General features: G+C 41.8%; 1 protein-coding gene across 1 annotated transcript; it reads right to left on the bottom strand.

Annotated features, from left to right (window-relative positions):
• Window positions 1-59,029: 59,029 nt before the first annotated feature.
• LOC132405365 (fibroblast growth factor receptor 4-like) lies at window positions 59,030-113,864 on the bottom strand. Its single transcript, XM_059990112.1, has 18 exons — window positions 112,877-113,864; window positions 105,815-106,106; window positions 88,562-88,825; window positions 88,195-88,284; window positions 83,627-83,796; window positions 78,801-78,924; window positions 77,115-77,305; window positions 76,680-76,818; window positions 75,537-75,730; window positions 74,223-74,368; window positions 73,584-73,705; window positions 73,191-73,301; window positions 71,854-72,044; window positions 71,154-71,276; window positions 69,139-69,209; window positions 66,188-66,325; window positions 65,340-65,445; window positions 59,030-64,521 (listed from the first exon to the last, which is right to left on the bottom strand). Exons 2-18 carry the CDS (start codon window positions 105,918-105,920, stop codon window positions 64,363-64,365), a joined length of 2,445 nt encoding a protein of 814 aa, XP_059846095.1. The 5' UTR covers window positions 105,921-106,106; window positions 112,877-113,864; the 3' UTR covers window positions 59,030-64,362.
• Window positions 113,865-144,179: the final 30,315 nt, after the last annotated feature.

Raw genomic sequence — 144,179 nt, 5'->3', positions numbered from 1 at the left:
TACCTAACTCCTCGATTCTTTCTTCAGGACCTCCTCCCTTTATTTACCTATGCACTGGTACTAACGTGTACCAAGACTTCTGAATCTCCCTTCAGAATACTTTCCCCTCAATCTGAGACATCCCGTACCTTGGCACCGGGGAGGCAAAACACCGCGCGGTTATCTCTATCAGGCTGACAGAACCTCCTGTCTGTTTCCCTCACTATGGAATCCCCTATGACTACCGCATTCCTCATCTTCTTCTCTCCCATCTGCACCATTGTACCAGGTTCAGTGCCAGAGACCTGATTGCCGCAGTTGTCCTCTGTCAGTTTGACCCAGGTGTGGAATAAATGCAGGATTTGATAGTAGAAGTTAATGATGAAGATTTATAAGAATAAAACAGAGATTAATCAAAATAAGAGCTCACAAACTTGAGCACACAGAATGGAAGTTCACACACAACTTGAATCCAGGACTCAGCATTGAGCGCTGGTCCAGAATAACCTTAAAGAGAGCACAAAACACAGGAAACCGATGCTGGTGGAAATCAAAGACTAATCACTTAAGATCAGGAAGCATAAGGAGACTGTATTCATATAATGAGCAGTGACAGCTTAATGATAAATGTAGTCATTACACAACACTAATAAACTCAAATAAATGATGTTCCAGTGCATGGAGACCAGGTGCTCCTCGCTGGTCTGAAAGGTTCATGACAACAGGAGGAAGAAGCTGGTGGTCGTGGAGCAGTCCTTATTACTGTGTTGGAGGGGGAGTGTGGCAGTAGCTTTAAATTCCTTGGTGTTATCATATCAGAATATTTGTTCTGGGATTAGCACACGTAGCATCACAAAGAAGACACTATTGTGCCTCTGCTTTCTGAGAAGGTTGTGTAGATTTGACATGTCACTAAAAACTTTGACCAATGTCTAGAGATTCACACTGGAGAGTATCCTAACTGAATACAATCTGGTCTGTTACAGAAACACCAATGCCCAGGAATGGACAAGGCCACAGAATTTGGTGGATACAGCCCAGTCCATCCCAGACAAAGCCCTCCCATCACTGAATACATTTACACCGAGTGCTGCCCCAAGTAATCAGGATCCATCATCAAAGAACCCCACCATCTTGGCCCTGCTCTCTCCTTGAGCTGGAGGTACAAGGGCTTTGAGTCCCACTCCACCAGATTCAGGAACAGTTGTTACCCTACAACCATCCAGCTCCTGAACTGGTGAGGATAATTTCATTAGCCATTACCATCCGAGCTGATTAATGAAATTAACCATTATCTCCAGACTCACAGTGTACATTGTTTGTTTGTGTATAATTTTCCATAAATTCTATTGTTTTTATGTATTTTCATGTAAATGCCTACAAGAAAATTAATCTCAAAATAATATATGTTGGATCTCCCATCCTCTACATTGGTGAAAGCTGTGGTAAATTGGAGGACCACTTTGTCAAGACCTCCGCTCCATCTGCCACAAGCAAGACTTCCTGGTGGCCAAGTATTTTAATTCTGATTCCCATTCCCGTTCTGACATGTCGGTCCATGTCCTCCACTTGTGTCAAGATGAGGCCACCCTCAAAGTGGAGGAGCAACAGCTTATATTCCATTTGGGTACCTTCCAACCTGATGGTATGAGTGTCAATATCTCCTTCGAGCAAAAAGACCCCCCCCCCCCCCCACCTTCCACTATTTCCCACTCTGTCCTTTTACTTCTCACTGCCTATCACTTCCCTTGTGTCCCCTCCTCCTTCCCCTTCTCCTATGGTCCACTCTCCTCTCCTATCAGATTCCTTCTGCTTCAGCCCTTGACCCCTTCCACCTACCTAGTTTCACCTATCACCTTCCAGCTAGCCTCTTTCCCTTCCTCTGACGTTTTATTCTGGCATCTTTCCCCTTTCCTTCTCAGTCCTCAAGAAGGGTTTCGGCCCAAAACGTTGACTGTTTATTCATTCCCTTTGATGTTGCCTGACTGTCTGAGTACCTCCAGCATTTTAATGTGATATTTTAAAAAGTATACTCTATTTTCTGTGTAAAATGTTTGTTGTGATGCATCTAGAGTGGTAGTGTAGTGGGTCGTGTTTGTTGGTCTCCCTTTCGGCTTCCACTGCTGGCTAGCAGCCTTGCGAAAAGGAGAGCTGAATGTGTAAGTCTCTTCCTGTCAGCACATCGTCTCACCAACAGCAAGTCTCATGTAGTCCCTCCTTACTGGTGACACATGGAAACTAGACTCGTTTTGGGCTCAGGCCGAAATACAGAGGACAGGGAGGAGGTCTGTCCCCTGCACACGTAGCACGCAGGCCCACACCCAGATGCTCGTGAACCAGATCCCCGGCTACGGGTAAATAGTTCCACTACCTTGTGGGCAGCCTCGGGGGAGATGAAGGCTACTGGAGTAAACCCAGACAACAAATCTGGAGTGGAGCTCCTTAGTAGCTGGACATCATTGAACATCCTTCCGGCAGCTCCTGCAGCCAAGCTGGTGCAAAACGGATTGCTTCATAAGCTTTCCTTTGGACCATGCTGGTGAGGCCGAGAGGGGAATCTGACGACTGGGCACCTCAGGATCTCCAGACCTTCCACCCAGGCTTGTGATGATCATCATCACCCATTGTCCTTTGAGACAGATAGGTGCCAACCATACGCCATTTTCTGTGCACATAACCTGAAAGAATTTGGCCACTAACCTTGAAAAATCAAATGAATACATAGGGATAGTCACTTCACAATGATTGCTGCATTCACCACCATTAAATCCAAAAGGCCAAGGGATCCTGTGCTGGACACCTTATAGTAACTGCCAGTGTATAATAATTCCATTTTAAACCGTAATGCCAATAGAATAACTGATAATACTAAATCAATCCACAGTCTTTTGCTACAGTTCATGTTCAGTAATGGTCATAATTAGTTTCTTGTCCCTCTCACCCACGCTGCTTTTAACAAATATGTAAGCTATATGTTGAGTGTGGTACTTCAAAGTTAATTTAAAACAAGGTAGACATTTCATTAAAAGCATCTGCAAATTTAGTCTTTTTACAACCAACATCTGGAGCTAACTCCTGGTTGCCACAGGTACCAAAGGCAAGACGGGCTAAGAGAAGAAGGAGTCAACAATTTCTGAGGGAAAGGGTTATCGTCCCACACAGGGAGCTGCAGGTACTGTGTAACATTGAGTGACTTGAAGCTCAGTTCTGGTGGGAAATTCTGAGACTTAGCTTCTGTGGTATTTAATCAACATTAATAAATGTAGAGGACGCAGCAATATCGATAACATAAATGAAAAGTATGTCAGTACAATGCCTTTCTGTGTCTCCACTTGAAGGTTTGTGTGTGTGTTCCTGTCACCTTTTGTTTGTGTGGATATTAATGAATGAAATGTTGTGTGTGTTCAGAGAAAGGCTTAGCCAAGCCTGTTTTCCCACGAGAGTAAGAACACACACCTCCTCATTCATGACTGATTACATCAGGTTACAGGTTTTTGCGGTTGCTCTTCGTTTATTTAATCATTTTCCTTGCTGACTCCCTTTCACTCTCACCAAATTACAGTATTTCAGAGCAGCCGATCTAATGTCGAGAAACAAAAGTAGGTGTGACAGAGTGAAGCTGCACAGCATACACGAGTTTCACAGAAACCATCAGTCAATTGATGAACCAGATTGTTGATAACCTAGTTATTACAGGACGAGAATCGCTTTCTTTCTCTCTCCCTGATAAGGGAAAAAGGGGTGTCCCCGCTTCATAGCGAGAGGGGAGACATAATAAAACAACTCGCTGATTTATATTGTTAAAGTCTGTTGCATCGCTTCTTCCGAGCCCTGTGCCCGAAGACCTTGGATCTTGGATCTCTGGGCACACAACCAGCAGCCGGCTCACTGCTTTCGATCTTCCATCTCCCACGATGGAACAGGTGGCGACCTCGAGCCTGCCTGCCCCTTCAGCCACAAAAATCCGGCACCCTGAAGGTGTACTAGTCTTCCAGGCCGTGTCCTTGGCATATCGGATAGCGGCCAGTTGTGAGACCCCAAGAGTGAGTTCCATTTCTGCAAAGAACCCATTGCTATATCATTTGTAGCCAGGGAGATCATGTAGCCCTACTTGGTAATGTTGAATTTTATGACCTGCAAATCCTTACCCCCTTCCCTATTTGTGTTTTCCTAAAATCACATTGAGTTCCTCTATACTCTTTTCTTCAACTACTACTTCATATTCTACTTTCTAACCATACTCAGGGAAAATGAATTTCACTTAAATTTTGTAGTAATCGATAATGTGAAACTCTAATTTCGATTTCACCTCTTTTTATTTAATTATTTATATTTAAATGCAATAGCAACTACAGTGAGAATTGAATTCATATCTTTGGATGAATATTCTAGAATTCTGGATATTGGTTTAGTAACTTAAACAGCAGAACATGATACTGAAAAATACAGTATCCAGTGAAACATTATTTTGAAAGCATTATTTACATTCCAGTCTGAGAGAGAATAAGACAATGTGTGTCAATTTTTATATCACACTCCTATTTTCAATGTTCCAAAACTTTAACGATCTGGAAGTTGCATGGAAGACATGACGTACATGTTGACTTGAATTTGCGTGAACTGACAACAAAGTTTACATTTTTTCTGGTTTGTGATTCAGTGATGCACTCTGCTCTATAGTCCATACACAGATACTTCGTTTCAAGCTGTGACATGGGAAGATTATGAAGCCAGCAGAGGAAAAGATCTGAGGACATTCTCAAAGGCTCTTTGAAAAAAATTGCAGCATTCCGAAGGATCCTTGAGAAAGCCTCGCCAATGACAATAAGGCATTTGGGATGATACTGAGAGCCTTGAGTCTGTGCATTTGGACCAAACAGTAGCTCCTGTGTAAATGTCAGAAGAAGTACAGCAACTCACAAACTATCTATCCATTCTCTCTTTGGTCATCACTATCGCATCTATGGAAGAGTCTTTTGTTTTCACATTGGCCCCTTAACTTAAAAAAACAGGAGTGGAAGCTGGTCATTGTCAACCCTGAAGGACCATGTAAGAAGAAAAGGAAGAAGAAGATGCTGTACAATTACTCACTGAACCATTGAGGTGATTGTGGACCAGTTCTATGTAAAACAAATACTAACATTCATTGTGAATTCTTGTTCGGCATATATTCCCAAAGGCGGTTTATGTTTTGGACTCTACTCAAAAGCATCTTAACAAATCAACCAGTTTTTAGGTCATACATAGCTCAAGTAGCTGAAGGTATGCATGAATGTGTGCTTTGCCACTTCCATCAGGAAATTAGGTCCTATAATTGTTTGTCTCTCTGAATCCCTTCCACAAAAGAAGGTTTGCATTAGTTTCTGAATGAAGATGTCATGATACAACTACTTTTGTTCTGGTAATGTCTGATGGATTAAGTAGATTCTTGTTGGCACAGAATAGATTGTTTCTTGCCAAACTGTCACTGGCTTGGATCCATTTTCATACAAGTGTTAGTTGATGAAGTTCCTTTTCTTCATTCAAACTTGATTCGTACATTCTGACTTTGGTTCTTTTCGGGAGTGGGACCTGCTCTCAGGGCCTCATGACCGGCCGCTTTTTGTTATCCCAAGGAAGACTAGCGTGCCTTCAGAGCGCCAGATTTTCATAGCTCTGGAGATGGGCTGATCCAAGGCCGGTGCCCCTGACTGGGGTGTCACAGGAGAACACGAAACACTGGGAGCAGGGGGTTAGCTACCATGGGCCGTGTCTCCAGAGACCTGAGCCTTTGAGGGGTTGACTCTCTGGGCGCAGAGCTCGGAAAAAGTGACGCAACAGACACTTAACATCATAAATCAGAGAGTCGTTTGCTATGTCTGCCCTCTCGCTGTGAAATGGGGACACCTCTTTTCCCCTTATTAGGAAGACAAAGAGCTGTGGTATGTTGAACAAGTAGTCTTTGGGGTACTGCAAGTGTGTCTTTATTGATACTTTGCTGCACACGAGTGCTCGGTGGAGGGTGCCGATGTTCTTTTGCTGGTGGGGGGGGGGTCGTTACCTTGCTGCTCCTTGTGCCTGGGAGGGGCTTTGGGGTTCTAACATTTAACTGTCATTCATTCTTTGGTGCACTCCTCTGTTTTCGTGGATGTTTGAGAAGAAAAAGAATTTCAGAATGTGTATTGTATACATTTCTCTGACATTCCACGTACCTATTGAACCTATTGACATATTAAATTCTGACATGAAGCTAAGGTCCAATCCGAAGGCTGTGGCACTTTCCAAACTTTTGAATCCTATCTTGCCATTGGAGCCGGGAAAGTCTAAATGCCATCGTAGATTCCGAAGGCAGTAGGGATGGAGTTGATAGTGAATGAGGATGGTGGATTCAAAGGTGGTGGGTGGAGCTGAAGCTGGCTCAGGACTAAGTAAAGATTCAAAGCCAATCCACAAAATGAAATAAAATTTAAATTAAGGACAGAATTTTTTTGAACACAACAGATTCTGCAGGTGCTGGATATCCAGAGCAACATGCACAAACTACTGGAGGAACTCAGCAGGTCATGCAGCATCTATGGGAAGGAATAAGTAGTCAACGTTTTGGGCAGAGGCTCTTCATCAAGATGGAAAAGGAAGGGCGAAGATGCCAGAATAAGAAGGTGAAGGGAGGGGAGGGAGTTCAGGCTAGAAGGTAATAGGTGAAGCCAGGTGGGTGGGGGAGAAGGGATTCAGGGAGCACCTGGGAGGTGATAGGTGGAGAGGGTAAAGGGCTAAAGAAAAAGGAACCTGGTAAGAGAGGAGAATTGACAATGAGAGAAAGGGAGGGAGGAGAGGCCCTGAGGGAGTTAGTACGCAGGAGAGGAGGTAAGAGAACAGCCAAGATGGTGAATGGAAGAAGAGAGAAGGGAGGGGGGAGAAATTACTGGAGGTTAGTGAAAGGGATGTTTATGCCATCAGGTTTGATGCCACCCAGGCGGAATATGAAGTGGCGCTCCTCCACCCTGAGAGTGGTTCTGTTCTGGCAGTAGCGGAGGCAATGAGGACCAAAATGTCGAAATGGGAGTGGGGATTGGAATTAAAATGGTTGGTCACCAGGAAATCCTACTTGTTGAGAATGGAGCAAAGGTACTCGATAAAGTGGCCCCCCAGTTTACATCAGATCTCCCGATGTAGAGGAGGGAGGCTGCATCAGAAGCACCACATACAGAAGGTGACCCCAGAAGACTAGGATGTGAAATGATGCCTCACCTGGCAGGCCTGGGCCCTGAACGGTGGTGACAGAGCAGGTGAATGGGCAGGTGTAGCATTTCTTCCACTTGCAGGGGTAATTGCCAGAAGGGAGATTAGTGGGAAGGGATGAATGGATAATTGAACCGAATTGACTTTATTTTTTACATCGTTCACATACATCAGGAGTAAAAATCTTTACGTTATGTCTCTGTCTAAATGTGCAATGTGCAACCATAGTAATTTATAATAATTAGAACAGTCAATGTAACATAGAGTACACACAAATCAGTGTGAGTTAATCAATCTGATGACCTGGTGGAAGAAGCTGTCCCGGAGCCTGTTGGTCCTGGCTTTTATGCTGCGGTACCATTTACCGGATGGTAGCAACTGGAATAGATTGTGGTTGGGGTGACTCGGGTCCCCAATGATCCTACGGGCCCTTTTTACACACCTGTCCTTGTAAATGTCCTGAATCATGGGAAGTTCACAACTATAGAAGTGCTGGGCTGTCCGCACCACTCTGCAGAGTCCTGCGATTGAGTGAAGTACAGTTCCCATACCAGGCAGTGATGCAGACAGTCAGGATGCTCTCAATTGTGCCCCTGTAGAAAGTTCTTAGAATTTGGGGGCCCATACCAAACTTCCTCAACTGCCTGAGGTGAAAGAGTCACTGTTGTGCATTTTTCACCACACAGCTGGTGTGTACAGATCACATGAGGTCCTCAGTGATGTGGATGCTGAGGAACTTGAAGCTGTTTACCCTCTCAACCCCAGATCCATTGATGTCAATAGAGGTTAGCCTGTCTCCATTCCTCCTGTGGTCCACAACCAGCTCCTTTGTTTTTACAACAGTGAGGGAGAGGTTGCTTTCTTGACACCACTGTGTCAGAGAGATGACTTCTTCCCTGTAGGCCATCTCGTTATTGTTTGAGATGAGGCCAATCAATGTAGTGTCATTGGCAAATTTAATTAGCAGATTGGAGCTGTGGCTAGCGATACAGTTATGGGTATACAGGAGGGGACTTAGAACCCAGCTCTGAGGGGCTCTAAATTGAGAGTCAGAGGGGTGGACATGACGGACCCCACTCTTACTACCTGCTGGTGATCTGACAGGAAGTCCAGGATCCAGCTGCACAAGGCAGGGTGAAGGCCAAGGTCTCTGAGCTTCTTGTCGAGATTGGATGGAACTATGGCGTTGAATGGTGAACTGTAGTCCCAGGGAATCACAGGGAGTGCGATCCCTATGGAGAGCTGTGAATGGGGGAGATAAAGATGTATTTGATGGTAGGATCCCTTTGAAGATGGCAGAAGTTGTGGAGAATGATGTGCTAGATTGCAGGCTTGTTTGATGATAAGTAAAGACAAGAACAAAATTTTTAGAATTGTGTAAGAAATAACGAGCACAATGGATAAAAGGGAATTGGTTAATGTTGTGTACTTGGATTTTCAGAAGGTCTTTGACAAGGTGTCCCACATGAGGCTGCTTAACAAGCTATGAGCCCATGGGAAGATTCTCGCATGGATAAAACAGTAGCTGACTGGCAAGAGGCAAAGAGTGGGAATAAAGAGAGCTTGTTCTGGTTGTCTGCTGGTGACTAGTGGTGTTCCACAGAGATCTGTGTTGGTATCGATTCTTTTTGCGTTTTATGTCAATAAATGTGATGATGGAATTGATGGCTTTGTCGCAAAATTGCAGATGACAGAAGATAATTGGAGGGTCAGTTAGTTTTCAGGAAGTGGAGAGGCTACAGAAGAACTTGGACAGATTAGGAGAAAGGGCAAATGAATTGCAGATGGAACAAAGGAAGTATGTTTGTCAGCTTTTAGTCAGTATTCACTAGAATTCAGAAAAATGAGGGGTGACCTCATTGAAACCTATTGCATGGTGAAAAGCCTTGATAGAGTGGATGTGGAGAGGATGTTTCCTATTTTGGGGGAGTCTAAGACTAGAGGACGTAGCCTCAGAATAGAGGCAGCCTTTTGGAACGGAGATGAGGAGGAATTTCTTTAGCCAGAGAATGGCGAATCTGTGGAATACTTTGCCACAGGCAACTGTGGAGGCCAAGTCTCTGTGTTTATTTAAAGCAATGTTTGATAGATGTTTGATTGGTCAGGCATGAAGGGGTATGGGAAGATGACAGGCGATTAGAACTGAGAGGAAAATTGAATCAGCCATGATGAAATGGCGGTGCAGACCCGATTAGCCAAATGGCCTAATCCTTGTGCTATATCTTAAGTCTTATGGTCTTAAAAATGTGAATTACAGTGAATATATATAAAAATAAGCAGTGCAAAAATAGAAGATAGTGAGGTAGTGTTCATGGGTTCAATGTCCATTCAGAAATTGGATGGCAGAGGTGGACAAACAATTTATGAATCACTGTGCGTATGCCTTCATGTCTCCTAGACTCCTGAGCACAGTTATAGTGGATTCTCTAATTTTGCAACAGAAGCATTACTGACAGATTTACATCACACCCACAACCGCAGTGCACAGACTTCTCTTGCTAATGGAGATTTGTGAATCACCTCACCATTGTGTACTGTAAATACACAGATGTGCTTTTTCCTTCTCCTGAATGTGTCCTTACTTCAAATCAACTGCACAACATCTTAAAGCCAGTCATTCACTTTGCAGCTGAGTTTCTTGACTTTGTCTCAAAGACTGGGAGATGGATCAGTAAAAGGCAGGATCAAGCATTGCAGCAGCAAACCTTGGACGTGTCCATTTCACTTAGAACTACTTACTGCCCATTACAACACTGGAATTTAGGGCAACAATGGAAGTCCTCCATCTCTGGCAGTGTTCAAGGCTTCCTTCATCACGTAGGTAGCTTCCTCTTGGTTTTCACTACTGTCAGTCATGCAAGTCCCAGATGGACACTCAGGAATACCGGCGTATTCAGGTGTAGAAGGATTCTTCATTGCTGTTTCCATAACAATTTTAGTTTAACCAGTCAGGGTTGTTAGCCCTGAGATGAACCCTTGAACCTGGAGGACTGGTGGACCACTCTTAGTCTGGCTTTGACCTGTTTTCCAGGGGTGACCATACCAAGAGCCAAAACATAAAGCCCTGACTCCAGTCAACATAGTTCTTTGAGTCATTGATGCATGCAAGCCTCCAAACCCAATGATAAAGTTGTGGTTGTCTTGGAAGATTCAGAACTACATAAAACTAAAATTATTTCGCAGTTGCGTGTCTCCAGTCAAAAAACTACATATTAGAGTCTGGGAATATTCATAGAGTATGAATCACATTGAATTAATAAATTGGCTGCGGTCTATTTGAACTTTGTCAGTGCTGTGAGAACTATTTCTTCAAAAGGCCGCTAAATGCTTCACTGATGATTTCTTAGCTAAGTCCCTGTCATATAATTTAATGGAGAAGAAATGTCTAACTCTATGCCGCCTGCTTTGTTTCGGCATTCTCTGTTTTTACTTTAGATTTCCAACACTGAAGTATTTTGCTTTTGTTGTGGTGTTCCTCACTGTGCCAGTTCATTTTCATCACATACAAACCTTAACTGCAAATTGCTTCTTCCTCTCTTTCAATGTCAGTACTCATTGTACCTACAGAACGGGCTGTGGACAGAGATAACGTTCGGGATCCAGGTGGGTGGGGCATGTACTTTAAAATACTCCTAATATGACATCAGATACACAGTTTCAAACACAAATAATATTTGTTTTATATTTTTGCTTGCTTTGTTTTATTTCAAAAATAGAATTTATTCATAATAAAAAATATATATAATGTTCCAAAGGGGAGTTTACATTCATGCCATTGTACTCAGTAGTCTAAAATTTTAAAGAGAAAGCAAACACTCCAACAAAGATCGTTTAATTGTCACTCATGTGCCCGTTGAGTTGATACCTCTTCATTGTTCAAAGGGGTTTGTAGTAACTTCTACTTTACAAAAGACCACTCGACAACTTGATGGCCAAAAGAGCATCTTTATCTGGGACGGCAAATAATATTTACAGTACAGACGCTTCCAGGTAACTCGTGCGGCCTGGGTGGAGGGACTATATACAATGCATACTGGGAGTAAAAAGAGTGGAAGTAAAGACCCCGCCAACCCCGGATCCCGCCTCCTGCTACCAACAGCTTCTCGATTAGAATTAACTTACTTTTAATAATACTCACATTACAACAAGGTTCCCTATCCCGTTATGCGCAGAATCAGAAGGAGTCTATATGGCAGTCCATCCTTACGTGCATCCCTCAGTACATACTTCTTCAGCCTAGAACACGCAGTCTCTAGCATTCCCGTATAGACATCTCGCTGTGCTCGAAGACCAATACATTTCGGGCAGATCAAAGAGATAATGACCCTCAGCACCTGGTGTGTGTCCCTGGGAATGGCTGTAGATCAGGGAGACAGCTTCTGGCACTGAGTCTGAACATGGACCCTGGCATCTGTCTCCAGAGTTTCACAGTCCATAAAAAGTGTATGACTGTTTCATCCCTATTCCAAGGGCTGTGTACATTGGGGGTAAAATGCCATCTGTGAGGGCAGCTCAAATCACTGGCCAAGTGAGGTCTTGAAGCTGGTTGGTCAGACCCTGGTCAAAGAAGCATTCTGTGTCTTTGGACCATGGGAGGAAACCCATACATTGACGGGACTGATTCCTTCCTGATAATTTTGGAATTGACTCCAACCTCTGACTCGCTGAGCTGCAATAGGTTCTCATTAACCGCTACGCTACTGTGGCGCACTAATAGCATGAAAAGGTCTGTTTTTGAAATGAGGAGAAGAACTTCCAAGGTACAGCAGTACCCCAGGTTGTCCTGCTGGATGCTGCTGTCTCTATTTTCCTGTTTTTATCATTACTGCCCTCCCCAGCACAATTTGTTACCATAGGAAATCTCTAGGCTGGGAGGGAGCTCTGCATCTCAGTGCTGAGCAGCTGCACTGCTTGCCCAGGCCTGCCCAACAACACCAGGCAGTCTCTCCACGCAGTGGGGAGGGGGGCATTTCATTGTTGGATTTGCACAAGGTTCTCAGTACACCAGTGGAGAGCAGGAAGATGGGAAGCAGTTTGTGCTTGGTTCCCAACTGAGTGACATTGTCTATCAGTACAGTACTACAGCAAAGAAACAGGCCCTTAGCCAATCCAGTTTGTGCTGACCTGGTCTTCTGCCTAGTCCCATCTACAGCAGTTCCACCCGGATCATATCCCTTCACACCACTATCATCCATAAGATATACGAGCACAATTAGGCCATTTGGCCCATCCAGTCTACTCTGTCATTTCATCATGGTTGATCCATATCCACCTCAGCCCCAATCTTTTGCCTTCTCCCTGTATCCCTTCATGCCCTGACTAGTCAAGAATCTATCAACATCTGCCTCAAAAATACCCAATAACTTGCCCCCACAGCCACCTGTGGCAACAAATTTTCTCCTATTCTGTTCGAAGTGGACTTCCCACTATTCTGAGGCTGTGTCCGTGTACCTGTCCAGACTTCCCAGGAGCACATTGTTGTGTTTTGTGAGATATCAATGTAATTAGAAACCTCTCTTCCAACCCCCACAAGAAAAGCGCGTAAGCAGCCTGTGCTTGTTTGATCTGACCAAGGCAATGTGTGTCATAAGTGCTGTTCACTCATTAGCAGAATCCAGCCAGAGCTGCCCACTCACCAACACTGATTAGCTGGATGCTTCTAGAATGAGACCAGTATTGTGTGGGACATAATTTAAAGTTGTTCTGCTTAAAGGCAAACTACATCACTTAAGCTTGAGATAACCTTGGCTACAGCTGGTAGTAGGAGGAAGCCTGAGCTACATTCTGATTCTGCAAGAATGGTGTGCTGGGGGAAGACAGCGCGTTCCATTTGGGCCTTCGATGGAGGGGCTGAAGAAGATAGTTGACATCTTCTATCCAGAAGGAGAGAAGACCTCCAGGTTAAGAGTCCAATGACAAGAAGAGCAGATAGTCAGTAGATTGATGTATGCTCAAGGACATTCTACATGCAGTCACATCCTAACTGCACTACTAGGTTCAAGCAGTCTTCAGTGTTTCATACCCCACTTACTCATTTACCAGTCAGGACATAACTAAGGTTTATTGGTTCACTGCACTTCCTTATCCATTAAATCAAGCATTGAACTCACACCTCAGCTTGCACACACTGCCAATTATTTAATTACTGTTGTCACATTTTTGGAACTTGTTCCACCTTACACACAATCCTCTCTCCTTAGAACAAACTGATGTTTAAATGGAACCAGGAGCAGCTGACCAGTGAGGGTCTGGTTCCGGATCATATCCTTTTTCCACTGGAGAAGACAATCTTTACCGTTGCCTTGTGATACCGTACATTGCTGAGCTTACGGTTAGTCTCAGACAGCACCTTGGCACTTCCTTCTCATAAGCCAACTCCCTCTATTTCACTGTTACTTCTGAGTTGCAAGCTGCAGATAGCAGAAGCATTCACTACTTACACTCTTACTCTACCACGTAACCATAGCTTTGTGCTTTCATGCTTTCAGACTGCCAAGAACTCCATCTTGGCTAATTAGCGGTAGAAGATGCTGACAGAGGCATTCTATTCCACCATTACAAGCTGTGGCTGCCAACTCAAACCCTGGAACTGTGCATAATTTAGAGATCAGATAAGCGGAGTGATCTGCAAATGGTGAATGAAAAGAAACAAGCCATCTATAACCAGAGGAATACTTAACTTGTTTGTCGCCTGAGGATGCGGTTACACACGATTTCTGCTGCAGGGGCTCACAGATTCATTTCAATGGTGCAGGTTAAAAATGGAACTTTATGGCGAGGCACAATTAAAATTATTGCTCCTTAGCAAACCTGCCTGGAAGCTTCCGACTAATCCAGTGGCATCGACTCAGTACAGGACTGGTACTTCGAGCCCATTCATTCCAGCTTGGAGGAAACGGGCATCTCCGTAAGGGCACTTGTAGATCGAAGCATGATGTAGAATCTGACGAGGGAAGCACAAGTAGTAACTGCCCAGTGTGAGGGTATCCAATAACAGACCAGAGTTCTGCCATCATAGTGCAGAGTGCAGACTGCAGATGAGCTTATAGGCAGCAACAGTTTAGAAATCTCTCCTGCAACGTTAGATCGGGATAGCTGAGAAACATCCCCGGGGAGTGGCCATAAGAACTGCACTCTGCAGATATCTGCAGACTCTATCACCGTCTGTTCATTCTAAGTACCCTTGCTGTTGCCTGCCAGCCTATCCAACTGGCACTTATTCTAAGATTCTGTAATCAACACAAATCGTTCTACGTCTAGAGCTGCCTGAGGTCATCCTCTGCAGTGTTCTCCCCAAATGTTGCCATTAGCGTGACACGGGGTTGGAGAAAAAGGACAGCAAACAGCTGAGGTAATATATTAATACCCAAGAGGAGTCAATTGATTTCTCTGTATAAAATGAAATGCCTTGATTTATAAATTCAGTTTGGAGCATTGAGGAGGTGTGGTCATATTTTTGTATTTTGACAAAGCAGCAGCAGTGTTGACTATTATCATGTGGAGGGAAAAGTGTGCATTGTTCATGAATAGAGAATTGAGGTTGTGTTTACTGTGATCACAAAGCATGGAGCTGAACCTGACCACAATAGCCAGAAAATTGTTGTATTTTTCCTTTCCCCACCTCCTCCTCGCTCAATTGCTTGCAATATACTGTAGCTGGTGGCAAAAGTTGTGCCATCGATCTTCCCACTAGTGTTCCCGAATGCAGCTTCAGATTGGCAGTGGTTTACTCTGTCACATCTTGTATGGGAGCATTGAATGCATCCTGCTTCCCTCAGTTGCTTGTCTCGAGTTGCTTCTATTAAGCCAACTGCAAGGAGAGAACTGAAAGTGAATTTTTTAATACCTTGCTCATATGGCAGCAAAAAATATGCTGTGGTTTAAAAAATATTATTCCGTGAACCTGGTTGTCTTTTAAAAGCAAGGGAACAAGAAAGCACCAAGCTACCTGTTAGCATCATCTGATTTCTATTGATTTTTAAAAATCTACCATCATGTCATTGGCATGGATTTTAAGCACTATGCACTTACACTGTAGTCTGGAAGCAAATAAGCTAAGGAGCATAAATTCATCCCACATCCACAATTCATCCCAACAATTAAATTATCAGTTTTCTTAGAATACCATTTATAAAACACACAAATGATGTGCTTAATTTGCTACTAAAATTGAGTGTGCATCAGCATTAGATGTAGGTCCTCAAGGTTTCCAAAAAAATTTTGTTTCCACCCCTGGCCCACTACGTTATGAAAGTATATGAAAAACATAGTGATATTTATGAATGTAAGTGGGCTTCAGGAACAGTGGGTGCAACATTGACCAGTCTAGCTTGTATTTCATTATTTTTCTTTATCCCAAAAATGACCTTGAACTATAGGTTCATCATAACAACATACGTTTGTGTCTGTGCACAACTACATATACATTAAATAAAAGCACACACATTGGAGATGGCTTTAAATGGTGTATTCACATTGTAGCGAGAGAGAGAGAGAGAGAGAAGGCGAGAGAGAGCGAGAGCGAGAGAGCAAGAGAGAGAAGGTGAGAGAGAGAGAGAACAATGTATATGCGTAGACACCAAATCAATACATAGTGCTAAGGGTGGGGGGGGTCATTGCTCTAAAAGAAATAGTACTCCTATTATACTCCTCCCTCTTTAGATTAATGTAACATAAAACTGTATATGTACAATACATTAAATTTCCCTTTTATAAGCCCATATTCCAAATAAACATGCTTTCAGAAGAACAGTCCACAACAAATTTCACAGTTCTAAAGGTCCAATCTTTTAGTTGGCACTCTGTTCCTTTCAAGTTAGCGCCTCTGGACATGTGGAATGGCATCAGGTATGGTAGGTGTCTTGTCTAATACAACATTCCTGGTTTCTGGTGTCACGTTGCTGTCAGTGAAATATTCACTGAGAGGTAAGTCTGGTGACTGTAATGTGTCTATGTTGTTGGATGCAATTGACTCAGGTATCTTCTTTGGTTGAGCATCCAGTATCTGGTCCATGTGATGTCGCCATCTCTGTTTTTCAAAATCCACTGTGTACATCAGTGGTCCAGTTCTTGTAGCTATCTTACTGGGTGACCACTTATCTTCTCAGTAATCATGCGCTAGGACTTCCTACCCAATTTCAAAGCTCCTCGCTGCTTCAATTGGCAATCGGCTGAATTGCTTATTCTGTACTTCCCTCTGTGAGATCTGAGATTCCTGCTCATAAACAGCATTACAAGTGTTTGATCTGTTGTTGCATGTACACGAAAAGGAAGTTGTCCACTTTGTACAATAGAGAAATATCTTTCTTTTTCATCACTTCAATGGACTTCTTGAAGGTTTGAATAAACCTTTCTGCTAACCCGTTTGTTGTTGGGTGGTGAGGAGCTGACTTGAAATGCCTGTAGCCATTTTCCTTCATGAACAGTCGGAATTCTTCTGACGTGTATTGTGGTCTGTTGTCATTCACAGTGTGTTCTGGTAAGCTGTTTCTGGTGAAATTTGTCCTCAAAGTGGAGACAGTCTTTGCTGATGTGGTTGACTTCATTGGTATGATCTCCAGGCACTTTGAGTGAACATCCACAACAATCAGAAACATGGAGTTCATGAATGGCCCAGCAAAGTCAATATGTACTCTTTGCCATGGTGATTGTGGCCACTCTCTCGGGGGTAACAGAGCCTGTGGGTGTGTATTTTGAACGTTTTGGCATCCCGAGCAGCTTTTGGCCAAGTCTTCAATCTGTTTATCTATTCTCGGCCACCATACGTAGCTCTGGGCGAGACTCTTCATCTTGACTGCACCCAGGTGTCCTTTCATGTAGATTCTCTAACACTCTGGTTTAGAGAAAACTTCAACACAAGATCCAAATGTCACGGTTCTTTGCCATACAGACAATTGGCCTTGTCTCATTGAAAACTCTAGAAACGTAGGGTTACCATGAGCTGGCTATCCTTGGATGGTGATTTCATAGACTTTTGACAATGCCGGGTCATTCCTTGTTTTCCTTTGTATTTCAGAATTTGTTACCAGCAACTGGTTCACCAATACAGTGTGGAACACTTCTGCTGGGTCACAGTATGAAGACTTTTCTTCTTCAGTTGTCAACAGTGGAAGACGTGACAAGTCAACAGCATTGCTGTGTTGTCTGGTACCCTTGAACTCTGTCATAAGAGTGGGCAAAGTTGTAACCAGGTAGCAGTCATCACTGGAATTTACTTCCCGGGATTGAAAATGGACACAAGGAATTGGTGATCTGTCACAAGTGTAAACTTTTGTCTGTAGAAGTAGTGGTGAAATTTCTTTAATCCCATACTAGACTAAGGTCCTCTCAATTTATTTGTGCATAGCTGTGTTCTGTGCTCGTCAGTGATCTTGAAGCAAATACAATCAGACATGTAGATCCATCTTTCATAATGCGTGACAAAACAACTCAGCTACCATAAGGGGATATATTGCACACCAGTCTGATAGGCAGGGATGGATCATAATGGGGGAGCAGTTCATCGGATGTTATTAGTCTCTTTATTCCCTTGAAGGCTTTTTCATATCTTTCGGACCATTCCCACTTTCCTCCTGTCTGTAACAGTGTGCTCAATGGATATAGCACTGTAGCAATGTTTGGGAGAAGCCGTGGTAGTAGTTTACAAGGCCCCAGAATGACCTAAGTTGTGACAGATTTTCCAGTTTGAGTGTCTGCAGCACTGCTTCAATCTCCTCGTGACTGATGTAAGCCACATTTGTTAATGACATGTACACAATGTGAGATTTCATTCTTGAAAAACACACACTTCTTTCTCTTTACACACAGACCACACTCACTCAGCCTGGTAAGCACTTCACCAAGGTTCTGCAGGCGTTCTCCATCATTCTCGCCAGTCACGATGATGTCACCAAGGTGACATTGTGTTCCTGGGATATTTTGGAACACACGGTCCATTGTTCTTTGCTAAATTGCAGGGGCTGATGCAACACCAAAGACAAGGACAGTTACACTGGAACAGTCCCTTGTGAGTGTTGATTGTGTGGAACCTCTAGCTTGACTCCTCATTCTCCATTTGCAGATAGGCTTGTGACAAGTCTATTTTTGAAAACCTCTTCCTGCCTGCCAAAGACGCAAAGATGTCTTCTATGCATGTACTGCACAGTACACAGCAGCAGGTTGAAATCCCCACATATGCAAACGGTTCCGACCTTCCCTTTCTTGATCACTGAGCCAACGGGCAAGGCCTATCCACCCCACTCAACCTTAACGAGAATTCCAGACACCTCCAAGCTCTGCTGTTCAGCATCCACTTTAGCGTAGCGCAGAAGGTGCTGGACGCACTTTATGGAATCTTGGTGTTGCTGCTTCATTCAATTCAGCTCTGGCCTTCATGCCTTTGAGTTTACCAATCCCCTTCTCAGACACCTTCTCATTAGCACTGAGCAACTGTGCCACCATTTGGGCTGCCATTGTCTGTTGATGCTGCACTAAGAGCTTTGATTGAATGCCAGTCTGGTTGGATTTTTCTCAGTCATTCATGTTCAAAAAGTGCTGGCCCTCTACTTTTCAATACATAAAGTTCTAACTGCTGCTTTTGGCCTCCATACAACACATTCACTTCCAGTTTGCATTTGGGAGACACTTTTTTAGCATCACTAAGGTCTTCTGTAATGGTATCTTAAGAAAACAGTCGGATGTAGACAGCCCCTGAAATTACAGTCAAAGCTGAACCTGTATCCAGCTCCGTTTGTAAAATAATGCCAAACATATCTATTGTGATCCATATACAGTCGGCCCTCCTTCTCCGTGAGTTCCGCATGCGTGAATTCAACCAACCGCGAATTGAGAAAACCCGGAAGTGCTCTTCCAGCACTTGTTGTTCGAGCATGTACAGACTTTTTCTTGTCATTATTCCCTAAACAATGCAGTATAACAACTAATTTACATAGCATTTACATTGTATTAGGTATTATAAGAAATCTAGAGATGATTTAAAGTATATGGGAGGTTGTGTGTGGGTTATCGTGGATCGGGACGAAAAAAATCTTAAGTTCTCTTAGTAAGTAAGTCAGACCAGGTACATCCAGTATTCTTTAGCATCAGTTAGTCAAACGTTTGTCTTAGTATATAGTATATATTTTACCTTTCTATGCATAAAAAACTCTTAAGAACGTATGTTTCAGTGCTGGGAGGATCAAAAACCCAAAACCCCAAAACTCAATAATTAAACCACTGCTTTGCTTAATAATAACTGTAGCTTTCATTGTGGCAGGGCCTTTCACATGCTGCATTAAAATTGTTCCGATCGTTGACCAACGTAGCCTCATGCTTTTCCAATGACCGATGGCGTTTCATCTCTTTCTGATCACTTTATTATTTCCACTTTATTTTCTATTGTGATCATGACTATTTTCGTGAACAGAAGCACTGTGGATTCAGAGCTCTGCTGCTGGGTCCTAATGTCCACCGCTCTGAGACAGGTTAAATAAGGCCTGGGGTTCTGCTGGGTCCTAAGGTCCACCGCATTAAGGCAGGTTGAATAAGGGACTTGAGCATCCATGTTTTTTGGTATCCGCGAGGAGTCCTGGAACCAATCCTTTGCCGATAAGGAGGGCCAACTGTACTGCGATCTGTTTCAGTAATACTATGCATGACAGTTCACCTTTGTCAGACTCCATGTTGTCTGAATCTGTTTTACATTCAGAAACTTCATGCATTTGCTTAGTTTTGTGTTTGAAACCTTTTCACTCGGTTGTGCTTTTTGTCTGACTTGTGCACGCTCTGTCTATGACCTTGTCTGTGATGCTTTCTGCAGACTTTCTTTTTGAAGAAACAATCATTTACATCATAGCAGGAATTGCCACATGGATAACATTTTTGGCTTTTTGTATCATTCAAAGATATTTTGTGTCTTTTACATTCTAAACTCCTTTTCTGTAGTTCTGTTGTATCCTTTGCTGCAGTCTCTAACAATATTGCAATGGTCAAAGTCCGTTCTAAAGTTAGGTCTCTTTTTGCTAGCAGCCTTGTTTGAGTCTTTGACTATGCATGCCACAGACCCTGTTCCTTAATGCATCAGAAAGCTCATCTCTAAATTCACAGTACTGGGAAAGTTTGCACAGTTCTGCGATGTATTCAGAAATGTTTTCATCCTTTGACTGCTTCCTTTTGTAAAATCTAGACCTCTCAGCTATTGCCAACAGTTAGGGCTCAAGTAATTTTGTACAATTGTATCAATTTCACTGAACGTCTTGCTTGCTGGCTTTGCAGGGGTTACTAAGTTGTATAAGAGACTGTATGTTCTTGGGCCCATTAAGCTAAGAAGTGTAGGATCATTCCTTTGCTCCTCCATGTTGCTTGCAAAACAATACAATCCAACCCTCTTGATATATGACTCCCAGCCTTCACTAGCACTATCAAATTCATCAATTTTCCTGCCTGATTTTCACATTACTTTCATTTTAAATTCTCATCTTTCACTGTCACTCACGTGTTCCTCTGTTAGCGACTGCCTTCTCGTTCTGTTTAACTCTCGTTGTTTCGTCCTGTAACTGTCAGTGCATTTTGAGATATTCTCTGACATTCAGGTTCATGCTGATTGCCAGTTTGTTGCGTCTGTGCACCACTACATATCAATTAAAGCATGCACTCAGGAGATGGCATTAACTGGTGTATTCACATTGCAGTGAGAGAGAGAACAATGTGCATTCGTAGACAGTACGTAGTGCTAAGGGGGTGGGGTCATTGCTCTAAAAGAAATAGATCCATACTTTACAGGTACTTTACAGGTTAGACAAGAATGATTGAAATATGCTGGTATAGTATCTAGATTGGTGGTTATCAAAGTGTTGTTGTTTGATGGGGAGCATTCAGCCATTCCAGCTATAGTGCTTATCCAGAAAAGCAAAGAGCAGTGGCTGTTGTGCCATTTGCTGGCACATCCCACCCTTCACTCCATGTAATACATTGATTATTTCTCTCTCTCCCTCCCCTTACAATTACATGAGCTTTGAGTGCTGTCAAAATCTCTCATGTTAGTCTATTTCTCTCCCAACCAAACACGTCAACTGTCGGATGTCAGTGTCACTCAACTTTTCAATATGTTTTCAGCCAGCTTCAGAAATGCTGTCAGACAAGAGAGGAAACAAACCCTCCACGACATGCCAGAAATTACACTCTGTTATTTTTCTTTTAATCAAGTGATTCTGAATTATAAGCAACTTGTTGTAATGATTAAACACAAGAGATCCTGCAGATGCTGGAAATCCAGAGCAACACAGACAAAACGCTGGAGGCACCTCAGCAGGTCAGGCAGCACCTATGGGAAGGAACAAGCAGTTGATGTTCTGGGCCAAACCCTTCATCAGGACTGGAAAAGAAGGGGGAAGATGCCAGAATAAGAAGGTAGGGAAGGGGGAGGGGAAGGAAGGCAAGCCAGAACCTGATAGGTGAAACCGGGTGGGTAGGGGAGGGGAAATGAAGTAAGTGGAAAAGTGTTAAGTGGAAAAGGCAAAGGGCTGGAGAAGAAGGAATCCAATAGGAGAGGAGTGTGGACCATGGGAGAAAGGGAAGGAGGGGGCCACCAGGGGGAAGTGGTAAGTAGGTGAGGAGAAGACGTAAGAGGCCTGAGTGTGAAATGAAGAGGAGGGAAGAAGAGGGAAAAAAGACCAGGAGTTGGCGAGATCAGTGTTCATGCCATCAGATTGGAGGCTACCCAGATGGAATGTGAGGTGTTACTCCTCCAACCTGAGGGTAGCCTCACTGTGGCACAAGAGGAGGCCATGGACTAACATGTCGGAATGGGAATGGGTATAGGATGGAAATGGTTGGCCGCCATGCAATTTTGCTTTTTTGTCAGATGGAGCTGAGGTGCTCAACAGAGCAGTCCCCCAATCTATGTAAGCAATCTTAAACAAGCCACATTTCAACCTTTTGTGCATGTGCAGACAACGGAACAAAGACTGAACGAAAGCCTTGCTTTCTCATCTTTGTTCAACCACTGTGCAGGTATCTACATTGCTATTGACTCTGAATGAATGCTTTATTTACAAACTGAGGCCCAGCAAAAGGAAGTCTGTTATAGAACATAAATCTCAGTATCTCGTTGTGTAAAGCATTTAACTCTATCTATAAATATGAAGTGTTGACTCTGTAATTCCTCAAATAAAATCAACAAGTTTGATATGCAGCCTACATTGGGATCAAGAACATTTTGCATTGTATGCTAAATTAATTTATGCCTCATTGTATGCAAATGAAGAGATAGTGGCTTTACCCCTTCGGTATTAGCATCCCTCCACTAAGTAAGTAAAGGTCACATTTAATTGTCTTGAATCACAAGATTTGTTTTAATATATTTGCGTACCTCTAGATTTCTTGGAGTCTTTCAAGTCCACATCTTCTGCCTGGTGCTAATTTCCCAATAATACCCTCTCGACCTATCATTGTGTCGAGATGATAATGTGGAATTTTCTCTACTCAGGCAGGCAATAGAGGATAAATGAGCAGAAGCCCATTACTTCTGAAATACACACAAAATGCTGGAGGAACACAGCAATTCAGGCAGCTTTTCAGCTCAGCAGCTTCATCGGCACTGGAGCAGAAGGGGACAGAAGCCCGATTAGGATTGTGGGACGGAAGAGTTCAAGCTGACAAGTCATAGGCGAGACCAGATGAGGGGGAAGGTGGTGAGTGGAGGAGGAGGGAAGAACTGAGATGCTGGAAGGGATAGGTGGAATAGGTAAAGGGCTGAAGAAGAAAGATTCTATTGGGGAGGACAGGGAACTGTGGAAGAAATGGAAGAAGGAGGAGAATCAGAGGAAGGTGATGGGCAAAGGAGGAGAAGAGAAGAGGTAAGAAGGTACCCAGAAAGAGGAATGGAAAGAGAGAGAAGGCAGAAGGGGAGGGGAGTAAATTACCAGAAGTTAAAGAAATCAATGATCCAGATGCAGGCTACGCAGATGGAATATGAGATGTTGCTCCGTCAACCAGAACTTTGCTACACTGTGGCAGTAGAGGAGGCCATGGTCAGACACGTCAGATTTGGAATGGGAAGTCAAATTGAAAAGGGTAACCACCGGGAGATCTTGCTTTTTGAGGCAGACGTGTGAAGGTTCTTGACAAAGTGGTCCCCTAAACTGCTTCGGGTCTCTGCCATGTAGAGGAGACTGCACCAGATAGAGTAGATGACCCCAACAGACTCACAGGAAAAGTATCGCCTCATCTGGAAGGCAGTGAGGGAGGGAGAGTAGGTGCAGCTGTAGGATTTGTCACGCCTGCAGAGATAAGTGTCAGAAGGGAAATCAGTGACGAGGGATGAGTGGATAAGGGAGCCATTATTTCTAGTTTGTGCTATTTATTCCAAATCAATGTAACAAAAGTGTTGTACAAAATGAAGAACTATGTCCAAGGTCATGGTTCATCTCTCTGCAGTATCCCTTACATAGAACTCATTGTCAACTAAGTGTCTTGCCTTTTGTAAGGGCCATATGAGGAACTGCTGATACATTACAGGTTTGAATAGCAGGAGAATGAAAATTCTGGCATTACTGGTTTCACTAAAAAAATGAATGATAAGATGATATTTGCAGAGCAGGCAGCATAAAAACAATAAATATGTAAAATTACCAACAAAAGAGTCATTGGATCACTGCACCACTACTTTTGGGAGTCTTATTCTGGAGCTTAATGTTCAGATCAGATAATAAACATAGAGGATGTTCAAAATGAAGAACTCTGTGTGAAGAGTATGTCATTTGGTTTTGCCTGTGCAGTGGTGTTAACAGGACGAGCTAGAAAGTCTGCATTTTTGGATAGCAGGGAAGGGTAATGTAAAAGGACAGGTGCGGTATTCCCTGGGAAATTGCCATGGAAAAGGGAGTGAAGGTGGAGCTGGAAGAATGAATGAGAGAAGTGTGAGGGAACTGTAACGTTGATTCTCAAAGTAATTTCTGCTACAGCGTCTGGAGGAACTGCTGGTGAGTCGATATATGATCAAATGCGACTGATTCACATTTTGCTATCGGATCATGAGGAAAGAGATTTCCATAGAAGTGTCCATAATTTTTTTCTTGAATGTTAGTTCAGTTATAAATGATTTTGACCTTGGATTTGGTGCCATTGGGCAAAGCCTTCAGTTGAGGAAACAGGCTTCAAATAGATGCAGATCTTCTGTCAACCCTTGTTTAGATATCGGAACCAAATCACGCTTAGTATCACTGGCATATGTCCGGAGATTTGTTGTTTTGCGGCAGCAGCACGTTCCAGCACTTAATAATAAAAACTATAAGTTACAATAAGGCACACACACACATATATATTAAATAAAATAAGAGGTGCAAAAAGAGAAGAAAATTATACTGAAGTAGTTTTCACGGGTTCATTGTCCATTCATAAATCTGATGGTGGAGGGGAGAAAGCTGTTCAGGGTTCTTAGTGTGTCTTCAGGCTCCTGTACCTCGTCCCTGATGATAGCACCAAGAAGCCAGGCAAGTCCTGGGTGATAGGAATCCTTAATAATGGTTGTTGCGTTTTTGAGCTGTTGCTTTTTGAAGGTGAACTGGATGCAAGAGAGGTTAGTGCTGAGCTGAATTTATAACTTTCTGTAGCATTTTCCAGTCCTGTGCAGAGGCCCCTCCATATCACAGTTAAATGCTGTCCATAGTAATAGAAATTTTGATATCTGTAGAAATTTGCAAGTGTCCTTGGTGATATACCAATTATCCTCAAATTTGTAATGAAATATAGTCACTATTGTGCCTTCTTGTAATTACATCAGTACATTGAGCCCAGGATAATTCCTCAGTGATATAGACACCCAGGAAATTGAAATTGCTCACCCTTTCTACTTCTGATTCCTCAATGAGGGCTGGTGTCGCTTCCCTCAACTTCTGCTTCCTGAAGTCCACAATCAATTGCTTGGTCTAACTGATGCTGAGTGCAAGGTTATTGCCACAACACCAGTCAACCAGCTGATTTATCTTGCTCCAGTATCCCTCCTCACCATCATCTGAAATTCTGCCAACAATAGTTGTGTCCTCAGCAAATTTATAGATGCCACTTGAGCTGTGTGTAGCCACACAGTCGTGGGTGTAGAGAGAGTAGAACACTGGGCTAAGCAAGCATCCTTGATATGTGCCAGTGTTCGTTGAGGAGGAGAAGTTATTTCTGATCCATACAGTCTGTGATTTCCTGATGAGGAAGTCAAACGTCCAGTTGTAGAAGAAGGTACAGAGGCCCAGGTTTGGAGCTTGTTGATTAGAACTGAGGGCATGAATGTATTGAATGCTGAGCTGTAATCAATAAACAGCAGCCTGATGTAAGTATTACTATTGTTCATGTGATCCAAGCCCAAGTGGAGAGCCAGTGAAATATTAAGTGGATGGCAATTGGTTAGCAAGTTCAGGTGCTGTGAAGAGGCTTTCTAGGCTTAGCAAAAGTGACGATCTCGGATTGAAGTGAATGTTTGGAATGCACTGGAATTATTGATCTTTCTGAATGATTTCATGTTCTATTTTTCCTTACGAGATCCTTGATTCTTTAAGGATTTAGTTGTGATCTATTTTATAATTAAGATAGAACCCATTGTTATTTACATACAAACATAGAAAAGAAAATAAACAAGAAATTTAGAATAAAAATACAAAATGGTGGAAAGGCCCAATAGGTCAGGCAGCATCTGTGGAAAGAGGACCGGAGTCAACATTTAAACTCCAGTGGATGCTTTCCCTTTTTGCAGATGCTGCCTGATCTTTTGGGTGTTTCCAGCACTGCATTATCTGCTCTTTGAAGTCTTGGAAGTGTTTCACTGCCATTTTAAAGAACAGGCTGGGCAGTAATGTAGGAAATATAACAGCTGCCCATGTTAACTGGCTTTAGTCGAAGGATTAAAATTCACAGTATGTTAACTTTATGCCTTTTAAGATAGTGCAGCGGGGCTTTTCATATCAATGCAGGAAGGCAGCCAATGAGCCTTTTAATACCTCTTCTAAAAATGTCAACTTTGACAAAACAGCACATCTGAAAGAATACTTAATTGTCAGAATATATTATATACTCACCTCTCTGTAATCGGACTTAAACCAAGCATAACGTTATCACTGAGCTGAGAAGACATGTAAAGTGACTGCAATATATTTTTTCTGCCATGATTACAAATAAGTATATAACAAATATAGACCAAGGCCATCTGGCTAAATAGTTTTTCTTCTCCCTGAAAGCCCATGTAAAATTGATAATGTCCCATTACCACCACTTTGGGTGTTAAGTGATCTACAAAAACCCCTTCAGAACTCAGGTTTTACAGAATAAAACAATGGAATAAAATACCAAAACTGAATTATTTCAAAATGATTAACGAAAATATTGCATACAAAAATATTTTTTAGTGGTTCTGGACAAAGTAACTCAGGATAAAGTATTCCCACTTCTGGGAAGAAAATTATTACAGGATGCAAAATTTATTTTCAGGATTGGGATTACATAGCATGGCTTTCCTCAGTGCCAGACTATAATGAACTACAAATCTGAGAATATTTGTGAGGTTATTTTTGAAACACTAGTTTAGTTGCAGTTTTGTTTTCGGACATGCTTTCATTTCAAGGAACCAGTGAAGTTCCTTGAAGCACTAGGAATGAGTTAGATAGAGCTCTTAAAGATAGTGGAGTCAAAGGATATGGGGAGAAGGCCGGAACGGGGTACTGACTGTGGATGATCAGACATGATCACAGTGAATGACGGCACTGGCTCAAAGGGCCGAATGGCCTACTCCTGCACCTGTTGTCTATTGAATACAACAAAATGCCGCTTTTACAAGCTGGGTTCTATTTTTCTTGATGGAATCTTCAAATACAGTCTCTAATCATCAAATTCGTTACAAAATATACACAGTGTGGCTTTCGGTCATTTTCATGGCAGATTTAAAATGAAAGGACCTTTGACTCGACAGCATCAGCAGTTGGCAGGAAGAGTGAGGGGGTGAAACTTGTCTACGTTTTTTGGAGGGCAAGCTTCTGAGAATGATAGATGTTAAAGTATGCCTTGTTCTGCTTTTAGAATGATTGCAAAGCCACCCCAGGCTCCGCAGTCTAAAGCTAATAGAGAATCTCTAGTTATTAGAAACCTGTGATTTTAATGTGATTATGCTCTGTGAACACAGATAGTGCTTATCTATATAGCTCTATACTGCTATCATAACCAAGACTTCATGAGTTAAGATGTGGACTTGAGGGCTCTTGGCTGAATCAGGAGGTAAGTAAGCCCTTCTTTCTCTGCAATATGGTCAGTTTCAGCTTTAGAGGTTGTTGTCTGAATGGCATCATTGACGAGCCTGACTAACGCTCGGCAGTTCCTGCTCTGGCTGCTATGCTGAGATTCCTTATTACACATGGACATTTGTGAATGAAATGTCACTCTGTGGGAGATGATGTCAGTGTCAGCTGTCGAGGCCGTATGAGAAAGCTGCTGTTCTGGTTTAATGAGGGTTTCTGTGAATAACTCAATTGACGGGCTCTGCCTTGCTGTGCACAATCCGTTAGTTTTAGCACTTTAGCCACAGATGGTTCGAATCACTCACATTGCATAGTTATTGATCATTGTGGGGCAATCTTCCATCTAAGAGATCTTCGCGGCATCCGGAAAATGAAACTGCTACTTATGGCTGAACTCTTATAGACTGGAGTTTGTATCAACATGGATTCAATTACAGTAGCAGACTATTGAACAAAAACACTCACGTACCTGTGACCTGTAACATGTGGTAACACTTGCCGAGTCTTTGTGATTGACATCACTGGTAACATTTAGTATGCTAATGCTGATCTCCACCATGTAAGCATAGCTCATTTACCACTAAAGACTCTGAGGTTGTCTGGGTCTATATGTATCTCTCAACCAAGATTTAAAAGATTTGATGTGTCCCTTTATAGGCTTAGTGAGCTCAAACGATTGTTGCGTGTTTTAGAGTCTCCTGAAGGTTTGGAAAATGTATGCAAATATAAATCTGTTTTTTTATTTTTTTGCAGCATGCTGCATCTGCACTGATCTTAAACAAAGTGACAAAGATCATAATTAGGCAGCTCATCTGTAACCGATTCATATCATTCCATATGTTTGTGCTCACCCCGGTCCTGCTACAAATGCTGGCTGTCCACGATATATCAGACTAGCAAAACGAGGCAGTCTGGTTTTGTGAAATTCATGTAATTATGGCCATTGGTTGGTTTTCAATTGTCTAATCTAACCAGCCCACGACAGTGTTACCAAGTTCAGTGTATTTATCCATTTGTTAATCAGAGATAAATAATCATATTGTAATGAAAAGTGGTTAAGGTTAAAGTTCTGCATGCAATGAACAGTCCTCTGTGAAGGGAGCACTAATGACGAAATTTGGATTTACTGAGATTTGTTTGTGATATTGAGAATTTAGAGAAATAAATGTGAGTAGCTGACTCAAACAGGGAAGACAGGTGTACTTTCCACTAGCTTTGCAGCAGCTACTCCAACAAATCAAGGCTGCTGTTAGAAATCAAGCACAGGGAGTTATCCTGTATGACATGCCCTCTCATCCAATCCAAAATAATGTTCAAAAAGTTGAAGAAACATGTTTGATCCTTTATTAGTAACTAGCAAAACAACCTTGAAGCAATAAAACTAATGAATCTAAAACTAGTATTATTAAATGTACTTATACAAAGTTAAGTAGAGTTAAGCAAAGATAAGCGGTCAACAAAAGATATCACACCCGGTGATCCCCAGCTCTAAACTGCCTGAGACAAAGCAAGAACACGTAACTAAACCCTTCACTGTTACCTCGCCCCACTCATGTCACAAGCTACTATACTAAACATAATAAATGCACAAAACAGAATACAGTGCAGATAAAGACAGATACATGGCTTCTGGAAGACAAAGAGCGACACCCTTACTAATCAGTGGAACTCATTACTGTAAATATGCAATGTTGGAAGCAAGAAACAAATGTAAGAAAATTTACAAGATTAACAAGATTTCTGGTACAACTTTCTCCCTTCATGTTTGGATATGCGGACTCTTGCCAGACACCCATCATATGCAAACATAGATAGCGAAGGCTGTGCAGGTTACTTAATAATGGATGGCACTTGAGCTGAATTTACTGTGCTTCTGGTGACATGCTGTAGTTTTGACACAGTTGGCTTTAAGCATACACTTCCTTCCAGATAAAACCATTATACATCAGAGCATAATCAGGCCATTTGACACATTGAGTCTACTCCACCATTGGATCATGGCTGATTTATTATCCCTCTCAATCCCATTCTCCTGCCTTCTCCCTGTAACCTTTGATACTCTTACTACTCAGGAATCTCTCAACCTCCATTTCAAATATACCAAATGACCTGGGCTGTCCGTGGCAATGAATTCCTGAGACTCACCACCCTCCAGCTAAAAAAGTTCCTCTTCATCTCTATTCTAGAGGGACATTCTTCTATTCTGAGGCTGTGCTCTGTAGTCCTAGTTATTCAAGACACTTGATGCAGTTTTTCAGTACAGCTCAGAAACAAGAACTGGTTCTGTCAGACTCCAGACTTCTGCCTTAAAAACTAGGTGAAACACATTAGTAATTTATGGGTCAACTTTCCTTCTTCAAAGTACAGAAACATCAGTTGTGTATTAGTAACATTTTAGAACCATAACATTAATAATTATAGGCTCATATGTACACAGGTTCATGGCTTGCAGGTAGAACACAAATGAGCTATTGACCTTACATTCTCCTGCAGTTGGTTTTTGTGCTACCTTTGTAAAGATGTCAAGGTCAAGATTCTCAATTTACGTATAGAATAGGGAAGTCTCTGCAGCCACATGGCATTGTTACCTGATAGCCCATTGTACCAGGACAGCAAGCCTGTCCAATTGGACTCTTTTCAATGCAATAAATCAGAGTAGCAAGGCTAGTGTTTGATTTGCTTGTAAACTGTTCCCAAAGAATTTGCCCCCAGCAATTCACATATCTCAAAGCTGCTAGTGGATTTCACTTTGTACCTGTCCGGTCCCAAGCATTTTTTGCTACCTCCTTACAAAGTGTTTATATTTGCTGACTATACCAAACTGGGAGGGGCAAGCAGGCGTGTGGACTGAGACATGTGAAATGTCTGGGCATGAAGTGGAAAGAAGCAGAAAGGAATATCAGAGATTTAGTGGACTTAGTGACAAATATTTCCAAACAAATTGTTAGAATTTTGAGCAACTAATTGAAAGTGGCCAGTTAAGCAGACACTGGGGTCAATATTGAGGTTTGTTGTGAAAGATAAGACGCTCTAGAATGTGAGGGGGAGCTGCCGAACTGCAAAGCTGTCTTAGAGAGACAGAAAGGAATAATTTGCTTGGAAAGTATATGACCAAGAAACTTAAATGACTGAGAAAATCTTACAGTAAATTCTAAAAACATTGCAAATGTTGACAAGAGTTTTACTACATGTCAAATCATAATAGTTGAAACATAAAAACATACAAAACCTACCGCACAGTACAAGCCCTTCGGCCCACAAAACTGTGCCGGACATGTCCTTACCTTAGAACTACCTAGGCTTTCCCATAGCTCTCTATTTTTTAAGCTCCATGTGTCCATCCAGGAGTCTCTTAAAAGACCCTATCATTTCCGCCTCCACCGCTGGCAGCCCATTCCACACACTCACCACTCTGAGTAAAAAGCTTACCCCTGACTTCTCCTCTGTATCTACTTCCAAGCACCTTAAAACTATACCCTTTCATGCTAGCCATTTCAGCCCTGGGGAAAAACCTCTGACTACCCACACGATCAATGCCTCTCATTATCTTGTACACGTCTATCAGGTCACCTCTCATCTTCTGTCGCTCCAAGGCAAAAAGGCCGAGTTCACTCAACCTATTCTCATAAGGCATGCTTCCCAATCCAGACAACATCCTTGTAAATCTCCTCTGCATCCTTTCTATGGTTTCCACATCCTTCCTGTAGAGAGGCAACCAGAATTGAGCACAGTCCTCCAAGTGGGGTCTGACCAGGGTCCTAATTAGCTGCAACATTACCTCTTGGCTCGAAAACTCAATCCCACGGTTGATGAAGGTCAATGCTCCGTATGCCTTCTTAACCACAGAGTCAAACTGTGTGGCAGCTTCGAGTATCCTATGGAATCAGACTGCAAGATCCCTCTGATCCTCCACACTGCCAAGAGTCTTGACAGTAATACTATATTTTGCCATCATATTTGACCTACCAAAATTAACCAACTCTCACCTATCTGGGTTGAACTCCATCTGCCACTTCTCAGCCCAGTTTTGCATCCTATCAATGTCCCACTGTAACCTCTGACAGCCCTCCACACTATCCACAACACCTCTAACCTTTGTGTCATCAGCAAACTTACTAACCCATCCCTCCACTTCCTCATCCAGGTCATTTATAAAGATCATAAAGAGTAGGGGTCCCAGAACAGATCCCTGAGACACACCACTGGTCACCGGCCTCCATGCAGAATATGACCCATCTACAACCACTCTTTGCCTTCTGTGGGCAAGCCAGTTCTGGATCCACAAAGCAATGTCCCCTTGGATCCCATGCCTCCTTACTTTCTCAATAAGCGTTGCATGGGGTACCTTGTCAAATACCTTGCTGCACTCCATATACACTACATCTATGGCTCTACTCTCATCAATGTGTTTAGTCACATCCTCAAAAAATTCAATCAGGTTCGTAAAGCACGACCTGCCTTTGACAAAGCCATGCTGACTATTCCTAATCATATTCTGCCTTTCCAAATGCTCATAAATCCTACCTCTCAGGATCTTCTCCATCAACTTACCAACCACTGAAATAAGACTCGCTGGTCTATAATTTCCTGAGTTATCCATACTCCCTTTCTTGAATAAGGGAACAACATCCAGAATCTCTCCTGTCCTCATTGATGATGCAAAGATCATTGCTGGAGGCTCAGCAGTCTTCTCCTTCATTTCCCACAGTAGCCTGGGGTACATCCCATCCAGTCCCCATGACTTATCCAACTTGATGCTTTCTTTCCAAAAGCTCCAGCACATCCTCTTCCTTAATATCTGCATGCTCAAGCTTTTCAGTCCGCTGCAAGTCATCCCTACAATTGCCAAGATCCTTTTCTGTAGTGCATACTGAAGCAAAGTATTCATTAAGTACCTCTGCTATCTCCACCAGTTCCGTGTCACATTTGATTGGTCCTATTCTTTCACGGCTTATCCTCTTGCTCTTTACGTACTTGTAGAATGCCTTGGGATTTTGCTTAATCCTGTCCGCCAAGGCCTTCTCATGGCCCCTTCTGGCTCTCCTAATTTCTTTCTTCAGCTCCTTCCTGCTAGCTTTATAATCTTCTAGGTCTCTATCATAACCTAGTTTTTTGAACCTTTCATAAGCCTTTCTTTTCTTCTTGACTATATTTACAACTGCCTTTGTACACCATGGTTCCTGTACCCTACCATCCTTTCCGTTTCATTGGAATGTATCTATGCAGAACTCCATCGAAATATCCCCTGAACATTTGCCACATTTCTTCCTTACATTTCCCTGAGAACATCTGTTTCCAATTTATGCTTCAAGTTCCTGCCTGATAGCTTCATATTTCCCCTTACTCCATTTAGACATTTTCCTAACTTGTCTGTTCCTATCCCTCTTCAATGCTATGGTAAAAGAGATAGAATTGTGATCACTACCTCCAAAATGCTCTCCCACTGAGAGACCTGACACCTGACCAGGTTCATTTCCCAATACCAGATCCAGTACAGCCTCTCCTCTTGCAGGCTTATCAACATATTGTGTCAAGAAACCTTCCTCAACACACCTAAGAAACTCTGCCCCACCTAAACCCCTCACTCTAGTAGGTGATGCAAGTTTATTTTAAAAATATTCTTCTGAAAAGTCACCAAAATAACTCAGCTGTTTTCGCTCTTCAGAAGCTGACTTCTGAACATTCCCTTTACTTTCTGTTATAGCTTTGAAGTGCTTACTTTTTTTTTTGTCAAGTATTAGGACTTTTTTTGTTGTAACAATCAACCCTTTGAATAAGTTACCAAAGTTCAAAGTACATTTGTTATCAGCATATGTATACATTATACGACCTTGAGATTTGTCTCCTATTAGGCAGACAAATCAAAGAAGCCCAAAGAACCCATTTAAACAAGAAGACCGTCCCAAGACCCAATGTGCAGAGGGGGAAAAATCCACATCATGTCCATTATTAAAAAGCCATAAAAAACCAAAGAACCCTGGAATCAATAAGAAACAAGTGTATGCTAGAGCGTTCGAGTGGCCTTATTCATCTGAAAATTTCCATGGTAAAAATCGAGGGAATAGAAGATAAAGGAGTGGGAAAAGGGAAGCAGTTTGATGATCTCATCAAATGCAAATTAGATTGGATGTTGGACAATGTTTAATTAGTTACCAAAAGCAATTTAGTAAGGTGCGTTTACTCACTTGTGAATCCAGGTGCTTTCTCGAATACTTCCACATTCCTATGCTGATCCAAAGTTTTATCCTTGATACGAAATGTTCCACCACAACAAATGGCAACTTGATGGAGTCATTTGTTGTGGTGAAACTTACCATATCAAGGATGAAATATCAGCAAGAGTGAACCTATGGCCCTTCTTCTCTCAGTACTAATTCCTATTAACCCCAGGTCTTTCAAGCTCCCTGCTACTGCTCAGCCCCTCTTCATTGCTCCAAACCCCTATCTTCCTCCCACCCCACTTTCCCTGAATACCCCAACTCTCCTCTTTGAACCCTTCAACTCTCTGTCCCCCTCTCACTTTAGTTTGAATCCATGCCTTATTTTCTTGCAATCCTGATGAAGGTTATCGGCCTGAAACACCAACTGCTTATTCCCCTCCATAATGCGGCCTAACCTGCTGAGGTTTGTTGCCTAACCAGCATTTGGTGTGTATTGTTCTGCATTTCCAGCATCTGGAGGATTTCTTGTGTTTCTGTTCAACAAAACGTTAATTACATGTGTTATTAAATTGCATTGGCATCTGAGAAAGGATATTAATGTTGATTATTCCACAGTATATACAGTCTGCCCTCCTTATCCGCGGGGTATTGGTTCCGGGGCCCCCCGCAGATACCAAAATTCGCGGATGCTCGTCCCTTATTCAACCAGTCTCAGTGCGGTGGTCTTTAGGACCCATCGGAACCCTGGACTTTATTTAACATGTCTCTGTGTGGTGGACATTAGGACCTGGCGGCGTAGCTCTGAATCCACAGTGTTTCTGTTCACGAAAATAATCACGATCGGGATTGAAAATAAGGTGGAAGTAATAAAGTGATCGGAAAGAGGTGAAATGCCATCGGTCATTGGAAAAGCATTAAGCTACAGTCAGTCAACATTGGATCAATTTTAATGGAGTATGTGAAAGGCCCTGCCGCGATGAAAGCTATAATTGTTTGAAAAGCTCAAACAAATAAATAGAGGGTTACCTTAAGCGGAGTGGCCTGTGGAAAGTGGCCAGTGAGTGAGTGGGCCAGTGAAGGAGTGGAGATCTGAGGCTTTGACTCGAGAGGCTTCGACGAGAAGAGGCTGAGGACAAGCTTCACTCCAAGTGAGGTAAGGCCGGGTAAGTTCCTTTCAAAAGAGAAAGTTTCAAAAGTTGAGGCAAGTATTGGGTAGGTCATGGCAGCTGAGCGGCCCCGTGGTTTGTTCATCCTGCAGCATGTGGGAAATCAGGGATACTTCCAGTGTCCTTGACAACTATGTGTGCAGGAAGTGTGTCCAACTGCAGCTTCTGGCAGATCGCATTGAGCATCTGGAGCTGCGATTGGATTCATTCTGGAGCATCCGTGATGCTGAGAAAGTCGTGAATAGCACGTTCAGTGAGTTGGCCACACCGCAGGTAAAGGCTACACAGGCAGAAAGGGAAGGGGTGGCCACTAGACAGCGTAGCAGTAGGCAAGTAGTGCAGGAGTCCCCTGGGGTCATCTCCCTCCTAAACAGATATAATGATTTGGATACTGTTGGGGGAGATGTCTCATCAGGGGAAGGCAGCAGCAGCCAAGTTCATTGCACCATGGGAGGCTCTGCGGCACAGGAGGGAAGGAAAAGGAGTGGGAGAGCTATAGTGATAGGGGATTCGATTGTAAGGGGAATAGATAGGCGTTTCTGCGGCCGCAAACGAGGCTCCAGGATGGTATGTTGCCTCCCTGGTGCAAGGGTCAAGGATGTCTCTGAGCGGCTGCAGGACATTCTGGAATGGGAGGGTGAACAGCCAGTGGTTGTGGTGCACATAGGTACCAACAATGTAGGTAAAAAACGGGATGAGGTCCTTCAAGGTGAATTTAGGGAGTTAGGAGATAAACTAAAAAGTAGGACCACAAAGGTAATAATCTCTGGATTACTACCAGTGCCACATGCTAGTCAGAGTAGAAATAGGAGGATATTTCAGATGAATACGTGGCTTGAAAAATGGTGCAAGGGGGAGGGATTCAAATTTCTGGGGCATTGGAACCAGTTCTGGGGGAGGTGGGACCAGTATAAATAGGACGGTCTGGAACCAATGTCCTAGGGGGAGCGTTTGCTACTGCTGTTCAGGAGGCTTTAAACTAATGTGGCAGGGGGATGGGAACAAGTGCAGAGAGACAGAGGGGTGTAAAATGAGGGTAGAAGCAAAAAGTATTAAGGTGAAAAGTAAAAGTGGCAGGCAGGCAAATCCAGGGCAAAAAGCAAAAAGAGCCACTGTTCAACATAATTGTATATGGGCTAAGAGTGTTGTAAAAACAAGCCTGATGGCTTTTTGTCTCAATGCAAGGAGCATTCATAACAAGATGGATGAATTGAATGTGCAGATAGTTATTAATGAATATGATATTGTTGGGATCACAGAGACATGGCTCCAGGGTGACCAAGAATGGGAGCCCAACATCCAGGGATATTCAATATTCAGGAGGGATAGACAGGAAAGAAAAGGAGGTGGGGTAGCATTGCTGGTTAGAGAGGAGATTAATGCAATAGAAAGGAAGGACATTAGCCTGGAGGATGTGGAATCGATATGGGTAGAGCTGCATAACACTAAGGGACAGAAAATGCTGGTGGGAGTTGTGTACAGGCCACCTAACATTAGTAGTGAGGTTGGGGATAGCATTAAACAGGAAATTAGAAATGTGTGCAATAAAGGAACAGTAGTTATAATGGGTGACTTCAATCTACATATAGATTGGGTGAACCAAATTGGTAAGGGTGCTGAGGAAGAGGATTCCTTGGAATGTATGTGGGATGGTTTTCTGAACCAACATGTCAAGGAACCAACTAGAGAGCAGGCCATTCTAGATTGGATATTGAGCAATGAAAAAGGGTTAGTTGGCAATCTTGTTGAGCGAGGCCCCTTGGGTAAGAGTGACCATAATATGGTGGAATTCTTTATTAAGATGGAGAGTGACATAGTTAATTCAGAAACAAAGAAACTTAAAGAAGGGTAACTTTGAAGGTATGAGATGTGAATTAGCTAAGATAGACTGGCAAATGATACTTAAAGGGTTGACGGTGGATATGCAATGGCAAGCATTTAAAGATCGCATGGATGAACTACAACAATTGTTCATCCCAGTTTGGCAAAAGAATAAACCAGGGAAGGTAGTGCACCCGTGGCTGACAAGGGAAATTAGGGATAGTATCAAGTCCGACGAAGAAACATATAAATTAGCAAAAATAAATGGCACACCTGAGGACTAGGAGAAATTCAGAGACCAGCAGAGGAGGACAAAGGGCTTAATTAGGAAAGGGAAAAAAGATTATGAGAGAAAGCTGGCAGGGAACATAAAAACTGATTGTAAAAGCTTTTATAGATACGTGAAAAGAAACAGATTGGTCAAGACTGTGCTGTCTTTACGACAGTTATTTAGTTTATAATATTTTTGCTTAGTAATTCATTCGATAGTATTTTCTAGTTAGAATTAGAAGTGTATAAAGTATATTCATTGCATGTAAAATATTTCGGCATGCGATGACGTCACATCCGGTTTCGCCGCGTCTTGTGGGAAAATACCGGTTTGAAATTAGCGCGAGGGTGGGGGCTCACCACGAGGCACACCTGAGCAGAAGTTGTTTTGCAGGCATGAGAAATCACAGTGAGAGCAACGCTGTAACTTAATAGATAATCGATATATTGAACTAAGATGTTAATGCCGATCCTGTTAGAAGTAACGACGGTCGATAATGTTTATGCTTTCGTTAGTTAAAGAGTTGCGGATAGTTTGCATGGAAGTGTATTTAAAGTAGTCAATGGAGCAGGTAAACTCTGCCTGTATACTGCACCTTAGTGTAATGTAGTTATAGTCACCTTTGCAAGTATTTACAATTGAAATGTGATATTAAGGAAGGAACAAATACTGTATCAATCTTGTATTGTTTTATCAACAGTTTTCACCATATGTTAATGTGAAGAGTGAACAGTAAATGGTTAATCTTACTGCGATCTGGTTCTTATTGACTGTGGTTTATCTCGACGTTTAATTCGGCGTTCGTTACACGCGAAGGAGAACGTTACAAAGACAAATGTAGGTCCTTTACAGTCAGTTACAGGTGAATTGATCATAGGGAACAAAGACATGGCAGACCAATTGAATAACTACTTTGGTTCTGTCTTCACTAAGGAGGACATAAATAATCTTCCGGAAGTAGTAAGGGACCGAGGGTCTAGTGAGATGGAGGAAATGAGGGAAATACATGTTAGTAGGGAAGCGGTGTCAGGTAAATTGAAGGGATTAAAGGCAGATAAATCCCTAGGGCCAGATGGTCTGCATCCCAAAGATCCCAAAGTTAAGGAAGTAACCCAAGAAATAGTGGATGCATTAGTGATAATTTTTCAAAACTCCTTAGATTCTGGATTAGTTCTTGAGGATTGGAGGGTTGCTAATGTAACCCCACTTTTTAAAAAAGGAGGGAGAGAGAAACCGAGGAATTATAGACGGGTTAGTCTGACATCGGTGGTGGGGAAAATGCTAGAGTCGGTTATCAAAGATGTGATAACAGCACATTTGGAAAGAGGTGAAATCATCGGACAAATTCAGCATGGATTTGTGAAAGGAAAATCATGTCTGACGAATCTTAAAGAATTTTTTGAAGATGTAACTAGTAGTGTGGATAGGGGAGAGCCAGTGGATGTGGTATATTTAGATTTTCAAAAGGCTTTTGACAAGGTCCCACACAGGAGATTAGTGTGCAAACTTAAAGCACACGGTATTGGGGGTATGGTATTGATGTGGATAGAGAATTGGTTGGCCGCCAGGAAGCAAAGAATGGGGATAAATGGGACCTATTCAGAATGGCAGGCAGTGACTAGTGGGGTACCACAAGGCTCAGTGCTGGGACCCCAGTTATTTACAATATATATTAATGATTTAGACGAGGGAATTAAATGCAGCGTCTCCAAGTTTGCGGATGACACGAAGCTGGGCGGCGGTGTTTGCTGTGAGGAGGATGCTAAGAGGATGCAGGGTGACTTGGATAGGTTAGGTGAGTGGGCAAATTCATGGCAGATGCAATTTAATGTGGATAAATGTGAGGTTATCCACTTTGGTTGCATGAACTGGAAAACAGATTATTATCTGAACGGTGGCCGATTAGGAAAAGGGGAGATACAACGAGACCTGGGTGTCATTGTACACCAGTCATTGAAGGTGGGCATGCAGGTACAACAGGTGGTGAAAAAGGCAAATGGTATGTTGGCATTCATAGCAAAAGGATTTGAATACAGGAGCAGGGAGGTTCTACTGCAGTTGGACAAGGCCTTGGTGAGACCGCACCTAGAATATTGTGTGCAGTTTTGGTCCCCTAATCTGAGGAAAGACACTCTTGCCATAGAGGGAGTTCACCAGATTGATTCCTGGGATGGCAGGACTTTCATATGAAGAAAGACTGGATCAACTAGGCTTATACTCACTGGAATTTAGAAGACTGAGGGGGGATCTTATTGAAACGTATAACATTCTAAAGGGATTGGACAGGCTAGATGCAGGAAGATTGTTTCCGATGTTGGGGAAGTCCAGAATGAGGGGTCACAGTTTAAGGATAAAGGGGAAGCCTTTTAGGACTGAGATGAGGAAAAACTCCTTCGCACAGAGAGTGGTGAATCTGTGGAATTCTCTGCCACAGGAAACAGTTGAGGCCAGTTCATTGGCTATATTTAAGAGGAAGTTAGATATGGTCCTTGTGGCTAAAGGGATCAGGGGGTATGGAGAGAAAGCAGGTACAGGGTTCTGAGTTGGATGATCAGCCATGATCATACCGAATGGCGGTGCAGGCTTGAAGGGCCGAATGGCCCACTCCTGCACCTATTTTCTATGTTTCTATTAATAAGCAACGCAGTGGTTTAATTATTGAAATATGTATGTTTCTTAAGTGCTTTATATGCATAGAAAGGTAAAATATGTACTATATACTAAGAAAAACGTTTGACTAACTGAAGTTAAATAATACCGGATGTACCAGTTCCGACTTCAAATCCGACTTAAAGACGGAGTCAGGAATGGAACTCATTCACAGCCCGGGGACTGCCTGTACTTTAAAGTCATTTCTAGATTACTTATAATACCTAATCCAATGTAAATGCTATGTAAATAGTTGTTGTACTGTATTGTTTAGGGAATAATGACAAGAAAAAAATAGTCTGTACATGCTCAGGTAACGAGTGCTGGAGAGAGAACTTCCGGGTTTTCCCGATCCATGGTTGGTTGAATCCTCGCATATGGAATCCGCGGATAAGGAGGGCCAACTGTACTGGTAGAACTTTGAGATGCTCAGAACTTCACTGTACAGTCACCTAGCTTTCATATGTGTTGTATCTCATACAGCATCGTTCAGCCAGACTCTATTATGCAGTCTATTTCTGAGAGCGCATTTACACTTATTGGGATAATAAAAGAAGTTATAATAAACCTCTCCTGAAATGTAAGTGACTTAGTAATTGTTACTTCAAATCTGCTGTATCCATTGAAGATAAAATACAAATTGAACTATCATTTTTACAAAAGGTTACTGGATATGCCAGGCTAGAAACTGATCAGTTCCGCCTCAGCATGGGATTATTAAGAATAAGCAGGTAATGTGTTAGTTACAGTTTTGCCACTTTATATAAGAGAAAGTGAAGGAAGATCCTAATTCATATATGACCTTTCATATCACAGCACACCTTACAGTGTTTAGTGATGTGGTTGCTACTGTTTTGCAGGAAATTTGACAACCATTATGCAAACAGCAATGTATAGATGACACAGAGGCTCAGAAGGTAATGCAGTTGCCTCAGCTCTCCAGCTACCTGGCTTTGATCCTGACCTCAGAAGCTGTTTTTGTGGAGTTTGCATGCGCTTCCAGTGACTGTGCGGGTTTCTTCTGGGTGCTTCATTACAGATAATTCACCTATTTGCCTGCATGCCTTTGGGACGTGCGCAACCAGAAGACGTGCAGGTAAACATAGAAACATAGAAAATAGGTGCAGGAGTAGGCCATTCGGCCCTTCTAGCCTGCACCGCCATTCAGTACGATCATGGCTGATCATCCAACTCCAAATGGGCTGCTGTAGCTCACCTCTTGTGTTGGTAGGTGGGGGGAGAATTAGAAGAAGAGTTGATCAGGCACATTTTGGGCTCCGTAAGAGAAAATAGCCAACATATCTCATTGGGCCTAATAGCTTCCTTCTATATTATGAGAAAATATTTACCACAGCAGTGTCCATGATTATATTACCAGTTTTAGTGATGTCAATCGAAAGACAAGTATTTTCCAAGAGACAGTGAATATTGCTGAAGGACTTGCTGCATCAGTCGTACAAAACCCATAGGACATTCACAAGAAAGGCTTCTCAAACAATGCAGTTCTCTCTCAGTAGTGCATTCACATGCGAGCCTATATTCTTCTGCTTAAGTTTATACAGTGGGACTCCCCACCATCTGGGTCATGCCCCCTTATTAATATCATCAGGACAGAGGTACAAGACCCGTGCTCAGCATTTTATGAACAACTTCTTCCCTTCCACCATCAGATTTTAGAATGGTCCACAAACCCATGAACATTACTTCATTATCCGTTTTTTAATGTGCTATTTATCTGTTTTGTAATTTTTGATAATTTGAGGTCTTTGCACTGTACTGCTGCTGCAGAATAACAAGCCTCATGTCACGTAAGTGGCAATAAACTGGATTCTGACTCTGGGACCTCCAAACGCTGGGGCGAGAATCCAGTAAATTGTGACACAGGCAACAAAACGTGCCACAAGAAATTCTTCCATCTCTGTTCACACACATTCACCTTCTTTTAATGATGAAACACCCTGCATCTTCATATGTAGGGCTGTAGAGAGTGAGCTGAATTGCAGGAATATGTGCACAAAACACACAGTTGCGGTTTTGTAGCGCACACCTCTTCCCACGCACACATATGCCTGTTAACAAGATTTCTTCAAAATACGTTTTTTTTCTGTAGTTCTGAACCCACTAACCTTGGCTGAGGGAGCATTGGTACCACTATTCTGAAAGAGGTGAAACTTGATTCTTTTGATTAGTATGGATTACAGCAGTAGACATTATCTGTGTGGTAATAATATACAGTATTTTGATTCTTGTTCCACGAGGTCTGTTTGCTTGAAGTAGGAACTCAATGTTTTTAGCCCTCTTAGATTTTTTTTTACAAAAGAATTAATCAATTTTGGATGCCAATTGTATATTGCTACACCATCATGCATACTGAAAATCAATATGGGTACAGGCAAGACTTAGAAAGCATTTCTGTGGATTATTTTCAGGTCACTGCTGTTTATTGTGGTCATGGTTATTGAGGGTAAGTGCAGAACTAATATGAAACAGCTGCGATTAAACATTTGAATTTAAACATATTGGTTTTTCTTTTTAGCTGAAATTCTCAATGAGTATTACCACAAGGTTCATCATTTTCTGTCTCTCTGTTCCCTGGTGCACTGGTGAGTTTTTTTTATCAGCTCTTAATCAACTGTCTAATTACTAAATCTACATTGGACGTGAACAAGCCAAGGTCAGCACATCCAGCATATTAGCAAAATATCACTGAGGTCATAGTTCAAAGGAAAGCTGGCAGGGAAAGGATACACATGACAAAATTGCAATTTTAGCTTTCCAATACCGAATTGTTTGCATTTCTTTTGTATGTCAGTCAGATCTTAGATAACAACATAAAGTTTGGAGAATGTGCTTGCAGTTAAACATATACAAAGTGGTTGATGAAGAATAAAATGAATAATTGAAGGAGAATATTTGAGTTGGTTTTTCAAATTGAATATTAGTTTGCATTATTATTCACACTGAAAGAGCAAAATCTTGGTTTTAAATTTGCTATTTTTTTTTGAAGTTTGAATGGGAGAAAACGATATGCCCTTGTTACCCCCGCAACTTAAATAACATCTAGCCTTTCAGAGCAGTGAGTACCATGATGGAAGTCTGGGTCAAATAATGATTTAGAATACTGCCCTTTTAATCCGGGATCAAGGTTTGAGCTAAACCAGACAATAGACACAGAACACTCTCCTTGATCAAAGCCGTGTCACGATGTTATTTTCAGCTCGTACATTATGGCAGTCAGAAGGTTGAAGATTTTTTTAATGATTAGATAATGTTTGCTGTATATAGGTCAAGGGTTCTTGTTTAAAATAAATTTGTGCAATCAAATTCTAATACAAAAATTAGTTGTTGTTATATGCCACACACACTAATATAAGGGCTGTGCTCTTGAACCTCAGCTACATATCAGAATTATCAGATAACTTGCAAAAGCAAGCATTACATATGGAAAATAATTTCATTAATGTGAATACTTGTCAGGTTACTTTTAATGAATCATTCATTAAGTTTGGTGAATCATTCAGTTATTTCATAGTTCAATTATATTTAGTTGGATCTTGGGAGGTTATACCAAATAGAGAGGGACTCTAAATGTTCTCTGAACACTTCAAGGCCTGACATATTCTGGAATGGACAACTGTTCCCAATTTGATTTTAATAATCTTATTCAATAATCTCACTCATACAGATAATCTTGTATGCCAAAAACAGAAATGTATTGATTGTGGAGTTAGTTAACAACCTGTGCTTGATGTACTGTTTGAACACTCTTACATCTACGCTGCTATAGACACCAAGTACATATACTTTCTAGTGAGATCAGTTTCTCGAACACAATGCACATGTTTTCTGAGGAAAGTTATCTTGCATCTGCTGGCATTGGAAACAAGATTCCATGATACTCTTCATTCCAACATAAAGGCTGTACCACTGAATGTGAAAGAATAGCGATACTCTGCACAGTGCAACTTTACCAGATGGAACATGCTTGTGGTTTGATAAGGAAGAAATATTTATAAAACATCAAGAAGTTTGGCAATAATATTACATTTGAAACTCTAAAGGGAATTAAAATTGATATAAAATTATATTATATCAAACCACACTAAATTAGCTATAGGCGTTATCAAATAGCTTACATATCCATCCTGCCCAGAAGCAGTAACATGACACTTAATTTACTGTACCTATTTTAAAAATAGATGACCTGACTTACCGGTAATCCTGAAAACTGAACACTCGTGTGCAAGTTATTGTGAAAAAAGTACCAATGTAGATGATGATTTCCATTGTTTTAATAAGGGGTAGGGTTACAGTGCCTTGTAAAAGTATTCAGCCCACAACCCCTTGTTCACATAAATGAGTATTACAACTAGGGAATTTGATCAATTTAACTGAGATTTTTTATTTATGAATCACATGCTCCGTTTTTCACAGTAGAGCCAAAAAGCAAAAACAGAGAAAATTGTAAAGCATGAAAAACTAAAAATTCAAAAACTGAAATGTCAGCATTTCAGAAGTATTCATCCCTTTTGCTCAGTACTTAGTTGAACCACCTCTCACAGCTATTACAGCTAGTATTCTTTTTGGATAAGTACCTATTGGCATTGCCCAATGTGATGGCACAAGATTTGCCCATTCCTCCTTGCTAGATTGCTCAAGCTGTGCCAGGTCAGTTGGGGAGCAGCAGTGGACAGCGATCTTGAGGGCTTGCCAGACATGTTTGTTTTGGTTAAGTACAGGTCTCTGACAGGGCCAGTCAAGGACTCTGATTTTCTTCACGGTTGTTCTGGCAGTGTGCTTTTGAGTATGTACTGATGAAGGGTCTTGGCCTGAAATGTCAACTGTTGACTCTTTTCCATAGACGCTGCTTTGGCTGGCTGAGCTCCTCCAGCATTTTGTGTGCTGTGCTTTTGGTCACTGCCCTGCTGAAATATAAACTTATTTCCCAGTTTAAAATATTCTGGGAAAGGCTGGCAGGTTTTTATGCAGGATCTCTCTCTGTATTTAGCAGCATTCACCCTCCCATCAATCCTGACCAGATTTCCAGTCTTGCTGCTGAAAAGCATCCCCATAGCATAGAACATAGAAACATAGAAAACCTACAGCACAATACAGGTCCTTTGGCCCACAAAGCTGTGCTGAACATGTCCTTACCTTAGAAATTACCTAGTGTTACCCATAGCCCTCTATTTTTCTAAGCTCCATGTAACTGTCCAGGACTCTCTTAAAAACCCCTATCGTATCCTCCTCCACCACTGTCACTCACCACTCTCTGTGTAAAATCTTACCCCTCACATCTCCTCTGTACCTACTTCCAAGCACCTTAAAACTGTGCCCCCTTGTGCTAGCCATTTCAGCCCTGGGTAAAAGCCTCTGACTATCCACACAATCAATGCCTCTCATCATCTTATACACCTCTATCAGGTCACCCCTCATCCTCCATCACTCCAAGTCGAAAAGGCCGAGTTCATTCAACCTATTCTCTTAAGGCATGCTCCCCAATTCAGGCAACATCCTTGTAAATCTCCTCTGCAACCTTCCTATGAGTTCCACATCCTTCCTGTAGTGAGGCGACCAGAATTGAGCACAGTACTCCAAGTGGGGTCTGACCAGGGTCCTACATCACCTCTTGGCTCTTAAACCCAATCCCACAATTGATGAAGGCCAATGCACCTTATGCCTTCTTAACCACAGAGTCAACCTGCGCAACAGCTTTGAGTGTCCTATGGACGGACCCTAAGATCCTCCACACTATGATGCTACCTCCACCATACTTTACAGAAGGGATGGTATTTCCTGGTTGATACGCAGTATTAGCTTTATGCCACATGTACGGCTTAGTGTTGAGGACAAGAAGTTCCACTTCAGTCTCATCTGACCACAAGACCTCCTTCCACATCCTCGTATTATCTTTTAAGTGACACCCTATGAAGTCTCTATGGGCAAGGATTTGCTTTATTTTGCTACTCTTCCACAAATACCCTTTTTGTGCAAGGCCTTGGAGATTGTAGAGCGGTGAAATACAGCTCTAGTTGCAGTCACTGACTTCGACAGATCACTCAGAGTGACTGTCGGTGTCACAGTAGCTTCTCTTGTAAGTGCCATTCTTCTCCAGTGACTAAGTTTACAGGGTGGCCTGACCCAAGCAGTTTTGCTGTGGTTTTATATTATTTCCGCTTTTTCATGATGGACTGCACTGAGTTCTAAGGTATGTTGAGTGTCTTTGAGATGATCTTGTACCCTTCCCCAGATTTATGCTTCTCTATTATCATTTCCCTGACTGGTCTTGAATGCATTTTTGCCTTCTTTTGGTTTAATCTGTTGAAAATCCACCGTACTGTTGGACCTTACAGAGAGAGGGGTACTTATTCTTATGAATTCATTGAAATTTTCTACAACAACAAACTTGGTGAGTCGCTAAGGTAATATACAGTATTGCATGTGATGAAGGTTAATGTAGTAATAAGAAGAGGATGAATACTTCTTCAGCCTCACAATTTTGGTTTTTAATTTTTCGTAAATTGTTGGCAGGCTTCGGGATTTTTCTTTTAATTTGACATGATGCACAATGTCTTGTAGATTAGCTCAACAATATCCTACTTCAATATTTTTTAAATTTACAAAATGAGTCAATAAAATGTGAAAATAGTTGTGGAGGCTGAATACTTTTTCAAGGCACTGTACATGGAGGTAATTGACTAAAATGCGTTTGTCCTGCTATCTATGGACACCATATACCTGAGTAATTTTCTATGCCTTCAACACAAAACCAGAATTTTTGCTGAAGTGGGACAGCTTGATGTGAAGCCAAACTAGAGCGCGTCATTAATATGACAGTGTAAGTTGCTGGAGGCCAAAGAGTTTGCTGTAAACATAAGAGATTCTGCAGATGCTGAAAATTCAGAGCACAACATACAAAATGCAGCTCAGGCAGCATCTATGGAATGGAAAAACAATTGGTGTTTCTGACAGGGACCCTTCAAAAACCACTGCTTCTGACAAGTGCACAAATTTCATGATATGGGGCGATTTGAATTGGTTGGAAACCGGCTTCTCAGGAATAGAAGTTCATCCCACATGACTGAAGATGGTTGCAAATGGTTTGGCTTGTATTTTGCAGTCATGTATGAAAATCCTACATCAGTGAGGAGGATAAACACTTCTTAGTTGCTGATTCCAGTTCTTGTCTTGTCAAGCGGGACCAGAACCAGACAGAGAGGGTGCAGAATAATGTTTAAATCTAAAAGGACAATTAGAAGCCAAAGACCATTTTAAGCATGCAGCATCAAAAAACAGGATGAACTCAATTTCTTGTGATAAAAACTCAGTAATATTCTTATAAAGATATGAAAATTCTTGTTTCAAATCTTTTTAAAATGTATTCAGTGATAATTGTTAGTAAGTCCTTGCTCTTCCCTCGAAACCTTCTTTAGAATGAAAGTATTATGCCAGGTGTTTGTTTTGTGGATAAAAGTATTTCATTTGGAGAAAAAGGAATGTCCTGACCATGAATAAATTGAGAGGGTCAGATGACCCTTTGGGAAAACAAACACATACCTTAGTTACCCCTTGTCTTACTCTTTTGTAAAACTGTTCTCTGAATGACAAAGGAATGTTAAATCCATATTTTCAACACAAAGTGAGATCGTATCAGAGAAAGCAATGGGGTGAAGGTTGCATGCATGTGTTTGCCTTTGTATGCTAAATAACTCCGTGTTAATGAGGGGTTTCAATCTCACCCATCAACGAATGTCAGCTGTTTTTGTCAAAAATACTTTGAAAGCTGTCTGGAATGCTCGTTACTATTATAACCCACTACCATATGGACTCCACAAATAAACAAGGACTCGATATTAAATCTCAAATTACTTAATCAGGAGTAAAGTTAAACACACGATAAATAGGATTCAGACATTAAAAATGAAATGTTTTTCTGGAAATAGTCATTTTTGCATCAACATTCTGCAGTTATTTTCCTGAAAATGGCAAATTAAGAGATATCAGTGTTGTTCATGACACCCATCAAATTCAAAAAAGAGCCTTTGGAAGGATTAAGCAGATTACAATCTCAGTTATATAGAAAAAAGAATTGAAGAACAGAGGACTGTAAAAGCAATGTGTGAAGAGAGAGAAGAAGGAGGAGGAATAAGTAATGCACTGAGTTGCAGACACTGAATTTTAACTTCTGAAATCTGGTCCAACTCCAGATAAAAAGAATTAAAGTATTTACTTAACCTTTCATTTAGCTTTTCCTTCTCTTTACAGAGAATTAATACTAGAATTACGCAGATTCTGCCCAGCAGGTGTTTGCAAGCTGTCCAATTGTTCAGAAGTGAGGAATATGCACATCAAGCACACAATTTGCTCAGATGGTCCACGTCTGTAAACATCTGAAAGAGTACCTTCATCCAGCCCTAGCATATGTCTTGATTTTGTACCCTTCCAGGTTTGCTTTTTGTGGATCTCCATTTTTATTTGTTGCATAGGCCCTGAATTTTTTCATTAAACTTCTCTGTCTCTCTGATAATCTTATGATGCCTCAACAAACCAGACTGACCAAGCTTTTGCCGAAGAAAATGTGCATGTGGCTTGATGTCAAAGTCATATTTGACAATGTTACTTTACAGGGCCTTGCAACATTTCTATAAATGAGGAGTGGATTATTAAATTACTGTAATGTAATTTCAAATCCTATAATAACCTCAACAGAAAAAGTTGATTGGAAGTGCTTTCAGATCAAAGTTTTAATTTCAAATAGCTTTGAGATTGGGGAAATATGAGAGATGGAAAATGGTGCTAATGTAGAGCAAGATAGACCAGGGTATGGAGAACAGAGCGTGGTGAAGGGTCAGAGAACATCCAAATTCTTACCATTTTCCTCAAGGGGAAGCAATGAGACTGGATGGAGTGTTAGAGGAGAGGGAAATGTCAGGAGCCAAGGGAGAATACAGAATAATGAAATTGTATATATAGGTGTGGCATTGAGGGGAATGTGATCAGGGGGATGGAAAAGACGTACTGAATATAAAGACTGAAGTAAAGTAACCACCTGAAGGAAGTGGAGGAGCTGCTCCCTTGGGGTTATGTTCTCCCTTTGTTTCTCTTCATGCAGAACTCAAATGGACTCAGCACCTTCAGGTGACTCCTATCCATGCCAGATCATGCCATGATGGACAGTTTTTCTCCACTAAATGAAAAATATATTGGAAGAGGGAATGAATTCACAGGTATAAAACAACAAAAAAAGAAGATTGAAACAGAACTAAAGATGGAGAGATGGTGAAACAACAGTAGAACAGTGAGCTTCGAGTTTTCCATGCAATGCAAACACAATGTGGTGGAACTTCGCTGTGCCACTGTGGTGCTGTCCGTAGAGTAACCGTCGTTGCTGCTATGAGTGAGATGCCATTTGTTCGCTAGCAGTCTATACTATTATGAAGAGCGATAGCATTTCTGATGCTGGAATGTCAAAAGCATACAGCTCTCGAAGATCCAGGTGTTCAATTTGTACAGTGAACCCGTCATTTAGCAATGGGAACTACCACCACAACAGCACTGTGCTATTCAAAACCATCATCAATTGCTTGCAGGTTTGTTGATGTTTCAGGAACTTCACGTGATTTTGTTTTCACAATGAGTTGGCATGTTTTTGTAGACCTTATTCACTGCTCCTGAAGTCTATAGAGGGGTATGGCAAAAGGAGGAACTACATCTGGCTTCTAAGCTTCAGCCAAACATCAAAACACTCGTGTATATGGAATATCAGAATGATAAATGCGATGGTAAGGAGAAAAAGGAAACTTAATAGGAAAGAGGAGGTGGAGGGAGACCTTAGCACTCAGAATTTTCCAGAAGCAGTTATTTAAGCAATTTTGCCAAATATATGTCACTTGCTGCAGCCACAAAATAGAGCTAGAACCAAGTTGCTAGTGGCTGTAGAGTTCATGGGGACAATTTATAATTCCATGGCTATCCATTCATCACCTGACGATAGATTCATGTCCAGCCGAGATGCCCAGGACTACGCGTTTACACTAAGAGGCATGCTTGCACTGTGACGTCACTGAGGTGAGGGAATACATGGGGGAGGAGAACAATGCAACCTTCAGTGTGTACTGTATCAGTCCAGTTTCACTCCTCTGCCTCAGGTGACTGCAAATGGCCCCAGAGCACAAGAGAAGTAATTGCTCAAGTGAGGAGGAGATAGCTGCAAAGAGAAAATTACTTCAGGAGTATTTGATCGATTGAATGTCAATTTAACGCCTGTTGTGATCAAAACATCATATATCTGAATGAGTATTTTAAATGCTGTGCTCCTTGCTTTTTTGTCATATGACAGTATTTCTCCTGGCGTTGGAGGTCCACCTTCAAATTGAATGGGTTGGAAGGGAGTTGTTGATTATGAAAGGAAGTACTTTAATGCAAGCTGCTTGGGTCCTGGTGCCCTTCCCATGGACAACATCGGTGACGTGGAGAGGGGAAGGCCTGCAGCTTGGGCAGCTGCCGGTCTCCAATACAACCCTGCCCAGGCCTGCGCCCTGGAAACCTTCCAAGGTGCAAATCCATGCTGTCATGAGACTAACGGATGCCTATAAATTTTAATGTACATCAAGGAATCAAGGATCGACTTTAATCAGTGTTTACATTTACATGTATTAGGAATTTGCTATGCTGTGTTGCTGCAACATGTAACAAACAAAAAACAACATTCAAAATTATAAGAATCTGACATCGAGTAGATTTCAAATGTGCTAACATTGGTGAGGGCTAGAGGGTTTTGGTCCTTTGAGATTAACTCAATTTCACCCAGAAGTATTCCAAATCTACTCTGGTTAAGAGAAGTCGTTGCACAATTAACATCTAAAACACAAGCCCGTATTTTGTTAGTTCTACATTGCAATACGACCACAAGCCTTAGCAAGACATGAGATTTATATAGGTGGCTTTGCTGAGATTAGGTAGTAATAGTATCCTTCAAGTTACACTTAAAGTTAACTATGTTTGTTTTCTGATATGGTTTCTCCCTCAGACAAGAAATCTGAGAAACAGGGATGTCAGGCTGTATCTAAACTGTGATCTGTTCCAGACTGGACAGCACCACAAACAATAATGACACGATGAGCTTATCAATAACAGAGCAATCCTGCATCACTCTGATGTAGCAACATACCAGTTAGTGATAAAGGAATGTATGACCTCAGACTACTTACACAAACAAGAGTTGTAGACTACCAAACCACTCTGCAATCCCGTGCAAGCAGAATAATCAATGACTTTGATGTCCTTGTGTACAGGCAGGCAGGAACAAGAGTAAAACATAAAAGTGATTACCTAGCTTTCAAAATTATTCACAAAGAGTGAGTAGAAATTTGATTGTATAATGCCTTATTTAAAAAGCAGCATGTGATGCATTTCCAATACAACTCAGAATAAATTGCACTAGTGTTATTTCTGGGTAAAGTCTTGCCCACACAAATTAATATCAGGCATCTCTGGCTGCAATCTACGATGTTTTCCTGGCATCAGACAGACACCTAGTGGAGCTATTTTTGCCCTTCCCAATATAAACAGAACTTCAAGGCCTCGGCCTTCAACAGTTGCAAAAGTTTCTTGGTAAAACGAGGAGCACATAACTGGTTTGTTGATTTTCTCATTCTTTAGAAGCTGACTCTGGAAAACCTAAATAGGTAGCTTCAGAAGCAACTGCAGGCTACTGACATTTTCCAAGGTTTAACAGGAGTGCTTAAACTAACAGGGAATATCTTATACTACTGTGATACTCATTCAATTGATTCCTCAATGGTGACGCCAATGAAAGCACTCAGTTACTGTGAGTTTCAGGATAGGCTCAGCGGGGCACTCAGGGTGGGTTGGGGATCTAGGGGCAGTGAGTATCCTACTCTCAGGAAGTTTTCAGAGACACCACATCCTACTTCCTCCAAGAGGACCACAACCTTGTCACGCTTTGGAGATTTGCACTCCTCCATCACCCGGGGAGCTGTGTTGTCTGGAGTCAAGGCTTTATGCTTTGGCTCTTGGTAGGGTCACCCATGCCTAAAGGTCAAAGGGTAGAGGCCAGACATAGGGTGATCCATCAGTCCTCCAGGTTCAGGGGTTTAGCTCAGGGCTAACAACCCTGACTGGTCAAACAAAACTGTTATGCAAAAATCAATGAGGAATCTTTCTACATCTGAGTGTGAAGGTATTCCGGAGCTTCCACCCAAAACTTGCATGGATGACAGTAGTGAGAACCAAGCTACTGACATGATGAAGGAAGCCTTGAACACTGCCAGAGATGGACCTTCACTGCTGCCCTTAACACTAACAGTGTAACAGGCGGTGGATAGTTAGTTACAACCTACTTGAGACTACCTAGTGGATTTTTTTTCCTCACATGCCAAGGTGCTCAGTGTATCATTACCGAGGTATGTGAGATTGTACGAGTAAATCTGCAGCCAAGCTCTTATGCCAGAGCTACTCTTTCTGCCAGTACTGTTGCTTCTCCAGTGCAGTGTCATTTATAAATAACCCAGATCTTTTCAAAATGAGAGTTTCCACTCCCTCAGGATGTAGTTGAATCTGGATCATGAGAAGAATTTCTTGATGATGATGACTAACGCCCCAAGGGTGTCTGTGCGGCCTGATGTTCTCAGTGGCCAGCATTCCTTGGAGAGAAGATCCTGAAGGACGAAGGCTCCCCTGGCTACTCACTCCGCTATGTTCTCCTTTCATAGAGGCCACCAACTTACCACACTGTAGGAAGAATGTGATGCACTGGAGACAGTGTACAGATGATTCACCAGGATGCTGCCTGGATTGGTGGGCAGAGGTCGTATAGGTTGAGCAAAGAGGCTGAGGGGTGACCTGGTTGAAAATTAAGAGGGGCATAGATAGTCAGATAGTGGTAGATGTCTGGAACAGACTAACAGAGAAATCAGGTACAACTACTATGTTTAAAAAGCATTTGCACAGACAAGTAAATAGGGAAAGGATAGAAGAATACTGCCATATTGGGGAAAACGCAATGAACGTAAATAGGTAAAAGGGTTAGCATAGATGTGATGGGCTGAAATGTCCATTTCTGTGCTGAATGACTGACTCACACAATACCGACAATCAACTGGGAGAGCCCAGAAGGCACCTAATAGTTCCTCGTTTCCTGCTGTACAGTAATAACTGTGCTGATTATAACATTTTAATGAATGCAATCCTGATCCAATTACATAAATGACTTGCTGCAGCATCCATTTCCTGAAAAGTGGCGCCTTACTTAAAGAACTAAAACCTCTGCATGTAATACACTTTGAACTCTACCAGAGAAAGCAACTCTGGCAATGCCCTGTAAGAGTAAACAGAGGCGTGTACATCGACAGTTAGGTCTAGTGAGCCCATGAGGTTTCTTGTGACCAGAATCTAGTTTGTGGGGCTTTCCACTCCTGAAGCAGATGATAACCACCTCCTGTGGTTCTTTTTTTAGTGCCTCTGATGGGTTTCCTGCCCTGACTCGACCACTGGCATGTACTTCAGTTACCTTAGCTTATTGTCCTTTTAATGGGAAATCTGTCTCTTTCTCTTGCATCCTTTCTCTTGTCTGTAGCCATATTATGTATTGCTGCCATGCGTAGAGTACCTTTAAGGCTGCCACCCTTCTCTGAATGCTGCAGAGCAGAATGTCAGAAACTATTAATGAGCATAAGGTCCAATTGTGTATGGTAGCCCTGTTTGAGTGTGTGTTTCTGGTTGTAAACCACTGTAACCTTGTTTCACATTGGAATTCAATTTCACAATCCGTCGTCAATTGTAGATTCAATGATATTGCGGGGTACTCAAAATCAGTTCAGTGTCTAGTTACGCATATCTAAGTGGGTGAAAGAGAAAAGAGGTACACTGTACATTGGCTTGTTGAGATCTCTGTTGGCATTGAACATATCTGTGCTAAAGATACAGCAGAGTACTCACCAGCAAACAATTGTTCTGCAAAAGAATTGTGAATGATACGTATTCGTAATAAGTAAATTATGAAGGATATTGGATGGTGCATTTCACTGCCTTTCTGTTTAGTAGATTGCCGGTGACTAATGCACTCTGTGTCATTCATTTAATGCACTGGACTTATTATGTGATGCAGAGTAACTATTTTCAGCTGCTTTGTTAATGATCCCTCTTCCATCATAAGGTCAGAAGTGAAAATGTTTGCTAATGATATTAATTTCCATTCACATCCTCTCGATAAATGAAGCATATTGCACTTGCACGCAGCATGACCTAGAGTGGAATGCTGGAAAGTCTCAGCGGCATCTGTGAAGACCAAAGGTGCACGTCAATGTGTCCCTGCATGAGGCTGCTTTTGCTCTGAATTCTATCATCTGCAGTCACGTTTCATCTAAGACCTAGGCAATTTTCAGATATATGCTGATAAGTGGTAAAAGGTGCCGTAAGATGTTGTCCCTATCAAGAGAGAGTCTAACTACCTATCCTGAACATTCAGTAACAATATTGTAGGAGCCATGCGTTCTGTGTTGTGTGATTATTATGTTTATTATGGTAACTGGTCACATCAGTGGGGCTGCGGTAAAAGCAAAGGGAATAAGTTATGGATTCTTGCTTATTTTGCGGCAGTTTGTGTCTTCGGGTCAGTGGAGTTAATATCTTTGCTGATTGCTGAGACAACACTCAATAATGCTCAACTTTATGTTTTCTCATTGCTAATAAAGGACTGAAATACGGATTTTGACTTTTGGAGCAGTCATTGGAGTGATGGGTGTTTCACGTAAGTATCAAAGATCTGTGGGGTCACAGTCAATTGTTCTCTTCTGATTTTGGATCATTTGTTGCCAATACAAATATCTCTCCTGCATCAGATGGCCGCTTTCTGTGCAATTCCTCCAAGTGATCAATGAAGCGTCCTTTTTCAACTTGGGCTAGACTTGAATCAGGTAGCAAAGATGCAGGGAAGATAACGAACCCATTCTTCTTTTATCCATGCAAGTGCTACTAAGATTAAGGAGGGAAGTTCTGTGTAGATGATTAAATAATGGTTACAGATGAGTGAGTGAAAAAGAGCCAATGATATTGTGGAGTTTACACTGCTTCAGTTAGTAATATCCAACAAACGTAACATCACAGAATTTGTTATACTTTAATGTTATGACACAATTGTCTTAGTCCATAAACTCTAATATAGCAATTCTTGACCTTGCCAGTCCCTGAGCAAAAATCTCAGCCAAAAACAGCATAATGCTACGACGCAAGAGAATGTCCAAGAATTTCCAACATGTTGAGCCACATTTTTAGAGGTCGAACAATCGAACTTTAATCTGAAATCCAATTGTTTTGACAAGGCTTCAGGAAATTCTATTGCAGTCCCCTATGACACATAAATGCACAGAAACACCTGGAAGTAGGCAGTAACATCACTTGGTGTGAGTATGGAACAGTATGCTATTCTTGAGATTTTTTAGCATGATTATGAAGTTAAGGAGCATCACACATTTCAACTGCTGGAGTAGACCGAGACTCATTCCTTCATTATTTAAACTAATGTCAACCTATCAGCTATTGATTAAGTCTGTCAATGAAGATTCTGCTCCATATCTTAATTCTTAATTCTTTCCTGTTCCCAGATTCCCAACAACATTCCATCCCCAATCTTATTCCCACTCCACTCAGAGTCACATGCCAACCTACCTCAAATATCCTAACTCTTCACTTCGGCTGCCTCACTCACACTATTCACTCCCCTAAATTACTGCCTGTCACTCCTCTCCCTGTCCAATCTTTCACCATTATTCTCAACAGCTTCTTTGACCTAATGGATGTGGAAACCATAGAAATGGTGCAGAGGAGATTTACAAGGACGTTGCCTGGATTGGTGAGCATGCCTTGTGAAAACAGGTTGAGTGAACTCGGCCTTTTCTCCTTGGAGCGACGGAGGATGAGGGGTGACCTGATAGAGGTGTATAAGATGATGAGAGGCATTGATCGTGTGAATAGGCAGAGGTTTTTTCTCAGGGCTGAAATGGTTGCAACAAGAGGACACAGGTTTAAGGTGCTGGGGAGTAGGTACAGAGGAAATGTCAGGGGTAAGTTTTTTTTTACGCAGAGTGGTGAGGGCATGGAATGGGCTGCCGGCAACAGTGGTGGAGGTGGATATGATAGGGTCTTTTAAGAGACTTTTGGATAGGTACATGGAGCTTAGAAAAATAGAGGGCTATGGGTAACCCTAGTCATTTCTAAGATAGGGACGTGTTCGGCACAGATTTGTGGGCCAAAGGGCCTGTACTGTGCTGTAGGTTTTCTATGTTTCTATGTTAGCTTCTCCATCTCTGTTAATATTTTGTTTTCCATATGAGGGATGAGCAGTTACAGGTTCCTGGGTGTCAATACCTCTGAGGATCTATGCTGGGCCCAACATACTGCTGCAGTTACAAAGGAGGCACCACAGCGGCTGTACTTCATCAGGAGTTTGAGGAGACTTGGTATGCCACCAAAGGCTCTTGCAAGTTTCTACAGATGCAATGTGGAAAGTACGCTAACCGTGCATCACTGCATGGGAAAAGCTGCAGAAAGTTGTAAACTCAACCAGCTCCATCACTGTCACTAGCCTCTCCATCAGCCAGGACCCCTTCAAAAGGCAGCATCCATCACTAAGGGTATGCCCTCAAGAAGGAGGTACAGGAGCCTGAAGACACACACCCAACATTTCAGGATCAGCTTCGTCCCCTCCGCCATTGGAATTCTGAATGGGCAATGAACCCATGTACAAAACCTCACTACTGCTTTGCTCTCTTTTTGCACCACTTATTGATTTCCAGTGCCTTGAAGAAGTATTCAGCCCCTCAACTATTTTCTTATTGTACCGTCTCATTTTATAAATTTAAAATATATTGAAGTAGGATTTTTTCAGCTAATCTACAAAATATTGTACATCATGTCAAGTCAAAAGAAAAATTCCAGAATCTGTCAACTTAAATAAAAAATAAAATTGTGAGGCTGAAAAAGTATTTGTAATTATTTTGCTAACTTTTCTCAAGTGCAATACTGTATGTTACCTTACCAATTTGTTGATGTATAAAATTGGAGGATCGCCTGTTTTCAATCAATTCATAAGAATAAATAACCCCTTTTTCTGTAAGGTCCAACAATATGGTAGATTTCAACAGAGCACATGAAATGAAGACAAAAGAATACTCAAGACAAGTCAGGGCAATGATAATAGAGATGCACAATCTGGGAAAGGATACAAGCCCACCTCAAAGGGTACTGAACCTACTTTGGATCTCAGTGCAGTCCGTTGTGAAAAGTTGTGAAACTACAACCCCACTGCCTAGGTCAGGTCACCCCGCCAAATTTAGTCACCGGAGAAGAATGGCATCTGTAAAGGAGGCTATTGCAACATCAGCAGTCACTCTGAGGGAGCTGCAGAAGTCAATGGCTGCAACTGGAGACCAAGTTCATGGCTCCACAATCTCAAAGGCCTTGCACAAAAAGGGTATGTGCAGAAGCATGGTATGGAATAATTCTTGGCCAAAAAACGAGTATCAATGCCCATAAAGTCTTTGCAAAGCATCACTTACAAGGTACTGTAAAAATGTAGAAAATCTTGTGGTTGTATGAGACTAAAGTGGAACTTTTTGGCCTCAACACTCAGTGATACATCTGATGTAAATCTAATACTGTGCACCAGTCAGGTAACACCTACTGTAAAGTATGGTGGAGGTAGCATCAAGCTATGGGGATGATTTTCGGAGGCAGGCACTAGAAATCTGGTCAGGATTGATGGGAAGATGAATGTTGCTAAATACAGAGAGAGATCCTGGATAAGTGTCTGCAGAAGGTGTAAACTGGGGAGGAAGTTCAGCTTTCAGCAGGACAACAACCCAAAGCACACTGCCAGAACAACCATGGAGTGGCTTCAGATGAAGAAAGTTGATGTCCTCGAGTGGCCCAGTCAGAGTCCTGACCTTAACTCTATTGAACATCTCTAGTAAGACCTCCCCTTCCCAACTAACCTGCCACAGCATGAGCAATTTAGCAGGGAGGAATGGGCAAATCCTTTTCCATCACATAGTGCAAAGCTAGTAAAGACTTATCTAAAAATACCACTGGCTGTCATGGCTACAAGAGGTGGTTCAACTAAGTACTGAGCAAAGGAGGATGAGTACTTTTGAACTGCTGACATTTCAGTTTTTTAATTTTTACTTTTTCATGTTTTACAATTTCTGTTTTCGGGCACTACTGTGAAAAAAGGAGCATGTGATTCCCAAGTAAAAATTCTCAGTTAAACTGATCAAAATCTCTGGTTGTAATACTCATTTATGTGAATAAAAGATTGAGGGCTGAATACTTTTACAAGGCACTGTGCATATGTGTGTATATGTAATATGGTAATTTCGTTTTTTTATTATGCATTGCAAAGTCAGCTACCGCAAAACAACAAATTTCACGACATACGCCAGTGATATTAAACTTCATTCTAATTCTGATTCGTGGCAGCAGCATAGACTGGCAATTGACTTGTGTGCAACTGTGTAAGGGTCAAAATTGTTGTTTCAAACACTCTGGAAGTGATGTATTGGAATGTTAGCCCCCTCCCCAGAACCAATTGAACATGTATGCTTCCATGTTGAAGAATCTCTCATCCCAAGTTTCCACAGATGACAAATTTAATAGTAATCATAGTTAGCAAAAATACCTGATAAAAAAAATGGGGCCTAAATGGGTAGAAGAGTTTGAAAACTTTTTTTCTGATTTGCCTCGATCTTACTACTTACAATCTTTTCTAATATTTGCAATGTGTTAACTTCACGGCAGTAATACAATTCAATAAATAAAAAAATAGAGAAAAATATATATTAAGTATATATATGTCTATTAAATAGTTAAGTTAAAATAAGCAAGTCAAAATAAATAAAAAAGTATTGAGGTAGTGTTCACAGGTTCAATGTCCATTTAAAAATCAGACGGCAGAGGAGAAGAAGCTGTTCCTGCTTCACTGACTGTGTGCCTTCAGGTTTCTGTACCTCCTTCCCAATGGTAACACAGTGAAGAGGGCGTGTCCTGGGTGGTGGGGATCCTTAACAATGGATGCTGCCTTCCTAAGGCACTGCTCCTTGAAGATGCCTTGGATACTACAGAGACTGGTACCCATGACAGCTCTGACTAAGTTTACAAATTTTTGCAACTTATTTTGATCTTGTGCAATACCAGATCATAATGTAACCAGTCACATTTGGTACATTTGTAGAAGTTTTTGAGAATTTTAGTTGACAAACCAAATCTCCTCAAACTAATGAACTATAGCTGCTGTCTTACCTTCTTTACGGCTGCATCAAGGTCTTTTACCATTATGCCTTTGAGAATAAGCATATATCTACCTTTTCATTAGCATCTTTATTTACTTAAATTTAATTCTTTGATGCATTGGAGATTTTGTTTGATGCTGTCCTTGCTTTACAGCATTTCTCTTAAACAGGGACTTTTAACTTACAGAAGAGAAAAGCATCATACACCTGATTTCATCTTAAATGTCTTTATTTGGCCCTAAAATTGGAAGGTTTATGAATTGAATACATGAGGTATGCAATGAGGTTCAGTCAGTCAGTCTCATTCAATGACATATTACAGAATATAGACCTGGAAACTTTCACAGATTAACTCAAACGTTAAAAGGGAAGAATGATCTAATTGGCTGTGATTGATTTTGATTATCTCATACTTCTAAAGACTCAGAACTGACAAATTACCGCTGTGGAGCAGGTCTTCAAACATCTTCAAATAGATTTTCAAACCAGAATACAAAATGTTTGTTCATAAAACACAATAAATTAAATGTAATTCTGTGAATTTTAAAAATGGCTTTTAAGCTATCAATGAAGTGTTAGCTCTGCTCTGGAATTTTCTCATCAATACCATTGATTTAAAACGTACTAGATGGTAAAAGTTTATTTTTTTAAACCCCAATCAAAATTTCATTTGAGCAATCCTTGTTCTTCATTTTGGATCAGTCGAATATCGTACTGGAATTATTGAATATTCCATTGGGTGATGTGACTGCCTTGTTAACTGCTGAAATGTGATTCCGAGATCAGCTTTAATGATATCAATACTTGCAAATAAAAACACAGAATTTTGTGTGTATGCATCACCAAGATGTGTTTGTTCATACAGAAGAGGCTGATTTATAAATATCACCTTCATTTTGGGTTATGTTCATTCACAATGAATGATATCAGAATATGCATATACTACTGAGGAAATTGATTCTTATTGGCACTTTGTCCAGGTCAATAATAGGATGATTACACACAAGATCAGTCAGTGAAACCCTGCTGTGCATTTGTAAAAATATACACTCACTAAAAAAAACCTGCATGTATTCATTTACAATATAACTGATTAACATTTAAACAATATTACAGATAAAATTATTAATCTAATATAAAAACTGTTCTTTTAATGCAATAATCCCTCTGCAATGAAATATTCCATTCAAAGTAGTATAAAATATGTTCATTAATGACAATAGTTTTTTTGGATTTCTGGTTCTTTGTTATCATTTCTGAAATCTCCATGCACTGTAACCACATTGATGTTTAACTATTGGCTAGCAATGGTCACGTGAGACAAGAGCACAGTGAACTCCAGTCCTGCAAGGCTGTTGCTACCTAATAGTCTTGCTAGCAGCAGCTCCAGTATAAGAAGGTCAGAATTAGCTGGCATCAGCCTGGTTAAATCCAGTATATAGCAGCATGACAAATCCTAATTATTAGCACTGGAAAAATGATGCTTTTGGAAATCTAATCAGTTTTCTAGCTTGAAGGCCCTCAGTGTTGAAGTAATCCCACTGAAATTACTGCATGGAATAAATAAAAGTCCTTCTATGGAACCTATCAACTTCCACCTTAAATACACACCAGGTCCTGGCCTCCACAGATTCACCACCCTCAAGCTAAAGAAATTCCTCCTCATCTCCATTTAATAATAATAATTTAGAACCTTAACTAGTCAGGGCATGAAAGGTTATGGAGAGAAGGCAGAAGCCTGGGTTTGAGAGGGAAATGGATCAGCAATGACAAAATGGTGGAGCAGACTCGATGGGCCGAATGGCCTAATTCTGCTCCTGTGCCTTATGACTGTCACACTATGGGTTGTCCTGGGCCATTCCCATTTATTCACCTTCAGCTTTGAATTCAGCAAAGAGCCAAAATTTAAGAGAAAAAAATAAAATCCCATAGTGATCAAATGAAATCTATGGAATGCCCCAATGGCCATTTCCCTCAGATTTTGCCTTCACCAGGTCTAAGGGAATGAAAATAAAATAAATAATAATTTAAGGTAACACAACTATGAACCACGTTAAAGATAATAAAATACTGCTGATTTGTATGGATGAACAGTTTTGTACATGGAGCAAGGTGAACTTGTGTAGAAGTTTAGCCATGAACCCACTGAATTAATAATGGGACACATCTAAGCCACTACAGATTCTGTTCCTTGTCTTTTCATTCCCAACTAACTTCCTAGCTGAGGGGAAAAGAGGATAAAAGCAAGGATATAAACACCTTTTCTAAAAAAAAGACTGATAAACAGGCAATTTAAACCAAGACACAATAAATTGCAAATGCCAGGAATCTAAAATCAAAACAGAAATTGATGGAAATACTCTGCAGTCCAGGCAGCAGCAGTGGAAAGGGAAACATAATTAAAAGGAGCGATAGCAGAAGACTACCTGGCCAGGAGTACTGCAGCACTTCCTTATGTTATATTGACATGACGTGGAAGCATTATGCTATTACAGCACCAGCAGTCTGGGTTCAATTCATGAGCAGTCCGTACATTCTCTCCGTGACTGCATGGATTTCCTCTGGGCGCTTCGGTTTCCTTCCCCATTCCCAAAAATATGGGTTAGTAGCTTAATTGGTCACATGGATGTAGTTGGGCAGCATGGACTCGTTGGGCAGGAAGGGTGGTTACTCAAAATTTTAAAAAAATAGTAAAAGATTGGTTTCTATAAGTGATGACACAGGGTATGGTGCTGTTCTTTGTACCACCAGTGAAAGTGGTGGGAGCTCAGTTGGTAAATGTTCTGAATGGTGAGATGTGGTGAGTGAAATGCAAACCTCAAACTCTCAAAGAGCACCCCGTATCCACCAGGATGATAAAGAGCACATACCAGAGATATTCCTCCTTCTGTTTGTCCAGGTCTAATGCTGCACAGCCATTCAGAATTTTATTCTAACCGTGACCTTAGGCAACGTGCTTCCTGCTTACAATATCTCTTTAACTGCTGCACTAATCTACCCTGAAGCACCAAACAGCTCCATAGTAAATGCAGCATAAAGGGGAAAGAGCAGGGAAAGGTCCAGCATTCTTTTTTTTAAAAAAGCAAAGTTTTGAAAAGAAAAAGATACCAAAGACATCAGTCAGTCAGAGGCTGAGGCACCTTCAGTAACATAGTGAAGACAGGCAATAAGTTTTCAGTCTTGTGCTTACAACTGTTTTGCCCTTCGATAAAATTGTCCATTTTATTGTACACAAATACTATAAATCTCTGTCCTGATAGACTAAGTACCAAGACTCTCCAACCATGATGGGGAAGAAAGGCATCTCATCATGGTAGCAGTTTCAAAAGAGAAATAATTTAGAAAATGCAACAATTTTTTGCAATAAACATGCCAATGTAAGATACTCTGTACAGCTACATAAAATTCAATCCTATTTACAAGAAATGTGATTGCCAGAAGAGGACAATAATACAGGCATTGTAAACTCTGCTGGTCACATAGTCAAGAGTCCTGAGGTCATAATATGACAATCTTTCTTCCTCAGGTACATGGCACCTTATTTACAAATATTGCAGAAGACCTAACTTTTCATCACTCAACAGGTTTTGGAACCCCGGTAGAGGAATTTAAGATAATGCATGAACTTTACAATTAACAGCAGTTTAGCACCTAAAAACAACACTGCTTTTAATTGTGTGGTCTCTGCTTAGACGCAATGTTGATGCTCACCGAGAATCCCGGTTCCATGATACAAGCCAACTAAGAATATTCCTGCCTTCCATAACCCTCAGAAAAACAAGGAAAGGTGTTTCTGCTGAAACATTTTACAGCTTTGACCCTGGCTGCTGTACCATTGGGAGATTGATCTGCTATTCTAATATCACCTGTCCCCCCCCCCCCCCCCTCCCACCATTTCTCATAAATCGCTAATCTGAATCTCTTCACTGTATGGAGCAAAGCTCAGAGAACCCCCGTAGTAGGAAAAGTGTAAAACTGGAGTGAAAAGTAATTGCACTCTTGGTCTGGTTGTTGCCCCTGCTCATAGTGCAAGAGAGCAGTGAATGGGCAAATTAACAAAAGGCAATTACATGCAAACTCCAATTATGTTCTGTGGAGGTCTCCAATAGCAACTGTAATTAATCTTAGGTCACAAAAATATTGGCACTAATAACCAGAAAAGGAAGTGTGACTGCCAAAAAATTTGGATATGGTACTTAAAGAAATTTTCAGATACAAATCTGTATCTATGCTATAACTTTCAGCAGGGTATAAGACAGTAAACCAATTATTATCTGGATAACCGTCGCTACAAACAGCTGGGCCAGCTGTTCCCAAGCTTGTCCATTCACACAGTAAAATGAATACAATTTTCTACAAAGAACAGTTGCTATGGTAATTGCTCGTGAGACTAATTGCTGTGTTTATAGGTGAAAGTGGATACAGTTACACAGTTGGAAGATTGATTTTGCTATTACATTGCCAATCGTGTACGGTGCTCCAGATACCCGTCCCTTTTAAAAAAAAGCAAAGCAGTTTGAACTATACATACAAATCATTTTTGGGGCATTTGCAATTAACTGGTCAGTGGATTATTAGACCAGGCTGTTCCCTGAATACACACCCCGTTCTGTAGACTGGTAAACATTAGAGTTATAAAACATTTACTTTGATGGCAATTGACTTATCTTGATGCAAAGATATTTTTAAAATGGGATCTCAGGTCACTGCATCGTTCGAAGAGCTTTGCACTGAATTCCGGGCATTCCAGAATTGGTACGTCATTCTGCAATTTGCTTATTGTAGAATTTCCATTTCAATAGAGGCTACAGATGTCTGGTTGAAATATTCTACAAAGGCCAGGTAAACCAATCAGGTAAAGTACTCTACCTTCTCCAAAGTTTGGTTTTCCTGCAGAGCAAAAATTGAAACTTATTACACCAAATGATATGATCTTATTAGGTAACTAGTGTAGTGAATGGTGCAGTTAATAACATTATCGCCAGATGATAGTTTTGATCCTTTGACCAGAGATGCAAGTCCAGGATTTTCTTGGTAGCAAATCTTTAACTCCATCTGTTCCAATCATGGAAGCTCTTTCCTCACAAGTTGGATTCTGTTCCAAATAACTTACAGTTGCTGTTGTGGTTCACTTTATGCTCCTTCACTACTATACATTATCAAGCTATGATACATCACCTCCTTTGATAATATCACATGGTAAAGAATCAATAGAATTGCCACAAAAGGTGGTATGATGTTCCTATGACAGGGAGCTCTGCTGTTACCCAATGCCTGAATACAAATATGGCTTTTATTGCTAGTCATCAGTCTCAAAAGGCAAGAATTGTGGTAAGTCTGAACCGATGAAGGCATGAATGGTTTTAAATTCCTTGCCACACCGCCTGCGTTACTTCCACAGAAGGACATTTCATACCTTTCAGGAAGAAGCAGGTCTTAGGGAAAAATCAGTCTCATTCCAGTTTCCGACCTTCCCCAATGTACGACCTTGGTAAATTACAGGGCAATTAGCAACGCTGAGCCAGTTGCAGAATGACATTTTCCTCAAGTCCTGCTTCGAGTGTTACAATCACGGTAGTTGAGTAAGCACGGGTCTTCAGACAAAGGTTCGTGGGCAAAGACAGAGTCATCAGAAGAACATGTACTGTTGCTGTCCTCGCAGGAGGGAGAATATTGCTCAAAGGGAGTCGAGAGGTCCAAATACTGTTGAAGGAAAAATTTGGAAAGACATTTCATCAAAAAGCATCACATTTTTTAATAAACCCAGTTTACCATAAGATTGAATTATCATCTGATTTCTAAGTAATTAGTTAAGATGAAGGCTTGCTTTGCTGTAAGGGGAACTGGGTGAAGTAGTTGGTTAGTACATTCACTTTTTATACTTTGGGTTTGAGCTCTTGTGCTGAATTGTGCAGAAGATTGGAATGATCATGTGATAAGTTCAGTCAGTTGCAATCCAATTTTGAATGGATATCAACTTGCAACAAAACTCCCAAAATTAAGATAAACTTGCACTAACTGGCAATCCCAAGAGAGGTTGCTAAAGGAGTGGTGTGGTCAAAGGAAGCTTTCATACTGGTGTATCAGAAATGAAGTCACAGTTCTGGGATATTGTCAGGGATCAAAATATATCAGTGAGGAATTATGATAAAGCTTCATGAATCTGACTTGGGAATGGAGTGTATTTTTAATTATGGCTATCTCCACCCTCTTTTTCATGTAAGATCAGAAAAAAAATGAGTCAGGAGCACCCTTCTGCTTCAAATTTCCTTCTGTTTGCCATATTTAATTTGTATTATAACATTAGACTTACTTGGCTTTTAACCACATACAGCATTGACATCTATCTCAAGCAGATAAAAGATTTTCTTTGTGTGGTAATCTGGCAAGTCATGGACTATCTAGGTTTCTGATCCAAGAAATTTTAATGTCCTAATTCTGATGTTAAACTATTCAGAAACCAAGGGGGCCAGAAGGAAATGTGGATGGAGGAAACATGAACATATTGTAAGTGCACTGACCTCATCTGATATAGAACTCAAGACCTTGTCAAGCTCTGCCACCAGCTGTTTGAATGTTGGTCTTTGGGAAGCCACTGCATGCCAGCACTCCCTCATAAGCAAATATCTGAAACAGATATATAACAAGTGAGATTCAACGTCAAAAGTTTCACACAAATTACATATAATACCACAGATATTCTAAGAGTGTATTTGCTATGTTTATTTAAAAAGCTTAATGAGACAAAGTAAGTAGTTCCAACAATCCTCAGACAAAGTCCTGACGAAGGGTGTCGGCCTGAAACGTCGACAGAACTTCTCCTATAAATGCTGCCTGGCCAGCTGTGTTCCACCAGCATTTTGTGTGTGTTGTTTGAATTTCCAGCATCTGCAGATTTCCTCGTGTTTGATCCTCAGACAAAGTTAGCCATTTAAAGGTGCCCCAAACAATCCAATCTATCAGTCTGTGCTTTAAACCTTCAGGACCCTCAAGTATACAATCAAGGCCCTGACACTTTGAAAGAATGTGAGAAACATATCGCAATAGATTTGGCTGTAATTACCTTCAGTTAGCTGACATTAAGAGTTTGCTGCTGGAACATATTCAGGGAGCACAAATTCCCTAGCTCTTTATTGACGTTTCAAGGATATAACATTAAACATTCATAGCTAGAAGTATCACATCTTCTTTATCTTCTCTTCAGTTTGTTGGTACCAGGGTGAATTTTATTCTGCTGGAAGGGAACAATGCTCACAGCCTATTTTCTAAAATAACTAATGTCCAAAGGTGAGAAAGCAAAGGTTCGCTGATCTGCGGGGGCTATGTATTGCACGTGTATAAATCAGTCAGATGCTGATGAGTAGCTTACAGTTCATGAGTACAGTTTGACGGCTTGTCCATTCGATGGCCTTCTTTGAGAAGTTTGAAGAGTTCCTCCACAGGGATTCCTGGATAAGGAGAGCCACCTAGTGTGAAGATTTCCCACATCAAGACTCCAAATGACCATCTGCATCATAATGAGAAGCAACAGCAAAAGATTAGCTGATAGGACCAATAAAAGTTTGCAATACCCATCTATGAAAGTGACGAGGATATCATCTGAGTTAGTACATTTTTTATCATCCAATGCAAATTGAAATAAACATTATTTTTACAAGAACACAGGATAATTATGGACAGTGTAGGCAGTTATTTGTTCAATCCAGATTCAGTTTTGCTTCCACTATTTGATCTTGATTCCACACATTGAACACTTCCTTTGTGAAGGAATTGTTGCTAATCCTAAAAATTCAGGTCTTCAGTTAGAATCCAAAGTGAGCACATGTTAGGATTTTATCCTGTTCAGGTAGTTTGTTAAATACTACTGCATATGTCCTCTGTTTTTGATCAATATTTTGAGTTCCATTATCAAGTGGACCAATACCTTGTTCAAGATTGTTATATTTATGGTGATGGTGACATTGGGTCGTGAGAGGTCAGATATGGAACTTAAGTATTTGGGTGAGGTCACACACTTACACCCAAACAAATTAACTGTTATTCAACCTCTCCTGCCCCGTGCCCCCTTCTTTTAAAATGTCTACCTCTGTCTATTATCCATCTGCCTTTGTCCCAAACTTTCACCCACTCTCCTTCCCAAGGTCACTTGATCTACCCATCATCCTTAACCCTCCACAGTCCATCCATCACCTCTGGTTCCCCGTCCCACCATTCCTTGTGGTAAACTATGTGTATGCCTGTCTGGACACGCCCTTCTGCTGACTGCTCCTGTGGCTCCTCCCACAGACCCCAGTATAAAGGCGATTGGAGGCACTGCTCCTCCCTCAGTCTCCAGGATGTGGTGGTCTCGTTTGCTGCTATAAAAGCCTATCGTTCACCTCCCGTCTCCGAGAGTTATCGATGGTGCATCACTCCTCCTCTGCTATCTCCCAGTCCTGATGCAGGGTTTCAAACCAAAGCATTGACAATTCCTTTCCTCTCACAGATGCTGCTCAATCCACAGAGCTCTTTCAGCACATTATTAGTTGCACCAGATTCTGTCATTTGCAGTTTCTAGCACCTCCAAAAGTACTGTTCTGGTTTATTCCAATAGTTTAAGTACTCTGGTTACTCATAACATTTTCCTTCATGTGTTCCATACAGTTCCAACCAATTGAAATTGAAACAGATGTTCCAATCAATTATACTTGTAGATGTCACCGTCCTTTCCTGTACTAGATCTATGACACTGGGCTTGGTCTCGTGGGGCTTCTTTGCACCATCTATAGTGCTCAGCCATTTCCCTTGTTCCACGGCAAAGCACTTAACACACACACCCAAGGTGCAGCACTTGAGATCATAGAAATTCACCGACCTTGGTGAGGACTAAGAATGCAATCTGAGTGTGGGACTCCTCAAACTGTTTGACTTCATAGAAAAGTACGTGAAAGCTAAATATTTTATCTATTGCTTTTCAGACCGCTGGAGATAAGTTAATCAGCTGTATGCTGTTGGGAGACTTTTACACTGGGAAAAATGAGCCAGGTGAACAAAAATCCTGCTTTAAAGGTTTGAAGTGATCCCTGTCATGGTGGACATCTGCCTCTGACGGCTGTGCATGGATTGCAGTAAAGTCACATCATCCAGTGTTAAAAAGAAGATCACTAACAGGCTATACTTGGCATTCCTGCCCTTAAGATGGAAAAGGGCGTGTGGCTTTTGTTTTGAGTTTGTCTTTAACACTGTAGTGAATATTCCTCCATGACCGTTAGATGATTGGTAAACATTGTTGAACATGGCACTCGCTGTGGCAGGGCAGGACTGCTAGGGATTTTGCTCATAGCACGTTGCTTGTGTAGACATGATTGAGACGTGGAATGAACACCAGCCCATGTGACAGTCCAGTGCTAAAGTATCACAGCATGTTGATGTTGTTTTGCAACTCCAAAACATTAAACTAATTAAAAGGAAAAGATGGGAGTCTGAAATGTGAGTCTAACTTAGTTTTACTTTAAGTGAGGTGCCCATGAGTCATGTGGTAGCGTCATAACATATGCCATTTATGTACTTTTACATATAACCTGTAATGAATTACGTAAACAAAGAATGCTTAATCAATTTATTTACAATATTACTCAAATATTACTGAAATATTAAGTACACAACAGTTGACTACTGAAATAGGTGAACTACTTTCAGATAGGTAGTGGTTCTGGCAAACCTTGGCTTCAGATCTTTATATCACAGCCTGACAAAGCCACGGTTGTATTTCTAGGATAAATTTTGACTTACAGCTTCCATGTGTGTTATCTGATCTCAACAAATGCACTTAGGCCAAAATCTCACTTGTTCTTAGTGATGTTAAACTGGATGAGCAAACCAACCTACTGATCTCTTCTTCAGAGTGAAATAAAATGGAAGGATCCATGATATTGTTCTGTATAAAATGACCAGGCCATAATTCTGGTGATGTTTCAGGATTTGATGGCTCATGAATGATTGTTCACCGGAAGCATGGGTTTCTTGGAGAGTTCGTAGTCTCAAGCAATATGCTAAATACTACAACACAGTATCTTGAAGTGGTCTGTTCAATTGAAGTGAATTCCATGGAGTTTATTAAAATATAAATATAATGAAGGTTAAATAGTAGTTTTAAGTAAAGAACACAAGATAATATTTTGACATTGTGTCTAACTTTGTCAATCCATTTAGTGCAGGGTGTAATGACACTGCTGGCAGGCTTCAGTAGGTAATCAACACTATAGCTTTCTTGCACAGCCTACTCAAATTGAGAAAGGGAATCTAATACCTAAAGAGTACTTAAATATGATCAGTACTTACACATCACTTTGGTGTGTATACACTCTATCAAATAAGGCCTCTGGCGCCATCCACTTTACTGGCAAGCGACCCTGGAATGAAACATAAAAGCCATTGTCAGTGAGTCTAGTGTTCCCCTTTGACAAGTTCGACGTACTTTCAAGTTAACCTCCATGACAAACTGTCAGCTGCAGGCCCAAGTACTGAGGTTTCAAACAGCACAATGAACTGTGTGCACAGGAATTACCCAGAGCAAATTACTTAAAGTGACATTATTATTTTTTTAAAGGACTTTGGATATGTTTTATGTAGTGATACAGTGTGGAGTAGCCCCTTCGAGTCACGGTGTTCCTGCAACCCCGATTAACCCCTGCCTAATCACAGGACAACTTGCATTGACCAGTTAACCAACTCGGTTTGTCTGTGGACTGTGGGAAGAAACCGAAGGACCCAGAGAAAACCCATGCCTTCCACGGGGATGACATACAAAGACTCCTTACAGAATGGCGCCAGAATTGAACCCTGGAACACCCGAGCTGTAATAACGTCGTGCTAACCACTGTCAGGGCAAATGGTGCTCCAGCAGTTATCGAAGGACACAGCAACTTTTACTAAATAATGAAAATTAAACTAAGGTTTACAGCCTTGGGAGGACCTGGCAGTAGTTAGTTAAACATGTGAATCTTATAAATGGGCCAGAAGGTTTGGCATGGACCATGATGATTTATTTATTGAGGTACAGTGTGGACCAGGCTCTTCGAGCCAGGCCACTCAGCAATCACCCGATTTAATCCCCGCCGAATCACAGGGCTATTTACAATGACCAATTAATCTAATGACCAGTACCTCTTTGGAGTGTGGGATAAAAGCCACATGGTTGAGGGGAGAACGTACCAACTCCTCACAGACAGCGGTGGGAATCGAACCCAGGCTATTGTGACTGTAAAGCGTTGCGCTAACTATTACACTACCGTGCCGATAACGTTTGAAAAGCTTCACGGTATGACTTTACATACATTTTTCAGGGCACAGTCTCCTGCAAAACCAATTACTTAAGAAAATTTATGACAGAGGAGCCTATCCAAAGAGTTCATTCATTTTATTTATTTATTATCAAAGCATGTATCCATATACAACTTGAAATTCATACTCTTGTGGCCCATTCCTTTATTTTCCTCCCACTGCACTCTTATTCTCCCTCATGTGTTTGACCCTTTTGCTACCACCTACTCTGGGAATAGCTTGCAGTGGCCAATTAACCTATCTGCAAATCTTTCGAACGTGCGAGGAAACAAGAGCACTAAGTTCCCACATGGTCACAGGGAAGACTCCGTACGGCAGTTCAAGATTGAACCAAGACTCCAGAGCAATAAGGAGCCAGCTCTAACGACTCTGCCACTGTGAAAACTCACAGGACTGCAAAGGCTGAACAACAGAAGCCGTCTGCTGAATGAACTCAGCTGTCTGTGGGGGATGGGGCTGGGGAGAGAAGAGAACGTTGACAACTTGGGTCAAAACCCTGCGTCAGGAATTCTGCTGGTCTTCGACCAGAAATTGCTGAAATTTCTTTTCCCTTCACAGATGTTGTTCAAATGGCAGAATTCCACCAACAGATTTGCTTCCTTCTGCAAATCGTCCCTCCATCACTATGCTGTTCCTCCTTTTCCATATATCCTCCACCCAGAAGGAATGCTCTTCTTGCGCTGTGTCGACAGCAGTTGATTCATTTCCAATTCAGTATTTTGCATGTAGCTTTATAAACTGCTCAATGTGCAAGTCCCGCAGTCCTCAGCAATTCAGGATTTTTGTTTTCTGCAATCCTGTCTATTTACAGGTTTTCCAGAGAAATCCCAAACCATTTGCCTCTTGTCAGATCTCAGCAAGTTCCTCTACAATCCCCATCACCTCACTTAAATATTAGTCAGACTAAGTGAAGGCCAGGGGTCTAGCAGTAATATTATTTACAGAATATGCTTACTTAGTTACAAATAAAGATCTGCATCTAACTGCAGTTGCCGGAATGGATAGCTACTTACATTTGTGGTTTTCTTGTAATAGTCAATATTGTTCACACCTCGTGCCAGGCCAAAGTCTGCGATTTTCATGACATTGTCTTCAGTTACTAACACATTCCTGGCTGCCAAGTCACGATGGATACACTGCAGAGAGAATTAAAACAATCTGCTAAGTACGCTCACATCTGTGTCACAGCGGATGCTTTTGCCAGGACAAGTAAACAGTTGGGGGTAAGGTATTAGAGAGACAGTCAGTAATATGCCAGCCTCAGACAGTTCTCTTTAACACGGCACACTGCTGTTTGACTAGTTGGCAACGTGGACACTTTTGAAGATGTTTCATTGGCAAGATGAGTTTTTAAGCTGTCAGCGCAGCAGCAAGCTTTCAGCAACCAGATGAAAATCCTGCCATGGACGGCAATCTCATAAGCTCGAAAACGTTAATCCCTGCCCTTCATAGCTGCTCTATTGTAATGTGAGCCTCATTCCCCTCTGCTTGTGAACGATGGATGTTGTTTTTAAACCATCATCTTACTTGTAGGACATGGGAAAGTGAGACACTGCCCTTCCCACATTGCTCTGTTCACACGACCTTTCACCCATCCCAAGGGGCCAATGCACGTACCTAAACTCCCCCTACGTTAAATGAGCAATCCACCTGGGCCTCGTCCAGGCATGCTATCTGCAGTGCTTCCCAGAGCTGGATTTGCCGATGGCTTACCTTTTTAGATGCTAAGTATTCCATGCCCCTTGCCACTTGATAAGCGCTGGACACCAGATCTTTAAACGTTAGTTGCTCTTCCGGCACCTTTGTGACATGGAAGTTGTAATCCATGCCGGGTGGCCGCCGAGCCCTGAGGTATTCCCGCAAGTTACCTTTTGTGGCGTATTCCACAATTACGTACAGCAAACCTAGGACAGCAACAGCAGCTTTAGCCACAGCACACTCAGCAAATACAAACAGCACTCTTCATGCTCTTTAGCTTGCCTCGCTCTCCATCTGTCAACGTACAGTCAAAATTACTTCATGCAAAGCTTATACCTGTTCTGATACCACACTCTAAGGTATACAAGCAACATACATAAATGCAGCCATCTTGTGCCTGTTCGGTGTAAGACAATAGGCTGCATTCCTTTCCTGCTTCCTACTTCTGACACATTTGCTTTTGTGAGTAGTATTGTTGACAGCAGCTCGCCAGTCATTCTTCTTCATTTATGTTATATTTTACTCACACGAAGGTTATCACACCCAAGCTTAGTGTCATTTTCACTTCAGATATACATGCTTTTCAGGGGATATCATTGGATGGGATTTCAATCAAGGACCAAATGCAAGACGACTCTCACAAAGAAGACAGTGGAAGCTAGCTGCTGGAAACACTGGGGGCAGAAACCAGTGCTGCACTGTCCCAGTGTTGTTACCACTGGCAGAAAACTTCCAGTTCCAAGGTAACCTGGAGATTCTCCTCTCATAGGTGGATAGTGGAGCCCATCGTATTCACTCAGTGATATATAGCACTGGTGCTGATATATAGCACTGATATATCTAAGCGCAGATATTAAAGTTTAACCTGTTCGGCATTGACCATGCAAATTATTACAGAGATACAATCATGTATACTGTCTTGTGTAATATAGTCACACAGCATATGTAACTTTAATATCCTCATGTAGTTCTCACTACAGAGATTGTGTAAAATAGGATCACGCAAAATAGTTGATGTATGAAAATATTTAGGGCAGTACGGTAGCGTAGGTTAACATAATGCTTTTCAGCTCAGTTCCCGCTGCTATCTGTGAGGAGTTTATACGTACTCCCCGTGACTGCGTGGGTTTTCTCCGCGTGCTTCGGTTTCCTCCCACAGTCCAAAGACATACTGTTTAGTAGGTTAATTGGTCATTGTAAATTGTCCTGCGATTTGACTGGGATTAGATCAGGGGTTGCTGAGCAGTGCATCTCGTTGGGCAAGAAGGGCCTATTCTGCGCTGCATCCCAATAAATAAATATTCAGTGCGTGAAAATAGTTTGCTCTCCACAGAAGTTCACCATAAACTCACCATCCTGTGTGCAGGCACCAAGCAAGTTAATTATATTTTTATGCTTATCCATCATCTTCATCATCTCCATCTCTGAGATGAGATCTGCCAGGTCTTTCTCCGTGGCATCATCTGGAAACAAGTTTTGAAAGTTGTACTTAATACTTTCCTTTGCACTGATTTCACCAAGTGATGAAGCAAGCTAAATTATTACCAAGTCCAACCGAGATCAATCAGAGAAGAACTGTGCGGAATTACTTGGACTTGGACTGTACAACTGGATCAAATAACAGTTCAGTTCATTCTCTTACTGGAGTTAGTTCGAAAGTAGTCTGGGCTATTAGGCTTCCAACTGAAACCAGCAACAGACTGGACTACATATTTTTGAATTTTATGAAACCACTTCTTACTCACCTTTCAGTGACTTCACTGCCACGGTAACCGGCTTGTCCGGGTCGTCCTTGTTTATCCCATAAGCCTCCGCTTTAACCACCTGCCCAAAGCAACCCTCTCCAAGGGGTTTCCCCAATACCAGTCTGGAAGAGAAATACAAGATAAACTCTGAGCTGCAGACATTCCACTCTAGTTTAAGTCTGTCTGAATCCTTTATTTTCTATTTCTATTTCCATCTGGAGTTATTTATAGGAAAACCTAATTTATTAAAATAAATATGATAACAGACTTCAGTGCCAGTGAATTGCTCTTACTGCAACTTACAATATGGGAAGACAGTTTGATCCATGTTCTGTTTGGGTACACACACACACAGAAAATGCTGGAGGAACTCAGCAGGCCAGGCAGCATCTACAGAAAAGAGTACCGTTGACGTTTCGGGCAGGACACTGAAGGGTCTCGGCCTGAAACGTCGACTGTACTCGTTTCCATAGATACCTGGCCTGGCCTGGCCTGCTGAGTTCCTCCACCATTGTGTGTGTTGCTCGGATCTTCTCTTGTTTCTGTTTGGGTAATTTATTTGTAAGCCACTCGTGCAGCTTACCAAGAGATGTGAAGTTTAATACTCTATATGCAGCATCTTACTAATATTACACTTACTTATCCCGATGGAATTCCCATTTTGGGTCCATTGGTAACTCGAACTCCACAACGCCAGACAGCATGGGTGTACCACTGGAGGACAGGCGCGTCACTCTGACAAGAGAGGCATTCGATTTCATTGAAGAGTTTGATTCTCGTGAAAACTGAAATGGCAAAGAATTGAGTCATTAAGCTGCATGGAAATGAAGCATTTCTACAAACTCACTCATCCCAGCATCTTTGTGAAAATTAGCTTTACAATGGTTAATATTAGTGCACTTTAGCAGATCTGTGATTGGCTTACATTGTACTGACTAGTCTGTGACGGTGGTTTAGCACTACAATGTTGATGTTGGTGCAGCTTGGCCAGACAGAGATGGACATTGGGTGTAATGTAATTGTGTTGACCTGTTCTAGTTATACTGGAATAATATTGGTACACTTCTGTTGCTATATGAAATTAAATCTGCAATCCAGCTGTGACAGTGTTGATGCAGTTTCATATATTATGAAGGTGCTGATGCGATTTGCCTGTGCTATGATATTGTTGGTGCAATTTATTGTGTGGGGATGATGTTGATTGTATTGATGCTATAAGATTCTATTGTAATAATGATCAAAATTAAATGCTCCCACAGAACAGTTAAAGTTTAATGAACTCTTAGGTCATTCAAGATTCTGTTGGTGTTTTTTCTTCTGCTGTAGTTTTGTTCGTATTAATTCCTTTTTTCAGGTATTGACATTAAGATAGTAACATTTTGACATTTATATATCACTGCCTGTGGATTGGAGACTACATTTCAGGAGCTCGGTAAAGGTTCAACCTGTATTCCTATTCCAAATTTGTATCTCATCACCTCAACCAATACTACAACAACACAGAGATACTCCAGGAATTCTTAAGCAACATTGACAAAATGCTGGAAGAACTCAGCAAGTCAGGCTGCATCTATTGAGGCGAATAAATAGTCAAGGTTTTTGGGCCGAGACTCTTTATCAGATCAACCTGCTGAAAGGTCTTGGCCTGAGACTTCAACTGTTTATTCTCCTTCATAAATGTACTAAGAGTGTCAGCGAGGTTCTTACATACTGACTTCCACCATCATGATGGCAGAAAAGCTTGTCAAATTGTTAATTACCAACATTTGGGCAAGATGTGAGTGGTCCATTGGTAGCCATGTAGCCAGTTATAAAAATAGGTTGTTAATTGCAGAGCTGAACAAGAGAGGTTAGGAGCAAGTAATGACAGGTTGCCAAGCACAGCCACTCAGCTGAATTGTTGCTGCATTTCAGTAATTTATTTCCGAACGCTGTGAGGTATCCAGGGTTTACCTGTCTTTTAAAAGGAAACTTGGAGAGTTTCTGCACAGGCAGTGGGTCAAAGGCCCTTTTGCTGGACCTTGCCTGCATTCTGCACAATATAATGATGACGACTGACAAGATGATAGCCAGAGATGTAGCAGCATAGATCAGGATATCAGTGTACTTTGTCCCAGAGGAGTCAATTATTTTCGGGGGCTCTTCCTCTGTGAAATAATGGAAAGAAGAAGATCTATGAATATTTTCATAAAGCTAGATAGATATTACTGAGAAAATGGCTAAAGGTACATGACATGCAAAACCTCAGTGGCTTTGGCACCGAAGTTAGAGTCAGTGCTTAGTTTACAACAAAGGTGCAATATAGGCCTGTGATTAGCACTTCTCTGTTACAAGGGCACTTTGTTCTCAGACAAGAGGATATTCCACCTAGTAGAATGGTGATGGCTGGCCATATCACATGCTCCCACATCTCACTTCAGACATGCCCGTCCTAACACTTACATTCAGAAGTCACAGATCAATATTGACCTCAGAATATGGTAAAAACTTGAAAAATTGCAGAGGGCCAAGTCTGACAAAAGGATGTGATGGCACTCAATGGCCTGACCACAATAAGTAGTTACATACGGGGAGAAGGCAGGAGATTGGGGCTGGGCAGGAAAATGGATCAGCCATGATGAAGTGGCAGAGTAGACTCGATGGGCCAAATGGTCTAATTTCCCCTATACCTTCTAGTCTTATGGTCTTATTTTTTTTTCCCAAAAACAGCCCACACCCTTCCAACTTTACAGCGATAACTCTCTCCTCAGTAGCCCAAATCCTGTCACTTTCGCTCTAGGCCAGTTTTGTTTGTATACATCATTTCAGCACCAAAACAGACCATCCCATTGTGTTCATAGCATCCTCAGCCCTCTTCCCCAACCTCCAAGACCATTACTGTGATGGTTCTAATGTTGCTGCCACTGGAGACAGTGAGCAAATGCCCGTCTAGGACAGAACATGGCCCAGGTCTCAGATCCCAAAGATGTTTCCCCCAATCTTATCTTCATCTTGTCTGGCTGGATAGGGTGTAGAGTTAATATAATCTTTTAAGCACAAAATTAAAAGTTTAGCCCTTGCATAACCATTATACATCCCATAGAAAGTAGTATGCACCTGGTAAAACTGTCAGCCAGGCAGAATGGTAAGAGATCCCAATAGAATTGCCTGCCAAACAGGTGTATTTGCCTGCATCTTCAAATGTGACATTATGCAAGTAGAGTACTTCAATTTCAGTGCTGTTAATGTCAGCAGTCTGTAAAGAGAGAGAGAGATAAACATATATAAACTGATTAAGGAATTGTGCTGTGCAGAGGACAACGTGTATAAACTGTGCTTTGCAGGTGCATAGTATTAGATTACACAGAGATAAAACAGGAAATAATTGGGTTATTCAAAGTTCCAACAGCATAGTTTTGTGCCAAAATAATAACAATAGCACCCTACAATAAAGGTTATGTGAGAACCAGTCTGTCCACCTAAGTGTACTGCAAGTGCACTAATCCGGCTCACAGTAGAGTGGTTATAGAATTTTTTGACCCACATTCATACCTTTAACACTTGGACATATGGAGCCTCATCGGGTCCATATCTACTGCCGTTCACCTCCACGTGTTTGAGCCATTGGATGTGAGGCTGTGCGTCACTGAAAACTCTGCAGTGGAACTCCACATTGCTGCCCACCACGGCAGATTTGTTAGCTGGCAGGCCAACCTGCAGGATCGGCCGGTGAGGAGACCGTTCTGTGTGTCAGAGAAGGTATAATCAACCTAAATTCAGAATACCGCTCGCACCATGTAGTTTTGAAAATCCATGGATACTCTGGGGGCTACCAATCATTGAACTATTCTTTTAGAGCAAACACGAGGAAATCTGCAGATGCTGGAAATTCAAACAACAACACACACAAAATGCTGGTGGAACACAGCAGGCCAGGCAGCATCTATAGGGGGAAGCGCTGTCGACGTTTCGGGCTGAGACCCTTCATCAGGACTAACCAAAATCTCTTACTATCTTTCCTTTCGGTTAGTCCTGATGAATGGTCTCGGCCCGAAACGTCGACAGCGCTTCCCCCTATAGATGCTGCCTGGCCTGCTGTGTTCCACCAGCATTTAGTGTGTGTAACTATTCTTTTGTTGATTTTCCTCAGTTATTCTCAAACTTCCACAGGGAGAAAATGGCAGAACTTTCAACCTTTTCTATATTATTTATTCAAATTACAAACTGCAACAGAAGCTCACTTATTTCTCATTCTTGAAATAACTTTCAGCAGAAATCATTCAACATTAGTTCCTAATTCCCTCTGGTGGGTTGATATGATGTACAGATAAACAAGCAATGCAAGATGGAAAATCAGAACAGTTCGTAATGGGTTTCATTATAATAGTTAACAATGTCGCGAACTTTGATGTTGCTTTGAAGTCTCAATGTACACAGATTGTGGTCAAGCCCTATACGGACTCTAATTGCACTGCAACAACATCTCAGACCAACCAGGATCATCAAATCAGCTCAGATCCAAAGTCAACCACTGCTAAGTCCAATACAAACACCTGGTTTTTGGGGAAATTTTTGAAGCATGTAGACTTCTGCTTCTTTTTGATTGTTATCAATTATTTGGTATTTAGACATAATTGAACCTGTACTCCAAAAGCAATAATCTTACATTATCAAAATTATAACAACTGACTCTCATTTACCTACAATTAACTTATTCTAATTCAAAGTTTTTTAAAAATGTGTACATTAGGTTCGTTCCATTTTGCTAGCACAATACTTAGCTTGAAAATAATGAGGGAAGCCAACTGCCCTTAATATGGCTCAATACTATGTATTGGTTTCTATTACAAGCCTACATTCTTAGCATTCAGAAGATTCACGAGCCAGGAGTATGAAAATTACCAACATGTACTCCTGGTGATCCTTAAGAATGCTGAAGACAAAATATTATGCATATAAACACACACAATAGGCATCACACAACAATGGAGCACAAATATTGTTACTGTCAATGACAGTAGATTTTATGCTCATTTTGTTCATATGCCATACCCAGTTTTAATGGAGAATGATATTTTTGGGCAATACATATAAAGTTCTGAGCCATTTCTAGCTTTAGACCACTGAAAACTGGTTATCACGATGTATGCTTCTATAAATATCATTTACACTTGACCTTTTTTCTTTCCTCCCAATATTTCTACCAACTTGCATCTCACTGAATCATTCAATTCTTACCCAGAACTTCCAATTGGTAACTGTGGTTAATGCTGCCATACTTGTTTTCCACCACACAGGTATAGTTGCCACGGTCAGAAGGCACAACACTCTCCATTACCAGGCTCCAGCGCTGATGGCGTAGCTAAAAGATAAATGAAAAAATAACTTGCAAATCAGAAGAGAGGCAAATAAGCCAATTAACGGCACCAATCCATCCCAGTAAACTGATTACACACCAGAAGTCAAATCAGGACTTTCTGGATTCCACAACTTCTTTATATCTTCACAGTGCATTCTAAGCCATTTAGAAGATCTGGAGATTTGAATTAGGACGTGATCAAGAGAGGATTGGACAGCACGGTAGTGCAGTCAGTGGAACTACTTCACACAGCTCAAGTGACACTGGCTCACTCCTTCATTGTGTGCTGTCTGTGCGGAGTTTGCATGTTTTTCCTGTGATTGTGTACACTTCTTCTGGGTTTTCCTGTTCCTTCCCAATCCAAAGTCATGAAGGGTAATGGGTTAATAGATCCCAATAAATTGCCCTCTGTGAGGTGGGCAGTAGAATCTGGGTGAGAGAACGCGATTAGTTTACATATGATTTAAGGTGATAGGTAGCAAACAAACTTTGACTATGTTTAATATTCCTTTAGAGACCTTTAAGAGATCAAGGTCACCATTTATGATGCTAAAAGAGAAAGGAACATAGTCCTTGATTTTGCATAGCAGAGACTGGGGAACAGGGTGGTTCACACTCACCCCGTCTCCACTTACCTGAATACTATTCCTATTTTTAGTAGCTACAGAAACTGTACATTTCATTTCCTTTTCTGGTCTTGTTCCTCCATTGAGGATAAGTATACACAGAATGACTTGTGTCTCAGAAAGCAGTTTCTGAAATGTTGCCAAGTGCAATGGACAACAAGACTTCATAAATAATAAAAAGATAAATCATCAGTGATGTGATTTGGTACTGTTAACTGAAAGAACTTGTTCTCCAAAAATTACTTGTTAAATTTACTGGACTAGCAGTTGGAGTTCTGGGCTGTCGATGCAGAGATGAAAATTCAAATCTCAGCCTGGCAGCTGGCGAATTTCTATTTAAATAACTTTGAAGTTAAATGAAAATGCTAGTCTCAGTATCAATGGTTATGAAAGTGGTGGATTTTTGCTAGAAGTGTGGCTGACTGATATCGTTTAGTGAAAAAAAAATCTACCACCCCCACCCATTCTGGTCTACCCTCGACTCCAAACAGCCACCAGTGTGTTTGACTCTTAGCTGCGTTTATTTGGCAATAGTTAGGGGTGGATTACAAATTCCAGCATTGCCAGTGACATCCACAATGCAAGAAAAATATTTAAGAACCTTATTTGATCTTTTACTTTTCTGAACAGTAAGTTAGACGTTGCTTACTGTTCATCTGAATTTAGGTAGCTTTGACAGTGATGCAGTTCTTCAGCACCGTGGCTGGTGTGAATGCAGTGCACTCTGGTCTTGGTTATGTCCAAGTGCCAATGGTGCCAGGCAGACACTAAACAAACTACATACGTAATGATTAAACCTAAAGATGAGCATATCAAGGCAGAATGCAATGACCCTGGAAGCCACCAGAAGTAGCAGTGTCAATTTTATCAGGCACATCAATCTTCAGCAGTAAACACAACTAAAGGCAGATTCAATTCCCAAGAAAGAATTCAGGAAAGTTAAAAGAACCTGCGGGGCTCTCACTCTTTGTTGCTTATGGCTTCTCCTCTGCTGGCGGACCCCTGTATGTCAAGAAAGCATCATGTTTCACGTGTCCGCCTCTGCCTTTTTCATAATTTATATTCACATAAGCCAGTTCCTTTAACAAGTGATTCACAGTTGTACTGGCAATGTCCCAGACCTGTCTTTCAGTTACACAAGCTTTTATACCAAAGATTAGCTGTACGCTTCATCTGCAACGCCACTTTTAGCTTTGTAGTAACCTAGAACAATCGGCTGGCTTGAAATACAATATTAACTACCATGGTTGTGTTCCATTTTCCACAAAGCAGTCCATTCTACAATGCAGAAGTATTAGAATTGCATTGCTTCAATAGTCTTCACAATCATTTCCTTCAAGAATTATTGAGGGAGGGGGTGCCATGCATTTGGTCCTTGACTCTTGTGGATTGTCAACATATGTCGAATCCTTTGTGGATATGCAATTAAATTTTTAGCAATTATAGAGGAATGGTCAGTGATCCTGATGAGAAGGTAGGCATATCTGATTTTCTAATTGTGATGTACTGTATACACATCAGATCCCTTGTAGGGAAGTTGAGTTTACTGTCAAATGTGCGCACAGGTGCAATGCAAAGCTTACAGGGGCGTAACATCATATAAGCAATCACAAGCAAATCATAAATTAAATAATACATAATTCTTACATGAGAAAATCCAATTAGAATCACAAGTCCACTTTAGTGCAAAGTTTACCATCTAAGTGATCACAATAGCATTAGCTTCAATATAATTATGGAGAAGGACAGGACAGGACCTAGAGTTGAGATTTTTGATTGGAGAAAGGCTAACTTTGAGGAGATGTGAAGGGATTTAGAGAGAGTGGATTGGGTCAAGTTGTTTTATGGGAAGGATGTAATAGAGAAATGAAGGTCATTTAAGGGTGAAATTATGAGGGTACAGAATCTTTATGTTCCTGTTAGGTTGAAAGGAGCACCATGGTTTTCAAGGGATATTAGAAATTTGATTCAGAAAAAGAGGGATGTCTACAATAGGTATAGGCAGCATGGAGTAAAGGAATTGCTCAAGGAATATAAAGAATGTAAAAGGAATCTTAAGAAAGAGATTAGAAAAGCTAAAAGAAGATACGAGGTTGGTTTGGCAAATAAGGTGAAAGTAAATCCGAAAGGTTTCTACAGTTATATTAAAAGCAAGAGGATAGTGAGGGATAAAATTGGCCCCTTAGAGAATCAGAGTGGTCAACTATGTGTGGAGCCGAGGGAGATGGGAGAGATTTTGAACGATTTCTTCTCTTCGGTATTCACTAAGGAGAAGGATATTGAATTGTGTAAGGTGTGGGAAACAGGTAAAGAAGTTATGGAACCTATGCCAATTAAAGAGGTGGAAGTACTGGAGCTTTTAAGAAATTTAAAAGTGGAAAAATCTCCGGGTCCTGACGGGATATTCCCCAGGACCTTGAGGGAAGTTTGTGTAGAAATAGCAGGAGCTCTGACGGAGATCCTTAAGATGTCATTAGAAACGGGGATTGTGCTGGAGGATTGGCGTATTGCTCATGTGGTTCCATTGTTTAAAAAGGGTTCTAGAAGTAAGCCTAGCAATTATAGACCTGTCAGTTTGACATCAGTGGTGGGTAAATTAATGGAAAGTATTCTTAGAGATAGTATTAATAATTATCTGGATAGACAGGATCTGATTAGGAGTAGCCAGCATAGATTTGTGCGTGGAAGGTCATGTTTGACAAACCTTATTGAATTTTTTGAAGAAATTACGAGGAATGTTGACAAGGGTAAGGCAGTGGATGTAGTCTATATGGACTTCAGCAAAGCCTTTGACAAAGTTCCACATGGAAGATTAGTTAAGAAGGTTCAGTCGTTAGGTATTAATGCTGGAGTAATAAAATGGATTCAACAGTGGCTAGATGGGAGATGCCAGAGAGTAGTGGTGGATAATTGTATATCGGGATGGAGGCCGGTGACTAGCGGGGTGCCTCAGGGATCTGTTTTGGGCCCAATGTTGTTTGTAATATACATAAATGATCTGGATGATGGGGTGGTAAATTGGATTAGTAAGTATGCCGATGATACTAAGGTAGGAGGTGTTGTGGATAATGAGTTGGGTTTTCAAAGCTTGCAGGGAGATTTATGCCGGTTAGAAGAATGGGCTGAATGTTGGCAGATGGAGTTTAATGCTGAGAAGTGTGAGGTTCTACATTTTGGCAGGAATAATCCAAATAGAACATACAGGGTAAATGGTAGGGCATTGAGGAATGCAGAGGAACAGAGAGATCTAGGAATAACAGTGCATAGTTCCCTGAAGGTGGAGTCTCATGTAGATAGGGTGGTGAAGAAGGCTTTTGGAACGCTGGCCTTTATAAATCAAAGCATTGAGTACAGAAGTTGGGATGTAATGTTAAAATTGTACAAGGCAATGGTAAGGCCAAATTTGGAATATTGTGTGCAGTTCTGGTCACCGAATTATAGGAAAGATATCAATAAATTAGAGAGAGTGCAGAGACGATTTACTAGGATGTTACCTGGGTTTCAGCACTTAAGTTACAGAGAAAGGTTGAACAAGTTAGGTCTCTATTCATTGGAGCGTAGAAGGTTGAGGGGGGATTTGATTGAGGTATTTAAAATTTTGAGAGGGATAGATAGAGTTGACGTGAATAGGCTGTTTCCATTGAGAGTAGGGGAGATTCAAATGAGAGGACATGATTTGAGAGTTGGGGGGCAGAAGTTTAAGGGAAACACGAGGGGGTATATCTTTACTCAGAGAGTGATAGCTGTGTGGAATGAGCTTCCTGTAGAGGTAGTAGAGGCCAGTTCAGTTGTGTCATTTAAGGTAAAATTGGATAGGTATATGGACAGGAAAGGAGTGGAGGGTTATGGGCTGAGTGCGGGTAGGTGGGACTCGGTGAGATTAAGAGTTCGGCACGGACTAGGAGGGCCGAGATGGCCTGTTTCCATGCTGTGATTGTTATATGGTTATAAGTTATTGGTTAGATGGAAAAAAATTGATCAGTTTTTTAATTTAAATTTCACTCTTCATGTTGTGATCCCTCCGAATATGAATGAACTCAATTCTTAACAACCCCATGAGGAAGTGAGTGTGAATTTACCTTAATTCCTCCAATCCGCTGCTCTCCCCTGAATTCCCTGCCATTCTTCAGCCAGCGTATGGTAGGAAGAGGATTTCCAGCAGCCGGGCAGCGAAATTTAACTGTGTTTGCTGCTGGAACCACGTGCAGGCGCTTCTCCATTCGCTCAAAGTGAGTCCAGTAGGGAGCTCCTGTGTGCAGAAAGAGAAACCAGTATGCCAACTAAGCTTTTGACTGAATTCTGTGCAATGCCACAGCATGTCTGATATGACCTTCTCAAGTTGAATCAATACCTTGGGACAGCATTGGCCAGGCAAATCAAAATAACTGACTTTTGAGAGAGTTCTAACTGAGCGGAACAAACCATAGGGAATTGGCAAAAGGTGAAAAATCAAAACACTGCACTGTGAAACAAAAACAGAAAATTACAGCAGTTCAGACAGCGTCCATGAAAAAATACAGAGTTAAAGCTGAGGAATCTTTAAAAGAAAATATGTTAACTTTGAATTGGCATTGAGTACTGTGATTAAAACTATAAGCTGGACATATAAACGTACTTGGAACATGGTTTCATGGTATAAGTACACCTCAATAAAATGATCCCATCCTATGTGAAAAACATTATCGTAGTTATCTGATTGTATTCAATTAGTTCTGTGATCTACGTGGCCTTTAGCAGGAAATAATCTATGATTTTTGAGATACAATTTTTCAATTAATGTATATCAGCAGCAGTAAAAGAGCTGGCATATTTTATGGGTGTTAATGGAATTGTCAAGGCATCCCAAAGCACTTCACATCCAACAAATTACTTTAATTGGTTAAAAGAAGCAAACAATATATCCAGTTTGGATGTAGAAAGACCCAACAAGCAGCTTTTGAAATAACTGATCTATTAACCAATTTTTCAAAGTGTTGACTGAGGGTTAAATAAATGAAGAGAACTCTTTTGCTCATAGAGCTAACAGAATCTCTCTGCTGTAAACCAACTATTATGAGAGGAATTTTTATCTTTTTTTGTCTTTATTTGACATTAAGGGCAGGGCCTTAGCTTAGCATCCAAAAATATAGCCACTCTCTCATCACTACACAGAAATTTTAATCTTTACAGTATACCTGTTTCTGAAAGGGTTGAACTTTCAACTCTGATTCAAGAGGCAGGAGTCTCTCCTTTGACTCAAGATGCCATTAACAAGCTTCTGTTACATCAGGAATGTCAATTCCTGATGGAAAATATGAAGTCTTTGTTTTTTATATATATATATTCTTCAAACATAAATTTGATTAAACTATCACATTAAAAAGTGTAATTAGCAAATTGAAGACCAATGGGAAAAGAACACCAACAGCTTGGGTGTCAGTACTGGCCAAGGACAGAAAGGAAACTTGCAGTGAATGGCTGCTTTCATGCTGGAACCAGTACAATGTTTCAAATTGGTTAATGAATTGAGCAATACACAAAGTGCTGGAGAAACTCAGCAGATCAGGCAGCAGCTATGGTGGGTAATAAACACTCGATGTTTCAGGCTGAGAAACTTCATCAGGACTGAAGGACGTCAGCCTGGAACATCAACAGATTATTCCACCCCCCACCCCCCCATAGATGCTGCCCGACCTGCTGAGTTCCTCCAGAAATTTGTTGTGCCAGCTTTCCAGCATCTGGAGAACTTCCTGGGTCAATGAATTGAGCATCTGGGGATGGAGCAGATTTTCAGAACTGTAGTAGGTGAATCTACGCATGAAATGGCATTTAATACTTCAAGGAGACACAAATAAGCAGATTCATAGTAGGCGACTTTTCAAGTAGGAGCTTGAGCAGCAAAGGGAGAAAATACAAATTCAATGTTGTATTCCAAGAAAGGGCCATAGGATCAGAAAAGCTGCAGAAAGGTGTAAACTCAGCCAGCTCCATCATGCGAATGAGCCTCCCCAGCATCCAGGACGAGCCCTCTTCTCATTGCTGCCATCATGGAAGCGGCACAGGACTCTGAAGGCACACACTGAATGACTGAGGAACCCTTTTGCCATCAGATTTATGAATGGACAAGGAACCCGTGAACACTACCTCACTATTTTACCCCCTCTCTTTTTGCACTATTTATTTATTTATACACACACACACACACATTGTTATTTATAGCTTTTATTACTACATATTGCAATGTACTGCTGCCACAAAACAACAAATTTCATGACATATGTCAGTGATGTCTGATCGGCCCCAGGTTGACCTTTGCTTCTAATTCAGGCTGGACACATTAAGAAGGGGCTGAAACTTTGGAAGGGATAAAGGATGAGGGATTACAATTACATTGTCACACTGGCAAAGCTCTGGTTGTTCTCTTCAGAGAGAAATGACAGAGAGGAGTTTTCTCTGATCTGTCACTGTAACACAAGGTTTAGATCAGAATGCACAAGTTGTTACCTGTGGCCAAAGCAGTGAAGGGAAAGCAAAGAAGGGAAGGCTTTTGATAAAAGAACCAATGGTGATAAAAGGAAAGCCATTCTTCTACAGCATATGTTTATAATCTCTATCACAAGACCAGGAGGCACTTTTAGATGTAAATTAAGCGGTTAATTGAAGGAGAAAAGATTTCCAAGGGTTGGGGAGTGGGAAAGCTGCTGAAGCCTACACACAAACTTAGCAGAAGTTATTAACTGAGGGGACATTGGGCCATTTCTGGTATTGGGGGAGAAGTGGGCCAATAAAATGCCTGTGGTGAAGGGTAAGGGTTGGGACTGAATGTAAGAGTTGCTAAACTCCCTCCTACTGACCCAATAAAACTGGTTTCCCTTCAACACATGCCGAAGCAGATCTGGCACAATGTGAAAATCTGCAGCTGCACAAGTGACCTGAGATGTTCATAGACCATGCAAGCACAAGTTAATTATGAGTGATGTCTAAACATGTATTGACTGCAGTTGTACTGGACCACGTGTGTTTGGATGTCTCTCTGCTTAAATATATCAGAAATATTGTTTCATCAGTGGAAGTTCCATGCCAAATGACTTTGGCTTAAATTCCATTTCATTGCCTGAAAAAAAAACTACTGCAAAATAATTTCAAATCTCATGATTCAAATTCTAGCTTGGAACACTATCAATGTTTACATATTGTCTTTAAAGTACTCTGAAAATAGCTATCAATGAACTCAAAAACCCTTAGACCATAAGGAATGGTTCCTACGAACATCTGAAAATCTGCGATACTGGTCAATTTAAGTCAACTGTTGTACCCGGAGTTCATGAACCCTGTATAAATGAAACTCCTCAGTTACATACCAAGCATCTATCATTTTGAAATTCTCCGAAGTTGTTACACATTCCTAAACATTCTTGTCTAATCGGCTCTGGAGTAATTGACCTAATTAGCTGGACTGGGAGTTCCAGCAGCAATTAGGCTACGCATTTAGCCGCAGACTGAATCTGCAGAGCTTGAACAATTAGAGAAAATGCAAACTGTTGCCCTAAATTACGCAAAGCAGTTTAATTGGAGAACTGCCTGTTTGCCTGAAGAACAACACACTTGCATCTGTGAGCAAGAAACACATTTCCAACAGTCCTTAAGAGTGCAACGTTGCCAATAAGTGACTTCAATTTATAAACCATTGCTGCACACGAGGCCTACATGATGGGCTGGTTAAAACCAACTAGTCACCAATGTACACACCAAAATTAGTCATTCCAATCCAGAGCACCTTGACTCCTACATCCAGCCAACACCGAGCAGTATTGCCTGAGTGCATTTCAGCTGCAAAACTCAGGCAAATGTAACTAAGTCAATTACAGCCCAATCTGCCAGCTGACAGTGATTAGCATAGTAGTGAAAGCATTATTACTCATCATTAATAGCTTATTCCCTGAAGCTCTTCTTCAGCTGTGCCAGAACCCTTCACAGACACGGCACAGGTACATTAGCAAGGATAGAATTAAAGATGAGGAACAAAGTTGCCATTAAAGCAACATTTTACTGGATACTGAACCAGTCAGACTGTGCGTTGTACACATCTATGCTTTGTGCAAGCACTGCCCAAACTGCTTTATTCCCAAGTTCAAGTTTTACATACAGGCAATATAGCATACGCGAGAAAATCTGGAGATGCTCGGAATCCAAAGCAACACGCGCACGCACACACTCACACTCACGATGCTGGAGGAACTCAGCAGGCCAGGCAGCATCTATAGAAATCAGTAAACAATTGACATTCTGGGCTGAGACCCTTCGTCAGGACTGGAAGGGGAGGTGGGGTGGGAAGTCAGAGTAAGAAGGTGAGGGGAAGTACAGAGGAAGAAGTACAAGGTGGTAGGTGATGGGGAGGGGTGAAATAAAGAGCAGGGAAATTGACTGGTGGAAGTGATAAAGAGCTGGAGATTGATAGGAGAGGACAGAAGACCATGGAATAAAGGGAAAGGGGAGGAGACCAGAGGGAGTTCCTGGTAAGCAGATAAGATGAGAGAAGGAAACAGGCGCAGTGCATGGTATGTACCGATGTGCATTGTAAATGACAATATAACAACTTTGCTGGACACACGTTTAGTTGGGATGTGTGAGGAAAAAAAAAGAGAAAATGCAGGCCAAAAGCACTGACCTTTCTGAGGAAACGAGCGACTGTCACTGGTTTCTGAAGCTGAATCTTCAGATCCACCATCTTCATCATCATCTCCAGAAGACAAAGAGTCTGAAACAATCAAAGAAAGGGGTGTCGACCCTTAAAAACTGGAATCTCACTTTTTACTCACCACCAGATGAATAATTTCCCCTTGCACTGAAGAAAATGCAAACGTAAAGCTTTCTCATTTTGCTTGGAAATAAAAGTGGGCAAAAACTAAAGTGAAGCGTTAGAGTGTAGTGCTCAGAATATGGTGTTAATTCTGCACAGCAGAAACACATCTGTCCCATTAAAAATATTAGTATTTGGGCCCAGAGCTTAAAAGAATTAACAGACTCATTCATACCTGCTACAGTCACTGTGAAGTTTTTTAGAATCTCGCCTGTCCCATGCACCACACATAGGTATAGACCAGAGTCATTGTAAGTAGTCTCTACAATTTCTAGAACCTTCCGCACTATGTGCACTCTGTCACTGGGCAAGATCTGCTTATCTTCTTTGTACCAGTTGATGTTCTCGGTTCGATTGGTGCCACATATCAACTTGAGCCCATCATGAAGGTCCAGGAGAATGTGGTTCTGGGTTTCTGCTGCTTCAGTGCCCAACAATACTGAAAGAGACAGTACAAGGATACTGTAAAAAGCTGGTAGGATGTGAAAGCGAACATGAATTAGTCTTAGTTTGTTTCTGGCTGCGGAGAACCACAGTTTGGGGAAATGATTGTTAAGGAAGTTGTTACATAGCACTTGGAGAAAAAAATAGGATTAAGCAGCTCATCCTGAATTTCCAAAAATAAAATAATGTTTAATGAATTAACTTAAATATTTTTTGAGATTGAAAGAGAAGGTCATGCTGGATTTCAATTTCAAGGTCTAAGTAAGAACACAAGGAACTAGGTGTCCTGGACTGAAGTTTAGCTAATGGACTGAAAAGAGTGTAGGTATAAACAGGTAATTTTGGGTTACAATTAACAGTGTGCCTCGGGCATTTATACAGGGATCCCAACTCCTCACATTTTACGTCAATTTGGATAAGAAGATTAAATGTAATATATACTGTACAACTTTGTTGGATAGACGATACTAAGTGGAAGCATAGACTGTGAAGAGGATAGTGAAGGATTTATTTATTTTAATTTATTTATTTATTGAGATGCAGCACGGCCCTTTGAGCTGCATTGCCCAGCTACCCTAGCCTAACCACAGCACAATTTACCGTACCCAATTAACCCAACAACCGGTAACGTCTTCGGACTGTGGGAGGAAACCGGAGCACCTGGAGGAAACCCACGTGGTAACGGGGAGAAGGTAGCAACTCCTTACAGACAGTGACGGAATTTGAACCTGGGTCATTGGTGCTGTGAAGCATTGTGTTGACCGCTAAAGCCACTGTGCCGCTCCACTGGAGAGCTAAAGCGAGAAGGTGAGAATGCGGAATATATCATAGGAAATGTGAGACCGTTCATTTAGTTAAGATAGAAAGGGTGATTTGTTTTGAATGGTGCTGGTTTTCTGATGGACCCAATATTCCGTTTGTGAAAATTGATTCAACTGTACCCAACTTATAGATAGTTAATGTACAGATAAAGCAACTAACTTGGACTTAGAAATTATACAACCACATTGAAAATAAAATGACCAGATCTAAGTCAACCAACAGTTAACACACCCTTGCAATATATCTATATTCACATCTTGTTTGTAACCTAGAGATTTAGCAGAAACACTATATCATCAACATTTTGGGCCAAGACCCTTCATCAGGAATAATACCTGCAATGCCAAAGTAATGGCTTGATTATAGGGTTACCAGAAAGAGCACAAAACCATTTTTAGAAGAATGGCAATGAAATGCAAGATGGCGTTGATTGCAAAAGGGTGATTAGGATGCACCTGTTTTCACTTAAAATTGCCAAGATAATATTATGAAAGGCTATACTCAAGGAGAAAGTGAAAATTTTATCCTCAGTCATCAGCAATATTCTGCATGTGAAAACTAGTTCAGTTGGCTTCATTGCAATGAAACTTCAGAAGTGGTGTATGGCATGGAGTTACTATAAAACTAAACATAAATTTCCCCTAAAGAGTATTTACAAAAGTGCAGAACAAACCTGGAGTCCATCAAATCAGGAGAGCAACCAATAAATTAGAATATTCAGAGGAAATGTCTTTAGTCTGAAGAATGAAGAGAATGGGACTCGGTATTGGAAGATGTATTTGTGTCAATAATATAAATATACCAAAAATGAGAAGGAAATTAAGTACAATAAAGAAGCAAAGAATTATTCCATTTGTGTTAAATTGGGAGGTTTTAGGAAAAACTCATGAGAGGCATTAATACCAGCTTAGACAGATAGATTTAAATTTCTTTGCTGCAAAAAATTAAAATTCAGGAAACCACAAGAGTCATTTAAATGTGAATACAACAGACCTGGGACACTGTCAGCAACAAAGGTGTTTACAAATTACACAAAAAGGCATCCCCTAATTGATTATTTGCATTAGTAAATAAGAATACAAGTTTAACAAAGCTACACAGAATCATGCATTAGCTTCATTGTTGTGCAGTTGCTTAATATGTTAAAGATATTTTAATTTTCATAATCTTTTAAATATTGTTTCTTAATTTCCTGAGAGGAAATGACAGGCAACAACAGCTGAATATCCAAGAATAACAAAACAAAGTTGGAAAAGAAAGTGAGGAAAGTGACCAGGGCAGAAATCAGGTCCATTGTGTAAAGGTGAACCAGACCAGACATAAAAGGGAGAAGTAACATTTTAAATAAGATTATGACAGTAGAAATGGACATGAAGTTATGAAATGTGTGCTACAAGGAGTGGTGGGACTGATTATGAACCTAATACATTTTACATGTGGACATAATAGAATATTTTGCAGTTGTATTAGCCAAGAAGGATACTAACCATTACAGTAAAAGAGAAAACATAGTGCAGTTATGTCCCACTATTGGAAACATCCTCTCCACATCCATACTATCAATATTTGATGGGTTCAATGAGATCCCCTCTCATTCTTCTAAATTCCAACAAGCACAGGCTCAGAGCTATCAAATGCTCCTCATACATTAACCTTTCATTTGCAGAATTATTTTCGTGACCCTCTCCAATACCAACACCTCTTTAATTAGAGAATGGACCCAGACTTGCTCTTGATATTCTGAGTGCTGCAGTGTAACCAAAACCTCAGCATCACATCCTTCTCTCATGCTCTAGTCGTTTTGAAATGAACACTGACATTGCATTTGCCTTCCTTACCACTGACTCAACCTGCAAATTAACCTTAAGGAATCCTTCACAAGGACTCCCGAGTCCCTTTGCACCTCGGGTATTTGGATTTTTTCCCCAGTTAGAAAATAGTCTACACCTTTATTCCTTCTACCAAAGTGCATGGCCACACACTTCCCTGCACTATACTGCATCGGCCTCTTCCTTGCCCATTCTCCCAATCTGTCCAAGTCTTTCTGCAGACTTCCTGCTTCCTCAACACTACCTGCCCCCCTCCATCTATCTTTATATTGTCTGCAAAGCTATCAACTCTGTCATCCAAATCATTGACATATAACATAAAAAGAAGTGGTCTCAATACTAACCCCTGTGGAACACCACCAGTCACCGGCAGCCGACCAGAATAGGCCCACCTTAATTTGACTCTTTCCCTCCTGCCAGTCCGCCAATCTTCTGTCCATGCGTGAACCTTCCCTGTAATACTGTGAGCTCTTGTTAAGCAGACTCACGCGTAGTACCTTGTCAAAAGTTCTTCTGAAAATCCAAGTGAACAATATCCACTGGTTACCCTTTGTCTATCCTGCCTGTTATTTCCTCAAAGAATTTCAACAGATTTGTTCGGTAAGATTTCCTGTTAAGGAAGCCATGCTTAGGCCTGCTTTATCATGCGCCTCCAAGTACCCCGAAACCTTATCCTTATAAAAAATGAACTCTAACATCTTCCCAGCCACTGGTCAGGCTAACTGGCTTATAATTTCCTTTAATCTACCACCCCCCCTTTTAAAAGAGTGGAGTGACATTAGCAAATTTCCAGCCCTCCGAAACCATTCCAGAATCTAGTGATTCTTGAAAGATCATTACTAATGCCTCCACAATCTTTTCAACTACTCTTTCAGAACACTGGGATATAACCCATCTGGTCCAGGTGACTTCTCTACCTTTCAGCTTCCCAACCACCTTCTCCTTAGTAATAGCAACTACCCTCACCTTCTCCTGACACCCTCAAATTTCTAGCATATTGCTAGTGTCTTCCTCAGTAAAGACTGATGTTAAAAATACTTAAAGTTCCTTCATCATTCTTTGTCTCCCATTCCTACCTGTCCAGCATCATTTCCCAGAAATCCAAGATACACTTTGTCTCTCTTTTATCCTTTATATACCTGAAAAATCTTTTGGTGTCCTTGTTGATATAAGTGACTGCTTTGCCTGCATATTGCATTTTTTTCTCTCCGTTTGTTTTTTTAGTTACTTTCTGTTGGGTTTTTAAAAGCTTCCCAATCTCTACCCTCTCACTATTTTTTGCTAAATTATGTGCCCTATTTTTTGATTTTATGCTGTCTTTGGCTCACATTGTCACCCACATTCTCCTCATCCTCCCTTTAGAATACTTCATCTTTGGGATGTATCTATCCTGTCTTACAAATTGCCCCTAAAATCTCCAGCCATTGCTACTCTGCCATCATCCCTGCTAGTGTCCCCTTCCAATCAACTTTGATCAGCTCCTCTTTCATACCCCTTTACTCCACTGTACTACTGATACATTGACTTTATCTTCTGCTTCTCAAACTGCAGGGCAAATCCTATCATATTATGATCCCTGTCTCCTAAGGGTTCCTTTACCTTAAGCTCCCAAATCAAATCTTGTTCATTACCCATCATCCAATTCAGAATTGCCTTTCCCCTGCTCTAAACAAATATCTTGTAGGCATTCTACAAACACCATCCCTTGAGATCTAGCACCAACCTGATTTTCCATAATCTACCTGCATATTGAAATCCCCCATGACTACTCTTACATTGTCCTTATTACATATAATAGATAGATATTGATATAGTTAGGGTGTCCAAGACTTTTGCACAGTATGGTATTTGTCATCAAGGAGTGGAGAGTGGGTTTTTAAATCTGGCGGGAGCAAAGGATGTTGGAAATAGCAAGGGTGCGCTGCCGTGGGAGGAGTGTGGGACAGGTGGCAGAGAAGGAGTGACAGGGGTTGGAGGTAACGAGGGTGCAGACACACCCAATCCTGAGACTCAGGGAAAGGTTATTTGATTCCATACAATTGGTTACAGAATGTCTCACTGGTGCTTCCCCCTCCTTCCCCTTTTCCAATCCTCTCCCTGCCCCCTTCCCACAGTCCACAATAGAGACCCATATCAGAATCAAGTTTATCATCATTCACATGTCATGAAATTTGTTGTTTTTTTTGTACAGTGCAACACATAAAGTTACTACAGTATTGAGCAAACGTTTTAGGCACCCTACCTGTATTTATCTGACTAAGACTGTTGCACAGTATTGTAACTCCCATCAGGGTCTTTTAGTCATTACAGTCTTTTAACTCTACCCACAAGGATTCTACATCTACTGATCCTATGTCACATGTTTCGAAGGATTTGATTTCATTTTTTACCTACAGAGCCATGCCATTCCCCCTGCCTACCTGCCTGTCCTTTCAATACAAGGTAATTCTTGAATGTTATGCCCCCAACTATGATCTTCTTTCAGTATCCCCACAATGGCATAACTGCCAATCTCTAATTACGCTGCAAGATCATCTACCTTGTAGACTCGATGGGCTGAATGGTCTCATTCTACTTCCATCACTCTATTATCTCTTTTCTGTATACTGCATGCATTCAAATATAACATGTTCAGATCAGCATTCATCACTTTTCAATTCTGTCCCCATGTTATGTAGGAATAAACTACCTGCATACCAAAAAATACTTGAAAAATTAAGTCCTCTATTACCAAATGGAGAAGGGACAACATACAGACATTGATCAATACTTTCACCCTATAAAACTAGCATCAGTCATTTCAAATAAATATGAATGAGATGGCAACACAAGACAAATTTAAAATAATTGGTACAAAATATATCAGTAATTTTGTTGACACAAGTTAAAATGTGGGCCAACATTCTCTTTCAAAGAGCATCAGATAGTTGTTCACTGATGAAAATTATGACCTAGCAAGATAATGGTTTCAGGAAATAAGATATAGAAGCAAGCACAGACCTCATGTCTCTAAAGTCCAAATCACATGCAATAATCCCTTCGTATGTGAAAATCTATTGGCTTCTGTCTCAAGTATACTCAGCAAATGACCCCACGGATGTAGAATCCTATATCAAACAGTTATTTCACAAATATATCGGTTTCAATAGCCTATTTATGTGCAACATTTAATAGTATTAATAACCTAATTTTTCTTGGGGGGGGGGGAAATGGCTACAAAGCAAGCGTCTTCCTTCAATTATGTCAGCACAGACATTCATTTAAATGAAACAAATTTCCAATTGACTTCTCCAAACAGTGATTTAATAACACAAAGGTAATATTCCACAGTGAGTGAGATGTTAAACATGTAGGGCAGTCTTACCCTGCAATAATTATACTCTAGTATTTAATGCCTTTCCAAAAATAAAAGGTTTATGATACTCATTCTGAAGCAATCCTATACTCTAACATTTTAACATTTTATACACAGCTGTGGTCAAAGAAAGAGAAATCCCTTCAACTGTGTTTGATAGAGCAGTGTCTTTTTTGTCGAAAATCAATGTCTTTCTCATCATCAGGCATTCCCCCCCCCCCCCATCAACTTCCACCAGGGTCATGACCCAATACCTGACATGGGAAGACAACAAGGAATGATTTGCTGCTTGCTGAGGCATGACCTTTCAACCTTAGCCAACAACCCAACAGTGACCAGGACAAAAGTACAATACTCCATAGGATGGGGTGCAGTAAGAGGCTGAGGCTCTGCAGGTGTCTTAGAGGAGCTTGGGGGTGAGGGGAGAGGAGGTCACTCACCGGGAAACCTGACAACTCCATTGACAAACATGTCAACCTCTGACAGAGCTTAAAGTCAATGCCTTTGGCTGGAATACTCGAGGGTGTGGCTTTAAAGTGACCAGAAGTCACATCTTGGTTACATTCTGTGCAAATCAGCAGATAGCTCAAACTGCAGGAAAAGATCAACCATTGAGAATACACAATAGGAAAAGAGACATAACAAACTGGACTCAAAGCTAAAACCTGACAACAAACAAAAAACAACAGCCCCTTCTCTCAGAATTAAAGACTTATTTAATGGTAACTGATTGTTGAGTGTAATCTTTCTGTCATTTTATTGATTTGGTTTATATCAGGCAACCACGGAAGACCGTTTCAAAGGAGCTTAGGCACTAGAAGTATTTTTTTACACATTTAATCTGATGTTTAGTAAATTACATTTTTGGTGAGGCTTTTACAATATGATACGTTTAAAAAGGTGTTAGCCTTGAAAAAGGCCTTTAATCTTGGTATTGAGTGCTTCCTCTGCCCACTGATAAATTGTTGGAAAATAACCATAGTAAAGCTCACCATTATCATTGAGCAAATCAACCAGTAAATGCAGGGATTAAGAATTTGCAGCCCTTTAGAAGGTGCTGGTCAATTTACGTCGCTCTGCATTATGTTTTCTGTAAAAGGCACAGTACTTTTATCATAGCTATTAGCAACATGGCTTTAAATATTAACTAGCCATTGAGCTATCTAGGGGAAAGCCAGGCCTTGAATTGTTAATTGAAAATGCCCAGTTTCACTCTGCCATGTTGAAAACTGTTGACATATTTAAAAATTTAACATCTAATTATTTTTACAATTTTCCCCCTGGAAATGTCCACGCTTTGTGTTTGCTAGTAAAGGAAAATGATCGAAGAGTTAACAGTTCCCTCTACTTACAATCAATTTATTCCAATGCAATATTTCATCATGAAAGAGATACAAATATTTTTTATTTGATGTTATTGACAGACACAGCACGGAATATGCTGCTGCAGTCTCCAAGCCTCACCGCCTGGCCTCCCTGATGGCCCCAATTAAACCCCAACTTAATCATGGGACAACTTACGAACCAATTACCCCATCAGGTATGTCTTTGGAGTGAGGGAGAAAACCGGTGGACCTGGAGAAAGCCCACACATTCCACGGAAAATACGGACATTGACCCCTTAGAGAGGGCGTTGGGATTGAACTCTGAAATCCGATGCCCCAAGCTGTTATAGTGTCACCCTAACCACCACACTACCATGGCGCCCTGTTTATGGAGCACAATGGAACCTTTACGATATAGCTGAGAGCGTGTTTTCTTTGGTTTAACGTTACACGTGAAAGATACAAGTCAGAATTCTCTCAATACTGAAGAAAGCAACAGGATTAAACTAAACAATCAATCTTATCATTAGAGTTCAGGGCCCCAGAGCAACTGAGCACAGATATAGACCATTCAGCCCAAGGCATCCATGTTGACCATAGTCCCAATTTCCTGCACTTGGCCCATATCCCTCTAAGTCTCACCCTTTCATGAACCCTAAATGTACCCCTCCGTGTACCTATCCAAGTGCTTCTTAAATTATACTGTTATATCTGTTTCAACCATTTGTGGCACCTTGTTCCACATATTCACCACCCTCTGCATTAAAAAGCTGCCCCTTAGGTCCCTTTTAAATCTTTCCTCCTCACCCTAAATCTTTGCCACCTAGTTCTATACTCCCCAACCCTGGGGAAAAGACTGTTACCACCACATTTCCATAAGCTGATCCTCATTTTCCTATGCTGCAAGCAATACAGATCTAGCCTGCTCAAACTCTGCCTGTAACTCAGGCTCTCCAGTCTGGGCAAAATCCTTGTACATCCTTTCTGCATTTTTTCCAGTTTACCACAGCTTTCCTATAACAGGATGGTCAATACTTTCAGTGTGGCCTCCCCAGCAGGTGATACAACTGTTAAGTGTCCTTAACTCCTGCGCTCAATGCCCTGATTGGCCAGCAAGCTAAACACCTTTTTCTACCATGCTGTCTACCCAAGTAACGGTTCTCAATGAACTACAAATTGAACAATGTTGATGGATCTTAGTATGAAGTTAATTGTACAGTATAAGTAGACTAAATGGTTTAACAGATCAAGTTTAATTATTATTCAACCATACATGAATATAGCTAAATGAAACAGTGTTCTTCCAGGGCCAAGGTGTAAAATACATTACCAGCAGCACACAACACGTTGCACAAACAGCACATATGGTTATGATTCAGAAAAATATAGTCACAAAGAACAAAAAATAATATAGCCAAGTCCCTGAGTGGCATGACTGTAAATTGTCCTGATCCAGCTTGTTCTTCCACTGAGCGAACACTGGAGGGCAGGACTGACAGGAGAGGCCAAACCCCCCACCAACTCAAGTTCATTCCAGCCCATCCTACAAGGGCTCTCCCACACTACCTTGGTATCGCTTCGCCTGCAACAGGTGACTCCCATGACCTCAACCAAGCAATGCAGTTCCCCGCTGTCAATCTCACCAGTGTTCAACAGGGTCTTGCGATCAGAATAAAAATGTCCAAGACAACCACTACACTGCACACTACCCAAAGGTACGCGCCAGGTCCAGGTGACAACACAACAGCGGTACGCAGCAAGTCCAGCATCATCGCTATTGAGCAATTTGCTGATTGGATGGTCCTGCAGAACATGATGTTTTTAGTATCCAGCAGAAACTTACAATCATAAAAAAGACATACAAGACAAACAGGTACACCTTTGACTGGACCCGAAGTGGCTGCTATATCCAAGCACACCGCCATCTTACTGGAAGAAAATGATCAAAGTAACAACTGATGAACTGGAGATCCTCACAATGCCCCCATTGTCAATGGTAGAATATGCTGGAATATCCTTCAGTCATACTATTTGCTGCCACTCTGCCAAGGACTTCAAATGGACAAAGTAGGAAAAGCAGCTCTAACCATGATGTCAATGCTTTGTGGAGTCGAGAATTCTAAAAGTAATTAATTCATTGCAAGAAAAGCCTTCATGTATATACTGTATACGTTGTCTTGTAATTTAGAAACATTCTTGATCTTCACAATTGTCCATCTTTTTCCTGCAACAATACTGTCTTTTGGTATATAGATTCAAATGCTGCTTCCTTCCTGAAATATTCAATAAATTGCTTTTCCAATTTCCTTTTGGTAGCTGCTGCATTACCCTTACCTACTGCATTTACTTCACCTTAAATTAAAGGCTACGACTGGCCTCAGTTTCTCTATCAGGCACCGCTGTCTTTACCATGCCTACTGTCCCAGCTGGCCACAAACACAAGACAATCCTGGGTCACAAAGTGTTAATCCTTGCCCTCTGGGAGCATGGCAACAACAAACACAAGGCTAGAAGCCAGACTGCCTTTCTCCACAGGCACTGGCCTGGAATTCCCTTATTCCTTCACAGAGACCAAGTCCCACACTGGGAAGCAGACAAAGCTGTTTCATCTTCCAACCATGATCGATGAAGAAACTTATTAAGATGTTATTTATCTCCAGCTGTGTTAAAGAGATGCAGCCTGCTATTTAAAATAATGAATAAAATGCAACCTGCCCTTTATGCGTTTTAACTTGCCAATCAGAGATAGAAATGCTGGGTTTGCTGGACAGAGAGTGAGAGACAGACACACGCAGACAGAGCACTCTATTTCAGATTGATAATTGAAACACCTCTAATCCTTACTACAAGGAAGAACTTGGAGTTGAAGAGAGTTAAATAAGTTAGCAAATATTAGAAATAAACCAAATGTGTAAAGCAGAATAGTATTCAATGTGGACCCTTGCTGGGCAAAAGTATTTGCTCAGAACACTACCATACATTGGGGTCATCGTAAAATTGGTTAATCTCCAACTTCGTGGTCCCTTGTTGCCCCCACTATCACGAGGTTTCTTTACGATAGTTTATTCAAGTTTACATACAAGAATACAAATCAAAATGGTGTTGTCTACTCCGTTGAATTTAACATCTGCAATGAGGCATCCAATGCAGTGATGCTGTAATTGACTTCTTGTAGTAGTTATTGTTACTCATTTCAGAATTATTTTCCTGACAGTAAACACCAGGAATATAACAAAGACAAGAAAATCTGCAGTTGCTGGAAATCCAAGCAATATATACAAAGTGCTGGAGGAACTCAGCAGGTCAGGGAGGATCTATGGAAAAGAATAAACAGTGAACGTTTCGGGTCTTCAGGACATTAGGCAGAATATAACACTTCTCTATTCATTGTCTCCAATGTCCACTACCTTGCTGATCCACCAGCCTTCACGTTCTACACTGGCTCTAATGCAACAAAAAACAGACTTGTGGGCTTGCCTTAGTGGCTGAAGTACACATTTTTGGAGAAATGATCTGTGACTTTAAGGCCCGAGTTCCCACAAGCAAAAGGATTGCTGGGAGAGGAATTTATCTTACAAAGTGGTTTCTCCCTTGTACACTTGGTAAACTGTATCTACTCTGTCGCGGTGATAATCCGTTTATTACAATGAGAGGGCAGCTTGTGTTTCTGTCTACTTCCAATTTCTTGCATTTATTTAATGTTCCCATGCCTTGATTGAACATCCTGGAGCATGAGGATATTTTAATTAAAGATCAGCTGGGTCAACAGAACAACCTGCTGACAGCACTAAAGGAATGCAGACCAGATGATTCCCAGGTTTGACCTCAGAACATTAATTCAAGGAAGTTTTTGCAGTTTTCCAATTAACTTTAACTGTCCAGAGTATTTGAAAACAAGCAAGTGGTATTTTGATTGGGCAGTGGAATAAACTGGTTTCTTATAGCTCCGAGTCATATCTGAGGTCTGGAGTCACCAAGTGCCACAATCTAGGAAGAGTTCATCTTTACAATGGAAGCAGACTGGCATTAAATAAGTGCTGAATAAACAACACAAGAAAACCTCAACATCTGAAAACACAATTACTTTAATATTTTCTTGGACATCTGGCAGTGCAAAGAAGTGTTTATCCGGATTCACCAGATGGGCTCTTTTCGAGGGAATAGAATGACGAGTTAAAATGGTGCTAATTCCACAATAATCTTTCATTTGCTAAAGGAGGAATTTGGGCTGCTTTTCTCCACCAGGAATCTTACTCTATGTTGCTCTTGAATGATGTTGCATTATTAATTAGCCCATTCTCTCATTACCTCCTACCGCACTCTGTAAACAACTTTTAATCTTCACTTACCACCTGTGTAGACAAGGCCTTCCACTGACCTCCTCAGCCCACTCACACTTCGTGTTGATCCTGGTTTAGTCACTATAAAATTATAACTTTAACGATCATCCTTTCAAAGAGCCAGTTGAAACAATTAACTTTGTGTTTGAGCTGTTTCCACTAATACCGTAAGTAGAGTTCTGGTTAGTTCCAGTTTTGTAGTCCATTTATGGGACAAGTGTTAACCATGATTCATGTCTTAGGGTCAAATGTTATGCTGTAAAGTCATGGATGGATACCTAGCACTATTTTGAGGTGAAACATATAATTTTTGTCATATTGCTATTTAAGGTTCCTTGCTATTCTCAGCGTGTGTGTGGCATTTTCCTCCAGCCAAAAACAATGTTGCCCCATTTCTTCAGAAGTACTTCATTGTTGCAAGTACTTGCAAGGACGAAGCTCCACTGTCAATATTGCCCCTTGGCCACTCCTGCCCCACCTCATCTCAAACCTGATCTTCACCCCACATCAATCTCTCAGCTGCCCACCTTTCTAGCATCATTTGGGCTAATTGCCCCACTCCTGCTAACTATGCCTTTAGCTGCCTGGGTGCCAGTCTCTGGAGGTACCTTCGTGGCACCTGCCACCATCCACTTCTTGTACATCTTGATGGCGGCTGGCAGGTCAACATAAGGTGCAGTACTGCCATCTACTGAGTTGATGTGTGGAGCAAAGAGACCAGGAAGTATACCTACTAAACTCTCCCCTCAAAAAAACTCAGATAATATCAATATATTCAGAAAGTCAAATACACACTTATATACATTACAATGGCAGTGATATCCTAACAAACTTTCCATGTTAAATGGTGTCAGTCCCACAGATCTCAATTTAATTAAGAGACGTTTTCTTTGCACCTCGTAGGAACTGCTTTCAAACAAAATATGCTGCAGTGTTTCTTGACAAATGCACTCCTTACAAATGTCCGTATCACATTAAATCTGTACAAGGAATTATTCAACTTTGTATGTTCAATACGTAAACATGTAATTATAACTTCTGTCATTTTAAACCCATCTTCCAGTTGAGTTTTCACCATCCTCTGAATTTTATATAAACGGTGTTCTTTCTTTCCCTTATCCCAACTTTGTGGCCACTGTGACAGAACAGACTTTCTAATTATGGCTTTCACCTCCCCCTTATGCAAAGGCACCACTACATTTATATCCTTAATTTTAAGTGACTGCTTGGCTAGAGTGTCTGCTACCTTATTTCCTGCGACCCCAATGTGTGCAGGGACCCATAAGAACTGATAAAACAAGTCCAGACCCTGCGACCTCAACAGAGCATGAAAATACATAATCAGGGTGTACTTCTGCGACCCATTACAAGGCTCAAATGATAACAACCTTCTCAAATCTGACTTTGCCTGATAATACTTTCTTAACAGTCACCTCCCGACCCTTTGAGCTGCAGCACCCAGCAACCCCCGACAATTCAAACCTTTCCTACATAACAGGATACAAGTCTCATTTCGCACGAGTTCACTTCTTGTCTTGCTGCTGCAGATTTGTTACTCCGAGTCTAGAGTGACTGGATCTATAACTGAACTTCGCTTTTCAGTGGGAGAACAAACTATGCATTGTTATTAATAACTGAATGCCCAAATGCTCAGGTGGTCAGTCTCAAACACATTCCATAGGCAAGGGGACTATTGAACTTGTAAACAGCAATGTTATCACAAAGACACAGAAAATAGAACACTGAAGTCATATGAGCTGTATGTACACAAGAATGTAAAATTGCACGTTATAGGCAAATTCTGTATGGACTATAAAGGACATAAATGTTTTCATGTACATTTGATCATTAGAGATAGCTTGGTAGTCCTTTTACCAATTACAGCACCAAGTGCAATTGAAGCAAGCAATACAAATTAGCTTAATCCAATGAAATCTGCATAACAAAAGTTTGACACCCTACTGATATCCTTCACATCAAATAGATTATTTTTTTAAAAAAAAAGAGTAGCTAGGAAGTGTACAGTGAAAGTTTTCAATAATAAAGTAATTGAACTGAGTTTTACCCGATTCCAAAAGCAAGTCAAGCAGTACACCTCAAGGTGAGGAAGGATGGAGAGACAGAGAGAGATAGTTCTTCTGTGACCACAAAAAAAGCTAGCTATTCATTAAACAGGCATTCCTTAATTGCCTCTATGTCTGCAACAATTAAATATTCCTGAAAATTAGCCAAGCTCCTTGGCCCTCCATTCAAGAGGAGCAGAGCAGAGTTGCTTGCAGGCCGTGTGAACTCCACGCCTCGTCTAGGCTGCTATGTGTGAGACGTTCACTCCATTCATAATAAACTGACAGCTTCTGTTTCTGGTGCCACGGACAGCAGTGGGGAGGGGAGTTGGATTGTCCTTTCCAGAGTGGCAGGCTTGCTTCTTTTCCCTCCCCCTCCCCACTGCCACCCCTTTCCTTCATAGGATTTGGCCTGGGGCCACCATCCTCACATTAGAGCCCAGAATATTGAAGGATAGAGTGACACACAGAATTGAGCCTGAGCGGGTGCCCTTTATACACAAATGTACACAGTTCCCAGGGACAATAAATGGGCCACCACTCAAAGGCAGGCTAGATTACAGTGCACATTTATCTGGACAAAAGCCTCTCTCCAGGATGAGACTTTGGGGGCAGTGTGTGAGCCAGTCTAATGAGATCTCACGCAGAAAAATCCCTCTGTAACCGCACCACATCCCAGATACCTCCTTTAACCTTCGACACACAGAAAATATTTGAATATTACTATTCACATACCTTAGAAACGACAAGGCTCTTTTCTAACAAATCCATTTCATTTATGAGATTCTGTTTTTAGAAACAGCACATTCTTACAGTAACTTTTTAAGAATATACCCATTGACGTTTTACATATTTAGCCATAATTTTAAATAATTCAAGAACCTCTGAAAGTGCATTGTTAGAGCTTTTGGTGGCTAGGTGTAGAACAGTAAGTTAAAGGTAGAAATCTTGACCAGCAGACCCAAAATAGCAACATTATCTTCACTCGTAAAATTTTCAATCATGGCATGCATGCTGGTTAATCTTAAGTCAGACTGGAGGTGGTATTGCTACGATCGGCTCATTGGTCATAGAGGGGAGCTCAATTTCCTGATTGCAATCTATTGATTACAGATGGAAATGAATGTGTAGTTGTCAGACGACTGCAAAACAGGATTTCAGGATAGAAAAATAACAGAGGGTTAGAGGGGTGTGGGAGGTAGAGGGGGAGGTGGGGGAGTGGGGCGAAGGGGGGAGCGTGGGGGATGTAGAGGGGGTGGGGGAGGGAGTTGGAGAGAGGGGGCCAGTGGAGAGGTGGGGGGGGGGGGGAGAGAGGACATTCTCCTTGTAATCACACGAGCTTCTCTGATTCCTCCCATCTCAAGAACTGAGGGTCTCAGTCTGTAGGTTAATTGGCCGGTATAAATTGTTTCTGGTGTACAAGTGAAGATATGAAAGTTAGAATTTGTTGGAAATTGTAGAAAATGTGGGGAGAGTAAAATGTTGATTTTGTGTAATTGGGTGGTCAACAGACAGTGTGGATGGATGGCGGAAGGATCTGTTTCTATGTTGCATTTTACAGCGAGCCCTGAACACAGCTAAATTTTCTTTAGCGGTCCCTCTGCCCTAAAGAATAAACTCCCATCTTGGGTTAACTACACAGACCACAATGGCTCCAAACGCCTCAGCCAAGTGACCATTCCAAAGATGTTTGGGGCTAATGAACGGAGACTGCGGAAAAGCAAAGCACAGAAAGTTCACAAGACTGGACTTACAAGTGCTGGTGCAGACATAATGATTTGCCCTCCCTACCCCGAGTTCTAAAGCTCCTTACAACTACCCAAGTCAAAGTTGAAAATATATTTATTATCAAAGTATGCATACTTTATACAACCTTGAGATTTGCCACCTTACATATAGCCATGGAACAAAGAACCCCAATAGAACCGTTAAAGACAAAAGACTGTTGAACACCCAGTGAGCAGAGAGAAAAAACAAATCGTGCAAACAGTAAAGCAAGCAAGCATCATTCAGAACTGAAGTTCACAATGCCAAGCATCACTGCAGCTGATTCAGACGACCTCAGTCCCCAGCACAGAGTCGAGCAAACTCCGCGAAGCAGTGAGCTAAACCGGCCTGACTCTCAGCTCTGACAAACTCCCAGAGTTAAATACAGTTCCCTCCCCATGTGAGATCCTCAAAAAGGTTAATACAGCTAAACTTTCAAAACTAAACAACCTCTCCCTCAATGTCGCAAAAACAAAGGAGCTGATTGTGGACTACAAGAGGAATGGAGACAGACTAGCCCCTATTGACATCAGTGGATCTGGGGTTGAGGGAGTATACAGCTTTAAGTTCCTTGGCTTAAAAATCACTGAGGATTTAATGTGGTCTGTATATACTGACTGTGTGGTGAAAAAGGCACAACAGCACCTCTTTCACCTCAAATGGTTGACGAAGTTTGGAATGGCCCCCAAATCCCAAGAACTTTCTACTGGGGCACGATTGAGAGCATTCTGACTGGCTGCATCACTGCCTGGTATGAGAACTGTACTTCCCTCAATCGTAGGACTTTGCAGAGAGTGGTGCGGACTGCCCAGCGCATCTGTAGATGTGAACTTCCCACAACTCAGGATATTTGCAAAGACAAGTGTGTAAAAAGGGCCCGAAGGAGGATTGGGGACCCGAGTCACCCCAACCACAAACTGTTCCAGCTGCTACCACCTGGGAAATGGTACCATAGTATAAAAGCCAGGACCAACAGTCTTTGGGATGAATTCTTCCACCAGGCCATCAGACTGCTTAATTCATGCTGACACAACTGTATTTCTATGTTATCTCGACTATCTCGAATATTTATTATAAATTACTATAAATTGCACATTTAGATGTAAAGATTTTTACTCTTCATATATATAAAGGATGAAAGTAATAAAGTCAATTCATTTTAATAAAAGGTGCCAAGCAGAGGGCTGGTAGAGAGCAAAAAAACACCAGTTTCAAGAATCAGCAAAGATTCAGCAGGAAGCAGCGGAGGGCAAACAAGTGTTGTGGAGCCGGAGGAAGTGTGACATCCAGCTCACTGGCCTGCAGAGGAGCATTACTTGATTCAGAACCAATTCATTCAGACTTAATGCTGTATTGATCCTTCTTAATCTAAGGTTTAGCATAATAACACAGTCTACCCATTGATCCATTGGGAGAGCTCTGAAGATCAACTCCATCTACATTCCATTACAATATCAAATTCATTCCATTCTATTGACCTTACCTAGCTGTGAATTCTTTTCTTCAAATTGTGAAACAGTGGGTCTTGACACGGTGAGTGTAATGAGAGTGAACACACATAGACACAGTTTGCACAGCACGTAGCTCATTCCTCTTCCTTTAGTAGAAATTCAAAGTAGTTGCAAACTTTCCAAATCTTGATTGCTCAGCTGCTCCGGGCATTCATTGGTGGAATGGAATGGTGAAGGCACCGCAGTTCTCTTTTTGTGCCTCAGCAGTTCTGTGCAGTCACTGGCAAAGATCTGCATACAAGCTCTTGAACTGCTGGACGTTGGCTGGAAGAAAACACAAAATAATCAGATCAAAATAACAGCTCCCCAGATTTAGGAGTCTGCCAACTAGTGGCTTTATTGTGCTTTACCCAGTTTAAGCAATGGCTTCTCTTGTCAATCGGGTACGAGTGATAGTTCTGTCCAACAGTTCCTGTAGTTTATAGCCATATAGACAGATAGAGAGGAAAAGCATTAAAGCGTTTATGGTATTTCACATCCATGCTCATCTTTCTGGCATTAGACTTTAACTGGTTAATATCAGAAGGTATCAGAGCATTCTACCCCAGAGCCAATCCTCTTGATGCTGGTTGCTTTGTGAGGATGCCAAGTATGAGCATGGATAGTGGAAATTATCAGAAAGTCTGCCTAGTTCTACAGAGATATTTGTCACCAACTATTGCTTATCCTAGGAGCATCAGTGATCGCTCCATTTATCTTAATCGCAAGACATACTGAACCAAACAAAACCCGCGCAACTGATGCTCAGGGACAGTTTTCCAACCTCACTGTCCTGGCTAAATAAGTGGCTGACAGATCCTCCATCTTCTACAAAACTCACATTAACTCTTTCTTCTGAAATCAATAGAATGACAGTTGGAGGCTTTAGGGCTAGCGGAGGAGAAAAAGGTCAAGAAAGGTAGTAAATTTGAGAATCTACTTTTCAGTTTCCCTCAGCTCTGGTGTATTCATCTGACAAACTTCGTTCAATGTATAATTCGAGAGTCTAGACACCTGCTATTATTATGACCTACACACTGCAGCAGGTGGGAGGTGGGGTGGAGATACGTCTCTACCAAAGTACGGTGCTCCTTCCCTCCTTTAGGCCACAGGTCACCTTTGGTCAAGGTGCAGCACCTGCTTAGCCCCCCCCGATCAGGGTCACATGAGCCATGGGAGCAGATGGTGGATGGTCATATGAGCAGCTGGTGCGATAACACAAGTCCTGATTATCAACCACTGATGCCAAGCAGACCACCTCTGAAGAGTTTTGATAATGGCTAGGGTTACTCGTCTTGTAAAGACACTGCCCAGAAGGCAGCAATGGCAAACCACGTCTGTAGGAAAATTTGCCAAGAACAATCATGGTCACAGAAAGACCATGATTGCTCATGTCATACGACATGGCACGTAACAAACAAACTGCAGACAGAATAATTCAAGAGATGAACACGTCTATTCAGGAAGTATGAATTTTCTCCCCATTATTTCTTGTAATTCTAATCACTTCACCTTCAGTAACCTAGTACAAAGTTCATTTCATAACTTTAATAACTGGAATATTTTTATGTGCTTTATTCTTTTGGGTCTATGCCACTATCATTAATGGCATCACAATCTGAGCTGCCTGCTCTATTACTCTTCTTGTTTAAAAAAAGAAACAAGATCAAAATGAGTCAAAATAAGTCTGAATCATGATAAAGTTTAATCCTTTGTTGTTCAATAAGGTTGGAGCATGCTGCTGAATGTCTTTTAAATTTATATACCGTGTATCTATATTTACCAATTCAGCTACTTAGCCGAGCACTGATAAGAGCTGGAAATGTTAAACTAACATCCAGACAATCCCTAAACCCCACGATGTGCCCACATTGTGTTTAACCAGTATACTGCTCATTACCACTGTCATTTGTCAGATGGCACAGAGAATTAATTGTCTTAGAGAATTCCTGATCAATGTGCACTGACACCTTCAGTTCATAAAGCAACTGGCACAAAATGGCATAAATCCCCATTCTGTGCACTAATGCCCATAAAGGAACTTTTTAAAGCGTGTATGATATCACTAACAAGCTACTTTATTGCACTATTACTTAACAGGCAAACATGTCGCTCTGTGTGGTATTCAGCTGCATACGCTGGGAAGATCTCAAGTTCACTTACCTGATCTGTGCCAAATTAGTAAATCCCATCTGGGCTTCAAGAATGATTAAAGATGTTTGAATCCAGTAAGGAAATATTAGCCTGAGTTTCTGCATCTGCCCACTATGCAACTCCTCATGGGATTGCATTCAGAGTCTTATCAGTGAACAAAGGAAGATTTTGGTTCTGTTGAAATAGTGCATCAAATTTTATTATAAAGTGACAAGTGCACATGATCCCATCAAAACGTGGAGGAGAAAAACTAGTTAAAGCAGGCATATCCCAAAAGTAATGCAGAAAGGACTGCCAGTCTATTACAGCTTGTTAAATAGATGCCGCCTCCCCCTATTAAAAAGCTCCTAATATCATATACAATGAACATTTCACTCGGACATTGTAATGGCTTCATGGAGTCAGCTCTGGTATTGAAAGGGACAACGTGCCTGCCTCCCCTTCCCCACCCCCTCACCTCCTGACTGCCCTCCCCCCTCCAAACTTAAGATCACAGGAAAAGATGCTGTATGGTTGATTAGTTTCTTTAACTTAGGAGCACAACAGCAAACAGTTGTGAAAGCAGCCAATCTTGACTAACAGCGGGCCCTCTGTTCACTGAAAAAAAAGCGTGTCCATCTTTCTCTTGCTCTCTCTTCCTGTTTTTTTTAAACTCGGGATCCGAAAGGGCTTTGCTCAAGACAGGAGAGTGATTCTTCTTTCTGCCGCACTCACTTGGCTGGGCTATCAAGGGCCATCTGCTGCTATCAGTGTTGACAAAGAATCCTCTTACTTTCCAACATGGTTCAGAGCACAATTCCTCCACCCAGCTTCCCCTCACCCCTTCAACCAACACAGCCGTCCACTTACTGCTTCAAACCCCTTCTGAAATCCCAAAGCCTCCGGCTCCGCTATCTCAGCACTCGTTGTTTATCTCTTACGTTTGTCAGTTGCCTAACATTTGCCAAGTGTCAAGTGGAGTAAGACCAAGGCCTTTCCTGTCAGCTTGTCTGCTGAATAATTAATAACCACCCAATTGGGCATTTTGATCTGGTTCCTTGCCACAACCAATGTCCTACTGCTTTATTCTGCCTAAAGATATATCACAGTGAAGTGGGCATTGACACCAGCTTTCACTGGAGTCAACTTGTGTCGCACTTAACAGTTCAGTATTTAGTCAGTCGGAGATCAGAACATACTGAGCGCTGATTCCCAGTCAGGAAAAGATACAGCACCTGGTTTCCATGTTTTGGAAGAGTAATAGGTATTTTCAATCAACCAGAATCCATATCAGATGAAGACAGTTTTGCACTTTGCAATACCTCCTACTAGTATTGCTGCATAGGTCATGGATAGTGTGCAGGATAATGCCTTCAAGTAAGATGGGAGAAAATTGATAGGAAATGTAAAAGAATGTAGAATTGGGAGCTTCACATCAGAAAGCTAACTCTTATGTGTTATATCACACTGATAAAATGGTGTCTAACCAAAGGATGGGAGACAGGCAGGCTGACTGGCGCATATACAGCCAGATAATCAGATGCCAAGATATTAAGTGAGATAAGCTGCATGTTAACACACAGGAGTGAGCGTGAGAGACCCTGAGAGGGTGTAGTGAACACATGGGACAGACATAGTGCCTAGATATCCAGGCTCCAGGGTGGTACAGATAACAGTGAAATAAATAGAACCCACGCTGATACACTGTGCAAAGCATGGATAGCCCTCAGATTAGCATACAAAAAGAGCATTCTGAATTCCCTGTCCTGTCCACAATCAGTCAGGGCAAGCTTTGCAGGCAACATAATTATTTATCCAGTAATGGAAATCATATAATGGTTAAACTTTTGAATTAATACCTAATCCCTATATTCACTTGGAAAACGGGGATATGTATATTACCTCTATTATACTCAAAATGAAGCTAGCATAAGGCATCAATTTAACTTGCACATCTTCTTCATGCAAATACTGATTAACAACTGAAGTAAATTTCCTAATAGAAACTGTTGTGGCAACAAGCCTGGAATTATTCATGAAACAACTGGGTACTACAACATCACTAATCACCAGCTGATTCATCCTGGCAGATCAGTAACCGCCAAGCTGTCTTGCGGAACAACCTGAAGAGATTCACATGCCATGGTGTTACAAACTACTCACTCAGATCTTCTATCTTGATCTCTTGCTCATCACTCAACCACATTGCTCCAATTTTGAAGAAACATACAAGCTAAATAAAGCAAGCCAAAAGGATTGCAATTGGATTAAATGTGAATAACATTACCCAGTTACCAAATTACAAACAGAACAGTTGAAGAAAAGCATTGGATGTTAGTTTTTGAGCCTTCTGGTTCATGGAATCAAACTTAAACAATATGCTTGCAATGTATTCCGATTTTTTTTAAAAATGGTAAGTGATATGGCTGATATTCATCTATTCCCCACATTCGGTATAATATGAATAGACATTAGCCTAAACTTCAACACAACATGAACATTAAACTTCAACACAACATTAGCCTAAACTTCAACACAACATGAATGGTGCCTTAAAGTACCTTGCTATGTTATCATTTCCCCATCATTCACAAATGATCCTGGCTGAGTTTGAGGGAACTGAAGTTGGCAACAAGAAACCTTCAAATGCCCTATCCCTAGCTTAGACCACTGGAACTCAATAGTTATCCACAATCAGGAATGAAAAGCAAGATACTTCTGATCTGGCAACCCATAAATATACAGCTTGAAGAATCTTTGGATGGTGGGGGAAGTTGTCCCGGGGCGGGGGGGGGGGGGGGGAACAGGCAGTGTAAGGGAGAGTAAACTACAAAAACAATACATAAACCTCAAGGTGCAAAGCAAGGATTCCTCTCCTTTCATCCAAGACAATTGCTTACCCAACTTATTAGCTAATTTTGAGTTTTTATTGAAAACTGCACAGTAAACAGATCATGCAAAGTATTTCTCTCACATCTTAGGGCAGTCAGTGCTCGCATTAGGTACTGATCTAAAACCATGAGTGGACTTTTATTTCCATCTGGTTATTTAAAAAGTCAGATTGGAAAAGCACAGGCTAACCTCAGCAGGAACAGCCTCTCCCACTGCACTGCTCAGGAGCATAGATAAGAGCTGTATTTGCCTCTCCACTGGAGTTAGCTTAAAAAGCAATTAATATGCATTGGAAAAAGCTTCATTCAACACCAGCTGGAGCCGCCTGGCCTCTGATGGAGACAATCCATTTCCTCTGAGGAAGTTGATTTTCTGCTAGTCGTCTGAGGGATATGACTCTTTTGATTTATATCCACCTCCTCATTAAAATCTTAATGATAACTATCTCAGAGTTTTTTCTGATCATATGGAATTAGTTTTTCCAGGCGAGGCAATGACTTTTTTGAAACTGCACGGATAATTCCTATTCATAGTACTAGTTCTGAAAACCGATTTGGAACTCTCCAACAGAAACATGATGGTTCGTAGTTTGGTGCAAGAACAAGACTAGAAAGCAACAGGATCAGATCTGAGTCCTCATGAGCTCGTGCTAGAAAGGGAAATATATATGCAATCAAGTTATTGAGATTTCAGTGGAGATTAGCACACGGAATGGAAACAGCATTACTTAACGAATGTTGCAGTGAGACCTATTCATGGAGTTGTATTCAAATTACTAGATAATAGCTTTTGGGATAAAAGCGCGGGGAGGAAGTATTATTGCTGAGCAGTTAGGGTAAACAGGCAGTTTACTAGCTAGAAACTAGTCATAGAGATGGAAGCAGAGCCAGGAAATTATATTTTGATCTAATCAGAGTAATTGCACATGATGCAACAAAAATCATAAGATTGATAGCAGGAAATTGTAATAATAATTAACTCGTGAAGTAAGTTTCTAAGTAAAACTGTGGAGGCAAAAACACTGGAATCATTCAGGAAATAACAGGATATTACTACGGGATAAAGTTAGGATCTCTTGGAATGAATGGACTATGATCACTAAAACAGCTTTGTGATTATCGGTTAGAACTAACTCACTCAAATTCACTCAAACTGCCCTTGAGCGAAAGAGTCCGGTGCTTTCAAACTAAATCTGTACTTTCTGAAAGACCAATTTTAGTGACAGAAGGGGGATTATTTTGTTATACTTCGTAGGGATTTATCTGTAAATACATTTCTTTCCAAGGCATAAATATTCATTTTATTTGGACAGTAAATTCTAACCTGTCTTCTGATACGCACTCATAGCAGCTCCAATGTAATGCAGTCCGGTCTAATTGGATTTCTTGTTGTACATCCCGGTTTGAGGTACACCAAGCCAACCGGAGGATAAAGCAGCCTGTCATACTGCTTTCATTACTTCATGCCTGGGTCGTGTAGTTTTAAGATATATTAAAAAAAACACTTGTTGCTTAAAGCCCAGTTTAGCTGACTGTTCGAATATGGATATCGCAAAAGGTTGCGATCTAGATCGTTAAACCATGCTCCCTGCTGTGTTACCGTGCTGTATGACACATCTCTTACAAGCGCCTAAAATGCGGACTTTGTGATCTGCTCTTCTTTCTCAGACCAAACTTGTATTAGCCCCCAAACCACGTAACTATGGCAATATAATTTGCCTATTCCCATCCACACAGCGCCAATAGTTTATACACTTAAAACTCAAATCTTCGGGAGGCGGACTGGCTCCCCTGACCGTTTCTGCGGCAGTATTGGCGGAGGGCGGAACGTAATCAGTAACAGAAACATTCTGAATTAAAAAAACCTTTGGATTTTCCATCTGGTCGTTGCACCCTTGAGAATTTTGTAAGCACGGCACATTCGCCAGTCTTAATCTGTTATACAACACTGTCTTCTGTAGTTTATAATGCTGCCATCACGTACATTTACAAACACGACACTCAAGTATACACACACGGTCAAAAGCCTACCTCTGAGAAGTTGCTGAGCAATCCCAGGACAATTCCAAACTGTCGGAGCAGTACCTCTGGGCTTGCTTAGATCCCACACAGTCTCACTCCATCAAGGTACTTGTGTGACGATTCACAGTCAGACCCCACCACCAACTATCGCTCCCCCCTCGGGACGCAGTGACGAGATGAAGGGTTTCCAGGAAACTTCCAGGTGTCCTTACATCAGGCGGGACGAGTTACAGTCTCAAGCACATCTGGAGTCACCTGTGTGAGTGGGACGTTGATGCCACCATTGCACGGGGGGTGGGGGGTGGTGTAGAAAGCACGAGTAGTGACCAGGAAGAGTTTGAGCTCCAAGAAATTACCAACCCCTCTTTCTAACTCTCCAGGAAAGGTTCCCTCTGCTTGGTGCTGGCTGCTTGCTCCCAGAAAGTTTCCCTCTCTTTGGTCGTGCCAGCAATTCCGGAGAAATGCAACTACCGCAAATGAAATCTGTAAACCGTTGGCAGTCAGGAGCGGGCGGTAGCTGATAACAGTTCCTTGAAGCCTTCAGACTGCATACCTTGGCCGTCACGAATGTTCTATACAGTTAAATCCAAAGTAAGCAACAGAAAGATCTTGGCGGGAGAGGAGGGATGTTTACACAATTGTAACAGAGAAGAAAACGCTTTTTCTGAGTCTGAAGCCGTTCTGGTGTTGGCAGTGGGACTGATGTGCCGGTGGAAAGTGCTCAGCACTGTACACAGGAGATAATGCAAGGCGCACAGGCTGGCTGGCTGCTCCCTCCCCTCTCTCTCCCCACGCTGTCTGCCTGAGTCAGAGTCGCCAGATCTTGTGCCCTTAAGGGGTCAGCAGCATTAGAAATCTCAATTAGCAGCTCTCGCGTTACACCCACTGTTTGCTGGAAGGTTCTATCTCTCACGCACTCTGAGTTAACAATAGCCCTTAAAGGGAGCTGAAAGAGAGGGGTGGCTCCAATCCCCTGGCACCTCCTCTTACCCCCCAGCTCCGCACTACAATCCTTTCACACACCAGAAGGAGAAAAGGTAGCGTTTGTCCTATCTATGGAGAATAGGATTAACCCTTTTCAATACAGGCTCCTCTCCGCAACAATGACAACTTGCTTTCTGCTACAGTACATAGTCATTTATAAAACACAGTGACCCTCCGAGAGGCTGATAAAGAGAGAATTCTTTGCATATCTTTAGTACTCCAGGAGAGTTGCGGGGGGGGGGGGGCGGGGGAGGGTTCATGCTTGCAAAGTGCATAAACCTTCGGGCCAATTTTACCTCAGAAAAATCACTCTGTGCAAAAAAGGTCAGTTTACTGATTTGGAAACAGAAGATCTTTGGATTGAAGAGACCTGCTCCCTCTTCCTGATTATCTGGAAGTATGATCACACATATTGATTTGGTCATCTGTATCTTTATTTTCAGTTTTCTCCTAAATTTCCCTCCTGCTGCAGTGGGTGCTGGTTCCTTTGCTGGCTGCTCTCCAGTACCTCCCAGAAGGGGAGGTGTGCATTTGGGTTACTGTTTCACTGAACTGGTTGCCTCGAGATGTCTCCTCAAAGTGACTATTCTTTCCGGGAGCCAAGAAGGCAAGCACCAACAAGCTGCTGATTGCTGGTTCCATGACTGGGTTTTATCTGGGATGCAACTCCTCGGATTTATTCCTCTCCCAAAGACCAACAGCACCAAAGATTCCTAGGCCACCCGAGTTGAGATCACCTAACATCAACAGGAAATTATTCTTGTCTATATGCCTCAGTCCCTACACATCAAACAAAAAAAAATCAATTTGTTGGTAATGCATCTCATTCAGGAATATAATTTTCAGTTTATACTGATTGTGAAAATCAGCACCAGCATTAAATTACCTTTATACCACCTTTATTTCAGTGGTTCATCCCAAGGTGCATCACAAGAGAGTTAGCAAAGAACGAAAAGGTCATACATGTCAGTTCCATCCATTCCATCTGCTAACAGTGGAACTTCCCGATGCATGTTAACATGTTAATTCCAATTTCCATTCCTGTCCCAACATGTCGGTCCATGGCCGCCTCTTGTTCCACAGTGAGGTCACCCTCAGGTGGGAGGGGCAACTCCTGATGCCTCCAACCTGATGGCATGAATATCGATTTCTCCTTCTGATTAAAAAAACTCCCTTCCCCTTTTCTATTCCTCACTCTGGCCTCTTACCTCTTCTCACCTGCCTATCACCTCTCCACAGTGCCCCTCCTCTTCCCTTTCTCCTACAGTCTTCGATCATGTTCCTTCCGCTCCAGCCTTGGATCTTTTCTGCCCACCTGCCTTCACTTATTACCTTCTTGCTATCCTCCTTCCCCCTACTCCCATCTTTTTAGTCTGATCTCTTCTCCTTTTCTTTCCAGTCCTGAGGAAAGGTCTTGGCTCGAAACGTTGACTGTTTGTTCATTTCCACAGATGCTGCCCGATGTGCTGAGTTCCTCCAGCATTTTGCATGTGTTGCTTGGATTTCCAGCACCTGCAGATTGTCTCTTATTTGTGTTTTCAGTTTGGAACTTGCATGTGTTTTTGAACCCATGTTTCTTCTTCTTCGACTGTCCATCAATTTTCGATGGTGACTGAGGCCTGGGCAGGGTTGTATGGAAGACCTGCAGTTGCTCATGCTGCAAGTCTCCCCTCTCCACGCCACCAATGTTGTCCAAGGGAAGGGCATCAGGACCCATACAACTTGGCACCGGTGTCGTCGCAGAGCAATGTGTGGTTACGTGCCTTGCTCAAGGACACAACACGCTGCCTCAGCTAAGGCTTGAACTAGCGACCTTCGGATCACTAGACCGATGCCTTATCCACTTGCCACATGTGCCAAACCCATGTTTAAGACAGGTTTGTATACAATCTTGCTCCCAGAGCCTGTGTGCCCTTGGTTGTGACAGTGGAAGAGCAGGGTGCATGGTGTTGCTAGTAGAACCATAACCCGGATTCAGTCCTACACTTGGGTGCGGTCTGTGAAGAGTCTCTCCCCGCTCTCAGCTGTGCTCCCTGAGACAGTGTGGGTCTCCTTGCATTATATGGTTTTCTTTCATATCCTAAAGACATGCAGGTCAGTAGGTTCACCGGCCACTGCTGGGTAGCTGGGTGTTGGGATAATTGTTGTGATGAAATGATGGGTGATGGGTATGTGTGAGAGGTAGGGGTCACATGAAATTAATTGGATTGGATTGTTGGGACTTCTCCGAGAGCAGGCATTGATTTGATGGGCCAAATGTATTCCTTCTTTGTCATTCATCAAGGTGACAAAACCATTCAGTTCTGCAAAAAGTTACAAAGTGACAGTTAATGAGCAACACCCTCTGCCTACACTTCAACAATTCCCAATTTACAAAGGTGCTGTCTCATGTCTTAGTGCACCTACTGAAAGCAGCATATCTTGATCATTAAAACCTAGAAGTGACCTTCCATGTATATTAAACTGCCATGTAGTTGCCCGGTGCTGTAGTGGCATACACAGTGGACTTTGAGACGAGTGGATGTGGGTTCAAATCCGGATGGCTCCTTCATGCTGTCCATCTGTGCTGGGTTGGGCGTTGAGCTAGCAACTCGGCCTTGTAAAAAAAAACAGACAAAATGAGAAAGAAACACCAAGGTTACCACCTGATGTGCCGCAAGCATGGAAAGGAACAACAACAAACTACCATATGGGGTGAATCAACAACAAAAATATATGCAAAGTAGTTATAGGCAAAATCTTGCAGGGAATTATTTGCTTGTGGAAATTATGATTTTCTTGTTGCAGTAGTCAAGTAGTAAGGGAATCTCTAGGTATTTAAGGAGGGCTTAGAAGTTCAAATCATTGTCATGTCAAGCTTAAACAAAATAAATCAAGAAGCGGGTAATTTATTTTGTCTGTGTGTAGATGTAGATAGGCTGCAGTCTGTTTAAAAGTGAGAAAATTAATGCCATCGTCAGAGCCTAAAAGACCAACAATATTACTCAGCTCAGGTCACAATCCAACAACCTATAATAATCCTATATTCCAATTTGACCTCACCAGTATTGATACCTCCTCAGCAATAATTAAAAGTAAAAGATCAACTCCGGTCCTAGACGCCATAAGGGGACAGGAGGCTGGACCCAACCGCAGGACAGGAACAACTAAATGTGAGACAAGATGTGGAAACCGTGGTGTGCGTGAGGGACATGATGTTCAAGGTGATGCTGGGGTTCCGAGAGAGTCTTAGAGTTCAGGCAAGGCAAGAGGATCCCGGAGTTCAGGCAGGGTCTAGGAGTTCACTGGGCAGGCCGTATAACTCCTGAGCAGGGCCCAGACCTCCCAGGCAGGAACACGGGGCCTTAGGCAGGTCACAGGACACCTGGGTAGGTAGCAGGGCACAACCCGTCAACAACAAGAGATGGGTAGGAGCAGAGACCTCTGGGCGGGCCGCATAGCTCCTAGGCAGGGCCTGGACCTCCCAGGCAGGAACATGAGGGCCTGAGCAGGTCATGGGGCACCTGGGTAGGTAGCAGGGCACAACCCATTATCAGCAGGGGATGGAAAGGGGCAGAGTCTCCCACTGGGCAACAGCAGTCCAGCCAGGCTTGCCTGACAGAGGCAAGGGATAGGAAGGGAACTAGGTCCAGGGTGACTGCCAGACTTACTCAAAGAACTCATCTTTAACAAGGCAAACTCCAAGCCAGGACAACCATGATAGGGGGAGGGGACCCCTCCTACTCAGTCCCAGAGTCCCCTCTGATGGGCCAGCCGATGGGCATCAGGGTCGCTTCCTTGAGCCTCAACAAGCCACGATGATCCACAGGTGTGACTAATTGGGCTCAAGGGCGAAAGGAGGGATGTCTACAAGACCCGGAGACCGTAGACCGGATCAAGAACCAGAATGCAGGCTCTGGACCGGACCATAACACTAGACCCAATAACTAGTGCAAAAAACCCTGAGTAGTGAGTTTTTGTACAATGCCAAATATGTGTTGAAACTGACATGTGATATTAGAAAGTTTTGAGTTTGATAAGCATTGACGGTGGATCTGACAGGACTATTCTGTACATGTCCCTTGTACCAATGAAAGTGTAAAGCATGATGAAAGTGGCATTGGCACTTGCTGGGGAGTCTGGTCACACGGATTGCTGTCCACAAGCCTGTTCTCTGCTTTGTGAGTCCAAAATCAGCCATGACCATAATAGTAGCGCCTTCAGGGCAGAGGTGGGCCAACTACATAAACAACATTCACCTTGGAAAATCAAAAACAAATATTAATGAGTTCACAAAGACATGGTTACAACAGCCAGAGAACAATATTTTTTTCTTTACTCGCAGCAGTGGGAATATGTGGAGCTCTGTGAAAAGATCTGATTGTGGAAAACCATAGGAATACACTGTTTGTGGACAGATCCAGACACAGTCTGAGCCACAAAAGCTTTTCAGCACAGATGATATAAATTATTTACTAACCAGGGTTGTATGACATAGGAAAACAGGCCAAATGGTCCTGAATAGATGTAGAATAAGATTATGGAAAAATTGCAAGCATAACGGATGCGACCTGGTACTGTGGTCGTTAACTTTATGTTATTACAGTGCCAGCAACCCTGGTTCAATTTTTCTGCTGTCTGTAAGGAGTTTGTATGTTCTCCCGGAGACCTCATGGGTTTCCTCCAGGTGCTCCAGTTTCCTCCCATATTGCAAATATGGACAGGTTAGTAGTTTAATTGGTGGCATGAGTAAAATGGGCTCCATGGGCTCTGTCAGCGGGAAGGGCCTGTTACTGTGCTGTATCTCTAAATAAAATAAAAATTTAATACTTGGGTACAGGTTTCATGAAGGAGGGGACCAAATGATCTATACAAAGTTAAAGACTTAGCTAGCAGATATTGTGTATCAGGACTGCAGAGTGCAGACTCCCACAGTACTAGTCCAGGTGTGGCCATGGCCAGCAACATTGTCTTCAGAAAGACAACCTATTCAGCAGCTATTTGTAATGGCTGAAGATCGGACATTAAGACTCATTCACTGCAACCAACAGTACGACTGAGGAATTATGTTCTGTCTGTCTGCCTGAAGAAGCCAAATCACACAACGGCTTATACTGCAGATTCACTCATAGATAATAATCAGTCTATAAAGAGCAATGGAATAATCTAGAGGTGGAATCAAGTTTCATATCACCGGTATATGTCGTGAAACTTGTTGGAATAATCCAGCAACATCTGGAGAACCAAGGAACTCTTTGCAAGCTGAACCATACTACTGAGAAAACCATGGTGGGATGGAGAGAAAGAGAGAGAGAGTGAGTTAGAGAGTGAGAGAGGGGGGAGAGAGAGAGTGAGAGGGAGAGAGAGTGAGAGAGGGAGAGGGAAAGAGTGAGAGAGCAAGAGAGGAGGAGAGAGAGTGAGAGGGAAAGAGTGAGAGAGGGAGAGAGAGGGGGTGAGAAAGAGAGAGAGAGGGAGTTAGAGAGTGAGAGAGGGGGAGAGAGAGAGTGTGAGAGAGCAAGAGAGGAGGAGAGAGAGTGAGAGAGAGAGGGAGAGAGAGTGAGAGGGAGAGGGAAAGAGTGAGAGAGGGGAGAGAGAGTGAGAGAGAGAGAGAGGGGGAGAGAGAGTGAGAGAGAGAGAGGGAGAGAGAGCAAGAGCGGGAGAGAGCGAGCAAGAGAACTGCAGCTTAGTTAAATTAATGAAATCTGAAAAATGTGCATATTTTAATTAAACATTTCTTTGTCTTTAAACAAAGTAGTGTGGAATATGAAAAGTTGGTGTGAAAAATAATTGTTGTTTCAAGGATTTCATGTTGTGACTACATCTTCCCTGGAAGACAATAATGTTTATAAAAAGTTGCAAAGGGCAGTCTGTGAGAAGCTCTTGAATAAAGACACACCTTGTTGAGCACTCCAGGTGTGACCTCATCGAAGGCTGTATAAACTCAGGAGGATTTCGTTATTCTTGTACTCCAATCTCCTCGCAGCGTTCATTTGCAATCCTGAATAATGCTGTACCTCCATGTGTATTATTTGTAGTTCATGAACTGATACACTACAATCGCTCTGAACAGCAACATTTACTACATAATGCCATTTAAAAAATGTTCTGCTTTTCCATTCTTCATACCAAAGTTTATAACCTCCCATTTGTAATCTGCCACCTGTCACCCTCTTGCTTTCATTCTTAAGCTGTTTGTTTCCTTTGAAGACTTCCTGCATTCTTTTCACTACTCACTTTTTCACTTATACTTAGGTCATCTATGAAATTTCATACTGCACACTTTTCATCTGAATCTATTATAACTTGTAAATAGTAATGAATGCCCAGTACTGATTCCTGTGGCTTCCCATTAGTAAACCCTATAGCAATTTGAAAAGGACAATCAGCTCTCTATTATTCAAGATAATATGAGGGGTGATTGATAAGTTTTTGGCCTAAGTAGAAGGACTCAATTTTAGAAAACCTAACACATTCATTTTTCCTACATTTATACACTTAGTCCAGCGGTCGTGGAGCAAACGGATCCCTTCTTTGTAGAAGCTGGCGTCTTGGACCTCCCGAAGTGGACCACAGCATGGTGAGATTGATAAGTTTGTGGCCTAAGGTACAAGGAGATGAGTTATTAACTTCAAATTTCCTGCATTTTCACTCAAAGAGTTGAACTGCATGTACATGTAACAAGAGCTGTAAAACTGATCTCCTTCTACCTTAGGCCACAAACTTATCAGTCACCCCTGCTGTGGACCACCTGGAGGTCCAAGACGCTCTCGTTACATGCCCATGCAGTTCAACTCTTTGAGTGAAAATGCAGAAAGTTTGAAGTTAATAACTCATCTCCTTCTACTTTAGGCCACAAACTTATCAATCACTCCTGCTGTGGACCACTTTGACAGAGAAGGGATCCGTATGCTCCACGACCGCTGGATTAAGTGCGTAAATGTAGGAGGGGACAATGTTGAAAAATAAATGCGCTAGGTGTTCTAAAATTGACACCTTCTACCTTAGGCCACAAGCTTATCAATCACCCCTTGTATGTTGCCATAAACCCAGGGAATTCTTATATATTGGCATCTTGTGAGGAATCTTAACTGTGTTTTGAAAATGCAGGTTGATTTCATCCACTCAAACAAGAGACAATCTGCAGATGCTGGAAATCCAAGCAACACACACAAAATGCTGGAGGAACTGAGCAGGCTAGGCAGCATCTATGGGAAAGAGTTAACAGTAGATACTTTGGGCCGAGACCCTTCAAGACTGGAGAGAAAAAGATGAGTGATCTGACTCCTCATATTTTTTTCTCCTATCTTGATGAAGGGTCTCGGTCCAAACATTGACTACACTCTTTTCCATAGATGCTGCCTGGTTTACTGAGTTCCTCTGGCATTTTGTGTGTGTTCACATCCCCTGGTACCTCCTTACATTTCTCTTCTGTTACATTTGCTACCTTCCAGTGTTCTGGAAATATTGCAGAATTTCAGAAATTTTGTGATATCAGGGGAAGAGCTGACATCATGAGAGAGGAGCTGGCCAAAGTTCAGGGATAATGGTAGAGCAGCAATGGCTAGAGTTTTTCGGAGCTATTGGGAAGATGCAGGATTGGTTCGTCCCAAAGAAGAAGAGCAGTCTAAAGGGAGGATGAGACAAGGGAAGTCAAAAGCAGCATAAAAGAAAAAGCGTAGGCATACAATATAACAAAAAAATATATGGCTGTGCCAAGATAACAACCTCTCCCTTCAATCTCCAAAAAACAAAAGTGCTGATTGTGGGATTACAGGAGGAATGCAGATAAACTCACCCTAATCAACATCAATGGGACTCCAGTGAGTAGCCCTGCAGTGAGTAGGGGCGAGTAGTTTAAAGTTCCTCGATATACACATCAGCGAAGATCTCACCTGGACTGTACACACCGACTGAAGAAAGCACAGCCAACATCTCTTCTACCTCAGGCAACTGAAGAAGTTTGGCACAATCCCCCAAATGCTCAAGACCTTATACAGAGGCAGCATTAAGAGCATCCTGACTGGCTGTAAATCTGCCTGGTACAGAAATTGCACCCACCTTGATCGCTGGGCACTGCAGAGAGTGGTACGGACAGACCAGCACATCTGTAGACATGTGGACTTTTACAGTGGCAAGTGCATAAAGAAAGCCTGGAAGATCATCGAGACCATCAGTCACCACAACCATAAACTGCTAAATGGTATTGCAGCATAAAAGCCAGGACCAATGGGACAACTTCTTTCTACAAGCCATTAGACTTATGAATTCACATGCCTGTACATTGTGATGGAGTCATAACACAAAGATTTTTACTCCCTCACATTATGGGATGGATATAAGAGTGAAATAAGTTCAAATTCAAATTCAAAATCTGACAGAAGACAACAAGGAGAGAAAAGATAAAATATAAAGACATAAAAGAGGATACAAATAGATATTTTCCAACATATAAAGAGGCAAGAGTGATTATCAGACCACTGGAAAATGACGCTGGAGAGCTAGTAATGGAGGTCAAAGTAATTAGTATTATGAACAAAGTAGATGAGCTTAGAGTGTGGATCAGTACTTGGAGCTATGATGTGGCCAGTACAGAGACTTGGATGGCTCAGGGGCAGGATTGGTTATTTCGAGTGCCAGGCTTTAGATGTTTCAGAAAGGACAGAGAGGGAGGCAAAAGAGTGGGTGTGTGGCACTGTTGATCAGAGATAGTGTCACGGCTGCAGAAAAGGAGGAAGTTATGGAGGGATAGTCTACGGAGCCTCTGTGGGTGGAAGTTAGGAACAGGAATGGGTCAATAACTCTACTGGATGTTTTTTATAGACCACCCAATAGTAACAGGGACATCGACGAACAGTAGGGAGACAGATTCTGGATAGGAGTAATAAAAACAGGGTTGTTGTGGTGGGAGATTTTAATTCCCCAAATATTGATTGGCACGTCCCTAGAGCAAAGGGTTTAGATGGGGTGGTGTTTGTTAGGTGTGTTCAGGCAGGTTTCTTGACACGTTATGTAGAGCTACAAGAAAGAGAGGCTGTACTTGATCTGGTACTGGGAAATGAACCCGGTCAGGTGTCAGTTCTCTCAGCGGGAGAGCATTTTGGAGATAGTGATCACAATTCTATAACGTTTACCAAACCATTGGAGAGAGCTAGGAACAGACAAGTTAGGAAAGCATTTAGTTGGAGTAAGGGGAAAATATGAGGCTATCAGGCAGGAACTTGGAAGCATAAATTGGAAACAGATGTCTTCAGGGAAGCATACGGAAGAAACGTAGCAAATGTTCAGGGGATATTTGCGTGGAGTTCTGCATGAAGAGCTTATGAAAGGATCAAAAAACTAGGTCATGATAGAAATCTAGAAGATTATAAAGCTAGCAGGAAGGAGTGTAAAAAGGAAATTAGGAGAGCCAGAAGAAGCCATGAGAAGGCCTTGGCGGACAGAATTAAGGAAAACCCCAAGGCATTCTACAAGTATGTGAAGAGCAAGAGGATAAGACATGATAGAATAGGATCAATCAAGTGTGACAGTGGAAAAGTGTGTATGGAACCGGAGGAGATAGCAGAAATACTTAATTAATACTTTGCTTCAGTATTCACTACATAAAAGAATCTTGGCGATTGTAGGGATGATTTACAGCAGCATGTAAATATTAAGGAAGAGGATGTGCTGAAGCATCATGTTGGGTAAGTCACCACAGAGGAGATGTCAGGGGTAAGTTTTTTATGCAGAGAGCGGTGAGTGCATGGAATGGGCTGCCGGTGACAGTGGTGGAGGTGGATGTGGTCTTTTAAGAGACTCCTGGATAGGTACATGGATCTTAGAAATATAGAGGGCTATGGGTAACCCTAGGTAATTTCTAAGGTAAGAACATGTTCTGCATAGGTTTGTGGGCCAAAAGGTATGTATTGTTCTATAGGCTTTCTATATTTCTAATATTTCTACATGGTGGCTGAACTGAATAAGTACTCTGCATCAGTCTTCAGAAGATACCAGCAATATGGCAGAAGTTCAAGACTGGCAGAGGGCAGAAGTGAGTCACTAAGGTGAGGCTACTAAGGTGATTACTATTACTAAGGTGAAGCTGCTTGGGTAGCTGAAAGGTCTGAATGTGAATAGGTTACCTTGACCAGATGGATTATACCCCAAGGTTCTGAGAGAGGTTGCTGAAGAGATTGTGGAGACATTAGTAGTGATCTTTCAAGAATCAATCTATTCTGCTAAGGAAGCAGGGAATCTACAGGGGTCTTAGACAGGTGAGGAGAATGGGCAAAGAAGATGCTAATGGGATACAGTGTAAAGGTTATGATCTTTGGTAAAAGCAGTACAGGCATAGACTGTTTTCTACATGGGGAGCAAGTTCAGAAATTGGAGATACAAAGGGATTTGAGATTCCTGTTGCAGGACTCCCAAAAGGTTAACTTGTAGGTTGAGTTGGTAGTAAGGAAGGCAAATATGATTCATTTTCAGGGGTTTGGAATGTAAAAGCAAGGACATAATGCTGAGGCTTTATAAGGCATTAGTCATACCACACTTGGATTATTGTGTGCAGTTTTGGGCCTCTTACCTAAGAAAAAATGTGCTGCATTGATGAGAGTCCAGAGGAGGTTCACAAGAATGATTCCAGGAATGAAACGGTTAATGTATGAGGAGCATTTGATGACTCTGGACTTGTATTCATCAGAGTTTATAAGAATGCGGGTGGGGGGTATCTATGGAATATTGGAAGTCTAGATAGAGTGGACATGGAGAAGATGTTTCCAATTGTGGGATTTTCTAGGACCAGATGTTGCAGCCTCAGAGTAGAAGAATGTTCTTTTACAAAAGAGATGAGGAGGAAATTTCCTTACCCAGACGGTGATGACACTGTGGAACTCATTGCCACAGACAGCTGTGGAGGCCAAATCATTGGGTATATTTAAAGCAGAAGTTGATAGGCAATTGATTAACATTGAAGATTATGAGGAGAAAGTAGAAGAATGTGTTTGAGAGGGAAAATAAATCAGCCATGTTTAAATTGTGGAACAGACTCAATGTGCCAAATGGCCTAATTATGCTTTTACATCCTATGGTGTTATGGTCTAATGAAACCATTACCTTCACAGCTTTTGGAACTCCTTGAATTCTGGCTGTTGGGTGCATAGGACTTAATTGATTTTGGTCCCTCTAATATCTCCTGAGTGTTATTGAGTTAAGTTTCTGAGTTTGTTCAGAACCTCGGTTCTTTCTATTTCTGCTGCATTTATTATGTCCTCTAGCACATACACAGATGCAAAATATTTGCTTAATGTCTCAGCCTTCTGACTCAGAGCAGAGTTTGAGACCAGTTTGGCCACAGCTAATCAAAATCACTCACCACACCATCTGAGAGCATCTTTTACAAATTTCTCTCTGAATTCCTCCAGTCCAGACGTACAGCTCTCCCCATTTCTACACTTCCATAACTACAGCCCTTGTTACATTCCACATGCTTTACGAGGGAACTACAACAAAGTTCAGACTCCTTGCCCAACACAGTTATGGAAACAGATTTAACACTTCCCAAGCACTTTTTAAGGTACATTTCTGTTCTCTTGTTCTCTTCAGCGGTGGTGCTATTAGGATGCCTTATCTTTACCAGCAGGAACATGAATCCCATTAGTTACCTGTCCCTGATACCTCACTTTCTGTGAGAAATTAGCTGAAATCTTGTTAGCAATTACTCAGCAAATGATAAAAGCTTCTCACTGGTGTTCTGTGTATTCACAGAATCCACTGTTTTCCAACTAATATCTCACTCAAAGAGGCTGATGGTTGATGCAACCAAAACAAATGGTATACTATAAGAGTAGAAAGTAGGCTTCTGACATTGGGATTTCAGCACACTTTTGGGGAGAAGGAAGTGGAACCTGCCTTTGATTTTAACTACACTCTACCTAATGATTGTCTATTCCCAGTCTTTGATGGAACAGCTCCCTTTTATTAGACATCAACATCCTTCAATTTTATGCAAGAACATAAAGAACTCAGTTTGTGGTGGACTGTAGTTTCTTGCTATTGTCTATAGAAATGAGGTTAATGATGGTTACATAAAAAACTAAAAAAAGGATGTTGATAATTTTCCTTGTAGTGGGGAAGACTTTTTGGCTGGAGGGGACATTCATTGGTCAAGGATATGAGTCTTCTTCAACTGCTAAAACCCACGATGAAGTTCTCTGTGAACATATCTATTTAAGGAGCAGGGTCTGTCAATGATGTCCAAACCCAACATTTTAGGCAGTGTCTCTGAATCAGAATAGTGGGATGTTGTAAGTACAGATACTACAAATTCTTCACTTTCCGCTCAAAAATTCCACAGTCTCTTCTTGTTACCTACGATACATATGAATGAGTGTAACTATACACAATCTGAATGTGACACTGATAATGAGTGACACATTGCATGTGGTTCTGATGGTGTTTATCAAATATTCCCATTTAGGACTACTATAACTGAAATTCACAGTCACAGGCAACGCTGTTTTAAGACATTTAAAATATCCCCTTTATGAAAATGGAAGCGTAGAAAGCGAGCTGATTTGCAGGTATGATTGAAACGCAGAGAACTGAGAACACTCCCCCACTCCCAACTACCTTGCTGGCGAATGTACAATTTTTGGAAAATAAGATTGAAGACTTCAGAGCAAGATCGCAGTGCCAGAGGGACATCAGAGACTGCTGTGTACTTTGCTTCACAGAGACATGGGTCAACCCTGCCGTTTCAGACAAAGCACTGCAGTCTGATAACTTCACCATTCTCTGCAAAGACAGGCCAACTAAGGAGGTGGAGTATGCTTTATGATTAACTCATCATGCTGCACACACGTAGTGGTTCCATCTCATTCCTGCTCACCCAACCTGAAATGTCTAGTGGTACATTGTCAATCATTTTATCTGTTCTGTGAGTTTTCTGCCTGGCACTGGTGTACATTCCACCTCTCACCAACATCAGGCAAGCATTGGTGGAGCTGAGCACCATGATCACCAGTCATGAAGCAGTGCACCAGGATGACTTTCCTCTCATTGTTGGGGATTTCAACCAGGCCAGCTTGAACAATGTCCACCAACATTTCACCTGTAGGAACAGAGGAGCCAACACAGCTGACCTATGTTACACCACCATCAAGAATGCATCTTACACCCATATTTTGGAATCACCCAGCTGTATTTCTACCCCTAGCATATCGGCAGAGACTAAAGACTGCAGCACCAGTGGAAAGAACAAAGAGGATATGGTCAAGGGACATGGATGAGCACTTACAGGATTGCTATGAGTCCATGGACTGGACAGTATTCAGGGATTCATCTTCAAACCTATAGAATAGAACTATACTTATGCGAATCCCTGCAGTATCTGATGACACTGTGACCTCTGTCTCAGAGGCCAATGTCTGAAACTTTACAAGATGTCAGGCCTTGATGATTTACCTGGTTGGGCACTGGAAACCTGTGCCAACTAACTGGTGGGAGAGTTCGAGGACATCTTCAACCTCTCACTACTGCAATCAAAGGTTCTCACCTGCTTCAAAAGGGCAACAATCATACCGGTGACCAAGAAGAGCAAGGTGAGCTGCCTCACTGACTATTGCTGCCGAGTGGTACTCACATCCACTGTGACGAAGTGCTTTGAGAGGTTGGTAACGGCCGGAATCAACTCGTGCCTCAGAAAGGACCTGCCTACTGTAATTTACCTATCGCCATAATAGCCCCACAGTGGATGCAATCTCATTGGCTCTCCACTTGGCCTTGGATCACCTGGGCAATAGCAACACCTACATCTGGCTATTGTTTATTGATTAAAGCTCAGCATTCAACACAATCATGCCCTCAGATCCAATCAAGCTACAAAACCCGGGCCTCTTTACCTGCCTCTGCAACTGGATCCTTGACTTCCTCACCAGGAGACCACAGTCAGTGTGGATTTGAAATAACATCTCCTCCTCACTGACAATCAACACTGGCGCATCTCAGTGCTGCTCTCACCTACTCTCTCTATACCCACGGCTATGAGCACAGCTCAAACACTACCTATAAATTTGCTGATGACACAACTTTTGTTGGCAGAAAAAGACAAGGAGGTGTGCTGAAGCGAGGTAGATCAGCTGGTTGAGTGGGGAGCAGTAACAACCTTGCACTCAATGTCAATAAGACCAAGGAATTGATTGTGGACTTCAGGAGCTGAAGAAAAACACACTAGTCCTCATAGGGATCAGCAGTGGAAATATTGTGTATTTAATATATCAGTAATATTTAAGCAATATTGCAAATATACTGTTTAATTAAGCATTCTTATTCATTGCAGGTTATATATAAAAATTTGGGAATTGCATACCACATGATGATACCATGTGATACATGTGTGCTTTGCTTTAAAGTAAAGAACAAACTAAGACTCGCAACACTTGGGCTTCTGTCTTTCTCTTGCAATTAGTTTTTATGTTTTGGAGTTACAAAACATAACATTGCAGAGCGATATTTTTTAAATGAATCCAAGATAACTACCTATCTGTTGAAGCTCAGTGAGATATTAAAAAAAAGCAGCAGTACATTGAGAAATGGTCAAGCAAAAAACAAGAGCACCACATTTTTTTTCTTTGGAGCAGTACATTTGCTTCACAAAAGTAAAGACTATTTAGTTTTAAAAAGGCAGAAAATGGACAAATTCATGGGTTCATGCATTGAATACTGGGTTATAATAATCATGAACAAAAAAGCAGAAATGACTGACTTCATCAGAAAGATAGAGGCGTTCAGTTACATATGAGATAACTGCAATAACTAATTGAGCAGTATTTTAAAACAAGTGAAATAGCCAATGAGAAACAAGTACCAGATTTGCTGAGTGCATTGGGTTTAAAGGCATATAGTTTGCTACAAAGTTTAACTGTTTCATAAAACAGTCAAAATTAATTTTGCTGATATCATGAAAGTAATGCAGAAACATTTAGAACTTGTTATGTTGTTGATCACAGAGCTCTTTAGGTTTCATAAGCAGAATCGAAAGGAAGGGGAGTCCATTTTAGCATATGCAGCTGAATTGAAGAGATGGTCTGAGTACAGTCAGCTCAATAATGTCTTGATGATGCACTGGCAGATCATTTTGTTTGTGGAATCTTAGAAGAAATCATTCAAAAACGACTCCTAACTGAAGCACAACTTACATTTAAAGAGCAGTTGAAATAGCTGTATCAATGGAAACAGCAGACAGAGATGCAATTGAGTTTCAATCAGTAATGAAAGTGAGCATGAACAAAAATACAATGTCTAAACGGAAACCGGCCTGGCCAAGCAAATTCTGTTACCATAGAGGCAGGGCCTCACATATGCATCAATGCAGATTTAAAGATAAAACATGCAGAAAATGAAACAAATTTGGGCAGATACAAAGAACATGTCAAGCAGATAGCTATAAATGAACAGCACAGGAAAGAGAAAAAGACAAAAAACCACACTGTAGTTTCAAAAAGAGCATGGGCCTGTATTCTTTGGATGAAAAAATCTGACAATTATGAGAATGTTACAGGACTGAGTAGTCTTGAGGTTTACAATGTGAAAACTAACAATAGACAAGCAATATGGCTTTCACCAGAAGTGAAAGGCAAATTAATTAAAATTGATTTAGATACTGGTTCGGTTGTTTCATCCATTCCACAAATGAGTTTGAATAGCGTTTCAAAGGTATTGAACTAAAGCCTGCAGATAGCCAACTAAGAACTTATACTGGAAAAAAGATAACTCCTGTGGGAATGGCATTTGTAACAGTGAAACACAACAACCAACAAGCCACATTGAGCTTGTGTGTGATAAAAACAGGAAAGCCATCATTGTGAGGACATGAGTGGCTGAGACATCTACAACTTGATTGGAGATCCATCCACCATTTGCATGCTTCGTCACCTTCAATAGAATCAACTGAAAGTGAATTTAAAATTGTAATGGATTATGCCACATTTCTCTCCATGCTATACACCAGGAATTGTTGCCCAACAGAGGGAAAATTGGTGTTGGTGCCCACCTCTGTGTCTCTGGTTGGAAAGCATACTGGATCAAAGAAGGACCATGCTGCTTAGAGAGCAAGCGTGAAAGCAGTGCTCCAACTACGACAGTTTTTGTAGGTAACATATCTGAGAAAGCCTTTGATACGTTAATCAGGCAATTACTTCCAAATTTTGACTTGGTTTTAAGCTGGAAGAGAGTTCAAGGAGTTTCAGAAAAGTTGCAAGCATTTGGCTTTTATGAGTAAACAGAACCAGAATCTATTCTGCATGCATTTAGGTTATTGTATGAACTTCAACTGGGAGACTAAAAGCTGCTTGTAAAAGTAAATGCAAAGACCAATGAATGGAATGGCAAAAAGAAAGGAGTCAATGGAGATAGACAAACAAAGGATACCTCAGGTGATGTTGTGGTTGAGGAAACCAAGAGGAGAGATCATATTGTAAAGGGAGCAATAGAAGGATGAATGAGAGAATACTCCAGTGAATTAAATGGACCTTCCTAAGATCAAAATGCACAAACTAGAAGAAGAAAAAAGGAAGGAGAAGAAAGATATCCAGAGCTGTCAGAACCACTTCCTGCAGTCCCAGAGTGAACTCCTACAACCACCAGGGAGGAGGCCCCAGAACCTGAGATTGTTTCACAGCCACAGGTCTCACCTGCCAAGCAGATGGGCAGGCATGGAGATAAGAGAGGGAAATAGGAATGGGGAATAGAGAAGGGGAGTGGGGAGCATTAACCGAAGTTCGAGAAATCATTGTTCATGCCATCAGGTTGGAGGCTACCCAGACAGAATATAAAGTATTTCTCCTCCAACCTGATTGTGGCCTTATCATCACAGTAGAGGAGGCCATGGACTGACATGTCTGAATGGGAATGGGAAAAGCAATTAAAATGGGAGGCCACTGGAAGATCTCTCTTTTTCTGGTGGACAGAGTGTAGGTGCTTGGCAAATTTTTAGAGGACTGGAAAATTGCAAATATTACTCTACTCTTCAGGAAGGGAGACAGGCAGAGGAAAGGAAATTATAGGCTAGCTAGCCTGACTTCAGTGGTTGGGAAGATGATGGAATGAATTGTTAAGGATGAAGTTTCAGGGTACTTGGAGGTACATCATAAAATAAGCTGTAGTCAGCATGGTTTCCTCAAGGGAAAATCTTGCCTGAGAAATCAGTTGGAATTCTTTAAGGAAATAACAAGCAGAATAGACAAAGGAGAATCAGTGGATGTTGTGTATTTGGATTTTCCAAAGGCCTTTGAAAAGGTACCACACATGAGACTCCTTAGCAAAATAAGAGCCCATGATATTACAGGAAAGATACTAGCCTGGATAGAGCATTGGCTGATTGGCAGGATGCAAAGAGTGGGAATAAAGGGTATCTTTTCTGATTGGCTGCTGGTAGCTTGCAGTGATCCCCAAGGGTTGGTTTGGGATCACTTCTTTTTACGCTGTATGTCAATGATTCGGATTATGGAATTGCTAGCTTTGTAGCCCAGTTTGCAGACAATATGAAGTTAGGTGGAGGGGCAAGAGATCGCAAAATCACCAGATCATTTAGTCAGGTCTGAAGGAGACTGAAGACATACACTCGACATTTCAGGAACAGCTTCTATCCCTCCGACATCAGATTTCAGACTAGAGAGTGGACCCATGTACTCTACCTCACTAGCTTTTTAAAATTTTTGTTGCTCTTCTTCGCACTGCTTATTTAATTTAATTTTTATATACATTTCTTACTGTAATTTATAGTTTTTATTATGATGCATTGCTGCAAAACAGCAAATTTCATGACAAATGCCTGTGTTTAACACCATCATTCCCACAGTCCTGCTATATAAGCTACACCACTGGGCCTTGGTACCTCACTCTGTTATTGGATCCTCGACTTCCTAACCGGAAGACGACAATCTGTGTGGATTGGAAATAATATCTCTTTCTCGCTGACCATCAACACAGGTGCACCTCAGGGGTGTGTGCTTAGCCCACTGCTTTACTGACTCTATACCTATGACTATGTCCCAAATACAGCTCAAATGCCTCTATAAATGTGCTGATGACACAACTATTGTTGGTAGAATCTCAGATAGAGGTGAGAGAGTGTACAGGAGTGAGATATACCAGCTAGTTGAGAGGTGTTGCAGCAACAACCTGGCACTCAACGTTAGTAAGACCAAAGAGTTGACTGGGGACTTCAGGAAGGGTAGGATGAGGGAATACAATCCAATCCTCATAGAGGGATCAGAAGTAGAGAGAGTGAGCAATTTCAAGTTCCTGGGTGTCAAGATCTCCGAGGATTTAACCTGGTCCCAAAATATCAATGCAGCTATAAAGAAAACATGACAGCAGCTATATTTCATTAGAAGAGATTTGGTTTGTCACCTAAAACACTCGAAAACTTCTATAGATGTACCGTGGAGAGCATTCTGACAGGCTGCAGCACTGTCTGGTATGGAGGTGGGGGGGTGGTTCTACTCCACGGGACCAAAAGAAGCTACAGTAAGTTGTAAAATTAGTCAGCTCCATCTTTGGTACAAGTCTCCATAGTATCCAAGACACCTTTAAGCAGTGGTGCCTCAGAAAGGCAGCGTCCATTATTAAGGAACCCCATCACTCAGGGTATGCCCTTTTCTCATTGTTACCATCAAGTAGGAGGTACAGAAGCCTGAATACACACACTCAGTTATTCAGGAACAGCTTCTTCCCCTCTGCCTTCCAATTCCTAAATGGACATTGAACCCATGAACACGACCTCACTTTTTTATGTTATTTCTGCACTTTTTAAATTCTATTTAATATGCAAAACATATATATACTTACTCTGATTGATTGATTTATTAATTTCTTTCTATATTATCATGTATTGCATTGTACTGCTGATGCTAAGTTAACAAATTTCTCGACACATGCCACTGATAATAAACCTGATTCTGAGTGTAACTCATTCTGTTCTGTCCCTTTGTCCTCTTGAAATTACCTTCACCCAAAGCTATCAACAACCTGAACACGCACCAAGAGATAAGAATACTCAGATAAGCAATATAGCTATTTCAAGCTTTTCACCAGCTTCAGGCTTTTACTCAGAATAGCTATTTACTTAGAACTAATAATTAATCTGAGCACAGCTTTCATTTTATCCACCTTTCTCACCCTTCAAGGTAGATGCTCTTACATGTACGAGCGCTGTGGACAAGAAGCCATTATGTGGATCTCCCTTTTTTGAAAGCCTCCTGATATTTGGGCATTGAAATCTCAGGGAGATACACTTCTCAGAATATCCTGTAGGTGTAGGTGCAAGTGAAAGGAGGTAAAGCAATAATAATTGCTTCTTTTTTTTTGTTTAGAAAGGTAACATAGAGTATATAACTTGCCGCTTTCTGTAAAGAGTCTGTACGTTCTCCCCACGTCCATGTGGGTTTCCTCTGGGTGCTCCAGTTCTCTCCTACATTTCAAAGATGTACTGGCTGGTAGGTTAACTGGTCATTCTAGATTGTCCCGTGATTAGGTTGGGGTTAAATTGGGGGTTTGCTGGGTGGTGAGGCTGGAAGGGACAGAAGAGTTTATTCCACATTGTATCTCAATAAATCAATCAATGAGTTTGCTCAGTTTCCTCAGGGTATAGATTGTGCTCAACTTCAGGTGTTCTGTCACAGTCCAACCACAGCAGCTGAGAAAGCTAAATTCAGGTCAACAATTTAAACATTGGGAAAAGCAATCATGTTGGTAATTGGGATTAACAAAATAGATAGATGCTTGGAAGTTGGCAATGGATACGGTGGGGTGAAGGACTTGTGTCAGTGCTGCATGACTCTATGAATCAGTAATAGTGTCATAGAGGGTGGAAATATATGCATAATTCAAAACCACCGACATTGAGCTGGGATTCACTTTAGGGTTACATTCACACTAGACCGGATAATTTTGAAAATGCCGGTTTCGCGTAAAAATGATAGGCTTCCACACTATGCATTTTTCAAAATATCTCTGTCCACATTGATACGGATATTTCAGCGAATCCCCTCCTACTGTGCGTGCGCAGGACACATCTACCGAAATCAAGCAACATGTTTGGTGTCGAATCTCGCTGTGAAAGACGGTGTGTGTTTGTTCAGTTACAGACTAGAAAAACTTAAACTTAAACTTAAACTTAAACAGCTGTTGGCTCTCACGCAGGAGGACTTAGAAGTGAAAAAAACAAATACTGGAGCGTACGGAGGCAACTGACAGGGAGTTCACGGACAGATTGACCCGGCTGACGACGAACATTGAAAAATTGACTAACTCTGTTGCATTAATAAAGCACCTTGTTAAATGTATAAAACATGCCTGCATCAGTGTTATCTTGTATTTCCAAAAAATGTTACATTAGGCTGTTACACATCTATTGTCAGAGAAGTACTCGCATAAGTAGGTAAACCACCTTCATACGAGCAAGGACAGAAAACAGGGCAAAGTGAGTATACTTATTTATTCAACAAGTTATGTGTCAAAGTATTTGGTGAGTACATTTCTAACTCTTCTGGCTTCAGTCTCGTTGCCGTCCTGAAATTGTTAGGTTGCATTAAATAAAAACAAAGAAATAGCGCACTGCCGTCAGACAGCATTTTTAAAAGTCTCCGGTTACCCCATCCACACTGATCTGCCCAAGCGGCGTTTTCAAAAATACACACCCTTGAGAGCGTTTCTGAAAAGCTCCGGTTTCAGGGGACGAAAACGCCATTTTAGTGTGGACGAAGGGTAAAAACGAAGAGAAAAAGCTTCAGTTACGGATTTATCTGGCATAGAGTGGACGTAGCCTAAGAAGCTGGTCTGACATGATGATGTGCTAATGTGAAGTATTTACCATGTTTTATGTTCTGGGTTGTTACGGTTTCCCCTAAACATAAAACACCTGTGCTGTTTTAGTTGCAGACACCTACGTTGGTGACCCCAATGCTCTTGAACAATTCCAGAGTTAATCAATGTATTGGCCAATGCAGTTGCTATGAAACTGCCGGAGTATTGGAAGTAATATGCCGTTGTTTGATTTGTACAAACCGAGGCCCAATTTGCAAAGTGAGAAAATTCCGCACATTTTTTGAGCTCTTAAGCTAACATGAGTTGATTATTAACCCTGCTAATTGCCATTTTAGGTTGTCAGCCATTGACTTTCTCAACCATTGCATTTCCACAGAAGGTGCAAAACCCCTCCCATCAAAAGACCCTGGTATTACGGATTTCCCACCTTCCCGCACTACTAAAAATGATAGGAGCTTTTAGGTTTAGTGAGTTTATTCCATGAGATGCAGAATTTATGCTCCTCCTGTGTGATCCCCTTAAATACAAAGCCACTAACCCGTGCTTGACTGGTCAGCAGACATGACACCAAACAAGCTCTTTCCAACAGGACCCTGCTGGTGCACCCGCTCCCCAATGCGGGAGCCATTACTACTGATGCCTCAGACTATGGTGTGGGAGCTGTGCATGAGCAGTTGGTCGGAGGCATGTGCCAGCCCTCACCTTCTTCAGCTGGCAGCTCCATCCCCTCGAACGGAAGCACAGCAAGCTTGATTGTGAGCTTCTCGATCTCTATCTGGCTGTCTGCCATTTTTGTTTTCTCCTAGAGGATCACCATTTCACAGAGGTCTTTGACCACAGAGCCCCTCGTGCATGCAATCGCCAAATTATCAGACTCTTGGTCTGCGCGGCAGTAACACCACATGGCCTACATATCAGAGTTCATGACTGATATACAACATATATATGGAAAAATAATGCCATGGTTGATTGCCTGCCATGGTCAGCTGTTGAGGTAATACTCATCAGACCTCTTGGCTGTGATGGCCCAGAACCCTGGTGTTAGGCTACATCGCAGTGCGGCGTATCACCCACAGTCCAATGGTCCAGAACCCTGGTGTTAGGCTACATCGCAGTGCGGCGTATCACCCACAGTCCAATGGTCCAGAACCCTGGTGTTAGGCTACATCGCAGTGCGGCGTATCACCCACAGTCCAATGGCCCGGAACCCTGGTGTTAGGCTACATCGCAGTGCGGCGTATCACCCACAGTCCAATGGCCCGGAACCCTGGTGTTAGGCTACATCGCAGTGCGGCGTATCACCCACAGTCCAATGGTCCGGAACCCTGGTGTTAGGCTACATCGCAGTGCGGCGTATCACCCACAGTCCAATGGTCCAGAACCCTGGTGTTAGGCTACATCGCAGTGCGGCGTATCACCCACAGTCCAATGGCCCGGAACCCTGGTGTTAGGCTACATCGTAGTGCGGCGTATCACCCACAGTCCAATGGCCCAGAACCCTGGTGTTAGGCTACATCGCAGTGCGGCGTATCACCCACAGTCCAATGGTCCAGAACCCTGGTGTTAGGCTACATCGCAGTGCGGCGTATCACCCACAGTCCAATGGCCCAGAACCCTGGTGTTAGGCTACATCGCAGTGCGGCGTATCACCCACAGTCCAATGGCCCAGAACCCTGGTGTTAGGCTACATCGCAGTGCGGCGTATCACCCACAGTCCAATGGCCCAGAACCCTGGTGTTAGGCTACATCGCAGTGCGGCGTATCACCCACAGTCCAATGGCCCGGAACCCTGGTGTTAGGCTACATCGCAGTGCGGCGTATCACCCACAGTCCAATGGTCCAGAACCCTGGTGTTAGGCTACATCGCAGTGCGGCGTATCACCCACAGTCCAATGGCCCAGAACCCTGGTGTTAGGCTACATCGCAGTGCGGCGTATCACCCACAGTCCAATGGCCCAGAACCCTGGTGTTAGGCTACATCGCAGTGCGGCGTATCACCCACAGTCCAATGGCCCGGAACCCTGGTGTTAGGCTACATCGCAGTGCGGCGTATCACCCACAGTCCAATGACCCGGAACCCTGGTGTTAGGCTACATCGCAGTGCGGCGTATCACCCACAGTCCAATGGCCCAGAACCCTGGTGTTAGGCTACATCGCAGTGCGGCGTATCACCCACAGTCCAATGGCCCAGAACCCTGGTGTTAGGCTACATCGCAGTGCGGCGTATCACCCACAGTCCAATGGCCCGGAACCCTGGTGTTAGGCTACATCGCAGTGCGGCGTATCACCCACAGTCCAATGACCCGGAACCCTGGTGTTAGGCTACATCGCAGTGCGGCGTATCACCCACAGTCCAATGGCCCAGAACCCTGGTGTTAGGCTACATCGCAGTGCGGCGTATCACCCACAGTCCAATGGCCCAGAACCCTGGTGTTAGGCTACATCGCAGTGCGGCGTATCACCCACAGTCCAATGGCCCGGAACCCTGGTGTTAGGCTACATCGCAGTGCGGCGTATCACCCACAGTCCAATGACCCGGAACCCTGGTGTTAGGCTACATCGCAGTGCGGCGTATCACCCACAGTCCAATGGCCCAGAACCCTGGTGTTAGGCTACATCGCAGTGCGGCGTATCACCCACAGTCCAATGGCCCAGAACCCTGGTGTTAGGCTACATCGCAGTGCAGCGTATCACCCACAGTCCAATGGCCCGGAACCCTGGTGTTAGGCTACATCGCAGTGCGGCGTATCACCCACAGTCCAATGGCCTATTTCACCACTGCTTAAAGGCTGCTCTGAGAGTTTCCCTGTGGATGAGTCTTGGCATGATTGTCTCCCGTGAGTCCTCCAAAAGACAAGCCGTAGTGATATGTGGTTGGGTTGGCATTTGGGCAGCTGTTACGAGTGCCAAGTGATTTTATTCCTGATGCCACAACCACCTGGTCAGCCTCTCAACAGCATTCTGCCCTCCTCAGTAAACTCAATTGCTTTGCACCAATTCCTACCTCCCATCAAGGGGTACAGCACTCTTGGAACACGCACAGAATGCTGGAGGAACTCAGTAAGCCAGGCACTATCCATGGAAAAGAATGTAGTTGATGACTTGGGCCAAGACCCTTCATCAAAGCACTCTTGGATTCCTGTTGACCTACGTTCTGCCTTGTTTGTTTTCATCCACCATGATACACAACAACATCCCCTTAGCCCTCTTTACGATGGCTTGTTCTGCATTTTGGAATGGAGAGAAAAGACTTTTTCCACAGATAAGAGAGGTAAACCCGAATGTATTTTGGTAGATCGCCTTAAACTGGTGCAGCAAGATGTGGAGGATTCTGCTACCATGCACCTGGCATCACGGGCATGTCAACACTCCTCTGGATGAGCCAGAGGCCTCTGCTGTTCTTCCACCACTGGAGCATAAGAACTAGGCTCATCTGAGATCCGGACAGGCTCACAATGCCGGTTTTGGTGAATTCCGGGGAACCTGTGTAGGGTAAAGTAATGGGTGGAAATAGAGGCATCATTCACAACCACCGACATTGAGGGAGTTCACTTTTAAAAGCTTGATGTAATTACGTGAAGTTTTTTAACGTGCTTTATGTTCTGGATTTTGCTGACAATAAATAAATTGCTACGGTTTTCCTTAAACTTAAAACACCTCTGCTGTTTTATTTCTGTGACCATAACAGATCAACGGGAACTTGTGTAGCTCTTACGTCCTCTCTGAAATAGCCAAGAACCCACTTAATTAGGATCAGCACTAAATAATACGCAATGCCACCTGCATCCTGTGACTGAACAAAAGTAAAGGGCACACAAGAAACTATTACTGCAGATGATTATATTTTGCCAGATGTTTCAGGGCTGCAAAAAGCGCAGGTTACCCGCAGGAGCAAGGCCATGGACAGGGGGGCTTAGATCACAAAGAACGGAATTTTAAAATTGAGGCGTGGTGAGACCAGGACACAGTATAGACCAACAGACCAATAGAGGTGGTGAGTGAATTGAATTTAGTGAGAGTTATCACAGAGGCACAGAGCTTCAGATGAAAATAACCAGACAACATTTGTGGCTGTTAGGAACTGACCTAACAGTACATTCCTTTTGGAAAACTGGACCTTTACTTCAGAATATCAGACTAAATGGGGATGTGGGAGTGGACATAGTTTTGTTCCAATTAGAAAGAGTGTCACAGGGTGCACTAACACCTCTGACTCAGTTTTCAATCTCTATGCAAACAATTTTTGGAGTTACGTTGAGCAAAGATGGCTAGATATTGTAGTGAATCTAAATGGGTGTGCTGGAGTGATAGTTTCACAAACACAAGCAAGAGGGTATCTGCAGACACTGGAAATCCAAGCAACACACACAAAATGCTGGAGGAACTCAGCAGGCCAGGCAGCACCTATGGAAAAGAGTACAGTCGATGTTTCAGGCTGATACCCTTCATCAGGACACTTTAAGTCTGAGTCATTTGTTACGAATATAAATTTGCCTTACCCCAAAAGCTTTGGTGCATTTGATCAAACACCGCATACTGTAGGGAACAGAGATGTAGAATCAGGGACTGAACTTGTGTCCAGGAAGAAGGTGTATAGAGTGGCCAGTGGCTCTAAGCTTAGTTGGAACCCGGGTGTTTCGACAGATCAAGATGGAGGGATTGTATTCAGGATGTCTGGAGGGGAAGGATAAGGAGGGGGAAGGGTTATTGCTGAAGGGATCAAGCCTGCTTTGATCAGAGTCTGGAGTCTGGGAAGTGAACAGGGTGTCTGAATGGGTAGTGATCTGTGGTCATGCATTCGGGTTGGGAGTGCGACATTTCACATGCTCTCAATCTCTTCAATCATTTTCACTTCCCTGGCCTGTTCATCTCATTTTTACAATGGACGTCCAGTCCCGATGAAATTCTATCCCCTATCAGGAAAGCTCTATAGCTCTTTGCTTCTATCAAGCCAAAGGCCTAACCCTTCCACCACCACCCTCCTCCATCTGGCAGAACTTGTCCTCACTCTCAGCAATTTCGCTTTCGACTCCCCCCACTTACTCCAAACCCAAGGTGTAGCCATGGGTACCTTCCTTTCCATCAGCTATGTGGAACGGTTCATGTTCCAAGCCTACACTGGTAACACTCCTCCGCTTTGTTGATGACTGGATTGGTGCTGCTTCACACACCCATGCTGAACTTGTAAATTTTGTCAATTTTGCCTCCAACTTCCATCCTCCCCTTTCTTGATCACTCTGTCTCCATCTCTGGCCTACTGACGCTCACAGCTGTCCTGACTTAATGTCTTCACACCCTTTTTGTAAAAATGCTATTTCTTTTTCTCAGTTCCTCCGCATTAGGATGAGGCTTTCCATTCCAGAGTATCTGAAATGCCCTCCTTCTTCAAAGAACAGGGTTTCCCTTCATCTACCATCAATGCTACCTTCATCCACATCTCCTCCATTTCCTGGACATCAGCCTTCACCCAGTCTTCCTGCCCCCAGCACAGGGATAGAATGTGCGAGGGAGTTGATGAAAACGGAGAGTACAGGTTACAGGGAAAATTAATGGGGAGTGTTCTGTGGGCAAACTTAGACTGGGTTGGTTGAAATGGACCTCTCCTATGTCATGGGAAATATTGTCTTTGGTAAGTATGGGAGACAGGAAATCTTAACTGCTTTTGGCACACACACGTTTGGTATGCTCTTGTGGTCCCTCATTTAATGCTTTAGCTGCTGGAAGTCCTGCATAAACATCAGTTGCTGCTGAAACTTGTACTTCTGGCCCCTCCTATCCCACCTCTTTTCATTTGCCACGGAGTGGAACCTTCAGTGGGAGTGGCCTGGTCCCAAGTGGGAAATGCTGAGCTGTGAAGCCGGTTTGAATCCAGACTAACTCTTCTCATTGGCACTGTGCCCATCCAGCCACCATTAGTAAGATTAATGCTCCACATTTTGCCATAAATGTGCCCAGAGAACTGTAATAAAGTGAGGATTGTTAAAAAGGGAGTGTATGCACGTAATTTCGTCACTCAGGAAGTACTGAAAGTGGGCAGTTCTATGTCAGAGTCAGGTATAGGGACATTTATAAAGGTAATATAACTGTGTTATAGAGCATGTTCTGGCAAGAAGGAGAATATTGAAGTGTAATAGAAGAGAACAGTACAATGTGAAGGTTAGTCAGGAAAGGATCTTTAAGTGAGATCATTGACGAGAGGGTTGGCTCATAATGAGACTGCATTATTGTGAGTATTACTGAGGTTTACTGTTATAGTGACATGTTAATGTTGTGTGCAGGATTATATTTTATAGAATAGGGTGAATGTTACTGGAAAACTTTGGTTACAGACAGGGAGTTTAAATAAAATTGTTATTAAGAGAGCTATGTTGAAGGGAATATTATGTCAAAGTTACAGAGAGTGTTGTATTTCACTTTCTTCAAGTGGTGAATTATATTCACGCACAGACGAAATGGGATTACTCTAGAAGCTTTCCAAGTTAAAGTGCTAAATGTTGGCAGATTCTTTGAGAACGGAGATGCTATGATGAAGCTCATCCTGCACCTATTCACAGTCAAATATACAGACAGAGATAATTTACCAGTGACAGATTATGTATGGGGTCTGAAAAGTGTCTGATATTATGCTCTCTGGCTCTGTAATACTGAGATAAGGTAGAGACAAGAAATAACAATACTGGACCACAACTACCGTGATCTATCAGTAGTATTCCTCTCTTTCTTTCTAGGCCAGCCCTTAGGAAGGAGGATTCAGATTAACTTATTTATCACACTTACATCGAAAAGTGTTGCTTGCGTTAACAACCAACATAATCTAAATACGTGCTGAGGGCAGCCCACAAGTGTCGCCACATGTTCCAGTGCCAACGTAACATGCTAACAATGTTCATCAGAACAATAGAAAGACAACAACAGCAGCAAAACAAGCCTCCTTTCTCCCTCCCATCACCCCCACCTACCCATAGGGGCACGGAAAGAAGACACCAGCCCTCATCCTTTCTGGTCTTTGTCCACTGCATTTGCCGGCCCAACACAGATGTCCATTGTCCATATTATCATTAGCCTTAGAACATGGGTTGCTTAGCACAGACCTAGACTCCACAATGACCTCTAACTCCCCATGTCCTGGTCCCTAACCCTATTCTGACTCTCTCTGTCCCCAAAACAGTCCCTATGAACCTAAAACAAAACACAAAGACAACTAAGTTTGAGCCATGACCTCAACCTTGACTGGGAGGATGACTTGCTTCTTCTCCAGTTCTGTGGGTGTTGACGTGACTAATGAAGCTATTTCAGGATCTGTAGATGGGCAAAAGGGCCTGTTTGGACAGGTAGGTGAGTAACTTATGATCTGGTCCACTTAAAATGGGTTATTGTGTACTCTCAATGTACGGACTTTCTCCATGTTGAGTATTCATGGGCCAGGAGTCTGAAACAAAAGCAGAAAGTGCTGGAAGAATGCAGCCTTCCAAGTAGCTGAGGAAGGTTCGTGACCTGAAATGTTAACTGATTTCTCTTTCCACCTGATCGGCTGAATTCTTCCAGCATTTCTATTTGTGTTTCAGACTCCAGCATCCACAGTTTCATCTGTTTTCTGATTTTAAGGATTCACTGAGCTGTTTTGACAATATCCTTAAATCTTTCTATCTGTTCATTTTGTAATTTCTTTCCATGACAGAATTAAGAAAGTTATCTGCTTTGGGAGTCTGTTGTCAGACATGCAAATGAAACTGTATTGTATTGATTTATGACACAGGACAACAAATTTTTTCAGAAGTATTGCTTCCTCAGAAATGATTTTTTTGTTTATGATAGACGGCTTGAAGCTGAACACAACTACACTTTCAGACTACTTGTATCACATAGGAATTTGGAGAAACAAGAAATTAACAAGAAACAATGAAACAAGACATTGAACATAATGTGTTTAATTGCATAATGGTGCTGACTCTTTGCAATGGTTCAAGTAAGCTAAAAATGTTTTGTTGAATGATTTTCATTTTTACTTGGTGTTTGGGGCTTTTAGCTGAAGTCTCCAGCAATGATCAGCCAGCATTGATGGACTCCAGTTGCTCTGATATAGTTTCTCCATGACCGCAATGGCCTTGTGAAGCTCAAGATTTGCAAGGAAGAAGTCAAAATGGGAATACAGAAAATGAGTCTCAGTGACATATTGCACTCCATGGTTTTATATGCTTGAAGCACATTGTCTACCAGCTGCATGTAGATTGGTGCTTTGTAGTTGCCAAGCAGATCTTCAACAACATCTTTGAATGCCTTCCGTGCGATTTTCTCCAGTCCCACTAGAAGTTCTTTGCCTGTCATTAATGACCTGTTTGGTTTCTGGATGAACAAAAATACCCTCCTTAGTCTTAGCATCAGTTATTCTGACTTGAATTATAAATTGAAATAACAAATATAGACGATTTCAAAAAAAATGGTGTGTGATAGGGAAATTGCATGGTCGCTTTCATGATCGGTAACTGAAAATCCATTAAGAAACACTCAAAAGTATCCAGTGTTATTGTCACATGTACTGTGATGCAGTGAAATCCTTTTCTTGAATATTGTTCAAACAGATTAGATCATTGTGCAGTACGTTGAGGTAGAACAAGGTAAAACAGAATGAAGTGTGCCAGGTACAGAGAACATGCAGTGCATTTCACATAAGGTGAAAGATCATAATGAGGTAGATTGTGAGAACAAGAGTGTAATTAATGCTTTATTATTAGGGGTCTTGGTCTGGGAGAGCTCACTGGCATTACTTTGCATATCCTTCATTGGATCTGAAGGATTATGCTGTGACATCGCTCCAGTGCCTTGATGTGCCTACTGTACGTTATCCAAGTTTATAGGACCACTGCTTCCTGGTAGACCAGGAACTTTGTGATCCAATTTGAGATCTTGATTGTCAAACACCATTCTCCTCAGTGCTGGTGATGGTGAATCTCACCGCTGTCAGCTGCCTTTGCTGAGATTTGGATCCCAAGCTTTGCGAAATGATCCACATTTCCTGGATCTCATCATGAATGTTTTTTGTTGCTGCTGTACAGCTGGGGCAGCTGCACTTACCGAGAGGAACTCACACAAAAGGTGGGAGGAACTCAACAGGCCAGGCCAAATCTATGGGGAGGAATAAACTGCCAATGTTTCAGGCTGAAACCCTTTAACAAGACTGGAACTGAAGGACAAGGAAGAAGTAAATACTGGCAGGCGACAGGTGAAACCAGGTGATGGGGAAGGCGGATGGATGGCAGAGTGGTGATGAAGTAAGAAGCTGGGGGGGTGAGAGATGGACAAGATAAAGGGTTGAAGAAGAAGTCTGATAGGAGTGGACAGTGGATCATGGGAGAATGAGTCATTCAGCATAGAAATAGACCTTTTAGCCCACTTTGTGGCATATTTGCTGATCGTCAGCTCCCCACCTTTAGGTTTTGTAAGTACCATCTTACAAAAGCGTTCTGATGCAACAAGGGTATGTCCACCATCAAGGTGATACACACAGGAAGGTGCCTGAAAAGGGCCAGTAACAGCATGAAGGAGA

Source organism: Hypanus sabinus, chromosome 15 (assembly GCF_030144855.1).
Source record: "Hypanus sabinus isolate sHypSab1 chromosome 15, sHypSab1.hap1, whole genome shotgun sequence".
Classification (NCBI taxonomy): Eukaryota; Metazoa; Chordata; class Chondrichthyes; order Myliobatiformes; family Dasyatidae; genus Hypanus; species Hypanus sabinus.
The sequence above is the reverse complement of the archived record's forward strand: the minus strand, read 5'-3'. Positions and strand labels throughout refer to the sequence as shown.

What these genes read in the sequence shown, in the direction of transcription:
- LOC132405365 (XM_059990112.1), bottom strand. Translation starts at nt 105,920, where the DNA reads ATGAGCTACGTGCTGTGCAAACTGTGTCTATGTGTGTTCACTCTCATT. An exon ending in CTTCACAGTGACTGTAGCAG is followed by an intron (nt 88,285 to 88,561) that starts GTATGAATGAGT and finishes TGATTGTTTCAG; the next exon opens with ACTCTTTGTCTTCTGGAGAT. An exon ending in TATACACACCAAAGTGATGT is followed by an intron (nt 66,326 to 69,138) that starts GTAAGTACTGAT and finishes ATTATGATGCAG; the next exon opens with ATGGTCATTTGGAGTCTTGA.